Below are 136,312 nucleotides of genomic sequence, written 5' to 3' on the forward strand. Positions count from 1 at the left end.
AAATGGCCATTCCCCATACGAAAAGATGCTGAACCTCAAACCAGAAACTTTGGGCTTGACAGAAAAGCATTTTTTACCCACCAGACAGGCGAAAATCAAAGTAGTGCTGGGGCAGCCTCTCCCAGGCCTGCAGAAGCAATGTCAGCCGGCATCACTTTTGCCTGGGCCAATTCTACTCCCAGGAGTTTTTCCTATAGGTCCAAGTACACATATGAAAAACTTAATATAACAGAGCTACAAGCTGAAGACTGGAAACAATGCAAAGGTCCACGGATAGGGGGCTGGTCAAATTCACCTGACAATTTGACACAGGAGATTCCGACAGATTTTTAAGTAAAAAAAAGCAGGGTGCAGGGCCCGTGTCGAATATGCTACCATTTGTGAATAAAAGCAGGGGGGGCAGGGGACATCCATATCTGCTAGGGATTTGAGCACGACTTTGGGGGTTGCCCTGCGGAGGGGGCGCTATGTGAGGTGGTCTCCTCTCTGGACATCTTTAAACTGGAGCCATGAAAATATGACTTATGCAAAATGTGTAAGCTGATAGCATTTTTAAGAGAAATGGGTAACATTAACTATGCATGAAACCAGGTTGCTGGGGCTCTTGAATTTGGATCCCTGTCTGGGGGGGATCCCTGTCTTGGGGGGCTAGACTCGTGAGAGGGTCCCAAGTTGGGGTCGGGGCTCCAGGAGTGAGGGGGGCAGCCGATTTCCGGAAGCTGACAGTCTTGTTCTCTTTCACATGGTCTTCGAACACAGAAGTGAGGTGTGCTCTGCCAGGCTTACAAGGAAGCAATCTCTGGGGTGCCGGAGCTCAACTTTCTGGGGAGTTTGCTTGTGGCCCCGTTTTTGCACCTGGGCCGCTGCTTTCTTGACACCTGCAGAGAAGGGGGAGCCAGACGGGCCACGGATGTACAGAAACATGGTTTTGCGAGACCGACACTTAGCTCCCCAGTGGGGTGCAGGGTCCAGAAAGACTGGGAACTGTCTAAGCTCTGGGGATCAGCCAATGGCTCCCAGATAATTGCAAAAAAAAACAAACAAAAAAATGGCTTTGATCCTGAGGGTCGGGCCTGCACTGCTTTTAACTCCTGCTTTAGAGCCAGGCCGCATCCCAGCTGCCCTTCCTCTGCCGTCTGTGCCTCTCTGGGGTCTGCTCTATGCAGTTTGATAGCCGACATGGCACCCCTTTGTCTCTGTCCGTCTCCTCGCCACCAAGTTTGGTACAAGCCAGGGTCCGACGTGCCCCACTGAGGAAGTCGTGGGCAAGGGTTCCACAATCCACGGCGACACGGACGGACACGGGGCCACCCACCCTCTAGTGCCCTCATGCAGGGGTTGCCTGAGGATGTGAGATGTTTCCACTTTCTTTGACTTCTGTGCTGTTTTCCTGGGTTGAAATCTCTATGACGAGTTCCTGGGTTTAGACGCGATATATTGGGTAGGCAGAACATCTGGTGAATCCCTTCATTTCACAGATGGGGGAAACCGAGGCCTGGAGCAGGAGCAGAGCAGGGATTTGCCCTGATTCTGACAGAAGCTTGCTGGGTTCAGGGTCCCAGAGCATACGGATGGAGCACCATGGGGAGCCAGAGGCAGGGGTCCCGGTGGAGGCTGGGGGTGGGCGCTCTGCAATGAAGATGGGCCTGGGGGGTGAGTCAACACTCGGGGGGCCTGTGAGGCCAGCTGCTCCCACACATCAGCCGACGTCCACAGGTGCTGGGGAGACCCAGGGAGAGAAGGGCCTTAGCGGGAGGGACCTGTGGGTGTGACACCCCAGAACGCTGGCCGTGGGGCTGGGCCTGGACAGCTGCCTGGGGGCCCAGTGTCAGGCAGGTGGGGGACAGGCATGCCACTGTAGAAGGAACTTCTCCTGCTGGGGGGTGCACAGCAGACGCGTTACCAGGGAGCAGTGACAGGTGACAGACAGATGGACAAGCAGGCCCAGGGATGGTCAGTAGGTCCTAAGGAAGAGACTAGCAGTCGAGGGGAGGTGGAGCCCCAGCCTGGCAGGGGGTGATGATGATGGGGACGGGGAGGCGGAGTTCCCTGGCAAGGGGGCTGCTTGGTGGCCCTTGGGGACCTCAGAGGGAGCCACTCACTGCCTTGAAGATACCCAGCAACCACAGAGCCGCCCCCAACCTTGACACCCAGCACCCTGACTTTAGCAGGGGAGGCACGACAAGGGGTAATGGAGGTGAGCAAGGGCCATGGCGGGGGCAGCACAGCAGGTATCTGGGAAGTCTGTTTCTTCATCTGTGAAATGAGGGAGTTGGACTAGAACCCCTGGGGCCCACGGCCCTGCTCTTTGGTGACAATGTATGGGGCAGGTTCTGAGAGGAGGGCAGGGTGGCCTGCGTGTACCCGGGGCCCAGAGCAGAAAGAGGTTGTGTTGGAAGCTTGAGCTCTATGGGTCTTGAGCAAAGCCATCTCAGCCTTGAATGGCTGGCAGGGGGCGCGGCTCCCCATTAGCTGCAGCCTGGGGTTCCGGGGCCCTGCCATTGAGAACCGAGGGAATTTAAGGGGGGCTGCAGCGGAGAATGCCACAGCCACCTTTTCGAGTCTCTCCTGAGTTTCGTTTTTCCTTCCTCTTTATAAACATCACCCCGCAGCACCCCTGGGCCCCCTGTCTCTCCTCACCTCCCCCCTCGGCAACCGAAACACCAGGCTCACACAAAGGCTTGGCCCAGGAGCACTCTTTCCCCAAAAGCAAGTTCATTTAAATCCCGTAGGAGTTTGAAACTTGCCTTCTATGCAAGATGTGCTCACCTGGATAGGGGCTGAGCAAGAGTGAGGGGCTCAATGGACCGGAGACAGTAGGGGTCCACTGAGGCCAGGCCCCTCCCCACCAGGGCACCCCTGGGTGCCGAGGAGCCCTGCTCTGTGCAAGCTGCCATATTAGATTTGTATTTCTGTAGTTAGGGTTGGCTGGCCCCTCGCTTCAGCAGCCTCAGTGGCAGCCCCAGTCGAATCCCCAGTGTTTGGAGGGAGGGTAGCCTGGCCCACCTGTCCTACCACATAATGGAAACCCCAGGCCCGGGTGCTGGGCAGCGTGATCTAACCAAGGAACTCTCCATCCTGCACATCTCCACTCACCAACACACCTCAAAACTGTCCCCAAGCTCCCGGCAGGATCGAAGGAACTTACCAGATCAAAAAACTGGGCTGCCAGGTTAAGAGTGAGTGACGAGGGGGCTACCCTAGACCAAGTTGGAGGACGACACTAGGTGCAGCCACACACGGATCCCTCAGGCCAGCGACATTTGGACCTCACCCCCTCCTTTCGCACCAGCCGCACCCACGTGGGGGCACAGGCCTGCCTGCCCTGAGTCCCCAATCTCCCTGCCACCCCAGGGCTCCGAGGAGAGGCTGAGTCCTGAGTCAGAGGGCCAAGCCGCGCCCCACCACCGCCGCCTACCAGGAACTGTGAAAAAGGGCTGGAGACCGAGGAGGGCAAGGCCTTCCGGGACAGGGGGTTCGGGCTGGCCGGGCTGGCCTTGACCCCCAGCCGGCCCTGGCTCTCCATTCTCGCACCCAGGGGCCCTGCGCCGATCCCTCCCCCGGCCAAGGACGCTCGCGGCCGCCGTGGTCTCGGAACCGTTTATTTCTCCCGACGGGAGACGTGGGGGCCGGGGGATGGGGGTGGAGGTGCTGGGGGGCGCGCACGCCGTGGCCGTCGGCGCCCTCAGGCGAAGGTGGAGCCGTTCCAGCCCACGTTGGCCGCGTTCATGTCGTAGTAGTTGATGTAGATCCTGCGGGGAGGCGGGCGGAGGCCGAGCTCAGCGCGGGGTGCGGCGGGGGGACAGCCCGGCGGGGACCCAGCGCCCCCCACCCGCGCCCTCGGGACCCCCCGCACCTGTCGGGGCTGACGCGCAGGCGCTCGGCCAGGAGCCCGCACAGCAGCTTGCTGTAGGCGCGGTTTTGCGGGCCGCCGATCTTGCCGATGCTGTGCAGGCTGCAGAGCGCGCACGGCTCGGTGGAGCCGCCGAAGGCCATGACCTGGTCCGGGACCACGTGCACCGCGATGTACTGCAGGCGGGGGTGCGGGGAGGCTCAGCCCGGGTCCCCGGGCCCCCCACCCCCCATCGCCCACCGCACCCCACTCCCGGCCCAGCCCGCGGCGCCCGCCGGGCACCCCCGTCCTCCTGCCCGGTGCCGCGCACCTGGGCCGGCTTGCCGGTGGCCTGCGCCAGCTGCTGGGTGAGCTCGGAGAGGAGCCCGTCCGGCACGGAGGCGCGGGGCACGTTGGTGTTCACCACGAACATCGGCATGATGGCGGGCGGGCGCGCGAGCGGACGGACGGACGGACGCCCGGACAGAGAATATTCCGAGGCTCGCACGCGCCGCGGCTGCAGCCCGGGAACCTGAGCTACGTGACCGCCGCCCCGCGCCGCGCCCGCCCCGCCCCGGCCGGGCTGTGGCTCCGCCCCATGACGTCACCGCCGGCGGAGCCCCGCCCGCCGCGTGACGGCACCGCCCCTCGCGAGGCCCAGCGACTGACTGGCTGGCCCTGTGAAGCCCAGGCTCCGCCCCGCGTGACGTCACCGCCGGCAGAGCCCCCGCCCACCCCGAGCCGACACCGCTCTCCGGGCCCCGCCCCTCGATGACGTCACGCCTCCTCCGGCCCCCGCCCCCGCGAGCTCCTCCCCGGGCGCGCGTCCTCCGATCCCTTCTCCACGCGGCGGCCGGGAGCCCGCGTGTCCCTCCCGCGCCTTCGCGCGTCGGCAGCTCGGGTCCTTTGGCCGCTGCTGATTCCCGGGCCGGGCGTGGGAAGCAGCGGTTGACGGGACAGGCGACCCCTGCCCTTCCGCGCTGAGCCCCGTGGCCTGCCTCCAGCGGCCCCCGTCCTGCGGGCGTGCGCTGGTGTGTGCGTGACCTGGGGAGGGGGCTGCCGCGGCCAAGCACCCTCCAGGGGCCCTCCCTGCACTCCAGCTCCTCTCGATGGGATGAGGATGCTCGGAGGCTCAGAGGAGGGGCGCAGGGCTCCCGCCCTCTCAGATCCCGGGGCCGCGTGTGCTCACCGCCACGCCCGGGTCCCTGGGCCCTTTCTCAGACATCACTGCAAAGTCTCCTCCTCCGGGAAGTCCACCAGGGTTGCCCTGTCCACCGTGACGTGCTCAGGGAGAGGCGGGGAATGAATGAATGAATGGGTGAGCCAAGCTAGCAGTAACATGGCAAGAAGAGGCTAAGGTAGCACCCAGGTTAGGGCCTGACCTGGCCAGGGAGGGGTCCCCCTTCCCCCCCAACCCCCGAGTTGGCACTGCACTGAGGGGCTGAAGGAGGGGCATGTTGTATTTGACCCAGTCCTCAGAGATCTCCAGGGAGACCTGTTCCTTGTCCCTGGCAGCTGCCACCTGGGTACGGTGGCAGGCACACGTGGGGGGTGGCGGTGGGCGCTGCAGGAGCTCCAGGGCGACTGGACCAGACTGTCCCGGAAGTATTGGGTTCCCTCTGGGTGGGTCTCTGGGCTGCTTCTCTCTTCACCCTCCCACCCCACCCCCATCTGCTCTGTGCCCAGGGCCCGTGTCCCCGGATGCACCGATGGCCCTCCACGTCTTGTCTCCAGCCCAGGCCACGTCCCTGGGCTCCAGCAGCCGGCTCCGTATTTCCAAACCCTACTGCACGACCGACTTTCCCTCGTAAACCTGCTCTCCTGCCACTTAATGTGACCGACTCCTCAGTTTCAGCAACCAACGCTCGCTTCTTCCCATTACCCCTCTGCGGCCACCTCTGATCTGAGCTGGCTGGCAGACGTCACCTTTTGCCCAGACCACTGCTGTCACCCCCAGGGAGGGCTGCTCCTCGTGGAGGGAGGACTCTGACCATGTGACACGTGGGCTGAAGTGATGAGGGATGGGGCGGAATGTTCTAGAGCCAGTGCCCGGTTCACCCTCTCTCTGCCATAGTGGAAGTGGGTGGCAAGTGGGGGACGAGCCACCAGGATCTGCAGGTTGCCATTGTAGCATAAGGGAGCCTTCCCTGGCCAGGGCGGGCTCGGTGTGCAGTTTGTCACCTCCTACCCCTCCGAAACCTTAATCCACAGAGCAGCCCGTGCCGTCTTTCTAGAAAGGCATCCAAGCAGCTGATACACTTCCCAGGCCCACACCTCTTACCAGCTTGGACACATGACGAACCTCTCTGAGCCTCAGTTTCCCCATCTGTAATTTAGGGGTGACAATAGTGTCCGCCTTGCAAGGAGGGGGGGTTGGGAGGCGCAAATGGCTGAACTGCCAGTAGTAGTCAGCTCTGTGGCCATACCCTGGGTGGCCCGGTCCCTGCCAGCCCCCTCCCGCCCCCAGGCCTGCCCCACCCTCCTCAGCTTTCTGACCCCAGGATCCTTCAGTGCCCTGCTCCTGGCTCCCGGCTCGGGCCTGGGCCCTGGACACTTTGTGCCTACACGTGCCCTCTTCTGACTGGCTCGTCCTCCAGAACACAACGTGGCTGCCAGTTCCCCGGGAAGCACCCAGAGTCCCCGGCTCAATGAGGTCTTTTGAGGCTTTTCCCGCAGCATGCCTGCGTTTCTGTTTGTGGTTAATGAGTCGCATCCAGGAGATGGGCTCCAGGATGGGCACTGTCTGATTTGGGCCTGCCTTCCCGGCCTGCCACCCCAGCGGTAGGCAGAACACCCCCCAAAGAATCCCCGACCCTGATCCCCAGAACCTGTGGCACATTACAAGGCAAAAGGGACCTTGCAGATGTGTTTAGGGTGACGGACGTTATCCTGGATTAACTGGGGGGACCCGATCTAATCACATGAGCCTTTAAAAGCCAAGAATTTTCTCCAGCCAGAGTTGGGGTGATGCAGCAGAGGGGGAGGCCAGATAGAAAGGCACAGCAGCAGGAGGATTTGCCGTACAGCTGCTGGCTCGGAAGATCGACGGGGTCTGGGAACTTGGTCTTAAAAGTACAAGGAACTGAATCTGCCAACAGCCTGAGTGAACTGGGGAGCAGTTTCCTTCCTTCCTTCCTTGGGATTCCTCAACTTCAGCCACTTGAGACCTGAAGTGGGACTTCCAGCCACATGCTGAACTTCTGACCAACGGGAGCTGAGATTATGAATGTGTGTTGTTTTAAGCTGCTGAGTCTGTGACCATTTTTTACGGGAGCAAGAGGAAAGAAAGACACCTGGCATCCACGGGGCTCACGGTGAGCTGCCCAGGGGCAGGAAAACACACCAGGAGGCCTTGGCGGATATGAGTGCTGACGTTTCCCTGCCTTCTTAGTAACAGGGCCCCCATTCTGTTCGGTTAGAACATCCACTTCCCCAGAACTCCCAGCAAGCAGGTGTGGACAAGCCCATGGCCAGTGAGATAAATGGGGGGTTTATGGGGCAGCGTCTGCTTTTGCTGATGGAGACACCGCTGTGGCCCTTTCTCCTACAGGGATGCAGATGTGACCTCGGGGCTGTGGCAGCCTCTGGGCACCCATGAGTTGGGAAAACACTAGAGCAAGAGAATGGGGTGGGGATCGCAAAGGGCCAGGGTGCGTCCTCCGAGCCAGGTACTGCCTCGTGCCAGCTTCTGGTTAAAAGAGAAAAGCGAGGCCTTCTCTGCTCAAACCACTGTTTGTCTAGGCTTCTGTCGTTTGCAGCCTCAGTGCCCCTCCTTGCTGTTTCTTCCTGGGTGCTGCATCCCATGGGGAAGGGCTGCCGAGTGGAGTAGGGGGAAGGAGGAGACCCCCCTACAATGTACGGAAATGCCCTCTGGGTGCAGGAGATGGCCAGCAGGCCCTGGAGCAGGATTTGCATCATCGGCTGCCACTCAGGAGGCCACAGTGGCTGCAGGGTGACCAGCTCACAGCACCCTGTCTTGGCGGGGACAGGCTGGACTTCTCAGAAATGCTCACCGCCAGGAACACAGAGGAGGCAAAGCTTTAGGGGACCAGGACAACTGCTCCCCGAAGTTTGGGGAAGTTGGTCATTGGTCTGACATTGGGAGAGACTGGTGGAGGGTGTGGCGTGCCACCCTCGCAGAATGAAACCCCAACTCCTCAGCCCGGCGTCCGGAACGCCCAGCCCCAGCCCTGGCACCCTGGGGCGGCACCCACACGGTCTGGAGATGGACCCCAGGCTATCCCCTCCGTCACTGCCCCTCTGCCCACGAGCCTTCCCCAGCTCTGCTCAGCAGCACCCATGTTCTCCAGGCAGTCTTCCCAGAAGCCCCAGCTGGCAACCACCGTCCCCACCCTTGCCCTCCAAGAGACCCTGCTGTCTGCAGAGGAGAGCCAGAGAAGGGGTGGGCCGCCACCCAAGTCCTCTCCACCTCCACCTCCTCCAGCTGCCACCTTGGAAAGCACCAGCTCCTCCACGGTCCACAAGGTGCTCCCGGATCCTGTCCTCCCCAAAGAATGGGCGTCGGGAGAGCCAGGTAGCACGGCAGACAGAGAAGGTTCTGGAAAACAGTGAGGTGCTGTAGACCCCCCTACAGCGCTGAATCACTGCCCCAGGGCACCATCGGCCTCAGACGTCCGCCACGACCCCAGACAGCATGGGGCAGCCGTGGAGACCACCCCGGCTTGTCCTGGCTCTGCCACCTAGTAGCTGCTTGAACTTGACCAAGTCTCATGCCCTTTAAGTGCCTCAGTTTCTCATCTGTGGGACGGGGATAACGAAAGCACTTCTAAGGTCCCAATTAGGGTGAAATGAGCAAGCACTTGCAAAGTATTCAGGAGCATCCCCATAGGTAGGAAGCTGTCCGTGGATGTGTGGATGTTAGCGCCCAGCACCATTATTTGTGGCTATTGCAAGACCGTTGCACCGTCTGCAGAGGGGTGCTGGGGTGGAGGCATCAGAATGTAGCGGGAGCTAGGTGAACACGTGTGAACCAAAGGAATTAATGAATGATTCAGCTGAGGCTGAGAGAGAGCGCCCGGTGTCCCAGAAAGAGGGAACTGGAGACCCCAAAAGGCCTGTGAGGAGCGAACGAGAACAAATAGGAGAGATTCCACTGCAGCCCTTTGGGAGCTGGGCAGCCTGGGGTAGTGAGCTGTCAGCAGGTAGGGGGATGGTGAATGGAGCCCCTTGGGCATCAGGCTGCTGGGGATCCCTGGGGGAGGCAGAGGAGAGACAGAGCCAGGCATCTCCTGATCAGAGCCCTGCCCGCCTGCCCGCCTGCTTTCGAGGGCTCTGCCATTGCCCTGTGCCTCGTCTTACCAGCTCTGGGTGGGACATCTGCCAGGTGGGGACACCGGGCGGGAGCTGGGGGCAGGGTCAGGGGGCTTCTTTCCCTGATGTCTGCTTTCCCCTCCCAGGCCATGCTACATCTCAGGGTGGACTCCCAGCTGTTGGGGTCAGACGAACCAGCCCCTCTCCCTGGAGAGGATGAGGGTGAGACGAACGGGCACTGCCGATGGCCGGCCGAGCCTCCTCCTGGACAAAGCAGGTGCAGAGCCAGGCCGGAGGTTAACCAGGGGCTGGGTTGACCAGGAGACCAGTGGAAAGCTGGGATCCAAGTAGACCCAGCCCAAAGTAAGCCAAAGGACCCCCCCAGGCAGCACACCGCCCCCACCCCCGTCCTGAGATAATGGGGCTCTGAGGCAGGCACCCCCCCCCAACCCCTCTGTCACCATCACTCCCCACCCATCCAACTCGCAGTGTGCCCCCCATCCTGGAGGAGCCTCGTAGAGCAATTCACACTCATCTTGGGGGACTACAAAGAGCCCCAAGGGGCCACGATGCCTTAACCCAAGGCCAAGTCCAAACTGGGGAGACTGCGGCAGCCACCCCGCATGCCCCAGCCACGAGGCAGGCGGCAGTGGGGCTGCAGCCAGGTTCCCGGTGCGGCTCTCTGGTGCCAGAGACAACGATCTGGTCCTCAGAACCCAGGGGTGTGGGGTCTGATTGCCAATCACTGCGTTTGCTCAGCACCCTGAGACCACTGGGGAGCAGCTCGGAGGGGGCTGCCATTCCAGCTCCTCTCGGGCAAAAGTGACAAAAGAGTCTGAAAGAGGCAGAATGGGGTTTCGGTTCTTGTTTCTCTTTTCTCTTTCCATTCACCACGTGGGAGCAAAAAAGTTTGGCAAAGACATAAATTGACTGCTCCAGTCCTCAGCAACGAGAACAATAGCAACACACACACACACACACACACACACACACCCAACACACACACGTAGCAATCCCAGAAGAGTGGGAGAACCAGATCTCCTGAGTTGCAATAACATAGTACTCTGAGTGTCCAGTTCTCAACAAAAATTACAAAACAAAGAAACAAGCTAGCACAACCCATTCACAAGAAAAAAAGAATTTGCCAGAAACCATCGCTGAGGCAACTCATACATTGGAACGATTAGTCTAAGACATTAAATCAACTGTCTTAAATATTTTCAGTGAGGGATGGCCAATGGTGTCCGGAAAACCTCTGTTAGCTGGGAAGGCACGTGGCCAGTGTCTGCTCCAAGTTCTGGTTTCAGAATGGCTTTCTCCCAGGACGTTCCTCTCTAGGCTGCAGTTCCTCAAAAATGTCACTCTTAGTTGCTCTTAGGCGTTTGTCCTCTCTTAGCTTCTCTGGAGCAAAAGTCTGCTTTCAAAGGCTGTCTCCAAAATGTCTCTGTAAGCTGCGGCTCCTCTCTCAGCTCCTGTGCATTCTTCAAAGTGTCTCTCTTGGCTGTAGCAAGCTCCTTCCTTCTGTCTGAGCTTATATAGTGCTCCAGGGAACTAATCAAGGCCCATGCTGAATAGGCAGGGCCACACCTCCATGGAAACTATCCAATCAGAATTATCACCCACACTTGGGTGGGTTACATCTCCATGCAAACAACCCAATCCAAACGTTCCAACTTAATCCCCACTAATATGTCTGCCTCACAAGATTACATCAAAGAACATGGTGTTTTCTGGGCGACATAATATACACAAACCAGTACATACACCAAGACACATTTTAGTGAAAATGTCAAAATCCAAAGACAAAGAGGATTTTGAAAGCAGCAAGAGAGAAGCAGCTCATCATAGGTAAGGGATCTCCTATGAGATTAACAGTGGATTTCTCATCAACAACCGTGGAAGCCAGCGATTGTTTGGAACGCAGGAGGAGGATGTAGACCAGAGAACGGCCCTGCAGATGCCAAAGTGAAGAAAGAAATAAGATGGGCATCCCAGACCAGCCCGTCTTCTCCCCTGCTCCTCACTTGGTCTCAGAGGCACAGAATCAGCAGACGGGATCCCTCCCAGCAGGGACGCTGTCACAGGATCATATCCCTACTGAGGAATCTAATAATGAGGACACTGATTCCTTCTCTCCACACCACTCTCATATTTTCTGTTCTGATGATGAAGAACCAGTTATTTCTTTGATATAGAAGCATACTTAACTGAACTTTTACCTAAAAACTCTCACGTACAATTTCCAAATGATAAAAAATGGAAAGGTCTTACTATAATAACTGGGAGAAATGATTCACACCCTTCAAGTTCCATATTAGAAGATTACACTGAGGGAGAAGCTAAACAGTTAAAAGGACTGTGAATATTTTCAAGACAGCAGAATGGGCCTTTCAACCTTCTTAGATATAGACAACATGTAATCAGCTGGTCCTCTGTGAAAACAGGATGGGCTGCAGCTGTTACTTTAATCATAGAGAAGTCAAAAATAATGTAACAAGGTTGAATATACTAATAAAGTGTAAGTTTATCAATATGATGTAATGGCAAAACTAATCAATAGAATAAAATAAGAAAAACTATTAACAAGTTAGACACAAGTAAGAGTAATCTCTTTTCTAATTTTTATACAAGTAAATGTATGTATATTGCTCTTACAGAAATCATAGCTTAATGAGTAAAAATATTATCAGTAGAGTTTTACAGGCATCCAAGGCTAAGTCTCTGATAATGTGGACACATTCCTTTGATCTTGAACAACTCATGGGTTGAGATGCTTTGCTTCGTGAGACATTTGTGTTCATGAAGCATCATTTAATGTAAAACTAGAATATGACTTAATTAAAGTTACTCTAAATCAAGCTGCTGTAAATTCTCTGTAACTGAGACAAGAGGGAGCTCTCTGATCTCATGTCCAGCTGCATCTGGAACAGCAGGGGCTCCCAGGCTTGGTGATGTGTCAATTAATTTTTACATTGTAAACTTGTTCCTTTTACCTTAAGTGCTCCTTGAGTAAAAATGTATTAAAGGAGATTTCTTGTCTTGAGTGCTCTTTACTTTTACACTACTGTCTGTCCCTATACTCTTTTGAGTGGGAGGTTGCTTCATGAATCCCAAACCCATTGACCTAATTAGGCTCAGGCCTTTTCTAACAGAGATCACAGGTTTGAGGTGTAAGGTAATGAACCCGTGACAACACAGATTACAAAATCTCTCCCAGCAGTGAGACACACCCCCACCATTTGAAGACCTGGGGGACAGGGGAAGGCATCTGAAGGTCCAGGTCAATGAGGGACAAAGACACTGAGAAAGTGCAGAGAGAGACTGCATCCAGCCCTGAGTCTGAAAGCCCTTCCCCCACCCCGGAAGGAGGCAGCAGCTGGTGGACATTTCCTTGCCTTGGGGATGGCTGCAGTGCTGGGACAGGGGAGGGTGTCCTCTGCCACAGGTGGAGCCCCACATTGAGCCCGATTTTGGTTGGCAAAGTGATGACATAGGAACCCTGCAGTTTCAGCCCACCTGTGTACCTGCAGCCTGTGCTTGGAGGCAAAGCAGCCTCTGAGGATGATTAAGTTACAGAACAGCACCATCTCATGAGCAGTCCCGAAAGTGCAAGGGAAGAAAAATACTTGTCAAAAGATGCTCCAGACCCTTTCTGAGGAACACAGGAGCCGGTTTACCCAGCCCTGTTTTGGCTGAGAAATAGGAAAGACCCAACTGTTAAAGCAGCGCTCTAAAACAAACCCAGGTCTTGCTAGTCAGTGGAAAACAGAGCACCAATGGAAGCCACAAATTTGTATTACCACATGCAGTGAGCCTGCTGGGGTGCCCAGTGCCTACCTCCCATCCCTGTGGCAGGCTATGGGGAGCACCTGATTTTAGGGGGAAGACTGAGGGGCACAGCCCATCTGACAACTGACCAGGGAGAGAAACAAAGGAAAGATAAGAGATCAAAGTCAACCAACAAGACAACCACAGGCAAAAGACAGAAAACAACCTCCAGAACAAATCAATCAAGAAAGCCACATGCCTAGATAGCAAAAATTCACCAGCCACATCAGGAAACAGGAAGATAGGGCCCAGTCAAAGGAAGAAACTAGCACCTCAACTGAGATTCAGGAGTTGAAACAACTAATTATAGATGTTCAAGCAAATATTTAAAATCAAATCAATGAGTTGAGAATGTGGCAAAAGAGATGAAGGATATAAAGAAAACACTGATCATAAGGAAGAATTCGTTAGCTTGAAAAAACATATGGCAGAATTTATGAGAATGAAAGGCACAACTGAAGAGATAAAAAACACAATGGAGACATACAACAGCAGAGGAGAGGCAGAAGAAAGGATCAGTGATGTGGAGGACAGGACATCTGAAATCCTGCACACAAAAGAACAGATAGGGAAAAGAATGCAAAATATGAGCAGGGTCTCAGGGAACTGAAGGACAACATGAAGCACATGAATATGTATATTATCTGTGTCCCAGAAGGAAAGGAGAAGGGCAAAGCAGCAGAAGGAATAACAGAAGATATAATCAATGAAAATTTCCCAACTCTTATGGAAGACATAAAACTACAGGTCCAAGAAGCACAGCATACCCCAAACAGAATAGACCAAATAGACCTACTCCATGCATTTACTCATCAGATTTTCAAGTGTCAAAGACAAAGAATTCTGAAAGCAACAAGAGAAAAGTGATCCATCAAATACAAGGGAAATGCTGTATGACTAAGTGCGGATCTCTCAGCAGAAACCATGGAGGCGAGAAGGCAGTGGTATAATATATCCAAGATACTGAAAGATAAAAACTGCCAACAAAGAATCCTATATCCGGCAAAAATGTCCTTCAAAAATGAGGGAGAGTTTAAAATATTTACAGATAAACAGACACTGAGAGAGTTGGTAAACAGGAAACCTCCTATACAGGAAATACTAAAGGGAGTGCTACAGACAGATGGGAAAAGGCAGGAGAGAGAGGTTTGGAGAAGAGTGCAGAAATGAAGGTATCAGGAAATAGCAAGAGGGTCGAGATCAGACTTTTGATGTTGACGGAGTATAGAATGTTCTAGAGGATTGATTGTATGGATCCAGAAATGGATAGCACAATACTGTTTGATGGTAGTGCAATATTGTAAGTGCAATGAAAAAAGGTGACTGGGTATATGGTTGAAAGAGGAAGGCTAGGGTCATGCAGGACACCAGAAGGAAAAATAGAAGATAAAGACTGGGAATGTATAACTTGGTGAAACAGAGTGGTCAATGATTGTGATTAAATGTACAAATATAAGAATGTTTTTTTAATTCAGTTTTATTGAGATATATTCACATAGCATACAATCATCCATGGTGTACAATCAACTGTTCACAGTACCATCACACAGTTGTGCATTCATCACCCCAATCTATTTTTGAACATTTTCCTTACACCAGAAAGACAAAAAATAGGAATAAAGAATAAAAGTACAAAAGAACACCCAAATCTCTCAGCCCCACTGACTGCACAGAGGGAAGGCAGGCACAGCGAACCTGGGGTGTACCCTCTCAGCCCACTGGACATGTTGTTAGGGACAGTAGGGCCTGGTGGGCATTGGGGAGGGGGAAGGTCTGGTCCTGCTCCCTCAGTCACCTGCACCACACTGGAAACCCCCTACTTGACTGCCCTTCCCCACCTTTATATAAACTGTCCAAATCACCTTTGCATAGAAAATAAGGGTTTGCTTCTGCCTGAATTTCCAAAATCTAACATTTATCCCCAATAGTTTACATCGGACACGGACAAGTCATGAAGCAAAATTGCTTATTATCGTGCATTTTGGATGTGTACATGTTTAGACAAAGCACACAAAAAAGTAGCAACTCTGTCATCCTCATTTGATATGTTATATTCGTGTCATCACTTTAAAAGTGTGATAATTATTCTGACTCCAGTAAGAGCACCCAATTAAGTTTGTACCATAAAAACTATTGAAATTGCAAAAGGCAATAAAATATAAGGAATATTAAAAAAAGAAAGCCATGGGAAGCTTCCAGAGAACCTGGTAGAGAAGAAGAAGCCACCACGTGCATTGCCGTGTGACAAAAGAATCTAGCTGGGAAGGAGTGAGGAAAAGAACCTCCACCTTTGCCTCACACCATACACAAAAATTAAGTCAAAGTCAATCATCGACACAAACTTTTAGAAGAAAAACTTTGCAACCTTTGGATAGGCAAGGATGGCCTAAGACACGAAAAGCATGAATCATGAAAGCGGACTAATGCACGGGACACCAACAAAATAAAAATTCTGCTCTTAGAAAGTATTGAGGAAACAAAAAGGCAAGCTACAGACTACAAGAAAATATTTGCAATCTGTATATCTGGAAAGTGCTGGCATCCAGAATACGTAAAGCATGCTTACAACTCAATAATTAAAAGACAAACAACCCGATAAAAAATAGCAGACAGAAGATTTGAACGGATACTTCACAAAGGAAGGTACAGGAATGACTATACCGAGCATATGAAAAGATGTTCAACGTTATTGGTTATCAGGGAGATCCAATGATAAACCACAAGATTCCATTACAAACTCCCTAGAATGGCTAAGGTTACGAAACTGACAATACCAAGTGTTGATGAGGCTTTGGAGCCCCTGGAACTCTCCCATGTTACTAATGGGAATGCAAAATGGTGCAACCACTTTGGAAAACCGTTTCTTATACAGTTAAACATACATTTATTATTAAAAGCAGCAATTCATTGACCCAAAAGGAATGAACTCATATCATGCAACGGTCTGTCCAGGTGTCTTCATAGCAGTTTTATTCATGATGACCAGGAATTAAGAAACCACCTGAAGGTCCAGCAGCAGGTAAATGGTTAAACAAATCATGGTGTACCCTTACGATGGAATATTACTCAGCAAAACAAAGGAAAGTCCACTGACTCATGCAACAAAATGCAGGAATCTCAAAACCTTTATCTTGAACGAGCAAAGTCATGCACAAAAACATGCATATTTTGTGATTCCATATATCGAGTTCTAGAAAAGGCAAGTCTGAGCATTAGCAACAGAGAGCAGACCAGCGGTTGCCCGGTGCTGGGGCAGGTGACTGTCTGCAAACCAAGGGAGCTTTTGGGGTTGATGACAACGTTCTAGATCTCAGTGGCAGTTTTGTGGATATATACCTCCATCAGAACTCATCTTAAAATAGATCCATTTTATCCATTTTATTGCCTGTAAATTATTCCTCAAAACTGATTTTTTTTTAAAAAACCAGTTCTTCAGAAAATCCTTTCCTGATCTCACCTCTCACCCCCAGACCAAGTCGTGATAGGCACACCTTTGGCAATCTACAGCTTTCTCCCGTTGCAATTCCCTGTGTTTGTAGGTATGCCTTTGTTGGTGTGATTATGCATCTCCTGTCAGTTAATTGCCTCCAACTGGGGAGAACCAAGAGGCAGGGGACCCTCTCCCCTTGCTCACCACCCATTGCTAAGTTCCGGGGCACACAAGGAAGGTAGGAGTGAGTGTGAGCAAGAAGGAAAGGAGCCGGCTGTGGAGCTAGAGCTCCGTGGACCGAATGATCTCCGGGCCCCTCCACTTGGGCCCCTGGATGTCCCCGGGGAAGTTGAGCCTGTGCAGCTCTTCAGAGATCTCCAGGAAAGTCTTGCCTTTGGTCTCGGGAAGGAAGAAGCCAGCGTAGATGGCCGCACAAACACAGACACAGAGGAAAGGAACGTAGAGGAGATGGGACAGACCCTCCTGTGGGTGCAAAGAGACCCCGAGACCTGGCATGGCCCCAATGGAAGGCCCCGCCACGGGTCGCCAAGAGGGACTTGGCTCCTTTGTACTCAGGTAACACCCACCCCCTCTGGTCTTGGGCTCTCTGGGTGGGTGCCCTCCTCACTGGGGCTTGAGGAGACAGAACCCAAGGCAGCCCCCCACCCCAAAGGGAGAGGCAGGCCTACCACAATGAAGGGGAATGTCAATCCCACCAGGAAGAGCATGCTCCACAAGAGCACCCCGCAGATGACGTAGGCAGCCGGCCGGGCCATCTGGTCAAACAGCTCCGTGGCCAGGATCCCCGTCACCCCGGCTGCAAGGAGTCGGGGGGACAGGAGGCTGCCAGCCAGGGCTCCCTGCCTGCCTTGGCCTGGACATGGGGGGTGGGTGTCCAGGCCCGGCCTGTAGGGGCTCACGCCCACCCCTCACCCACTCCAGCCTTCAGCGAGACCCCCCAGTCCCTGCAGGGCTCCCCGGGCCCACTCACCAGGGCCGATGCCAAAGCTGAGGATGACGGCAAAGATGCAGGACACTGCCAGGTAGGGCATCCAGGAGAGAGTGCTCTGCAGCGGAGAGCAGTGGGGTGAGGTGGGCCGGTGCTCGGACCCTCCACCCCCCCACCCACCCCCTCCAGCTACCTGCAAGCTCAGGGCCACCGTGAGGATGCTCCCGAAACAGGTCATCAGGCCGTAACCCCCCATCAGCAGCACCCGCCGGCCCACCCTCTCGATCACCACACACTGCAAACCAAAGGAGCCCACTCAGCCACGGACTCTGGCACCGGCAGGGCCTCGGCCCCCTTGGTTTGGGGGTGGGCATTGTGTGTGTGTGTGGGTGACAGCTTATTGCTTCAGGAGTTCAAGACACTATTCATGTCCCAGGGAAACTGGCCAGTCACTCCGCTTCGTTCTGTTTTCTCCTCTCCAAAGGGCGGCGTGGGTGCCCCGCAAACCAGAGGTGCTCCATAAGTGCACGCTAGCAGGCTGACCTGGGGCGTGGAGGGTGGGCCCAGAGCCAGGCCTGGACTCACACTGACAAAAGACGTGAGCAGCTCGCAGCAACCTGTGCCAATGACAGCATACTGGATCTTCTCTTCGGGAATTCCCGCCTCCTGGAACAGCTTGGAGGCATAGGCGTACACCTGCGGGATGTGGAGGAGGGGGGCTGGCTCAGGGGGCCTCCCTTGGCTCCCCATGGCCGACAGCACAGAGCCCAGGGGACTGGGGGGCGGCCAGGGGCCTCACCGTGTCATTCCCGCAGAGTTCCATGGCAATGCCCAGAACCACCAGGCTGACCACTTGTCTCCACAAGGACCGATCCCGCAGCAGCTCCCAGGGGCTGCAGGAGCGCCGGCCCTCGCAGGCTGCTCGCTCCTTCTCCAGCTCCTCCAGCTCCCTGGCCACATCCGTGCCACCCCGCAGCCGCTGCAGCGCTGAGGAGAGAGGCCCCTGCTGGGCTGAGCTGCCCCTCCCCCAAGCCCCTCTTTGGCTCCCCACACCCCACCCCCAATTCCTTCCTCTCTCTGGGCTTCCCCCGTCCAATGGGGGTGTCATTCCACAGGGCAGTTAGCTGGGAAGAAACTTGGGTGTGGTTGATTGGATTATGTACTCCAACAAACACATGTTGTACATCTTAATGTGTGTTCCTGCGGGTGTGAACCCACCTTATCTAGGATCTCCTGAAGATGCAATTTTTAGTTAAGGGGTGACCCAGTTAAATGAGGGTGGGTCTCACTCCCAATTCTCAGAGGACTTTTAGAAAACCCAAAGTCACAGAAGCCAGAAAGAAGGGGATGTTGCCACGTAACGGGAGGCAGAGGTAAGCCAAGAAATCTCAAAGATGGCTGGCCACCCATTCTGGAATGCGTGCTGTTTCCCAGCCTAGGCCTTTAAGAGGCCTTGCTCATTTCTACCTGCTCTTCTGCCATTACCACGAGAAGGACAGGCAGGGGTCAGCCCACTGGTTCCGGGAGGAGGATGAGAGACACATGGAGCTGAGCTGGCCTGGGACTGGCCTGGATCAGCCAATGCTCAGCCAACATGCAGTTGCACGGGTGAGGCCCTCCCAGATCAGCAGAGCCAACAGCCAACCCAGCCCAGATCAGCCAGTCCCATGGACTTGCAGAGGCTCAAGCTGAAGACCTTCTTTGGTCTGCCAGTGACATTGTGATTGTCAGGCAGCCAGAGAAAACAATCTATAAATTGGTCCCAGGTGTAGACGTAACCATAGCAAAGATGACAATGTATGCCATTGATTCTGAGAAACTGTTGGAGGTTGGGAAAATGAAGCCCTGCGTTGAGTGGAATTGTGTTTCCCACAAAGACACGTTCAAGTCCTAACCCAAGCCCTGTGGGTGTGGACTCATTTGTAAGTGGGACCCCATCAAGATGGGGCCCAACAGAATGAGGCTTGGCCCTAATCCAAAATGACTGGAGTCTTTAGAAGCAAAAGAAATTTGGACAGGGCAGGAGTAAGGAGGAGGCAGAGGAGACAGATTGCCATGTGATGGAGGACGGACAGCACCAGAAAGCCACAGACGTCACAACAAGCTTGGCCCTGTCAACACCTTGAAAAGGTGAACCTCAACAAACACACGTTCTTCATTTTAATCCACATCCCCGTGGATGTGAACCCCGTTGTTTGTAGGAGCTTTTGAAGACGTTATTTTTTGTTAAGGTGTGGCACATCTGAATGAGTGTGGGCTTCAAATCCAGAGAAGAAACTGGAAGCCGGGGTCCAAGAGAAGGTTACAGGGAGAGGCCAGAAGTCAGCAGAAACTGGAAGAGCAGACACAAGGAGACTGATCACCATGAGATGGGGGTGCAGAGATGCAAGCCAAGGAACCCCAAGGACTGCCAGCAGCCAGCGAAAAATTGCTACAGACTCTGGAGAGGCGAGCCTTGCGATATCCTGATCTTGGATTTCCAGCCTCAAAACCATGAGCCAATGAACTGGTGTCCAGCAAAAACCAGTTGATGGCATTTGTGGTGGCAGCTCAGGCAGACTAAGATGCCCTGTTTCTCATTCACCGTTGTATGTTGAGTCTGGGATGGGTAGAGCACTTGTCTTTTTGGCCATCGGTCTCTGGATCAGGAGAAGCCACATAGAGCCTTGACAGAATCATAACATCCTGGACTTCAAGCCTGACCCTGTTTTTGGACAAGACTTGCATCCTTGGATGGGAACGGCCACACTTACCCAGGGAAGGGACCTGAATAGTTGTGGGCATGAGGGAAAGCTGAGAAGAGGACTCTAAAGGGCCCTGTACCTGTGCCCTCTGCCTAGAGAGGCAGAGGATATGCCATGGATTTTTCCCATCCCTACCTTGGGTTCAGTGCCGTGACTTGCTTTGGCCAATGAAATGTTAATGGCCGTGAGGGCACCAAAGCTTTGGAAAGTGCTCGTGCAACTGGATTTGCTCTCATGTGTCTCTGTAGTAAGAACCTTCCATGACGAGCTAGCCAACTGGTACCAAGTGCGGGAGGAGAGACGTGCAGCAGATCTGGACCACTCCAGCCTCGCCCAGCCTAGGTTGGTGTGCTGGTTTGGATGTGTGGTGTCCCCCCAAATGCCATTATCTTTGATGTATGATACGTGGGCAGGCATGTCAGTGTTGATTAGATTGGAATTCTTTGATTGAGTGTTTCCATGGAAATGTGCCCCACCCAACTGTGGGTAATAACTCTGACTGGATAATTTCCATGGAGATGTGGCCCCACCCATTTGGCATGGGCCTTGATTAGTTTATTGGAGCACCATATAAGCTCCAACAGAAGGAGCGAGCTTGCTACAGCCAACAGGGACACTCTGAAGAATGCACAGGAGCTGAGAGAGGAACTGCAGTTCACAGCGAAATTTTGGAGACAGCCTTTGAAAGCAGACTCTTGCTCCAGAGAAGCTAAGAGAGGACAAACACCCCAAGAGCAACTAAGAGTGACATTTTTGAGGAGCTGCAGCCTAGAGAGGAACGTCCTGGGAGAAAGCCATTTTGAAACCAGAACTCTGGAGCAGACGCCAGCCACATGCCTTCCCACCTACCAGAAGTTTTCCAGACACCATTGGCCATCCTCCAGTGAAGGTACCCGATTGTTGATGACTTACCTTGGACACTTTATGGCCTTAAGACTGTAACTGTGTAACCAAATAAACCCCTTTATAAAAAACAATCCATCTCTGGTGTTTTGCATCCTGACAGCATTAGCAAACTAGAACAGTAAACCTCAGCTGGCCCCTAGAGCCCAGGAGCCAGTCCTGCTGAGTAAGTGTGGGAAAGATGCAGCAAATGATTGTTGTTTTCAGCCTTTGAGATTGTATGGTTGTTTCTTGGACATATCATTATTGCAACTGCAGCTAATTGCTACGATGACCGTCACCCATGTGGCCTGGGCATGTGAAGTCTTCCACAGATGTTCCATCCACACATCTGTGTGACTGTGGCTTTCTTCACCCAACCCTGGGGGTCCAGGATGGTAGGGACCAGGTCTGGTTCATCCCTCTGCCCCGGCCCTTTGGAGAGCCCCTTGCTAACGAGTTTTGAAGGGATGGTTGGATGCGTCATGAAACTGAGGCACCAAGAGGGGGAAAGCATTTCCCTGATAGGTGAAACCCAAGAAATGGGGATCATACACTTGAGTCAAGGGTGGTCTGGGGCCTGAGGGCAGGGACTCACCTGCCACACAGGCCTCTGTGTCTCCACGGTCAATGAGGAGGTAGCGTGGGCTCTCGGGGAGGAAGGGCAGGGAGGCGAGCTGGAGCACCCCGGGCACCAGGCAGCTGGAGAGCAGCAGGGGCCAGGCCTGTGGGCCACCCAAGATCTCCCTGGGGGAGGGAGGGGAGAGACAGGGCCAGAGTCTGCATGGCTCTGTCCCCCTTCCTAACCAGTTCTGGGTCTGGATGCCAAGATCCCTCTCACCCAGTTAGGGAACCAAGAAAGGGCAGGGCCATTGCACCACCTCATCCCTAGCAATTCCTCTCCCCAGGGGCCCAGGCTCTGCCCTTTCCTTTCTTTTCTGCAATGACCAGGATATGCTCCTCTTTAAAGACCCAAATCTTCACCCTCTCCTCTGGCAAGACCTGTTCTTTGATTGCTGACCTGGAGAAGATGGAATAAAATGATTCACTCTGAACTGTGGTTGCCCGATAGCCCTTCTGTGGGTTATCCAGATGGATGTGGACAGGGTTTTGATGCCCAGTGCAAAGAAGTGACACGTAATCCACTAGGTGGGTCAGTGTGTGGGTTTGAAACTGTTATATACCCCAGGAAAGGCCTTGTTCTTTTAATTCGGTCTTGTGGATGTGGACTCATTGTGGGTGGAGCTTTTTGATTAGGTTGTTTCCATGGAGATGTGACCCACCCAACTGTGGCTGAGACCTTTTGATTAGATTATTTCCATGGAGGTGTGACCCCACCCATTCAGGGTGGGTCTTAATTAGATCACTGGAGTCCTTAAGAGAGCTGAGAGCCCACACAGACCCTGATGCTTGGAGACGCTGGAAGATGCAGACAGAAGGACGTTTGGAGATGCTAAACTAAGATATGAAGCCCAGAGTTTGCCCCGGAGAAGCTAAGAGAGGACCTTCAGATGCTTACAGAGAAATACCCCAGGGAGAACAAGCAAGGATGCGCAGAGGCTGAGAGAGAGAAGCTAAGGGAGACAGAAGCCCAGAGACAGTTCGGAGAAAGCCATTTTGAAACCAGAACCCAGGAGCAAAGGACCAGCACACACCAGCCACGTGCCTTCCCAGCTGACAAAGTTGTTCTGGACACCATCGGCCCTTCTTCAGTGAAGGTTTCCTCTTGTTGATGCCTTAGTTTGGACACTTTTATGGCCTTAGAACAGTAAACTTGTAACCTAATAAATCCCCTTTATAAAAGCCAATCCATTTCTGGTATTTTGCATAATGGCAGCTTTAGCAAACCAGAACAGTTGGGGAGACATAGGGGAAGAAGGGCTTTTACTCAATGCATGTGGTGGAGGGGGACATGGAGGGTGGGGTTACCTGAGTCCAACCACCTGTCCCATCACAATTCCCAGGGCGGTGAAGACGGCTGAGGACATCGCTATGGCTCCTCGGAGCTCCTTGGGGGTGCTCTCCCCCAGGTACATGGGCTGGACATTCATGCTCACACCTGGACACACGTCCCAGCAGACACAGGTCAAGTTCCAGACACCTGCTCCTCTCAGCACTGCCCAGCCCCTTGACTCCTGGGGATCCTGGCACCAGAATGGGCTACCCTTCACCCCATATGCTCGGAACCATTCTTGCCCCACTGCTGGAGAACTCCAGCTCTCACCCACCCAGGACAGATCCGCTCTCATTCTGTCCCTGCCCCATAGTCACTGCATGATGTCAACTTGGCTATTGAGTATGATGGCCAGTTTCTTGGTCAAACAACTGGCTTAGATGTTGCTGTGGAGGTATCTTGTAGATGGGATTTTAAATGTTTAATGTTATCATCCTCTTGAGCAAGACTGTATTTAATCATATTGCAACAAGGAGGAATAAATCAACGAATCAAGGGAAAAAAAGGGGCAGGAGGAGAGCCTCCCCTCCTACCTGAACTGATTCCCACAAGCAATCTTCCCACCAAGATCATCTCAAAGGATCCAGCTTTGTGGCTGAAGCCAAAAAGGACAGCTGCGGCCAGCACAAAGATGTTATTCACCAGGAGGGACTTCTTCCTAATGCAATGGGAACACAGAAATGGGCTCTGGTTCAGTCTAGAGAGACTGTCCCTGGGGCAGCCCTCTGCAACTCCAACCAGCGCTGATCAGACGTGTGTGTGTGTGTTGTGTGCAAACTGCCTCAAGGAGTCTAAGCTATATGAATGGAAACGATCACCAGCCATTACCTAGGATCACCTGTGGAATGCTCTGGGGCACATGCACCCACTCCCGTTCTCCAATATATCCCAAAATTACTCTTCTTTCTGCTTGAGATGGCAGGACTTATATTTATGGCTTTATCCCTTAGGATTAACTATTGCTCTTGCCAAACTCCTTTGTAAGATGAAGGCACTAATATTTCTAAGACTTAGTAAAACCCTAGGGAGGAAGGGCAGGGATGTAGAGTGAAGGGAGGGAGGTTTGGGAAGCCAAGACGGTCCCCTTCCATTTTCCTCCATGTGCTAGGGTCACTTTTCAGAAGCTTCCAGATGGCTGGGTGTCCCAAAGCCCAGTCACTGGGCAGACTCCAAACTGGGGAGGGGCCCGTGGCAATGTCTGTTGCTCCACAAGAAAGCATCTGCTTTGGGATCCTGATATTGAGTTCAGAAGTGCCGCCAGACAGGTCACCCAGGAGAACTGATCGTAGGTCGTAGAGTTTATTGCTTGGATGGAAAACTGATGGCCAGAGGAGGCCAGTGTTCTGCCCAAGGTCAATGGCATACTGGTGAGAGGAGACGAACCAAAGCTTAGCTCTCCTATGTCTGCAGAGTGGAGAATGCCAGTCAATTATAATAAACTTGATCTGGTGGTAACTCCAATCGTAAGTCATACACCACGTCTGGTTTCCTTGCTGTTGTAAATTAAGAAAGCACTTCAGTTGTGGCTATTTACCTGGTGAGTACATTTTACTCCATTCTAGTACACAGACAACCCCAGAAATGCTTTGCTTTTGACTGGCACCATTACTGATGGGCTGCAAGGATTTAGTAGCTCTCCAGCTCTATGCCACAATCTATTCTAGAGTCTTGTGCTTCCACAGGGCATCCTGCTGGCCCATTACTTTATTTCATACTGAAAAGCCCTGGCGAGGAGGATGGAGCAAGTATACCAGATGTCTTGGTAAGGTACAAGCATGACAAAGTACAGAAGATGAAAAATAAGGGTGTGGGAGGGGAAGTTGCCACATCGGTGAAGATCCTGAGGCTAGTGGGCTAAGACATATCAACACTTTTCCTCCAATGTGTGTGACAAATTGCTGTGCTTTCGTCTCCCTCTTCTTAGTAGGAGGAACAAATCTCGGAGGCCATCCTTCCATTTTGGAGTCACCGTATACCACATTGGATGTCAGGACCTGGCACATTTACCAGGTGACTTGAAACTCTAGAAGCTTTGAGAAGGTCTAAACAAGAGGAATCTCTCTAGTGTGTCAAGGCCAAGTTCAAAGAGCTCTGCCACTGGGCCCTTTAGTAGACCCTCCAGTGCTCAAAATGTCTGTGGCAGTTAGAGTATCCTAAAAGGAGAATCATGATGCAAGACAGGGTTTTGGAGCAAAGCCGCATCTACTTCAATGAATTACTATCTTCTTACTGAGAAATAGCTCATAGCTGTCTTTCCAGGCTTTTGGTATCACATAAAATAAATTCACCACTTTCCTTTTCCTGAATTAAGTCTCTCTTCTTTCCTCTTCTACAGAGTGTCTTCATAGTGGTTAGATCTGCCATTAAGTGCATAGATTGCAGAATATCAAGAGAGGTTAACCGTAGGGCTGGCAGGAAGAAATGGTCATGGTCAGGTAATTCTACACTCAGAAAGAACACCTCCATTCTATTGCCCCTGGTGGCTGTGGCAAGACATGGCTCTGAGTGTCCAAAATGTCTTGGCAGTTCACTCAGGAAGGGGTGAAAACACCTGCTGATTGAATATGTTAGGTGGGAGCCCTTTTGAAACTGACTATATGGGAGAAAGTTGTCTTCCCCTGGTGGGTGAGTAGCAGAGGGGTGGACTGTAGTGGACACTTGTTTTTTTCTACCAAGCATGGCTTCTCTCCCATGCTTTCTTTGGACATGTGACCCCCACTTTGGACCAATTAAATCCTGCCTTCCACATTCCTGGCTCTTGAATGGAGACATATGGCGATTGAATGTGCTTGCAGCTGAGCACAATGAAGGCATTCTCCCTAGAAGAAAAATCCCAAAGCTCTGGCTGTTGAGATCTTAGGCACTGCTTTGGTTCCTGCGCTTTTCAAGGCATGGCTTATAAGCACTTCCTTTCTTCTGTGAGCTGCCCCAGAATCCTTCCAGTTACTACAATTTTTAATTAAGTTAGAGTCCGTTTCTGTTGCTTGCAACCCAAGAACTGTATCTGTTAGATACATGGGATGGGGGGTGGGGGAGTGAGAACCTGGGAGATAAGACTTGTTGAAGGGCAAAGAGCACTTGTTGGCAGACTTCTAAAAACCAGATGTCCTCCCTCATAGCACAGGGCTCTTTCCCCTAGCAAATCACCTTGAAAATGTGATTCTGTGTGGTGAGGGCAAGGCTGGGTACGGAGCTGGTCTGCGCCTGGAGCCTGGCAGGCATCTTTCTCCTCCCACATTCCTCAGCTTGCAGACCAAGGCATCTCTTACTGAAGGGGGTACACCGGAGGCACTTACCTTCCCAGCTTGATGGCCAGGGGTCCTGCAAGCAGCGCCCCAAACAGGCCACCCAGGGGGTACACAGACACGATCAGTGACCACACCAGCAGAATCAGGTGACCAGGCAGTGTCCTCCCAGTACGCGCCAACCACGTGGCATTGGTGAACTCCTGAATGTGCTGTGGACAGAGACGCCAGTCAACCCCCTGGGGAGGGTGCTCAGCAAGACAGCGCAGGCACCAAATCTCCTGGGTGATACTAATCCTTGTGGGGCAGGAACAAATTCTACTGAGCATCTGCTCTGGCAAGGCTCCGGGTTGTTCCTTTCAATCTCTCCTTTAGCCTAGCCCTGGATGGTCTCTGTCTGCTCTTCTGGGTTCACTCTTACCCCTTTCCACCCGTTTTTGCCCTGGGATAGTGACCTGCACCCACATCAGCAGGTTCCCTTGTTGACCCATGTTCTGTGGGACTTAGCCAATGGCAAGCACCCATGAGACATCAGAGGAGGTAAGAGAGGGACATAGGGGTATTTGTTCTCCTCGCTCCCTTTCTCTTGGTGATATCACCTCAGCCTAGCTGTGACCTTTGACTAAAGGTCACTGCTCCTTTCAAGGAATTCTGTGCCACCTGGATCTTCCTTCCGGTCTCAGAAATTGCATCTTCCTCTCTGCCCTTTGGCAGTGAGGGGCAGTAACAGCTCCAGTGCCACGAAATCAACATTACCACACCCTCTCTTGCCTCGTGGGTTCTCTGTGGCCCACTCAGTCCTTTGTAAATCATCCTTTGGTATTGAAATCTACTTCACTCATTTGGTAGGAGCCATCCATTTGAGACCCCGACCTCGACAAGCCCATGCAAGAACCCTGATGGATTCAAATTATTTTGTCCATTGTGAGGACTGGGAATTAGGCTCCAAGAGGTGAACCAATTTGCCTACAGCTCCAGGCATGGGTCAGGGATGCACCCAGGTGGTTGGGACTCTGAGCCCATCCCCCCACCCCCCATGGTCATGTGATGGGACAGAAGCCACCTAGTTAGGAGAGACTATGTGCAGGGAAGCCGTGGTTAAAGACAAGACATCAGCATCGAGAAGGCAGCAGGTTCAGCTGCTGGGCTGGCTCTGCCCTCCGCAAGCCCCTCCAGGGGATGGTTCAGGAGCCAGCTCCCCCAACCTTGGCTGGAGCCCCACAAGACTGACCATTCAAGAGGGCAGGGGAACCTCTGGGCCCAAGTTAAGTCCTGTTTTCTGGGACCTGGTGAAAGCCCATGGGAAGTTAGACCTGAGAGGGCACTGCCCAAGGGGGATCCCTAACAGCCTTCCAAGCGTGCACTGAAGTGGACTAGCAAACACTTGTGCAATGAGTAAACAGAGGAATGCAGTCAGCTCAGACCTCCCTTTCCAAACTCATCTCATTTTATCCTTTCTCCAAGGGACTGGCTCCCCACAATCGCTTCCACCCAGAAGATGCTCCCAACCCAGCCTTCCACTAATACTTTGCTTCGGGAGAAATTCTCGCCCATCTTGCATGTCAATTATAAGCCCCGAAGTCCTGGAAGGGTGATCACCCGACCCAGACCTGGCCAATCGGAGCACTCCATCCTCTGGACTACATGACTGCTCTGGGGTGGGCATGTGATCCAAACCAGCCAATCAGGCTCTTCCCTAACTTGGAAGACGCGTGTGGGGGTGGGGCAGGGGCGGTACCCAGCCGGCGGGAAGTGGATCTGGTGACGGCAGCTCTGCCGCCCCCTGGTGGAGAAGGAGGCGAGGGCAGGGCGCCTGGTACCTGAGGCTCCCCCGCACTTGCGCGGCCCCACAGCCTCCAAGCTCTGAGCTCAGAGGCGGAGTTATGTCCCTGTACACCCACGTGAACCCACTGCAAGTCTACACTAGCCAGGCCAGGGTGAGCTGCTGGGGATTCAGGCCTCAGGCGCCCAGAGCAAATCAGCAGGAGAGTAGAGAGGGATGGGATGCAGAACAACCAAAATGGCCCCAAAGGATGGCTGCCCGCTTGTTTCCAGCTGGCAGGATTGTTAAAAGAAGGGTCCACTCAGGTAGTGGTATGTGGAAAGATTCTGGGCAGAGGGGGCTTTTTGATGGAGGAAGGCTTGGAGGGAGGACCATGTCACGGGTAGCAGAGTTGGAGAAGTTATTTTCGTTAGCACTAGGGAGCCAATGAATGTTTCTGGGCAAGGGAGTGGCTTGATCAAACTGGACGGACAGAGGAGGCTGGGCCAGTGATCCAGGCAGGAAAGGCAGGGTTCCAAACTGGGGTCCTGGCAGAAAATGGGAGGAATGGCTGGATTCTAGAGGTAGTTAGGAAGAACTTGCTGTCTGGGAAGGAAGAGTCAAGACCGACCCCCAGATTTTTGGATGGGTTACTGGGTGGATTGTGGATTCATCGCTTACATCAAGGACAAAGGAGGACGGTGGGTTTGGGGGAGGATGCAGAGCTTGGTTGGAACCTGCTGCAGCATGTGTGGGTCATCCCAATGGACATGGACACATAGGGGAAAGTGCCACCCAATGGATGTTGGACTGAAGCCCCACATGGGGCAGCTGTTGACCTTCCCTCAGCACCCACTCAGGCAGTGACCATGGGTGCAGAGGGTACATACCAGCGTTGGGGCATTGATGATGGAGAGGTTGTAGCCAAACTGAAACGTCCCTCCAATGCCAGCTGCACAGGCAGTCAGGAGCAGGACCCTGCCCTGAATCTGAGGAGAGAGAGGGAAGGTGGCAAAGGGACAGATAAAAAACAGCCCCCACTTCCTTCCCTGGCCCGGGTGGGAAAGTCACAGGAATGGGCGAGCCCGCCAGGAGGAGCGCAGGGCTCTGGGGGATAACCTCTTGGGGTGTCTGGGCAGCCCGAGGACTCGAGGGCAGTGCCTGGGATGCCGACAGACTCGTAGCCGTCTGAACCCATGCAACCTGCAGTGGCTCATAGGCCACCCCGGGGTGTGACCGCCTGCCTATGCCATCTTTGCCTAATATTTTTGCACATCTGATGCTTTCATTAAGACTTCCGGGGGGGCTCTGCAGTCGTGCAGTTCACGCGGGGCCGCAGTCGCCCCTCCGGAAGGCCCGGGCCGAGCGGGTACCCGAATTTGGCTGCACGTCCAGGGCGTCGAGCACGTGGGCACCCTTCCGCCCTCGGGGAAGAGAGGCCTGCACGGCCCGGCTCGGTCTCAGGGAGACTGTGGCTGCCCCGCGTCTTGTCGGGGTCGGGTGACCCTCCCACGGTGTTGCTTGTTCGGCCCGGCCCGGGGTAACCCCCTTGCGCACCCGCAGCACCCCAACTGCCTCTCCTTCCCGCCGTCGCGGTGCCTTGGGAGCGCATGCGCACTGAGGGGAGGCGGTGCCGTAATTTCACCCCGACGCCGGAAGCCGATCCGAGCGCAGAGCGAGGGAAGGCGCACGCGCAAGCCAGTCAAGGGCGGGCGGAGGATAAAGGGGCCGCGCAAGCGCAGTGGGTGTTACGGAAGGTCTGGCGAGAGGGAGGCTGGCGCAGAACTTACCAGTGCCGGGAACTCGCGGCGAGTCACACGCGCAGGCGCAGTGGCGCGCGGAGCTGCGTATTCGCAGGAAGAGAGCGCGGGAGACGCATGCGCAGGCGCACAGCGTGGTGGAGGGCGGCGGGCGCGCTGCGCACGGGTCCCTTGGGTCCCGGGGCCGAAAGGCGGCTCCAGTCCATCCTCCATCACGTCCTTTCTGCAGCTCTGGGGCTGAAAGCCACTCATTCCTTACGTGGCCGAGCCCAAGGTCCGTCTGTAGACGGGAAGGGAGCTCTGGTCCGAGGCCATCCCGGCCAACCCCCTGCAGCAGCCCCTTGCCAGTCCCAGCGGGCGTCTCGGATCGCCGCGCTCCCTCCCCCGGAATTCCAGCCCTGGCCCTCGTCCCTCTTCCCTGCCGCCGTCTCCAGAGTGAATCTCGCCGCCTGGAGCCTCCTCCGCTGACCACACCCCCCCAACCTCCCGGACCCCTCTGTCCCGCCTACCTTTCCCCCCCACCCTTCCGCAGACGCAGGGTAGACTCAGGAAGGACCGGAGGGCAGATGCACCAGTCTCTCGAGCGCGCCCATCCGTCGGTCCTGGGCGCAGCCGGTGACTTGGAGGAATGCGGAGAAGAAACGGGTTTTCCGGGCGTCACCGGGAACCTATCGGGAAGAGAGGCCAGGGACCACGGGGTACACCGGGCCGGATTAATCTTTTATTCCTCAGGGCTGCTCGGGCTTTGCTTGGAATCCAGGAGCCGGACAAAGGCCACGGTGACGCCAGCCTCGCCAAAGATGCTATTTGTGGTCACAGAAATAGTGAAGGTGACCTGAGGTCGTCGGAGCACTTCCGAGATGGACCACACACCGGAAGGCATACTGCGGCATTTATGGTGCCCGAGCTGGGTTTTCATTTGATTTTTTGCTTGTCTGAACGTTCCATGATTTCTAGAAACACTGCGCGTGTGTAAAGGGAAAATGCAATAAATGAAATAATTAGCAATTAAAATGAATGGGTATTTTATTGCAGGCTTTTCTTGCATCTATTATGAATGGGTATTTTATTGCAGGGTTTTCTTGCATCGATTAAGGTGATCACACGACTTTTCTCCTTTCATCTGATTATAAGATCGATTACAGCAATAGATTTTCTAAGGGCAAACCGGCCTGGGACTCGTAGCGTAAACACAACTTGCTCCTAATGTGTTATTGTTGAACGTTAGCACATTGGTTTCAACTGCCACTATTTTATTTAGATTTATTTTTTTCAAAACAGCCGTTGCTTTATTTTCCCTTAAAATTGCATGATGTTTTAAATGCATGTGCAGAGCCAGAAGTTACCCAAAAGTGCATACTCTTTAATGCTTTCGTATAAAATCTGGAAATACACAAAGTCACGCCTCATGCTGTGTATGCTTGTGATTGTGTAGCAAAAGCTCGCGCGAGTACGCGGGAGGATAAGGACCAAATGCAGAACGGGGTTTGCCACCCTGAGTCCAGAACTCCGCCCGGGACCCGGTGGGAAGGCGGGGGCTGGGTTCAAGAGAGGCTGGTTGGGGACAGCTAGTCGTGGGTGACGATCCCCTTCCCCACCGTGGAAGCCCCCCCTCCTCGCTCCACGCCTGCCTCTCCTTCCTGCACCCTGGGGCCTCCTACTCTGCAGACGGGGAAACTGAGGCCCAGGGCAGACAAGGATCTGGGGCTGGCACCCAGCAGGAAGAGGCTCTGCGCACACTAAAAATAATCAAACCTGCGAAATCGGAAGGCAATATCAACCCCCACAGGTTCGCCCCGCCATCAGCCTGCAGGCCCCTGCGCTCCTGCCCCCGCAGATCCGCGGGGCTCCCCCCTGTAAGAAAGGGATAAGTTTAGCTTTCACATAGAGACAGCATGAAATAGGGAAAATGGGGGCAGAACCAGCTTAAACAGGCCCTGTGGTCAAGGGAAGAGAGAGAGAAAATCTGTGCCAGCTCCTTATATGGAAAAGTAACCAGGGTTACTGGAATGTAAAGAGATATGGGGTAAAATCAGAGGCGGGAACTCCCAGCAGGAAATTTAAACTGAATGAACTCTCTCCCATAGGCTGTACAAATTAAAATCTCAAAAGATGAATTAGTTAGTGTTCTCGGATAGGCTGTAACCTCTGTAGTACCCAGCCAATGGGGAAACAGGGGAGGGACTTGTGCATTAGGAATAGGAGATTAAAAGATCACCATGCCCTTCCTCCCACACCACAGCCCACCAGTTTCTGGCTGTGCCCCTATCTTGCAAGATTGTAAATAAATTCTTTTCTCCTCCAGAACCGGGTGAGAATTTTGTCGGTATAATGCTTGTTTCTAACGCTCCCGGGCCCAGGACCCTCCTAGAAAAACATCCCGGTCGGTGACCCGGAGCGCGCGCTCCAGGAGCTTCCCGGGGATTCTGCCTTGCTCGGGGCTCCCACGCTCAGCCCCGCCCCTCTGCTGAGACCCGCCCCCAAGCCCTTCGAGCCCCGCCCCCTCCGTCCCCCCTAGATCTCCCCGATGCCAGCGAGACCCTCTGCGGCCGCGCAGGGGCGACAGAGCCCGGGATCTGCAGACGTTGATCCCGCAGAGCTCCGGCTGCTCCCGACCGCCCAGTGAAACAAAGGAGGGCCTGAGCTCCCCGGGACCCACCCCCTTTCTGCCTCGCCCTCCCGCCCCAGGGTCCTCAGCACTGTGACCAGGTTGTGCTAGGTGGGCCAGGGCCTTGGGGGGAAGCTGGGGGGCCTGGCTGTGTGCCCTGGACGGGGGCCTCCCCTATCTACTCCAGGAGGGATGGGGCAGGGGTCTAAGTGGGTGCCTCCCACCTGGAGTCTGGGGTCAGGCTGGACCACAAGACCCCTTGCTTCTTCTCCATGGCTCAGCCCCAGCAGGCCCGTCCGTCACGGTGGGTGAGCAGTGGGTGGGCCTGGGGCAGACGGGGTGGGGGGTGACTATAAGTTACCCAGCACCTGACCCCTGCTCTGGGTGGCCCTTTGGTGTTTGGAGCCTCAGTCTCCCCATCTGGAATGGGGTTGAGAATGCTGTGGTTTCCAGGTGCTGGGAAGTGGGAGCCTCCTGTCACCCTCACAGGCCCCTCCTCCTTGGGACACCTATGGTGGACCCCAGGCTCTGTCCCCCTGCCCCTGACCTTGGACACCAGGATGCGGAGACACCAATGGCCGGGTCCTCAGGCCATCCCTGAGCTGTGCATCGTGAGGTCAGGGGCCAGCTTCTCTCCTGACCCCAGACAGGCCCAGTCGTTGTAGGGGGTGAATGGGTGAAAGGGGGTGGGCTGCTTGGAGGAGGTGGCGGGAGAGGGCAAGGCCCTAGAGCAGCTCCTTGCAAACTGTACCCCAAATCTCGCATCAGCCTCCTCCACCGAGCTCATTTCCAGCTCAAAGTTTCAACAAGGAACACAACTCGACCCCCAGCTGACACGGCCCCCCCACCCCAGCTGCCCCTTTGATATTTGATGACTGAGTACGGGGAGGTTTAAAGCTGTCTTAATTAGAAGGAAAGAATGTCCTTGCGGTTGGCTGCTCTAAAAATACACATGGGTGCAGCCAGCTGTGCCCACATCTGGGGGGGAAGTGGGGTGCGGGGTAGGGGTGGCGGTGAGGCCAAAGTCTGAAGCGCTGATGGCTGCATTTCTGGCTGGGGCAGGGGGCATGGGGGGAGAGGGGAGGTCACCTCTCCCTGCTGATCCCACAGGAGGGAGAGGAAGGGGACCCCAAATCAGCCCGACCCCCGTAGCCGGGCCACCTGCCTCAGGTTTGGGAGGTGGGAGGGTCCCAGGCAGACAGGCAGCTCCTCATAGTTCCACCCTCCCCACCGCGAGTGAGCCCTGCCCTGCCTCAGTTTCTCTAGCTGTACAGAGGGGACATGTGGGGTCAGAGCAGGACACCCAGCTCCAGCCTTCTGACCCAGGAGGGATTCTTTTTTTGGATTTCTTTGTTTTGTCTGCTTCCTGACTCTAAATAAATATTCTCTTTTTGCACCTAAGTTTGCATTTGGGAATTTTGCCTTGGTGTCTTAAAACCCAGGGTCCGTCCCTGGAGGAGATAAGGGGCCCGCGGGGGATGGGAGAATGTCTTGCGCAAAATGTTGGGGCCAGAACTCTTGTGTTCTCCTCCCAGCTTAGGGAGCGGCCTGCCACAGTGGCTGGGCAGCCACTTGGCGTAAGGGTGCCCACCAGGGGGTGGGTTCCTGAGCCTTCCGGAACCTCTCCTTCCGCCAGCCTGAAGCTCTGAGTCACCCATCCTGGGCAGGGGCCCCCATGGTGGCAGTGGACTCTGTCCCTCCAGTCCCTGCCAGGCCAGTGGCCAGTGAAGTGGGAATTAGGGGCAGTCTCTGAGGGTTGTCACATCAGGGCACCTGCTCAGGCCGGTTCCACGGCTGGGGGCTGGGTAGGGGCCATCTGGTCCAGCCATCATGGGTCAGAAATGGCAGAACTGAAATCAGATGGGGGGAGCCGTATGCGCCGTCACTCAGCATGGAGGCTGTGTGGGGCAGAGCGGGGCAGAGCCACTCGCGTCAGAGCCAGGAGAAAGTGGTTTCTCCTCCAAAGCAAGGCTGGTGGCTGGGGTGCGGCACCATGGGTCCGTGGTTTCTCTGTGCCTCCTTGGCTGTGTGTCCTCAGGCAGGTTGCTTAACCTCTCTGTGCCTGCTTTCTGCCCCGGAAGGAGTATGTGAGATCCCTGGTGCAGAATTTAGTGCACATACTGCAACTACTACCCGCTGGCCCTGGCCCTGCTCTCTGAGCTCCCTGCTTCTCCCACGAACACCCCGGTTTTATTCCGGCCCCCCCACTTTTGCTCAGGTCCTCTCTCCTCTTTTCTTCCCACCACTGTCCCCCTTGAGAGTCCTCATCACAACCCGTGGCCCCTCCTTTGTGGACACTCAGGGGTCAGGTCCCCCCATCTCTGTCCCTTGAGCTCCAGTTCTCCCCACTGGCTGGGAAACCTCCTGCAGGAAGAGGTCCCAGCCCAGAGAACCTTCTAGCTGGAGTGGACTCTAGAGACCGACTCTTTAACAGGCCGGCCTGGGAGGGCTGCCCCGAGGCGGTTGTGTCCCCCCCTTGGCACCCCAGACTTAGCTGCTCTGATTCTTGTCCCCTTTTTCCTACTTACAGTCACCATTGGATCGTGTCCTCCTTTGTACCTAGAGCCCTCTCTGAAGGCAAAACCCACAGCCGAGCAGAGCCTTGGGTTCTTTCCAGCCACGGGCTCCCCCATCCCAGCTCACCCCACCCGGGGATCCCCCCTTATTCCTGCAAAGTCCAGATTCAAGCCACCAGGTCCAGAATGCCAAGCCCAAGCCGCTGCCTCCGCTGTCCCAGGCCTGACCCGGCACACCTGGGAGGTTGGCTGTTCTCAGGCCTCAGCCAGGGGCAGCTGGTGGCACGTGGCTTCCGGATTCGGTGCTAAAAATACCCCCCTGGCACAGACAGCGGGGTGCCAGCTGCTCCTGGGAGGGGCCGCTGGAGCTGTGGGTAGAGGCCCACCCGCCACAGTGGGCACCGCGTTTGCAGCCCCAGATCCCCAACAGAGAAGAGCTTGGGCTGTCATGTGTTGTCAAGAAATCCCAAGCTGCCTCCAACCCCTACCCAGACACTTCTCTTGCCTCTGATTCTTTGGGTTTATGACCCCAGGCATATATAAAAACTAACGGCTCGGGGCCCTAACAAAGGTGGGCTCCCATTTGCTTCTGGGGGCAAGCACGGAGGGCTTCCTGGAGGAGGCAGCATTTATACGAGCCTCCTGTCCTCCTCCCTGCTTTTTTTTTTTTTTTTTTTTTTTGGAATAATTCTTTTTTTTACATGGGGATTGTGATAACATATACACAACATAAAATGTCTCACTTGACCCACTTTCCAGCATGTAATTGGGGTCATTTATTAAATGTTCTACTTGTAACACAACATCTAAGCTGGTAGGTGAATGAGTGAATGGGTCAGAGAGCTGGGGCAGTCCCCAGAAGAGAGAAACTGAGACCCGAGTAAGACATGGCATGATCAGGAGGAGAGTTGGAGAGGAGTGGAAAGGATGAGAGAGCGTTGAGTGCACTTGGCAATGTGGGGCTCAGAGCGGGGTGGGTAGGGAGGACCCCAGGTTTCTGGATTGTCAGCGGGGGCTGGGAGGGTCCCTCCTGGTGCGTGGAGCCTGTGGGCACATGGGGGGCTGTCCTGCTTGTGGGCACTGAGGAGATCTGGGGTTCTGGGGGTGCCGAGGGACCTGGGAGTTCTGGGCTCCCTGCTTTGCAGCAAGCAGGGGTGCAAGATCAGGGAAGTGGCTCAGGGAGCAGAGCCTGTTGCCACTTTGCAGCACTGGGCTGTCCCCTTGGCACTGGGGGAACCTTCCTCTCCTCCTGCCCTCGGTCCTCAGCCCAGGAGAGAGAAGGTGGCCCCGGTGGCGTCTCCACTGCCCTGCCCTGATGCTCAGGACAGACAGCCAAACAGGTGTTTATGTTTTGGCTCCACTGGCTGCGTCTCTAGGTCTCTGGGAATGAGCGATGCCCAGGGCTTCTCTCCATGAATAATCGCCTGGAAGGGTCCGAGGGAGTGCACTTGGCGTCAGCAGAAGGGTCTGCCCCAGGCCCTGCCTCCCCCTGGGCCTCAGTTTCCCCATCTGAGAATACTACTCCAGGGCTCTGAGCCTCTGCTTCCCGGATGTCCAGCCCAGCTCCCTCCCAGCCATGCTGCCCCCGGGGCAGCAGGAATGCGCGTTCCCCCTAATCCGGCGCCTGCCTTATTGGGGGGGCATCAAAGGGGAGATGCGCGCCTCCTTTGAAAATGGGAGCCCCTCCCGTTAGCCCCGGCCTGACCCCGGGTGGAGGGCCGGCCGCAGCCTGCTGAAACCCAACTCTGCCTCCCAGGCGGCTGCTTCACGCCAGGCGGGCGCTCGCCCTGGCGTCTCCGGATGGGGGTGGTGATGGGGGTGGCATCCCTGTCCCGCGGCCACACAACAGCTGCCCCCCACCCTCGAACATGACCTTGGCTGGCCTCGCTGGAAAATTGAGCCCATCAGAGGGGGGCCCCCCTACCAGCACCCTTGTCTAATTCCCCTCCTGCCTGGCCCAGGAAAAGGGGACCCTCCTGCTGTAATCCATTCTGTCCCCTGAGCCAAGAGCCCATCCCCCTCAGTGCTCCCAGCCCCTCGGGGCTGACAACACAGACGCCTCCTACTGGATGAGGCCGGAACGGGAGTCCCCAGCCAGCCAGCCTTCTCCTCGAGTGTCCCCATCTCAGAAAGGTCACCACGTCCATCCACCCTGGGGCTCGAGCTGGACTTCTCTGTCACCCCTGGTCCAGTCTGTGGGCAAACCCCCATCCCACTCTGTCCAGAGCCCCCACTGCCCCTTGCAGCCTCCACCTGCTCACCGATTCCTCTCCGACCCTCTTGCAGTCTTCTGTCCACGCAGCAGCCAGGGGAGCCTTTTTCCCTGCATAGATTTCCCCTGTCTAGCATGGCCGTGCACCACCCCACGCTCCTCCCCGCACTTGGCCTTGCTTTCCTCTCATGCTCTGTGATCTCAGCACCTGCCATTGTAGCACAGGCCTATTTACAGGCTAGACCTTACTGTAAGGGGCACCGCCTCGGGTTGGCTGCTGCGTCTCCAGGACCCACAGCGGCGCCGGGCACACAGTAGGTGCTCAATGAAGGTATGAATAAATGAAGATCCTAGGTCCCCTCCAGGCTGTCCTCTCGCGCAGGCGCGTCTCACCACCCCCACCTCCCACCTCCTGGACTGGCAGGACCCCCAGGAAGCCCCGACAGGAGCCGGCAGATTTGGGTGGGGCCTTGGGTGGGGGTCGCTGGGCTGTCTGGATTTCTGATAAGGGAGCAGGAGCCCCGCCCACCGCGCCCCGCCGCGCCCCGCCCACGCCTCTCCCTGCAACCCCGCCCTCGCCGCGGCCCCGTGGGTCCTCGCTATTGGTCCTCCCCTAGAACTCCCAGAGAGCCCGGCTCCTCATTGGCCAGAGGTTCTCCCGCGCCGCCGCTGCCGCCACAACAAGCGCCACGTGCGTGCGACCTGGGGCCTGCTCATTGGCCGCGGGTCTCGACCCGCCCACGCCTTCGCCCCACCTCCCGGCTCCCTGCTCGCCCTCCTCATTGGCTTCCGGGCCCAGGGCCCCGCCTCCCGGCCCGGCGCACCCGACGAGGATTGGTGGAAGCCGACAGCGGGGCGGGGCTCGGAGGCGGTTTAAAGAGCCGGCGGCAGGGCCCGCCACGCGGGTCTGACAAGGGTCAATGGCGTGGCGGGGCCTGGCGGCCGAGTTCCTGCAGGTGCCGGCGGTGACGCGGGTCTACACCGCGGCCTGCGTGCTCACGACCGCCGCTGTGGTGAGAGGACTGGGCGGGCGGGGCGTCGCCCTGGTTACGGCCCCTGGCGGGCGGGCTGCTTGGGGACAGGGGGTGGCGCGCGACGCCAGCGTTTCGGCCCCGGGGGAGGCACAGGTCCCTGGGCAGCCCTGACGCGCCCCTGGTTCCGCAGCAGCTGGAGTTCCTCAGCCCCTTCCAGCTCTATTTCAACCCGCACCTCGTGTTCCGGAAGTTCCAGGTGAGGCCTCCCCTCCCCTAGTTCCTGCCAGCCTGGCCCCGCCCCTGGCCCCTGCAGGCCCCGCCCACAAGCCCTTGGCACCTGCAGGCCCCGCCCCCGCCCCTGACTCCTGCCGGCCCCGCCCCTCCCCGCCCCTGGCTCCTGTCGACCCCGCCCCTGGCTCCTGCCGGCCCCGCCCCCACCCCGCCCCTGGCACCTGCCGGCCCCGCCCCTCCCCGCCCCTGGCTCCTGTCGACCCCGCCCCGCCCCCGGCACCTGCCGGCCCCGCCCCGCCCCCGGCACCTGCAGGCCCCGCCCCTCCCAGCTCCTGGCTCCTGCAGGCCCTGCCCCGCCCCTGGCACCTGCCGGCCCCGCCCCCACCCCGCCCCTGGCACCTGCAGGCCCAGCCCCTCCCAGCTCCTGGCTCCTGCAGGCCCTGCCCCTCCCCCGGCACCTGCCGGCCCCGCCCCTCCCAGCTCCTGGCTCCTGCAGGCCCCGCCCCGCCCCTGGCACCTGCCGGCCCCGCCCCCACCCCGCCCCTGGCACCTGCAGGCCCAGCCCCTCCCAGCTCCTGGCTCCTGCCGGCCCTGCCCCTCCCCCGGCACCTGCCGGCCCCGCCCCCACCCCGCCCCTGGCACCTGCAGGCCCCGCCCCTCCCAGCTCCTGGCTCCTGCAGGCCCCGCCCCACCCCTGGCACCTGCCGGCCCGCCCCTCCCGCCCCAGCCTGCGCTCCCGCCCCGGTAGGTCTGGAGGCTGGTCACCAACTTCCTCTTTTTCGGGCCGCTGGGATTCAGCTTCTTCTTCAACATGCTCTTCGTGTATCCTGCGCCGCGCGGACCGGGGCCGGGGCCGGGACGAGACCCGCCGGGAGGGGAGGAGGGCCGGGAGCGGGGAAACTGAGGCCCCGCGCGGCTGCCGCTTCCTATACCGAGGGCGCAGCTTCCGCCACTGCCGCCTGCTGGAGGAGGGCTCCTTCCGCGGCCGCACGGCCGACTTCGTCTTCATGTTTCTCTTCGGGGGCGCGCTCATGATCGTATCCTTCCCACGTGGCTCCGGAACCGGGATGCGGAGCGCAGGGGGCCCTCGGGGCGGGCCGGGGGTTGGGAGAGCCGTTCCCCCCAACTTAGGCGGCCCCGAGCGCCCCCCACGTGCTGCCTCGGGGTGGGCGCCCGGGCTGGATCTTCCTTGCTGGGTGCCCGGGAGGGGCCGGCCGGGGCCTGAGCAATGGAGACTGGGGTGCAGTGGGGAGGTGCGGCTGGATGGACACGGGCCTGCCCAGGGAAGGGAGAGCCCTGGGAGGACCCCGGGGTCGGGGTCAGGGTTTGAGACGGCACCGGGCACGGCCTCCGGGCCCCTTGACTCGAGCCAGCTTCTGGGGCTCTTGGGCAGCCTCTTCTTCCTGGGCCAGGCCCTCATGGCCATGCTGGTGTATGTGTGGAGCCGCCGCAGCCCCCGGGTGAGGGTCAACTTCTTCGGCCTCGTCACCTTCCAGGCGCCCTTCCTGCCCTGGGCGCTCATGAGCTTCTCCATGTTGCTGGGGAACTCCATCCTAGTGGACCTGCTGGGTGAGCCTGCCTTGTGCCCCCTCCCTGTGGCCCCCACGCCTCCCACTTGGGGGCTTCGTCCTCTGGGGCCGGCCTCTAAGGTGGGCCGTGGCGGGTGGCCTTGGCAGCCATGTGGCTTCTCCCACAGGGATCGGTGTGGGCCACGTCTACTACTTCCTGGAGGACGTCTTCCCCAACCAGCCTGGAGGCAAGAGGCTGCTGCTGACCCCCGGCTTCCTGTGAGTCCTGGGGACGGCACCCCTGCCCTCGGCCCTCCCGCGGATGGCACCCACCCGAGGGGCGGCCTGGTGCTGGCCTCGGCTCAGGGTGGGCCCCTCCCCACAGGAAGCTGCTGCTGGATGCCCCAGAAGAGGACCCCAATTATCTGCCCCTTCCTGAGGAGCAGCCAGGACCCCATCTGCCACCCCCACAGCAGTGAGCCCCCCGCCCAGGCCTGCGACCACCCAAATAAACACAGTGACCTGCAGCCTCCGGGCCTGGCACCCTGGCTTCCCTGCCTTGGCCTGGCCAGACCCTCTGTGCTGGGCAGGTGCCACTGGACAGCCAACCAGCCCCTCCCTGGCTGCCTTCTGCCCAACTGCAGGTGACAGGACAGGAGGCCCAGAGAGGGGAAGGGGCCTGCCCAAGGCAGCCCAGCAGAGCTGTGGGCTCCAGATGTCAGCCTCAGGGTTCTAGTCCCAGCCGGGCTGGGCCATCGGGCCACGTCCTAACCCACCCTGGGCACCTGTTCCTGACAGCCAGCAAGGGGCCGGACAGATCCGGTGGCTGTGCCAAGCCCAGCGTGTGGGTGGCCCTGCCCATGCTACCACTTCCCCCAGCACTGTCCCAACCCTCAAAAGGCAGTCCTGCTCCCCACTTCCCAGCCAGGAAGACTGAGGGGGGCAGCTAAGGGTTTTGGCTGAGGCCTCCTGGGGGTTGGGGACACAGGAGGGCTAGGCCCCCTACCCATGCTGTGACCCCAAGCCTTGAGAAGTTGCTGCTTTAGCCGAGTCCTGTGGTTGCTGCCGGGTGAGCCGAGGCCTCTGGGGTGAGGACTGTCCCTGCCGTGTGCAGCGAGGACCAGAGCAGGCCCTGGCCTGACTGCTGCGGCTCCATCTTCCCTTCCACGGTGGGCATCGGGTGGCCTGGCAGCTCCTCAGGGCCCCGACCAAACACGACACGGGTGATTAGCGCCCTGGGGCGTCCATGGCTGTTATCTTCACCTAGGAATTTTCTGCAGGGTTGGAGCAGGAGGCTGGCTCCGGAGCAGGCGGGGTGGGCACACACGCGCCCCCTGAGCCTCTCCCGGGCAGGTGGGCCCTGGGACGTCCAGCACAAGGCCGAGGTGGTGGTGGGGAGGGCTGCTCTTGAGGGACCAAGTCACCCACGAGCGCCTCAGCAATGGAGCCCTTCTCGTCTTCAGGACAGGCAGGGCCTGGGTCCGGAACCTTCCCCTTGTCCCGGGACTTCCAGGGGCTCCCTGGTACCTGTGGGAGTTCAGGCCGAGGCCACACGTCCTCGTGCTGTGGGACCCTGGGCAGGCTCCACTGCTGGGTGAGGGCGGGGGCCCAAGTGCCAGCTCCCCAGGCTGCCCCATCCTAGGACTCCATTGTGCCCTGAGTCCCGGCAAATGAGAACCCACTCCCGACTTGGGGCTCTGCCCCGTCCCAGCGTGGAGACGGGTCCCAGGGGGCAGGGCAGCCATTATGTTCACAGGAAGACACCGTACGCCCGGGTGAGGATGCTGAGCTGGGGAGGCTGGGCTGTCCCTCCTCCTGGGGGTGCTGCACCCCCACCCCTCAGGGCCACCCCAGAGGGAGGCACTCACCCGGCCCAGTGCCAGTCGGTGGAGATGGGGCTCCAGGGGCAGCGGTGGTGGGAGGGGTGCACACGCCCCCATGGGGCTGGCAGCGCGGCCTCAGTCTACAAGGCAGGCTCCCTGGAGGGACTCGGGCGGGCGCCCCAACCCTCTGGGCATGGCAGAGCCTGCGGCTTCTCAGGAAGGCCGGGCAGAGGCGGTGGTGGGGGCTGAGGACACCTGCAGGGGCCACTGAGGGCCCTGTAGGAGTGGGCCCTGCTCCCTGCTGCCTCCTCCCTGGGTGGGTGTGGGGACACCACGGGGGGACGCCATCAGCTCCCGGCAGCACCTGCTCTGCAGCGTGGGTGGAAGCTGCAGGGCCCGTGGGAAGGCAGGGTGGGCATCTGACCCAGGTCTCGCGGGGGGCTGGGGGAGCTGAGAGGGGGCGCCCCAGAGCCCCGTGGCCCCCACCTGGGGATCGGAAGGAGGAAGGTGAGAACCCCACGTGTTAGCAGCGGCCCAGGGCCTGACTCTCCTTTCATCCTTATTTTTATACTACAACTTCGAAGAAGAAACACAATACAACCCGCTGCCTTTTATTTAAAAAGTGTGGCCGGTCCCGCCTGGGGCGCCTATACAAAACTAAATACAACCCAAAACGAGGCCCTTTCCTGGCCCCGGCGGCTGGGGCCCGGGGGGAAGTGGGGCCCAGCACGTGGGATGGGAATGTGTGCCCAGGGGAGGGCGGCTCCGGGCTGCCCCCTGCCCCCTTGCAGAAGACGGAGGAGAGCTGGGGTGGTCTGCTGAGACGTTCCGGAAGGCGCTGAGGGCCGGGGGGCTGGCTACCAGGCCGGGGCGGTGTTGGCCAGACGCCTCATTCGCCTGCAGGAGGGAAGGGGGGGTGAGCCGGGGCCCCTCCAGGCCCCGACCCTGCACCTGGGCTGGGGGGTCTCTCCCCGGGGGCTGCCCCGACAGAGCCAGCTGCAGGGGCGCGTGGGGGGTACCTGGTGTTCCTGTCCTGGTCGCGGATCTTCTTCTCCATCTCGGCATCCGTCAGGGTCTCCAGCAGCGGGCACCACTGGTCGGCGTCCCCCGTGTTCCGGATGGCGATCTCCACGGTGGGCAGGGGGTTCTCACTGCAGGGTGAGGGGAGCGGCAGCTGGTTCAGAGCGGAAGCTGGGAGGCCCCCGGGAGCTGCGATGGGGCATCAGGCCCAGGCCTCTCCCAGCTGCCCAGGGTGCTGCCACGTGAGCTGAGGCCACAGAGGGGACGGGAAGGGAGCACGGGGAGCCCTGGGCTGCTACCCCTGGAGGCCCTGCTTGAGGGTAAGGAGGTCATGTGCTGGGAGGGCCCAAAGCCGCCCAAGCTCCATCCACGTCACCTCCAGACCTGCCACCAGCAGCACTTCCCAGGGGTCACATGCTTCAGGATGTGGCCTTAACCATGACCCCTGGGCCCCCGACCCACGGCAGCCTCTCCTCGGTTCCCTGCAGGAGTGTCCTCTCTGCCCCCCCATCAGCAGCCTCTGCTCGTCCCCTGAGCCCTGGGCCCAGGGAAGTCCGAGGAACGAGAGGACAGGCCCCTGGCGGGTGACCTTGCTCGTCAGCTGTGAATTGGGGGTCATCTCTGCTCCTGTGAGGGATGGGGGGACAGGTGGTGGCAATGGCTGGCACAGACACTGGGCGAGCTCCCTCCCTGTGACTCGTGTCCCAGACCACCTTACAGGGTGGCTGCAGGCCCCTCAGCCCGGCACCACACAGAAGGTTCCTGGTCACAGGCCGCCGAGGGTCTGTGCCAGCCGGTGGAGCAGCACCAACGCCCCAGGGTCTCCTGCAGAAGCGGCCTGACCTCTGGCTCCTTGCGCCCGTGAGCCTGGGCTGTGACTCGAGGGCCGGGCTCGAGGCAGCCCCTCCTTGGCAGCTCTGGCAGCCGACCTCCAGCCAGCGCCTGTGGTTTGGCAGAGCAGGAGCGGCCCGACCACAGACCCCAAACACCAATTCATCACCGCGGGGCCCTCCGTGTCCACGCCGAGGAGCACATGTCTTCCTCTTGATTTAAACAAGAGCTGGTGAGCAGGTCTCAGAGGCCCCTCTGTTTACCTCCCCGTGACTCCCGGAAGATTCTGCTCCAGTGGGTTTGTTCTAAAATAAGAACCCCTCAAACCGGCCACGGAAGAATGGGGGTCAGCACTAAGGCTGAGGCAGCTGGAGGGGCCAGGCAGGCAGGGACGCTGCCCTGAGTTCCAGGAGATCCTGGGGGTGTCCGTGGGGGCCACCCCTGCTTCCCACTCTGTGGAGAGAATTCTGTTCCAGGGGCTGCCGGGTCTCTAGGGACCCTCGACATTCCTGCAAGCCCCACAGTGTTCGGGGGGACACAGACGCAAAGGCAGGACAGGGCCGAGTCAGGTACGGGGGGAGCCGGACTTGCTCGCGGAGCATCTTGGGGTTCACCTTCAATGTGACCTCGTTTGATGGCCCTGCTGGCTGCGCACAGAATGCGAGGGAAAATGGCCTGCCCGCGGCCACTCAACCGGAAGTGGAGATGGACGTGACGTCACTCTCCCATAACCGTCAACCGATTTATGCCAAGGGCGCCACGACAGTTCAATGAGGGGAAATAGTGCTTTCCATAAATGGTGCGGGGATAACTGGGCATTCACAGGAAAAAATTAACTCAAAGTGGATCAAAAACCTAACTATAAGAGCCAGAACTAAAAAAATCTTAGAGGAAAACATAGGTGTAAATCTACAAAACCTTAGAAAAGTATAAGCCACAAAAGAAAAAAGATGAATTGAACTTCATCAAAATTAAAAACTTTGTGCTTCAATAGACACCATCAAGACAGTGAAAGGACAACCTACAGAATGGGAGGAAATTATCTGCAAATCACCTTTCTGAGAAGAGACTTGTACCTGGAACATCTAGAAAACTCTTCCAATTCAACAACGACAAACAACTCAGAAAATGAGCAAAGGATGTGAACAGACATTTCTCCAAAGAAGATAAACAAACGGCCAATAAGCACATGAAGAGATGCTCAACATCAGTAGCCATTAGGGAAATGCAAATCAAAACAACGAGATACCACCTCATACCCACTAGGATGGGTGTGATCCAAAAGAGGAATAATAAAAAGTGTTGCTGAGATGTAGAAAAGCTGGAGGGAAAACCAACCAACCAACCAACAAAAACCTCACACCAGTGCAGCCACTGTGGGAAACAGACTGGCAGTTCCTGAAAAGGTAACGTTTGGAGTTGGTATAGAACCAGGAGAACAGAGAACAAGTGTTCAGAATAAATAAGTCCACAGAGGTGGAAGGTGGAGGAGTGGCTGTTGGGCTGGGAGAGTCAGGGGGCTGGGAATGAAACTGCTGAGGGGTGGGGAAAAGCTTCCTTTCGGGGTGCTGAACTGCTCGGAAGTTGGTGGTGGACGAGGATGCACGACTGTGAAGAGACTAAAAACTACTAAATTGTACCCTTCAAATGGGTGAACCCTAAGGTATGTGAATTCTAAATCGATAAAGCTATTATATAAAAATAAACATCTTGCCCCCACTGGGGACAGTGACCCCTGTGGGGGCCCTCCGATGCTAGCTGTGGTGGGAGCTGCATCCAGGGCTGGGCTCGGCGCTGAGCAGGGGGGACTGCTGGGCCTGGCCATGGGAATCCAGTGTCCTTCCCACGGGGGTGACAGGGACCCCTAAGGGGAAACCCCCTTGAGTGAGCCCAGGGAACTGCGGCACGGAGACTGGCCAGGATGCCCGTCCAGCCCTCCATGGCTAAGTGGTCCCTGGCCCGGGCACCCAGGAGCCCCCTGCAGCCCAGAGAGGTGCCTGGCTGCCTCCCCAGGGCCCTGTCCTCAGCAGACAGCCCTGCCTTGAACCCCAAGAGCTGGAAACCTGCACACTCGGCACCACCAACCACCGTGGCACAGGGTCTGTGGCCTCCCCCCGGATCCCCAGGGCTGGGCTCCACACCGAGGGGCTCCGAGGGGCGAGCAGCTCGGGTCACCTAGGGGTCAGAGCAGGGACACTGCCACAGGCTGGTGGCCGGGGGGGCCCTCGAGAGGCCCCGGACAGATCCCCAGGCCCCAGCCCACAGTGGGGTGGGATGCCCCTGGGGGGATGACGGATGGTGGGAGGGGTCCGACCACAATGGGGCTCAAGCCGCTTCCCAGGCCCAGCAACCTCACGCTCGGATTTACGACAGAAAGCCATCCCTTGGGATTTCTGGGAAAACCAGCCGAGACACAAACCCACAGACGCTCTCCGCTAGCTGTCACGTCTTTGCTCCGTCTTCCCACGTAGTCCCTGCCCAGGTAATGACAACCAAGTGTGGGCCGCTGACAGTTTGATGAGCAGAGTAAATCCTAACATCCTGTTTCAACACAGGGACCCTGGGTCCCCCTGCCCCCCCCCCCCCACTTCCCATCCTAACATGGAAAAGGAGCTGGGGGACAGGGTCAGCGATCCCCGAGAGGCAGGCCTGGCCACGGCTTCCCACGCCCCTGCTGGGCGGCCATGGCGGGCAGGCTTGACCCCTCAGTTCCCTCGCCGAGCCCTGACCTCCCCCGGGAAGGCCAAGCCCCCTTCAAGGAGCTCCCCCAATGCCCGGCTCCACCGCACCCCCACAGCGCCCAGGGACGCTGGTCTGGAATGTTCTGCCGACTCTTCACGTCCCCAGCTGGCCTGAACGCTGCAGGCAGGCCCCGGGGTGGCCTGGGTCAGCATGGACGGGGCACTGGGCACAGGGTCTGGCCCCGCGTGGGAACTCTGAGGGAACGAGTGAAAGAAAGATGCACCAGGAGGAGGAGGCTGCTGGGAAAATGGTGTGGGGGGGCCTCCTTAAGACAGAACTGGGGGACAGTAGCCCCGCCAAGGGGACAGACAGATTGAGTGGGGGTACTGCAGGGCAGAGAGGGGCAGGGGGCCTCAGGGGTGAGCCCTGGGGAGGATGGACAGGCCATGGGGTGACACAGGAGGAAGGAATGTGGGATCACATGGATGGAGCACTCACTCTCTGCGAGGCATGCTACTAAGTGTTCCCAAATGCACCCACCTCCTCAGATTCACCCAAGATGAGGGGTCTCAGGCTGCACCCTGGGGGCTGCTGGTTTGGGGGTGAGAGCAGGAGCGGTCTAGGGTTCGAGACAGTCCTAAAGGCACCACGTGCACGGAAGTCTTGTCCCCATATGGCTCTGCAGAGTGGCGCGGAAGGTTCCGGAAGCCCGGGCCTACCTGAAGGCGTAGGTCTTCTGGTGCCAGCTCAGCTGTCCGCGGATGCTGTAGGCGATGGTGGTGACGAACTCCCCACCCAGCCCAAGCTCGGAGCACAGCTTCAGGGCAAACTTCTCGGGCGAATTCTCCTTCTCCGACATGTCCCACTCGAACTGGTCCACCAGGGAGATATTGCCGACGTGGATGTTGAGCTAGGCGAGAGCCGGGCACACACGCGTGAGGACCACCGAGGCGCCGGCCCCGAGAGGCTGCCAGAATGGGGTCAGCGCAGCCAGGGGGACCCCGGCCCCCAAGTGACCGCAGTTTCCCACCAGCTGGACGGGGCTGACCCACAGCCCTCCCGGGGCTACCCTGGGGGCTTGGGCTCCAGCCCCGATGTGACTCCGGGCAGCCCGAGTCCCAGGGGCCTCTCCCCCCGTCCCCTCCCTGCACCACCCAGCACCCGCTCTTCTGCCCTTTGACCCTGCCAGGCCCCCTGCCTGGAGCCCTCTACTCCCCAGTCTTTACATGACTACACCTGGCCAGATAGCTGATTTTCTTGCAGGGCTCCCCGCTCTCTGAGATGACTGTACCGTGCGAGCCTATGGGTGTCACGGCCCAGCAGGTGATGAACCGGCTGGGGGCGCTGGGCCAGGGGGTGCCCGGGCCGGGCCCTGCCCCCCATGCCCCCGGCACCTGTTTACCTCCCGGAATCCTACTGGAGGGTGACACAGCCTGAGAAAGGCCCAGGCCCCACAGCAAAGACCCCAGGACACTAGCCCCGAGCCATGGCCTGCACCCCAGGCCCTCCCCACCCACCACCCGCCCGGGCACCCCCCATGCTGGTCTTTCACCCCCCCCGTTTGGTCTGTTTTGAAATCGGCTGTAATTGAGCCACAGGGTCCGGGCAGCGCGGCGTCTGGCTTTGTGTCTGCGACACCCTCCCGCCACTGCCTGGCTGCCGCCCGACCCCGCGAGCTGACCACTAGGCATCGGGCCATGCAGATGTGCCGCTCCGGGCACAGACCCTCACGGGGGCCGCTGGAATTCACGCTCCGGGTGGTGGCAGCCAGGAAACCCTCGGGAACAGCGACCCCATCACGCCCTCTCTGCCCCCAGAGCCCAAACCCTTCAAGGGCTGCTCCCCACCTCAGAGAAAAGTGTGACCCCACCAAGCCTGCCCCACTGGGCCCGTTCTCCTCCTCAGACAGCCCCCAGGCCCTCGTCCGTTCTCTCCCAGCGATGGGCACCCACGTGCGGCACAGGCTCCGAACAGCTGTCCCTGTCCCGGCTGGGACCGATGCCAAGGGAGGTAGGTCCGCGTCACGAGGGCCTGGGACCGGCCTGGGCACCGCGGAGCACGCCCTTCCACGGTACCACGTGTTTGTGCTCCCGGCACCCGGTGGGCCCGGCGGGGCCCGGCCTCCCTTCCCTGCCAGCTGGTCACTCTCGCACTCCCTTGGTCAAAAATGTAGACCAGGGGCCTGCCAAGGAGAAGCAGGGGGTGTCACAGTGGATGCACGGGGAAGGCGGCCACGGGGACAGACGGACATGAGCAAGTTAACTAAATGACGGACGCGGCATGGAATACCGTGACGGGGGCTGAGGGGAAATTCAGCAGCAGAGTAAGGTGGTGGCGTGAGACGCTTCGGGGCGCCATCCCCTGACAGAAGCTTAGAACCAGCCAGAACTGGCAGAAATACCTTTCTCAAAGTTCCAGAAAACCTTTAGTTTTCAGTAACAAGGTGAGCAGCAAATCAAGAAAAGCAACAGGATCTCGTGTCCATCGACTGATGAACAGATAAACGAAATGTGGTATATACAAAGGGTGGAATATTATGCAGCTCTAAGAACTGAAGTCATCATGCATGTGACAATGTGGGTACAACCTGAGGACATCATGTGGAGTGAAATAAGCCAGACGCAAAAGGACACATATTTTTGACCTCACTGATACGAACCGAACTATCACTAGCAAACTCACGGAGTTATATCTAAAAGACACGTCACCAGAAGATAGAGGGCAGAGAATGAGGAGCTGATGCTTAATTTGTGCAGAATATGTAACATAGTTGATTGTAAATGTTTGGAAATGGATGGAGGTGATGGCTGCCCGTTATAGTGATGATCTGCGGTTGCCATTGGGGTTGAAAGAGGAAGTTTAGGGTCATGAATGTCACTAGAAGGAAAGCCAGAGGGTGAAACACAGGGCTAAATAACACAGTGAACCCTCTTTGGGGTGAAAATGTTCTAGAACTGATTGTGGTGATGCACACACAACTCTGTGAATATACTAGAAGCCAGTGATTGCACCCTTTAGATGGAATGTACGGTATGTGAATTTATCTCAATAAAATCGCTTTAAAAACAAAAACTAACACTCTAACTCCATGTATTTCACTGTAAATAAATTATATCCTAATAAAACTTATAACAAAAAATTTTTTTAAAAAGCAGTGGGATCTCCTGGTCGTTCTAACTGGCCTCTTCCCCATCCCCCTCCGGCCCCGTGCAGAGCTGGCCCAGGCTCCGAGTGCAAATCCCTTTTCTGGTCCTGGAGGGAACAGACTAATCCTCGCGTGCATCCGGGGAGCTCGTATGTCTGGCCTGAACTGTCTGGCGGTGGCCTGGGGGACTTGCTGTCCCCGAGATGGCCCTGAGTGTGGAAGACGGCTCAGGAGCTCTCCTAGAACGCCGTGGGAGATGGTCAGGCTGTGCTGCCTGGGGCAAGGGGTTGCAGGCTGAAGGACACATGGGGCAGAGCCAGGACGTACACAAGCTGTTTCCCAGGGAAGAGGGGACATTCGTATCACTGCAAATGGGAATTCCTGGGGCCACGTGTACGTGCCGGAGACAAGCTGCAGGCACAGAAAGGAACGGTGCAGCTCCCACGCTTTGCCCATGCGTTGTCCTCTAAACCCACTGAATGGATCACCTCCAAAGGAAAGGACTCCCACAGGTCCAACTGCAAGGCTGGGAGAGGTGTTTTCTTTTTTCTTTCTTTTTTTTGCTAGCTCCTGGCATTCAAGGAAAGCTCTGTCCTAACACTAGCTAGATACAGCTTAGGGAAAAGGCTTTGCGAAGTCGAAATTCCAGTGATGACGCACTGAAATATCAAAATGCCCAGGTTTCAACAAAAAATTATAAAACTTATCTAGAGGCAATGGCCCAGGCAAAAGAGAAGATTAAAGCCTTAGAAACAATACATGAGGAAGAGAGACCTGGGACACACCAGACAAAGGCTTTAAAAAAAACAATGGTCCTAAATATGCTCAGAGAGCTAAAGGAGAGCAGGAAATGACAGAACGATAGATGAACACAAAGAGAATATCAATAGAGAGAAAGAAATTACGAAAAGGAACCAAACAGAGCTGAAGACTGGGGTCCATGCACAGGACCACGGACACACACGGGGCCACAGCCCTGTCCCCTTCTTTCTGCCACCCCCTTTTCCTGCTGGCTGGCTACAATGTGAAACCACATTTTCAGAACAATCAAATTCATATTTCTCTGAAAAGAAAAGTAACTTGGTTGCTTCCTCCTCAGGGGAACACAGGGCACCCCAGCCCCATTTTCCAAATTCTTTGTAACGGGACTGTGGAGAACCTGCTGGAAGGCCGTGGGCTTGGTACTGGGGCAGAGGCCTCCCTCAGGCCCTGCCCAGCCACTCCCACCACCCAGCACCTCCGCCCCAGGGTGGCTTTGGCCATCCCTCTGTCACACGGCTCTTTTACTTTTACACCCATGCTTTTTCTTCAATTTTAAGTCAAATGTACAGAATCAGATCGAACAAACCACTGATGCTTTAGGGCTAGTGATGATGCCAACTTTGCCAGCTTTCCGTCCCCTTCTCTGCCAAGAGGGGCCCTTCTCCACGCTCTCCCTGCCATGACACAGTCTGGCCCAGCGTGACTCTGGGGGGTTATGTGGATGGTCTCTGCGGGCTGGGGTCCCAATCCCGGTCTGCCATGTCTCAGGGGGTGGCTGGGAGGCCTGCCTGAGGGTTAGGGTAGGCAGGGAGCAGCACCCCTGGGCCCACACCCAGGAAGGGCAGTGTGCCAGTTTGGATGTATTATGTCCCCCAAACGCCATTATCTTTAATGCAACCTTGTGGGGGCAGACATATTAGGGTTGATTAGGTTGGAACCTATTGATTGAGTGTTTCCATGGAGATGTGCTCAATCAACTGTGAGTGAAATGTTTGATTGGATAATTGCCATGGAGGTGTTAGCCCGCCCATTCAGGGTGGGTGTTAACTGGATCACTGGAGTCCTATAAAGCAGTTCACAGACAGAAGGAGCTCAGAGCAACTGAGAGTGACATTTTGAAGAGGAGCTGCAGCTAAGAGGACAAAACGCCCCAAGAGCAACACTTTGGAGAAAGCCATTTTGAAACACAACCCGGGATCAGCAGACGCCAGCCATGTGCCTTCCCAGCTAACAGAGGTTTTCTGGACGCCAATGGCCATCCTTTGGTGAAGGTATACTCGTGTTGATGCCTTAATTTGGACATTTTCATGACCTTAAGAATAACTTTGCAACCAAATAAACCCCCTTTATAAAAGCCAATCCATTTCTGGTATTTTGCATAATGGCAGCATTAGCAAACCAGAACAGACGGGCTACGGCCGGCCTGACCACGGCGTTCGCCCTCCTGCCGGTTTCGGCCACCTGAGTAGTGTTTGCAACCGGCTTTTCTTAGTGCCTGGGATGCATCGGGATCCGTGCTCCGAGGAGGGCCCCTGCCCCTGCCCCTGCCCACCCCCTGCCCACCTTGATGATGACGCGCTGATCCGACTGGTCCTCCAGGAGGCTGTCCGTGGGGTAGGACTCGATCTGCTGCCGGATGGCCGAGGCGATGGCCGGCACGAACGTCAGCGGGTTCAGGTCCAGGTCGTCGCAGAGGATTTCTGAGAACATCTCGGGGGTCATCAGCTTCTCTGCAATCGGAGGATAAGGGCGGGATGGCCGGCGGCCTGGCGGGGCTCACCGCGTGCGCACCAAGCCTGGACACAGGCCCTCCCGGATGCAGGGGGACAGGCGGCCATCGCTCCACACACGCACCCCCTCCTCCATGGCCGGGGTGCTCAAGGCTCCAGGTGTGCCCCGGGCCTGGCTGTTCCCCTCCGGGGTCAGACAGTGCTGCCCAGTGTCCTCCCAACAGGGTGGAAGTGGCACTTCAGAACTGCCGGGCTACCTCCGCCCCCTCCCAATCCGGGGGTCCTGGGAGCCTCGTGCTGAGCTGGCGGCACCCCAACAGCAGGGAGCCTGGATCCAGGACGGCGCAGATAACACATGGGGAGGGTCACAACTCAACTGAAATAACCTAATCAGAAGGCCCCACCCACAACAGGTCTACACCCACAGGGATGGATTAAAAGAACAGGGCCTTTTCTGGGGTACAGGACAGCTTCAAATTAACACAATATATACTCCAAATTATTGAAAGTAGGGACTCGAACAGATAGTGACACCCCGATGTTCTTAGTGGCATTAATCACAATTGCCAAAGATGGAGATGACCCAAATGTCCGTTAGCCAGTGAACGGATAAACAAAATGTGGTCTACACACACAATGGAATATTACTTGGCTGTGAAAAGGAAGTTCAAATTTACGCAACGACATGGATGAACCTGGAAGACGTCGTGTTGAGTAAAACACGCCAGACACAAAAGGACAAATACCTCATGATCTCACTGTTATGAAATAATTAGGATGAGCAAACAGATCGAGTCAGAATCTAGAGTATAGGTTAGCAGGAGATGGGGTAGGGGTGGGGATGGGAAGTGAAGGCTTAAAATCCACAGTCTATACAAACGAACAAAACTTTCAGTTTGATTCCACTGGTCTATATGTCTATGCTTGTGACAGTACCATGCTGTTTTGATTAATGTGGCTTTGCAATAACTTTTAAGATCAGGAACTGTGGCTCTCCAATTTCATTCTTCTTTTTCAAGAAGGCTTTGGCTATTCGGGGCCCCTTACCCTTCTGTATAAATTTGATGACTGGCTTTTCTATTTCTGCAAAGAAGACTACTGACATTTTGATTGGGATTGTGTTGCATCTGTAAATCACTCTGAGAAGAACCGACATCTTAATAATATTTAGTCTTCCGAATCATGAGCACATAATGTCCTTCCATTTATTTAGGTCTTCTTTGCGTTCTTTTAGCAAGGTTTTGTAGTTTTCTTTGTACAAATCCTTTACATCTTTAGTTATATTTATTCCTGGATATGTGATTCTTTATAGGGAGGTTTTTGATTACTAATTCAGTATCTTTACTAGTTATTGGTTTGTTGACATCTTCTAGTTTTTCTTGAGTCAACATAGGTAGCGTGTGTGTTTCTAGGAAATTTGTTCATTTCACCTAGATTATCTAATTTGAAGGCATATGGTTGTTCAAACATCCTCTTATAGTCCTTTTTATTTCAGTGGGGTTGGTAGTAATGTCCCCCTTTTTATTTCTTATTTTCAGTCCTCTCTGTCAATCTAGCTAAAGGATTATCAATTTTATTTACATTTTAAAGAACAAACTTTTGGTTTTGCTGATTCTATTATTTTTTTCATTCTCTATTCCATTTATTTCTCTAATCTTTGTTATTTCCTTCCTTCTGCTCGCTTTGGGTTTAGTTTGCTCTTCTTTTTCTACTTCTTCAAGTTTTGTGGTTAGGGCTCCTATGCCGGTCTGGATGTATTATGTCCCCCAAAATGCCATGTTCTTTGATGTAATTTTGTGGGGGCAGATGTATTACTGTTGATTAGACTGTAATTCTTTGAGTGTTTCCATGGAGATATGACCCACCCAACTGTAGGTGATGATTCTGACTGGATAATTTCCATGGAGATGTGGCCCCGTCCATTCAGTGTGGGCCTTGATTAGTTTACTGGAGCACTATATAAGCTCAGACAGAAGGAGTGAGCTTGCTACAACCAACAGGGACACTTTGAAGAACGCACAGGAGCTGAGAGAGGAGCTGCAGTTCACAGAGACATTTTGGAGACAGCCTTTGAAAGCAGACTTTTGCTCTGGAGAAGCTAAGAGAGGACAAACGCCCCAAGAGCAACTGAGACTGATATTTTTGAGGAGCTGCAACTTAGAGAGGAACATCCTGGAAGAAAGCCATTTTAAAACCGGAACTCTGGAGCAGACGCCAGCCACGTGCCTTCCCAGCTAACAGAGGTTTTCCGGACACCATTGGCCATCCTCCAGTGAAGAGACCCGATTGCTGATGTGTTACCTTGGACACTTTGTGGCCTTAAGACTGTAACTTTGTAACCAAATAAACCCCCTTTATAAAAGCTGATCCATTTCTGGTATTTTCATCCCAGCAGCATTAGCAAACTGTAACAGCTCTGATTTGAAATCTTTCCTTTTTTTTAATGCAAGCATTTACAGCTATAAATTTCCCCCTTAGCACTGCTTTTGGCATGTTGTATCTTCATTTTCATTTGCCTCGAGAGATTTCCCAATTTCCTTTGTGATTTCCTCTTTAACCTATTATTTAAGTGTATGTTGTTTAATTTCCACATTAATTGTGAATTTTCCACTTCTCCCCGTTACTGACTTCTAGCTTCATTCCACTATGGTTGGAGAATACACACTGTCTAATTTCAATATTCTTGAACTTACGGAGACTTGGTTTGTGACTAAGGTACGGTCTATCCTAGAGAACGACCCATGTGTATTCTGGTAGAGAGACTGACTCCGAGAGCTCCCCACTCCATCCTCCCACTGTCCCCCCCGCCTCCTGGTTTCTGGGTAGGTGCCACCTCGCTGGCTTCGCTCTCCAGTCCCCTTTATCCAGTGTTCCACTCATTTTCCATTTGCTTTATGCTTCTATACTAAGTGTCCTTATGCAAACTGCCTTACATCCCTTCTGCAGCAGCTTGGGGTATAAATAAATAGTGAGAACTTTCTATGTGTCACTGAATGGGATGCAACGTGACGACACGTGTAACGATTCAATCTGAACAACTGCTCAGTGCCTGCTCTGAGAGAAACATTAAGGAAACCCGAAGTCCCTGACTCCAAGGGGTTTAAATGGAGAGGGAGAGTGAATTAGCAAAGAACTGTCACACGGGAGCACAGGCCAGCCGAGGTGAGTGGGGAATTCGGTGAAGACGGCTGACTACTCGCAGCAGTGACAGTGGCTGGGTTTCCGGCAGGCTGACCCAGGCACTGTGTTTGGGGCGACCCCACTGCACTGCACTTGCCCCATCTACACCCATCCCAGCCTCCTGGAATCCCTCACTCATGCCCTTTCGCATCAACCGACCTGTGGCCCCCAGAGGGCAGGAACCACGGCTCACAGGCCTTGTTCCCAGGCTGGGCATAGGCTGGGCTGGGGGAGTGGACGTGGGCCTGTCCCACCAAGGGCTGCGGACAACCAAGAAAGCATCTCACCCCTCCAGAAAGCAGACCGCAACCACCGACCAACAGCCACACACGCGTTCCTCCCCAGGAAACCTCTTCTGGAAGAAAAATGCCGTAACCAGATGTGTCGTCTACGTGGAAATCTCTAGTATCAGAGAAAGTTTCAGCAAACTAAGGTACCTCGGCTCAATGAAAAAGATGGAAGAAACCAGGAAGACATTTACGACAAGTGAAGAAAAAGAAAAGAAAACTCGCACTATCCTTAAAACTATGTATGCGTGTGGAAGTGACTGGAAGGGGAAACACAGAACTGAAAATATTAGTAGGGTGGTGAGATTCTGGCGATTTTAAATGTTCGTTCATTTAAAAACTATCTTCTCCGAGCTGCTGATGAAGTAGGAGGTGAATCCGAAGGGTGTGGTGTTCCAGAAGGCCAGTGGAGAGGGTGATTCTGGGAAAGGGCAGTAAGCACCCGTGTTAGCCGCTGCTAAGTACTGACCGATGGATTTGGCCATGTCATGGCCATCTGGTAACCCGAACAAGCATGGCTTGGGTGGGGGTGGCACCTGGTCAGAGAGGGCTCAAAGGGGAATGGGGGGACGAAGTGGACACGGTGGCTCTAGGCCGTGTGTTTTGCAGTAGAAGAAAGCAGTGAAAAGGAGCAGTGGCTGGAAATCGAGGTAGATTGTGCTATCATGTTTGTCCCAAATTGCGAGAGATTACAGTATGTTTGTAGGCTGGCGGAATAATTCAAGTAGAGGGGGAAAATGATATTCTGTTTTTCTGTCTGTATATAAAGAAATATGTTCACTGTAGAAAGTCTGAAAGACTCAGGACAAACGTAAAGAAGAAAATAAAAGATCGTGCCTAATTCTCCCTCCCAGGTTGGATACACACCCTAAAACAGCCGGGAGCATGTCTCCCTAACTTTTCCTTACTACATGTGGCTGCACAACAGTGTCGCTTTAGGATTTTGGGGGCCTGGAAAGAGCTCGAAGAGACGGCATCTGACCTAGGACGTAAAGAATGCAGATGCCCACGGGGACAGACAGCAGAGAGGTGAGAGAAGGCATGTGTGGCATCGTGGTAGAAGGTCCAGGAGGAGGTGGTGGCCGTGGAGTGGGGGTGGCGAGGCAGCTGACCCAGGCCGTCCACCCCAATGGCCTCGTGGGGTGAGGACGGAAACCAGAGTGGCCCACCGGGAATGGCGGCAGCATTGGGGTTTGAACCTGGAGAACCCACTCTCCCAGCTCTCCCAGGAAGCTCCGACCGCCATGTTCGGGGCCCGTGAGCTGCCGTGTGAGCCCCGTGTACCATTCATATTCCAGGTGAAGGCGTCCCGCAGCTTCTGCCCGTCGATCTCCATGTCCAGGCGGATGGGCACCAGCACCTCCGGCTGGGACGCGTTCTCGTGGATCACGGCCGGGTCGTGGTCGTCAAAGCTGGAGGGGAGAGGGCGGCAGTGCTCAAGGGAGGGCACCATGGCTGCCCAATGCCCCGGGCCCTGGGCATGAGAGTTTTCTAGAAATTCCTCCCTGCACCAAAAAGAGGACCGTCGGTCACTGGACACGTGGCTCGAGGGGCAAAGCCCGCTTGTTAACTAACTGCTGGGTGAGCAGAGGTGCGGGTGGCAGGGCCCAGGCCCCAGCCCGACAGGATGGGAGGAGCCGTGAATTGCGGTGACTGAGCTTGTACCTCGGCTTGCCAGGCCTGGGCCAGGGGACTTGATCACCCCCTGGGGAGGGTAGTAGGTACGGGCGTGAGTGCCCTCTGCAGCCCCCCCGAGCCTGAGGAGCGAGGTCAAGGCAGCTCCCTTTTCCTCACCCAAAATGCCACTGGCAGGGGAGGCTTGCCGGAGGAAACCGCCTTTCTCCCAACTGCCCTTTCCCCACTTCCTTATCTTACCCACTCACTCCCTGGTGCCAAGGCCACTCCTGCCACCGCCAGCGCGCATGCACCGTGGCCAGAACAACCCCCGCCCGCTGCAACGGCTCCTGCGTCCTCTCAGAACCAATCCTAGCCCCTCTCCCTTCAATATTGCCATTTAAGGCTGCTTCACCTCCTTTCCTGCCCTGCCCCTCTTACCAGCCTATATAACCTGTGATCACCCCTGAATAAAGCCTCTTTGGCGCATGCTCCTACTGGATGAAGAGTGTTTTTGTCCTTATCGCCGCCCTCCATACCTTGCACGCCTCTCGCCGAGGACCCGGCCAAGTCCTCCGCCTCGCCCTCGCCTCCGGGAAAGAGCCCCCGCCGCCGGTACCCTTTAAGCAGCCCCGAGAGCTGAGGGCTCGGCTACCGGCCGCCACTCCCCCTAGAAGCAGTAACCCCGACCGCAGTGAATGACAAGCGATGGGGCAGGACTCCATGCTCCATGGACACACGGGGACCGGGGAAGGGGCTGCCGATTTGAGCAGCAGAAGAGGATCCAGACCTGCTACAAGGGACGGGGGATTTACTCCCCAAAGCCAGCAGGAGTTTCATGAAAAGCCCCAGGAAAGGGAAGGGTATTTCCAGAGGAGGAAGTGATCCAAGAAAAGGCCAAGTGGCAGAAAAGCAGAGGACCCGCTAAAGGATCTTCCAGCAGGCTGCCAGAGGTGGGGTGTAGATTCCACAGGAGGTGCAGCCATGGAAGATGCTGGAAGGCTGTGACGGTGTCGGGGTGCAGATGGTCTTTCATTTCTGAGGGAGCCTCAGCAGGATTTTAAATTTCTGATTGTATCAATGTTTTGTACATCATAATGTTTCCTACATTAATCACTTTCAAGTACCCATAGGGATTTTGAACAGAGAAGTTAAAGTGACCAAATCTGCATTTTAGGAAGACAGGAGGGAGGAGTGCGGGAGGCATCAGCTGGGGGTGTGGAGGGCAAACCTGGGGGCATCTGCAGAATTGGAGGGGGCTGAGGACCAGACGGTGATAAACACGGCACACGGCTGGATGTGGGGTGTGAGAAAAAGAAGGGAGTCGAGGAAGGGTTCCAGTGTCTCTGGCCTGAGCAACGGGAAGGATGGAGAGACACCCTCCTGAGACAGAGAAGGCAGCTGGCAGTGCCCGATGTCAGCAGCCCAGGTGGCCACGTCGTGCGGATCTGTGGGCCTAGGAGGATGCTGTTTGCTCAGGGGACAGGTCTGGGCCAGAGGGACGACCGTGGACGTGGCAGTCTAGAAAATGTCCCCCCACCCTAAGACAGCTACGTACTGATCCCCAGAAAGTGGGAATGTTGTACTATACAGCCAAAAGAAGAGACGGGCGGTCCTTTGTAGATGTGATTAAGTTAAAGACCCCGAGGTGGGGAGACCATCCTGACCATCTGGGTGGGCCCTAAATGCAGCCATGAGTGTCCTTACAAGAGGGGGGCAGAGGGGCTCTCACATGCCGGGGAGACAGCCACAGGCCCCGAGCAGGGAGGGGAGCGACTGGGCCACGAGCCAGGGGTGGCGGCGGCCACTGAAGCCACAGGAGCCAGGAGCAGGTCTTCCTAAGAGCCTCTGGGGCAAGTGTGGCCCGCTGACCCCTACCTCTCAGCCCAGTGAGGCCCATTGGGGCCTCTCGCCTCCAGAACTGGGGAGATTTAAGCCACCCGGTTTGTGGCCAGGGGATGAGGCCGGCGGGAGTCGATGGCCGGCATGGGAAATCGCGAGCCGGGCGGTGGCGCTCACCACAGAGGGAAGGTCCTCTTCTTGTCCCGGCCCATGCGGTTCCTGTTGATGGTGGTGGAGCAGGGCACGGCGTCCAGGTGGTGGGAGCTGTTGGGCAGGGTGGGCACCCACTGGCTGCTCCTCTTCGCCTTCTGCTCCCTGGGGAAACACGAGAGAGCCCGCCCCGGTCAGTCCAGGAGCCCGGGTCGGCTCCCCGCCCTCCAGGGGCCCTTGGTGAGGCCTCTGTGCACCCCAACTCCGGGAGGGTGCCCACCCCAGGCTCCATCTCTCCAACACCTACCCGGAGGTGCTCTGGGCGAGGGGAAGGGCTCCGAAGTGCCAAGGCCACCGCAGAGCAGCTCCCAGCCCAGGGCCAGGACATTATGCCAAGAGTCGGGTTTGTTCTGACAGCAGCCGCAGGCCCTTCTGCAGGGAACGGCCTAGCAGGGAAGGCTTCCCGGAAGAGTGGGCACTGGGACGGAGGCTTAGACACCAAGAAGGGGTTCACTGGGGGGCCAGCGAAGGAAAGGCAGAGGGAGGAGAAGGCTGCGAGCAGTCGGGAGAGCAGCCATGGTGGGGAAGGGGGCCTGGGCAGCGGCTGAGGCTGCTGATACAGCAAGGGCCCTGGATCACACAGAGGAGAGACCTTGCACGCACCCTGAGAAACCTGGATTTACTTCGCAGGGGGCTGGGAGCCCCTAAAGGGCCTGGAGGGGCGAGTAGACCTGATCAGACTCTTATCTGAGATGCGTGCGTCATCCTGAGACAGCCCCGGAGCTTTCAGACCAGCAGAGACGAGAAGGCATTATTGGGAAATACATTCTAGAAAAAGTGACCAAGTAATCTGATAAAGAGTTCACTTTTTACTCCCAGTTACGGGTTGCTTTCTCTACTAGGAAAGCCCGTAAGCTATTTTAAGCTGCAGTTCCAGGGTTGGGTTTGCCAAGGGGGGCACCCGTGCTCCCACTGGGCTCCGGGCGGCCCTTTGTCACCCTTGGGTTCTGCCTGCTCTGCTCAGAGTATGGCCAGTGCAAGGGTGACTGCACTGTGATCATCTTTATTTCCCCAAAACCGACATGACGTCTCCTTCCATAACTGTTTGCTGTAATTCGGAGAAAGTGATCACGATTGATTGATTTCCGATCACCTTCACCAGGGCCCTCTGAGGAAGCCTGCGGGGAAGCTGGGATTTTCCCTTCCGCAGGGCGGCGGAGGGCAGAGGCAGCAACCGAGACCTGCCTGGGTCCTGGGTCCCCCTAACCATCCTCCGTCTGGGACCACTGGCCCCTCGGATGTTGAGGTCTGGGAGTACCCCTGGAGAGTGGATTGGGGCAGGAAGGAATCACTATATCCATCGTGGCCAGGATCAGATCAGGTCTCATGTACCGCAGGTCTTGCTGTGATCTTTTCATCGGCCTTGGCCTTAAACCGGGGAAGTTGGAGCTAACTGGGACAGGGATTATGGGCTGGAGCGGCAATGCCAGGGGCCCCCCATCATAGCTGATCTGGGCTGGTCGTCCCTCACTCTGGCTGCACATGTTAAGCAGCAAATCCCCGAGCCCCACCCAGAACCCAGCGCCAACCCTCTCTGCGGAAGGGCCCGGAAATGTGGGTTTTCTACAGCTTCCACTGACACTTCTGCGCAGCTGGGCCTGCGTTTGGGAACCCCAGAGCTGGGCCACCAGCTCCTTTCTCATCGGCCATCCCCGCTGGTGTGCCCGGCCTGCCTCAGTGGCCTGGGCCACCCTGTCCGTCTGCTCGCACTTCCCGGTGCACCTGCTTGCTCAGAATCAGCGTCCACCTGCTTTCCTCTGCGAGACCCTCCCAGAGACCCCTGGCCTCTGTCGGGAACTGCCCGGTGACAGGCCGGGCCAGGGCAGGGGCCACCAGTCCTCCCGCTGAGCTGCCTGAGTGGTGACACACACACATCTGCTTCCCTCGAGCCTCTGCCCCGTGGCGGCAGTCTGGCCTCCAGGGTCACGGGTTGTTCCTCTGCCCCAGCTGGCCCTCATATGACACGATCATGAGGAGAGCGTTTATCGCCCCGTAAAAGGGTTCCTGGCTGACGTGTGCAGACTTGAAAGCCCCATCCATATGTACCTCATTTCCTTCGGAGACTAACCTGGGAAGGGATTACATTCCTACTGTGCCCCTTGGGGGAGAAAAGAATCTGCAGAGCACACATCTAAGCGCCCTGGCCACACTGGCTGCGTGCCACCCCTTTTTTTTTTTTAATAAATCACAGCAAGTTGAGAGTAATTCCGGAAAGGAATGATTTTCTCTAACCACATCATTCTGAATAATAATAAACCTCCCTCTTTGTTTTCGGCGTGGTGCTCCCCAGGTTTTAGCACATAAATGCACATTTTCCTGAGAGCTGAGAGCAGAATGGAAGGAGCTGCTGTTTTCTGTTTGCTCGTCTCACTCACGTGAGCCTCGTCTCGGGCTGGGACAGTCTGCTTCGGCCAAGCGACTGCACAAACTGCCCCGGCCTCTCCTGGAGGCTGGAGGCCCAATGGTGCCCTATTTCCCATGATCCTTCACAAAGCCAGAAGGAACATCTCTGGGTGCCCGTCGTTTTATTTGTGTTCTTTAAACCATCTCTTTGGGCCAAACTCCCAAGGGTGAAATTACTGTGCCAGAGAATTAAAAAATGTGTTATGTCCCGATGCTTTACAAAAAGACCAGGGACGGGCCAAGTTCCATCACAGTGTCCCCAGTTCTCAATGTTGCTGTTTCAATTTTTTTTTTTTTTACCTTGGATTTTAAAAATTATACGTAAGGGCAGATACTCTTGCCTGGGTTGGTTTACTGTTTGTAATTCCAGGTGGGGATCATCCTTCTGCTACTTATGTACTGTGTATCCACGTTTTTGTTACAAACCTGAATGGACTCTTGAGATAACACAGCAACGTCCCCCTCTGTCACTTGCCTCTAATTTTACCGTAAGTACTCTTTTTTAAAGTTTCTAGGTTTTTATGCATTCAAATCTGTTTCTTTTGTGACTTTATCTGTGCCACTAATTTTTCAGACAAATGGATCACACTTTCAAAGCATTCCCCAATGACTCGCCAGCCTCCGAGACATGCTAGGGCTTCTTATAATTTCCAAAGATGCAGAAGAAGCTTAGAAACCTGGCCAAGACAATCTGGAATCACAGTGGTCACAGTGTTGAAGATGATTCCGTTCAACTTAACCCCGATCAGTTCTCGGATGTGAAAAAAGGACCCGCACCCTGGCGGGCTTACCCCGGGGCGCCCGGGCCAGGAGCACGTTACCTGAGGTAGGTGGGGGGCTCCGTGCTGATGGAGACGGCCTTATACTTCTCATCGTTGCCATCCAGAATCTCTTCCACCTCCGAGGCTTTTAGCAGAGTCACGCTGGTGGCCAGGGTGGTGTAGCCGTGATCTGTAAGCAGAAGGCGCAGCCGTGAGCCCCTGCGGCGGTGGCAGCCGGCAGCCAGCCAGTGGGAGCAACACATCAAGGGGTCCTTGCAGGCAGGAGGTGGGAAAAGCAGGGTGTCAAACTCATTACCACCGAATGCTGGCCTCGTCCAAAAGGGGGACCTGCCCTGAGCGCTTTGGCGCCTGGGTCCTACTGGGTCGGGGTCTTGCGGCTCTGGGGACGGGGGCAGTGCGGCACAGTCAGCGGGACCCGAGACGCCAGAACGGGGTCTCTCGGGTCCTCTTTCGGGGAGGGAGGAAGGTTCCGGAACAATGCCACCAGTGGAAGGAGGTTGACACCGCCGCGATCCGCCACACGAAGCAGAGTGGAGAGATGGAATGAAAGATGGGAAATGCTTTCTTTTAAAACAAGAGCCCAGAGAGTTGAAAGTGCTGCTGCACACCAAAGGTGGGTGGCCGTCCCCGTGGCCGTCAAGAGGTGCTGTTTGGAAAGCAGGACAGGGAGGAGGCCACTGGACCCCGCGGCCCTTCCAGGGGAACTGCGGTCAGGAGCTGCTCCCCGCTCCTGCAGAAATAAGTCGGTTACGGGGGCGAGGTCTCCAAAGCCCAAAGTGTGGAAGTCACCAAGACTTCCTTCCGGAACTTGCAGAGGGGAGACAAAGCCAGGAACTCGCTGTGTTAGTGGCTGGTGCGCCATTATTGTGGGGGGAGAAAGGAAACTTTTTAAGCTAGTAAGTGGAAATGTTATAGCAGCAGATAAAAAAGACGCTCCAGCTCCTGGATTAAAAGAACGACTACTTGGCCCACAGTGGACAAAACCACAGCAGCACAAAGACACAACCAGACAGGACAGATTTCAAAGCAGCATACACACACGCACACACACACGCACGCACACGCACACACACACGCATGCAAGCACACACACGCAGAGCTTCAGGCTGATCTCTGCCCAAGGGCCCCAGGCAGCTCTCTACAAAGTGCCGCCGCCAAGCGGGAGGCGGTTTCGCCACGTGCCGGACACGCTGCCGTGCCTGCACCCAGATGTTTCCGGAAAGGTCTCTCCTGCTGGAGACCTCGGTGCCTGGAAAGCAGCCTCCTGCCCTGTACAGAGCTGCCGCGGCCTGGGACATGCACACCCACGATGAGCCACACAGCCATGCACAGACACTAGCACGCTGTCTGCCCGGCCGGGGGCACTACGGGATGGACGTGCTCTGAGAAGCAAGCAGTGAGAGGCCCATGGAGGATGAGGGCGCCAACACGCCCATGGCAGATGGCAGAGCGCTGCGGCATTCCTAAAACGTTTCGAGACTCGCAGATCTTCACAGCACCCGCCGCCAGCCTGGCCTCGCCCCTCCCAGGTGCCCATGGGACCCTGTTGAAATCACCTGAGACTGGCCCGCTCGGGCTCGAGCTAACTCGAGATGCCCGTGTGGCCTGAGCTGAGCGGGGGCTGCCGGAGGGGGGACCGGGCTCTTAGGGTGCTCCCGGCCAGGCCGAGACGCTGGGCTGCGGTGAAGACACTCCGGGCTGAAAACGTTTTATCTCAGTGACAAAAGCGAGTGGTTTTGAAACAGGTTTACAAACCCTCGTGAAGACGCACCCTTAGTGTTAGGTTTTGTTTTTTTACCATGTGACGATGCAACTATTTTCTTCCTTTCTTCCACAGTGGCTAGCCGCCGCCAGAGCGAGGGGTACCTCTTGTAAAGAGAGCCTCGGAACATTCGCAGGTAGTTTCCCACCTGTGAGCAAAGCAAGAAGGCTCATTACGAGGGTCGGGTCTCACGGTGGACGGAAGGGTCCGGCAGGGAGGTTGCGCTGGACAAAATGACGGCCGGTCGGCCTCGTGTCTGGCTGCCAGGCTCCGGCCTTTCGGCGCTGATGACACACAGTCCGCTGACGTTGGGGTTCACTGGCAGGGCACATCTGGCCCGAAGCTGCCCTGCGAGGCGGGGGGCCCTCTGCGTTCTGCCGACAGGGTCGCCTTTGGAAAGGCCTGCAACGGACACCCAGTGAGTCACCCCGAGCTCGTGAGGATGCGCGCCAGCATTCTGAGTCTGGACCCAAGAACTCTGGCGCTTTCCAGAAACGTTAAGACCTCCACGACCTCCTTTCATCTTAAGAACCAGACTTTGATATTTTTACTACGTCATAAACACCAAAAAGGCCTTCTAATTTTCGACAGATGTGGGATAATTTCCCCCAAGGCCTGTGTTACTTTCTTTAGTAACAAAACTCAAACCAGAGACACCACAGGAATTTTCCGAAGAGTTGAAAAAGCGCTTATTGGAGGTCACCAGCTGGCTATTAAATCCCACTTCCCCGAGCTAATGGCTTCAGTTTACACGTCCCCACTGCTAGGGATTGTAGGGCTTCTTTTATAAAATGAAATTTCTATTCCTGAAGGCTTTATAATGAGACACCGTTGTCTCAGTCGGGAGGTGACGGGTCCTAGGAGTGTGTGTTGAGCGACTTAGTGACCCCAGGAGCTGCTGTCGCAGGTGTTTACACACACACGATGTTGTCCTCGGTCCTCCCACCAGGCCTCGGGCCACCACCCTTCCTGCCCCTTGGCCACCAAGCGACTCGCCTGTTTCTTTCCACCCACAGCTGGGGACGGCCAGTGGCTCCACCTGTAACCCCAAATCACTCCCACTTCCTGGATCTTTTTACTCGTGTGTCAAATACGCAGCAACCCTGAATGGCACCCCATTAAGGACCACCCCAGTCACGTCTCCCATCTTACCTACCCTAGACAATTTACCAGATAAAGATGTGTGCCTCCTTTTTCTCCTGTCAGAGGTTTACGTGTCAGACAACCAGAGCTTTCGAATACCCAGTTCGCTCAGGCTCTAGCAGAAGGCAGACACGTCCACGTTACATGTCGTGTGTGTCATTCCCATCGAGGGAAAAAGGACAGTGTCCATGAGGTTTGTGCAAAGCAATGTTCACTAACAGCCCTGTTACTGCCTCACCAGATCCCGCAGGGCTGGGACTCCCCAACCCAGCCCAAAGCCCCTTCAGAGCACCGGAAACCGGGAAGTGGCTCCCTGGGTTTTCCCAGACCCAGCCTCTCCCCTCTCTGGACCCAGGTGTCCCCTGGACCTGGTGATTTCTTAGGGTCCCCTCAGCTCTGTGACTCTGGCTTGGGGACTCTAGTGCCTGCAGGTGGCAGAAGAGTGACACACACTCATGGCAACTGTGGGTGCTCCCCACCCCCCAACCCAGACAGCTCTAGGGGACGCCCCAGGAGGCCCACACAAGGTGACAGGTGTGTCACCAGGGCTAGGCCACCCCTCTGAACACAGGGGCTGTTTTCCAAAGGGGAGGGCTCGTCACAAGATCACAGCAGACAGCATTCTGATCTTGAACCCCAAAAGTCTGATGACTACTGGGCCTGGCGCAAGAGAGCAAACCGCTTCTCGGATCCAGGAATCTACAGACGGGAATCTCAGGACAAACAGACTCACATGTAATCACTCTTATCCAACAGGGTGGGCCACGAGTGAACTGGCTGAAGAGGACCACAACGAGCATTCTAGAAAGTAAAACTTGTTAGGCGAAGAGCTTAGAGCCCTGTCTATAGTGTAAGCATCTCGTTCTACAAAGAGAGGTGACCCGAAGGCACAGCAGGCTGGAAACAGGCCTCCCAGAATCCCTTTCACCAGGCCATGTGCTTTCCAACCACTCAGACTCCACTTGGCTCCACTAATGAATAAAAGCTTTCTTTTCAGAAGTGCCACTCACTCCGAGTTAATGCCAAACAGACTGCTTGGTAAAGTTTTTTTCTTTCAACAACCTGCACGGCATCATACACTGACTCCCCTAAATGGTCTTCTGTGCCCTCCATCTTATGGCTGACCCGAGGCACTGGCTCCGTCTTCCCCAGGACAGCCCTCTCTGAACAGCAGCATCTATGGGATGACGGGAAGATTTTATCGTACCCTGCCTTTATTGTTTTACAAAACATGGCGAAAAACGGAAATGCTAACATTCTGATGCCACTGACAACATGGGTCTCCTAAACTCGATCCGACTAAGACAAGTTGGGAATCCAGGGGGGCCTCAAAGCCGGGCTGTGGCCGTCACAAGCCTTGATTCATTCACGCCAGGTTCAAGTGTGAAGAAAGACACAAAATTTTGAAAAACATGAATGAAGCAGTGGAGCACAGTGTTGAAAATGGTTACCAGGAGAGGCAACTATTGGCGATTTGTAATTGCTTCAGCTCTCCAGGGTTGGCACTTAGCTCTTTACAAGAGAGAGACCCTGCCACTTGACATTGGCCCAGCTCAATTTTATAGCCATGATTAAAGAGGAAAAAAAAGAATATACGCTCATGGGCCCGACCTTTAGGCCAAAAAGGGCTAGCATGAGGCAATTTGGCAAAACTTAACATACTTAGAGGGGCCAGTTGTAGGATTTTCTTCGAGTTAGTGGCCCACTGACTCAACAAAGCACTGCAGCTTATAGTTAAGGATTAAAGAGAATGGATTGGAACAGACTCAATCCTTCACAGATATCCAGTGTCAATTGCTTCTGAATTGCTGAGAAATCTAGCAATGGCAGGCAGCCTTTTCCTAATCTGTCTCCTCACTGGTAAACAAAGGGCAAAACACCTCGGCCGCCCAGCTCAGAGGCAGGGAACACAATGGGGGAGAAGAGGGGATGAGCAATTTCAAAGGGTGCATGTGAGATTTCCTAACAACTCAAAAGTTTCAAGGGCAGTAATGCAGCCCCCCACGTGCGTTTGCAGGGTAACTGAAGCATCCCATTTATGTGCTTCTGGCTGGAGCTGTACCCCTGGAACCTCGAAGCGCCCCAAGTCCCAGCAGCACGGGATCAAAACGAAATGCGGAAGCGATCACGAATTACAGCGGGGCGGGGCAAGATCAGGCCACGCCCCGGCCACGCCCGCCAAGACTCGCTCCCCGGGCAGGCCACGGCCACCGGGGAGACAAGCCGCACGCTCAGGCCACGCCCTCGGCCGCCCCTCTACCCCGACCACGCCCACCGGGCACAGTCGCACGTCTCGACCACGCCCCAGCCCCGCCCCGCGCGCCCAGACCACGCCCCCAGGCCCGCCACGCCCCCAGGCCACGCGCACCGAGCCCCGCCCCGCAGCCCCCCGCGCGCGCGCGCCGCGATGAATGGAGACGCGCGCTCCCCGCCCCTGGGATCCGGGAGGGCGAGGGCGCGCCGCGGGGCTACCTCCGAGCCGATCATGTAGAACTCGCCGTCGTCTTCCAGCTGGAACTTGACGGGCTTCTGCCCGAAGGTCTTGCTCAGCGCCATCATCATCATCGCGGCGGCGGAGACGGGCGGCCGGGGGGCCGGGCTGCGAGGGGCCTGGAGCGCAGAGGCCGCGCCGCGCCGAGGAGAGCCGGGGCCGGGAGGCGAAAAGGCCGGGCCGGGGCCGGGGGCTGCAGCCGCCGCCGGGCTCCTCAGCAGCCGCCGCCGCTGCCGCCGCCGAGCAGGCCGCCGCCAGGGCGCATGCGCGGGCGTTGACGCTGACGCGCGCGCCGCCGATCCCCGGACAAAAGGCCGGGACGCGCGTCCGCGGGCCCCTTAAAGGAGCCGCGACCAGATTCTCTCCCAGCCAAGTGGGGCTGCAGAGCAGAGCTGCCCAAGTAAGCCACCGAGGCTCCGGCTCTGGCGGTGCCTTGCCTAGTCTCAGCCCGGGTGAGGGTAGGATACAGCTGCGTCTGGAGGCCTGAGTGGCCTGGGCACGCCTGTGCCTCAGTTTCCCCACCCCGAAAGCCAAGGCTCAAGGGCCTTGGATGGATTCAGAGACCCCGGTGGTGTTTGGTATGGCTGGTGCGCCAGGGGGGGGTGTTGTCCCTGACCGCTGCAAGTCCACCTTGCTGTGTGCTTACAACAGGGGTTGCAGCCTGGTGACCCCAACAGCCCTGCCCTGGGGCTGGGTGCGCGACTAGCACTAATGAAAGCCTAAAGCAATCAATGTATGCAGTTGAGCCGCTTAATAGGTAAAAAAACAGCCCTCTATTGACAACTTCACATCTTTCAAAATAAAAAAATTGCAGCTGGGATTGGCTTTGCAAAGAAGCCACGGATAGAATGGGGCCAGGCAGGGAGATGCTGGAAGGGACACAAAGGGTAGATGGTAGCAGCCGTCAGTTTTGTTCCAGGTCCTGACAACACTGGGAAACCCAAGTATCCTAAAATAGGGGCTGGGACATGGCACAATCCGTGGAGATTGGATTGAGGGGGGTGAACGTGGAAGTGGAAGCCAAAGGCTAGTTGCCCCGACAGACGTCCCAGGGAGATTTGATGGAGGAATGCAGCAGAAGACAACTGAGCTTTGCATCAAAGACTGGAAACTTGGAAGTGAGTGGACATGACCCTGGCTCCCAGCCCCAGACCAGGACGTGAGCCAGACCTCCTGCCTCTCGGGCCCAGCTCGGTCCCCATCCTGGCCACACACAGAGAAACAAGCAGGCAGGTAGAAACTGACCAGGTTTAATGACAGTCTCCCAGTAAAAAAGTAGTAAAAGGTTTTATACACACTGTACACACATTTACATGGTTTGGGAGGAGCCCAGTGAAGTGGTGCGGGAAAGAGGACTGTGGGATGAGCAGGCCCGTGACAGGAATGAGGTATAGACAGAGATATGTTGGGGCCTCCAGGGCCTGGGGTCCCCCACAGGAAGCTCCCTCCCACCCAGCTGATCTGACCCTTTGGGATGGGGTCATGGAGAACCGCTCTCCAGACTCCCCAGCCAGAAGGCAGCCAGATCCAAGCATCTCTGCAGAGCCAGCTTCTCGGGAAGTGGCCCTGCCCCTTGGCCAAGCTGTTCGGCTGGGACAGAAGGCCCGGGGGGAGTCCTCTAGAACCCCCTGCTCCAGCACCAGCACCTGCCGGGAACCGGGCCAGCAGGGAGGGACGGAGACCAAGGACGGCTGGGTTTGACCGTGACCTCAAGTAACATCCAAGCCTCCCCTGCCCGGTCTGAAGTCATCGCTGATGGGGCACCACGGCCCGCGTGGTCCACCCTACACTTGTCAGGGAGGCAGCACCCCCCACCCACTCCCATGCCCTGAGGACACGCTGCAGCCACAAGGGTGTCAGGGGCCTGGCAGAGGTCAGCACCCCCGGGAGCATCCGGGCTGGGGTCAACGGAAAGCGTTGGCAGGTTTGGCACAGCCAAAGAAGTCGAGGCCCACGAGGCGGGGGAAGCCCTCCAGGACGTTCACCTTGACAGGGTCAAACTTCCAGTAGAGAAGGCCCCGCAGGAAGTAGGCGTAGCCTGGGGAGAGAAGGAGGCCAGGCTGGGCCGGTAGACACTAGACCCTGTACCTGCCCAGCAAACTGGGCTGGGGAGGGGTGGGGGGCACGTCTCAGCTGACGTTAAGTTCCTTGACGCCCTCCTCTGGCTCCCTCTCCTCCAGGAAGCCTTCCAGCCTGCCCCAGGGCCTGGTCCTGGCTGCTCACCTAGCCTGACAGGCTCCCAGAGCCTCAGAGGCCCAACTCCTACCTCATGGGAAGGCAAGTCCCTGCTTCCCTCACAGCCCCTCAACCTCCACGTCACCTCCACCCTACTCCAGATGACAGATGGGCACCCTGAGTGACACGGGAGACTGGAGCCCCAGAGCTAAAGACCTCTCGAGAACAGCCATCCCAGAGGGTCCGATCTGGGGGCACCCAGCAGGGGCGAGAGCACTGGACTGCGAGTCCTGGGGGGCTGGGTGTGTAGGAGCAGGGACTGACTGGGTGGAAGTCCCAGCTCCGGCCACTTTCCACCTGTGTGGCCCGATTAGGGACCTCACTGCCCAAGCCTCTGTTTGCTCCTCCAGGAACTGGGCCAATAACTGGGTCATATCTCAGAGGTCATTTGGGAAATTTGAGACAATGCGTGCAAGGAACTTAGTGTCGGGCCTGGAGGGTCAGCCCTGGTGTGCAGGGGCTGTTATCTTCACTGTCAGCATGAGGGAGCTGGCGAGACCTGCTCCGCCACTCTGACCCTCTGTCTCTTCATCGGCAAGACGGGGGACGGCTGTGCCCCGCCACAAGGAGGGGGGGAACGGAGTGGGAGGTATGACCACTACACCCACTGCCCGCCAGCCCCCCACCCTGCCCCGCAACGCACCATCAGCATCCTGGAAGGCGCCGTCGATCTTGGAGGGCACCCCTCTCCAGTCGGTGGCCCGGCGGGGCACGGGGCTGTCCACGCGGCGGGTGCTGGGGTGGAAGCGCCAATAGTCCCCGTCTCGGAAGAAGTAGACCTTGTTCTTCTCGGGACCCCAGACCAAGGCGGCGTGGACCGGGGACCCCCCCAGGCCCAGCTCGGAGAGGGGCGCGGGGCCCAGGATCGGCTCCTCCCCGTTGTACACCCAGTACCAAGCACCTGCCAGAGAGGGCGGGAGGCTGCAGCCGGCGGGCGGCCAGGCCCCCCGCCCAGCCGCCCGGCTCCCCCGCTCACCTCGGAAGAACCAGATGTGGCCCTGGGCGTCCTCGAAGGCCGCGTCCACGGGGCTGGGCAGTCCCCGCCAGTGGCGGGAAGCCAGCGCGGGGTAGCCGGGCTGTAGATGGCCTCTCCGCAGCCGCCACACAAAGCCCGCCTTGAAAAAGAAGAGCTCGCCGCGGATGGTGGCGATGGCGTCGAAGCGCGTCTCGCAGGGGTCAGGTGGGGCTTCCGGCTGGGGAGGGGGAGACAGGGGCAGGGAGAGGGTCCGCACTGGGGCTGCAGAAGCCGGTATAGGGGGCAGGGCCTCACCTCCTGTCCCCTCACCTCCAAAGGTGCAATTTCATTGGTGTCCTCACCAGCCCAGGGGCCCGGGGCCGGGGTGCTGGGCTTGGGGACCCGCCGGGGACGAGGGCCGTACAGATACTGGATACCCCTGCGGTCGTCGTCGCTGAGGCTCAGCGGGTAGCGGAAGGAGTAGAAAGTGGACATGAGGGCCTTGTCCGCCGTCGTGTGCTGCAGCCCCAGCATGTGGCCAAATTCGTGGGCGGCCACCTGCAGAAGGTCCGTGCCTGGAGAAGGGACAGGGGCTCAGCCTCCCCCAAACCTCCTGCCCCGAGACGCCCAGGCTTCTAAGTCCCACTGACCTCGGCGAGCCCCGATCTCTGATGAGCTGCTGGAAAGTTGGGGTCCCCTCCCCACCCTGTCCCCGGCACCTACCCTGTTCGTCCCCGATGGTCCAGGTCTCGTCGGAGTCGAAGTGGACGTCCCCTTCTCGGTGCGTCTTGGGGAAGAAGGCGTGGGCCAGGATGCCCCCGGGCCCGTCGAAGGGCAGGTCGTCGCCGTGCGAGTAACTGCGGGCAGGTGTGGGGGCCGGGGTCAGTTCCCATTGGCCGGCAGGGCTTGTCCCCGGAGGGGTCCCGGGACACCGCCTCACCTGGCGAAGTCGATCATGATGTCGGCACGGCCCTCGTGCACCTCCGTGAACGTGAGCGGCGTCACGTCGCTCCACACCCGGAAGGCCTCTGCCATCGTCTGGCGCACCTGCTGCGGCGCCAGCTGCCACGGGAACCTCAGGATCCTGGAGGGCGTGGAGGGGGCAGAGGCAGGGTCTGGGGCTTGGAACAGGGATGCCCGTGTGCATGCATCTATGCACGAGCGTGCACACGTGGGACCTGCCTCAGGTGTGCCCGGGCCTCAGCTGCACCTGTGCACACCTTTGGGCGGTTTGCAGGTGCCCGGGTATGGAGGCGCCTACGTCTGGTGGGAACAGGGAAGCAGGAGCCCCAAGACCCCAGCTCTCGATCGGGCTGTGCTGCCCACTGACAGGAGAACTTGGCCCCCGGAATCCCCCATTCCTGGTTTCCAGTACCCCCACCTGGGAAATTTCAGAGGCCTCCCTTGATCTGCACCCCAGGGTTACGAGATGCTCACCTGCCCTCCCAGGCCAGCTCCTCCACCTGGGGTGTGTGTGTGTGTGTGTGTGTGTGTGTGTGTCTTGTCTTGCACATCACCCCGCCAGGAGCCCTCCAGGACCCCTCAATTAGGGGCCACTTGTGTTTCCACTCCCCCCGCCGTGGCACAGCACGTACCCCCAAGCTGGGATCGGCTCCGTGCAGCTAAGTCGGAGCTTGGGATGGTGGCCACGGATGGCACGTATGGACAGAGGACTCGGGCCGCCGACCCCCGGATCTAGTTTGGGTGGGCCGGTGGGTCTCCAGGTGCAGACTCACAGGTGGAGATCGGGGGTCCCGCTGCCCAGCCCCGGCCCCTCCCTACCTGTAGGTGAGGTCTGTCTTGTCCCAGCGCCCGCCCGACAGCACAAAGCGCTTTGGGCGGTTGCGGGCGCCCGGGCCATCGGAAGGGTCAGGCACGCCGCAGCGGGGAGGCCCAGGGCCGCCTGTCGGCCGGGGGGTCTCCTGGATGGTGGCAGCGGTGGGCACCAGTCTACCGGGCAGAGCAGGGGGCCAGGGCTGTGGGCCCCTCTGCACGGGGTGGTGGCGGTGGGCATCCTGGGTGGGAGAGACATGGCGTCCCAGTCAGGTTTCGGGTCCACAAGGCCCATCATTGGGCTCAGGGCCTCGGTTTTCCCTGGCTGCCCATCACCTACTCCAGCCACTGGGGGCTGTGAGGTTTCGGGGATCTTGAGGCCGGCAGACCCTGGCCGTGCTCTGCACACACACCCAGGGAGGGTCCCCCAAAAAGCAGCAAAGGAAATGCCTCCGGGTAGGAAGTTTCCGGAAAGCTCCTCAGGCTCTCCCCACTGCCGCTCTCCCCACCTCCCTTTCTTGCCACATCCACCAGGCTCCGACACACTTGGGTCACCCCCTCTCTGCCCTCCCCAGTTACATGACCAGACGGGCTCTGCCATCTCTCCTTGCCCAGGCCATCCACCACTCTCTCCAGCATGGAGTGGCTGCAGCCATGCGGAGCAAACAGTTTGCTCACCTGATAAATGGGTTGATAATACCTCCCCATTGGCCTGATCTGAAGATGAAACAAGGTAATGTGTGTGTTAAGCCTTTCACCCAGGACGGGGCACACAGCGGGAGCTCACGGGGTCCAGTTGCCCACTACCTGCCAGCTACCAGCCGGCCAGCCCTGCTGGAGCTGCAGGACCTGGAGTTCACACCTGAGATAAGCAGATGCTCAGAGAGGTTGAGCAGGCTCTGCAAGATCACCCAGCAAGGGTGGGGCAGGGCCAGGGAAGACATGGCCCCAAAGCCCGATCTCCTTCCTGGGACGCACCTAGAGCCAGAGGGGGACGGGATGGGGCTGTGCTGTTTGCCGAGACCCTATTTGGGGCATCCCAATGCAAAGGCCCCCCAAACCCCATCCTCACCCTCAGCCCTAGAGGCTCTCCCAGGCTCCAGGTGCCGCGGGGGCCCCTGCCGTCCAATCTCTGGATCCCACAGCCAAGGACTGAGTCCCCCCAAGAACACCCCACTTTGAAGGGAGCCTCTGAGCTACCTGGGGCTTCTGAACCCCCGCCCCTAACCCCAGGCGGCTGTGGATCCTCTTGGGGCCTGGGGCACTGGGCTAGTTTCCCCCCACCCCAGTTTCCTGGCAGAACACAGCATCCCAGCCTCGCTGGGCTATGGGTTCTGGCCAAAACAGAGCTTGTTGGTAAGTACCTGTCACTGTCACAGTTCACCTGCCAATGGCTCCATGGCCTACACTTAGCTCTGACTCACCTCTCTCCAACTCCACCACTGTCCCCCTGTGCTTCTCAGACGAGGAAACAGGGCCCAGAGAGGCTAAGCGACTTGTCCAGGTGACACATGGCAGGTGGCAGACTGTGTGTGCCCACGGCCCACCCCCTCCCTGCACCCCAGTTCGGCCCTTCAGGGCTTTAGTTATCTTAATCCCTGGAGTAGGGACCCAGACTGGCCTCGCCTTGGTGACGGGTGATGGATGAGAAGGAATGGGACGTTATTGCCAAGGGATGGGGAGGGTCATCATGGTCCCCTCACCTGATCCTCACCAGCCACTGCCCTTTCCTCTCCTTCCCCCACAAGGTGCCATGTCCGCGGTCAGACCCCTGGACCGTGGCCCTCTCAGTGCAAAGAAAAGAGCCTCAGTCTGGGACTCCGAGGCCCATCGTGACCTGGGCAAGCCACCGCCTCCCCTCGGCCTCCACATGAGGCTGGTTCCATGGCACAGAACCAAGCAACACCCTCCGTAGTGCCCACTGCAGTGCCCAGCACTGAGAACAGGCCCCGCGCTTGGCTCCCTCACACTTGAGAATCTGTGCTCATCCAATTCTCTGCAGCTCCCAAAGTGTACCTCACATCCAGAACCCCAAGACACGGCTCCAGACTTTAAATCCTAAAGCAGGAAGTCACGGCTAGAAGGGGGCTTTCCAGAAGCTTCTACAAGGGGGAGCAGTGGCCCAGAGAGGAGGACTTGGGTGCAAGGGTGCCTCTTGCTCTCGTCCGTTTCACAGTTCACTACCCTGGATGGCACATGATCAGAAGTGTGAGACTCCAGGCTTCCTCCAGCCGGTAGGATTTTTTGGAGCCCATCATTTAACAGCACCGGGCCTCAGTTTCCCCATCGCCAGGGTGCAGCACTAGCTCCCTGTCCCAATGCCCTCCCACACTTGAGCCTTCTGAGTCATCTCAGGCCTTGGGGCAGACTGTCCAAGCCGCTGGCCTTATCTGTAGCCCTGGGCGGGGGTCAGGAACAGGTATCACCCCATTTCCCAGAGAAAGAAAGAAAGCGAGACCAGAGAGGACAAGGACTTTGCCCAGGGTCACACAGCGAGCCAGGCAGAAGCTGATCCCAGACACAGAGTTGGTGTTTCCCCAATCTCATTCCCCGCTCCACCTCCACCTCCACCCCACACACTCAGCCAAAGACAGCCAGCCCACCTTCCCGAGAAGTGTTCCTTCTTCCGGTGAATTCTCTCATCCTCCTCGGCCAGAAGCCCACCTTGGCCAGCCCTGTCGTGGGCGCCCATGCCAAGCCTCAGATATAGTTGAAGGATCTCTCTTGGCTGACCCAGTCCCCTGGTGGAGCTCAGAGGCTCCAGGCCAGCCCCTGAATCGATTCTGATCCAGAAAATGGGAGGCATCGGGTAGAGGGGAGAGAAGGGGGGGACCCCCGGGCTCGGGAACTGCTGGCTAAGGCCAGACCAGGTGAGTCCCACTCTGGGCTTTAGTTTGTGGGACTTTCATCAATCCTGAAAGCTGTGAACCAGGAGGGATAAATATTTACAGAGCTCTCCCAGCCCTGCTGACACTAGGCAGGCAGCCGGGGGATAAACACTTTGGCAGCAATCCCGGATCTCCCAGGGACAGCCGACAGCCCGGCCCAGCCCCTGCCCTGACCCTGCATATGGGTCGAGTGGCAGCTCCGGTGGGCACAGGGGCGGCCGTGGTGGTGGGCACTGTCACCCGCCCCAGTTCACAGACCGAGAGGCGGGGTTCAGAGACCAAAAGGGTTCCCAGCTCTGCCCCAAGTGCCCCCCACCCATCCTCGCCCACGGCATCCCCATCTGCTGCAACAGCCAATGCAGGGCACGGCTGGCTGAAGGGTCCCAGCCTGGCCATGTCTCCCTCCTCAGTGCTCTGGTCCCCAGGAACCCCTGCCTGTCACCCCCTCATGCTCCCCCGGTGGCTGGACACCCAGAGGATCAGCTCAGCCCCCCCAGCCCGGCTACTCCGGTGACAGTCCCCGAAAGCACCGATTCGAGGGGAGGATGCAGTTTTGGAGGCACACACCCCACCTCTTCTGTCCTGATCAAGCGTTTGTCACTTGCAGCCCCCCTTCTCTCTGACTCCCACCTCAGGGTCCCACTCACCGTCACCTTCATACTCCAGCTGGCCCTGCCTGCCTCGCGACGCTCCCCACCCCCTGCCCCTCTGGCTTTATCCTCCCATGCCACTGCTCACCTGGAGGTGAGCTCACCGGGCAGCCACACACCTGGGAGTGACACCGCCCAGGCCCTGCACTGCTTTGTCCCTGTAACCACTCCCTTGGGTACCGCACCCTCTACTGCAGTCTCCATGTCTGGGGTGCCAGGAGCGGGTCCCGACGCTGGGGGAAACCAGGGAGCGAGTCTGGCTTGGCCTCCCCTCCCCAGCCGCAGCGATCCCGGATTCCGCTCCACTTGCACACCTCCGCGGACGGGAAGCTCACTCTCTCTCCCGCCCACCAACCAGGGGCCGCGGCAAGCGTCCCGGATCCCCGTGGGCCCATCCCCTCGTGCCCGGCGCCCCCGGGCGGGTGGGCAGGAGAGCAAGCAGCCCGTCGGTGGGCTGCGGGCACTCACCGGCGGCCGCGGGGCCCGCGCCAGCAGCAGCGGCCGCGGGAGTAGGAGCAGAAGCAGGAGCAGCGGCAGCGACGGCGGGAGCAGGAGGGCGCGCGGGGCCGCGCCGCGGAGCCCGGCGGCCCGTGCCATCCACCCCCGGGGCTGCTGGGCCTGCTGGGCCGCGCCGGGCTGCCGCCCCTTATAGCCTCCGCCCCGCCTCCCGCCCCGCCCCCCGGCCGCCGCGGCCTTTTGTTCCAGACTCTCCCGGTGGCGTCCACCGCCCGGCGTGGTGGGGGCGACAGGTGGACCGGGAGGCGCTGCCCCGAGGCCCTGGTTTGGGGGATCTGGTGCTGGCTGACCCTGGCCAGCCCATGCCACTCTGGGCCTCAGTTTCCCCACTGTGGGTGGGTCATCAAGGAGTTGGACCTGATGGGAGGTGGGGAGTCTGAGAGGAGGGCTTCATCTCTCACGCCCACCCCCGCCTTTGGAAGCACAGCTGGCCGGGTCTCCCTGGGGGCCTGACCTCTGACCTCTGGCTTGGGGCAGCCTGTGAACAGGTGGTCACAGCCGCCAGCATGTAACCCCCCACCCCCACCCCCTGCCAGAGCCTCAGGGGATTCAGTCTGTCCTCTTTGAGAGGGGGGCGGGCAAGTGCCACAGGCCTGAGAAAGGGGACACTAAAACATGCCCTGGGAGGGGGACAGAGGTGTATGGAGGGGGGCTGGCCAGCTCTCTAGCTTGGAACAGAACCATCCACGATTTCCAGATGGGGAAACTGAGGCCCTTCGAGGGAGGGGACAGGCTTTTTCTTACTAACGGGCAATTGGAGGAGGCGGCTGGGGAGCCCGCTCAGCTGGGAGCAGATGTGGGCTGCAGAAGGCTGGGGGAGGATGGTCTGAATGGAGAAGTAGGGGTGCAGAGTGGACCTCTGGGCAGGGCCCCATTATGCATTTTGCTGATACACATGAAAACAGGTAATTATTTCAATTAAAAAAAAAAACACACATTCTTTTGTGCGACTACCTTAAACTGACTTGCAAGCCTCCAGGGGTGCCCGACTGTGCTTTGGGGGAGCCTGCAGTCCACAAGTCCTGGGTGCTGAAGTAACAACCACCCATAGTGCGGGTGAGGACAGGGGAGGGGTGGTAGAAGAGCACAGGGCACAGAGAGAAGCCAGCATGCGTCCAGCAAAGGGGAGCTGGTCCCAGAGGGCTTCCTGGAGGAGGAGGACCCTGGGAAGTCTAGAATTAAGGGTCCAGTTTGACAGCCAGGTGGGCAGGGACAGCAGGAGCAAAGGAAGGGAGGCCTGACAAGCCTGGCAGGTCCGAAATGCAGCCCCCACTTTCCATGCTGTGCTACACCGGAGAGGCGCACCCTGTGACATGGGTGCCATCATGCCCACTTCAGAGAGGGGAAAACTGAGGCCCAGGCCCCAACTGCAGCTGGAGTGAGCCCTGCTTCACAGATTTGCTGAGAGGATTAAATGCAGTGAAAACAAAGGCCGTGCAAGCAGCTTTGCACCAATACGGGGCCGGGACAAGAGCGCTGCGCACACATTAGCTGGACACACCGTGGCAGAGCCGGACTCCAATTAGCAGCAGCCTCCCCTTCACCCTCCTCTCCTCCCTCCCTCCCTCCTCCCCTCTGCACCGGGTGACCGGCCCTCCCCTCCCAGCAGATGCTTTTGCTCCTGGCGATTTCCCCCTCCTTCCTGGCCCCAGGCCCCAGCCAGGTTTTGTGGGGAGAGGAGATGCAAAGCCACCCCACTCTCAAAGGCGCACAGCGATCGTGTGCGGAGGATACAGAAGTCTGGGCTGCTTCCTTCCCCAGCTAAGGGTAATATCACAACTTCGAAGTCACCCGGCAAAAAAAAAAATGCATAAGAAGTCTAAAATCCGCGAGGCTCCTGAAGCGCAAGGAAGCGTCGGGCTTCTCCCTAAAAGCGCGCCCCCGCCCTCAATGCACCCCCAAGGCGCACTGCCCAGGGCGGTCGAAGTGGGGTCGGGACGCCCCCTGGCGGGAGTCTGGGGTCTCCCCAGGTCCCCTGTTCCCCTCTCCCGTCCACCCGAGACCCCGAGGCCAGCCGGGGACAGCAAACCCTGTTCGGCGCAGGGTCCCCGGGAGCCTGGCTCGGCCTGGCACCTCCGTGGCCCCCTCCCCGGCTGGCCTCGGCCCGTCGCCTCTCTGTCCCCTCTTCTCTGGGGTTCGCCACAGCTCCCCTCTACTCTCTGCCCTCCGCGGTGGTCCTTCAAACCAGAGGACCTGGCTCTGTCACCCCTGTTTAGCCCTCCTCGGCGCTGTGGGGCCGTGCGCCCCGGTGCCCAGGACCCCGCGCGGCTCGCCCCGGGCGCAGGGAGGGCGCGCGGCCCCATTGCCAGCCGAGACGGGCGCCGAGACGAGGGGGTGCGGGAGGGGTGAGGACCTGGGGGGGCGAGACCTGGGGAGGGGCGGGGAGGGGAGGGATGGCCCCGCCCCCGACGGGTGGGGGCGTGTCCCGCAGGCCCCGCCCTCCCGCGCCCGCGGGGATCAGCGCCGCCGAGCTCGTCCCCGAGGCAGCAGCGCCGTCTGCGCCGCAGTCCCTGCTCTCCTCGGCCCCGTCTCGCCGCCGCCTCCATGCCCCGGGGGAGCCGCAGCGTGGCCGCCCGGCCAGCCGGGTGCGCGGGGATCCCCGAGGGAAGGGGGCCGGGGGGAGCGTGGGCACCCCCCCAAGGGCGTCCGCAATGTGACCTTGGCTGCCGCTGCGCCATCTTGGCGGGAGGGGGGCGGGGTGCCGCAACCATTGATCTGGGAGGGGGTCGCCCACCCCTTGGGGGGCGGGGGGAAGAGGGGGACGTTTCCACGTTTCCAAGAACTGCAGACACTCCCCAAACCCTGCAACGCAGGCCCCAGGATTGGGGGGGCACGGCCATGCGAACCCCCAGTTTGGGGTCTGACCCGGAGTAACTCTGCCGTCCCCGCTGCAGACGCTCGGCCGTCCCTGCCCACCCGCCGCCCGCGGCAGTGGCCGCTGCGCCCGCCCCGTCGGGCCAGCCGGGCCTCATGGCGCAGATGGCGACCACCGCTGCAGGGGTGGCGGTGGGCTCCGCTGTGGGCCACGTCATGGGCAGCGCTCTGACCGGAGCCCTCAGCGGGGGAAGTTCGGAGCCCGCCCAGCCCGCCGCGGCCCAGCAGGTGAGCAGCCGTCCTGGAGAAACTGAGGCAGGACTTTCCCAAAACCTCATGGCAGGGAGAGGCTGGAGTGACCAGAGGGGGGGGGGGGTCCAGGGATGTCCAGAGGTGCCTCAGGCTCCTAGAGGCCAACGGACAGACACCAACGTGCCCCTCCAAGATGGGGAAACTGAGGCCCCTGAGAGGGTCAGACTCTAGGAGTGGGGGAGGGATGTTGGGTTCCCTGCAGCTATTTGCCTCACCCCTAGATCCACCACCTGGGCCCCAAGGCCGGAGGGCAAAGGACACCCTGTGACCTTGGGGCCTGTTCCCCGTTGCCCGTACTGCACCCGGCTCCCCACCCCTCACCGCCAGTCCTGAGCTAAATGCAGCTTTACGTCTGGGTCGGGTTCTGGGGTCCTGAAAATTGGTGTGTGGAGCCAGGAAGGTGCTGGAACTCGTGGGGGTGGAGCTCATACCCAAGAGTACTCACAGAGCACTGGGCCTTTCTAGAACCTTCTCTCCACTACCTAACACACCCCACCTGCCCGCTGGGCCTGTTTATGAACGAGGCAGCAGGAAATTGCTGGCTCATGCTGTTTCACAATTGGAGCGATGAGGGGGCAGGCTGGCCCCATCGCCCCCCCCAGCCTGCCTGGGACACCTGGGTGGGTGTGGGTGTGTGTGTGGGCAGGGGCAGGTGGCCCCCAGCTTTGGAGCCCCCCACCCCCGGGTGTCAACCCCGAGCTGACTTTGCCCCCTCCCGCACTGTACCCCAGGCCCCTGCCCGTGCCACCCCGCAGCCCCTGCAGCCCCCACAGCTGGGACCCTGCGCCTACGAAATCAGGCAGTTCCTGGACTGCTCGACCACTCAGAGTGACCTGACCCTGTGCGAGGGCTTCAGCGAGGCCCTGAAGCAGTGCAAGTACAACCACGGTGAGCCGGGGGGCCGGGACCCCCACCGGTGGGGAGAGGGGTGCACCTGACCCCTGACCCCTGCCACCCCCTCTCTCTGCAGGTCTGAGCTCCCTGCCCTGAAGATGCTGGAGCAGACGCTGGGCCAGCTCTGAGAAGGCTCCAGGGCCCAGCCCTGCACCCACAGCCCCCACCGACAGCCGGCCCACAACGCCAGATTGTACCCAGGGAGCTGGGTTTGGGGGTAAGGGGGGTTCTCACCTCATGGGTGACCCAAGATGCAAATGTGCAATTAAAAGTTTATTTTAGACCCCTGGCTGCGTGGCCTCTTACTGACCCCTGCAATCCAGCTTGCTCTGGCTGATAGGGGTTGGGAGGGTGGCAGACGGACAGATGGACACCTCCCTGTAAGGTGGGCTTCCTGGGTGGGGCGGGAGGAGCCCTGTGGCAATCGGAGGACAGACTTCCTTTGGCAGTCCAAAGCGGGGTGGTGAGACATTAGTGGGCGACCCCGAGGGCTTCCGATTCTGGGGGGCTGGGATCCCAGGGGGAGCCTGTGGACTCCCTCCCTTGGAGACCCCCGTGCCGTTGTTCCTTTTGCTGATGGAACTTCTCAGCAGTTCTGGATTCTGCAGGAGGAATCTCGCTGGGTTGCCTGGATGGGTTTGATCCCACTGGGTGAGGTCACAGCCAACTAACTCCCTGGCTCTGGGTTCATCTTGGCAAGGTGGCCCCTGGTGTGTCAGGTCCCAGGGTCTGGCGGGACAGAGGAGCAGGCCCTTGCAAACCAGTGCAGACCGTGGCCAGGGACCACACCGTCACACGCTCTGGCTTGCCACCTTCGCCAAGTTCATTGGGCAGCTCATCATCGAGCCCCTGCTGTGTGCCAGGCTGTATTCTGAGTGCTGGGCTGCCAGCAAGCAAACAGACAGACAGACAGCATTCCTGTCCTTAGGGCCTCATGCTCTAGTGGGGTGGTGGCGATATGTTTCCAGCATGTTCCGTCCGCGGGGGGTGGTTACACCTGTGTCCGTCCCCTGCTGGGAAGGGGTCCCACTTCTCTGCCAATGTGCCCCCACCCGGTGCCCATGTCTTATCCGTACCAGGCTCCTGGCCCTGCTCTGGCAGCTCTGGGGGTCCGGCCCCAGCTAGCGGGTTCTGGAGGGCAGAGAGCCCACCCGTCGGGGCCTGAAAGGGGGGCCTCGCTCCCCGTGGCCGTGCCGAGTTCCTGTGCGCCTCCTCCTCCGGCCGTCCACCCGTGGGGGGCAGGCCCGACAGCCAGCGCAAGCTCCTCTAAAAGATCCAAGAAGAGCCCTGCCTTGGGGGGTTTGGGGGGATTGGCGTACCCTCCCCCACCCAAGGGGGTGTGGGCTGCCACTCACCTGCCAGCTCTGGGCACCAATCATCCAGGTTCTCCAAGAGGGACACATAGCGTGTGGGGGCCCCGTCCTCCCCCTCTGTGGAGGGGGGACGGACCCCTGTCTGCCCTGAGCGCACACACACACCCCCCTCCCTGCCCTGCCTGTTTGCTGGTCCAGTCAGCGGTCAGGAGAGAATCGGGGTCTTGGCTAGGGATGGGTTGGGGTTAGCATGGGGCTCCCCGATTTTAGATATTTCAACCTAGCTGTGGCGGGGAGCCGTGGACCCCACTTACTGATAACCTGAACAAGGACGTAGGTTTCCCGCTCTTGCAGCAGGGGCCTGCCCGTGGAGGGGTCCTGGGGTGCCCCCTCCTCCAGGGTGTCCCCCAGGGTCACCAGGTGTCCATCCTCAGCCAGGAGGGCGATGGTCGCTGGGAGGGCAGGGGGGAAGCCGGGCAGGGCTGGCACCCACTTGCTTGGGGGGGGGGGTCCTCAGCCCCTCCTCCCCAGCGCCCCCTCCTCGCCCCCTCACCATCTGGGGGGACCCGTCCCCGCTGCCTCAAGTGGGCAGTGAGGGTCACCAGGCTGCACCAGGGGTTCACCAGCTCCCAGCAGCCGGCTGTGGGGGGGAGACGAGAAGCAGAAGTCACCAATGGGACTGTCTATGCTCCCCCCACCCCCCATCTGGGACCCTCTCTCTCATCTTGCCTTCCCGGAGCTGGGACAAGCAGTGTGACACGAGCACAGTGGCTCAGGGGGACATCAGGGCCTCTGCATATCTGCAGCCCAGCCCTGCAGGTAGGCCCCCCCCAGAGAGTCTCCCCAAGAATTATCAGGACCCAGCCCGTGTGCTTTGCCTCTCCAAGCTGCCACCCCAGGCTCCCACCTCCTTCCTCCCAAAACAGAGCGGGGAGACGGGGCCCACTTACCTCCAAACATCACTGTGATAAACATGGCGGCAGGGGCAGGAGGCAGATGTGGGGGCTCTGATGGCCCAGCCCCCAACTCCCCTGCAGTGGAAGGACTTGGGGCCCCAGGGGGTTCCCTGAGGGGAGATGTGTAAGTGGGTGGGCCCAGGCCCTGTTCTGGGGTGCAGCTCCACCAGCCCAGAAGGGTCCTTGCAGCTAGGCCTGAACCCCAGCTGGCCCCCTCGTCCTCCTGCTGGGACACAACGACCCGAGGAAACTGGGACCCTCCCCCCTAACTGCAGGCAGGTCTCCATGGCAGTGAGTGAGGTCCACATTTAGGCAGGAAATGCCTTCCCCCCAGTATCCCAGTAACCAGGCCTGTGTGGGGGAGGCATTCGCTGTAGCCACATCCCCCATCAGTGGGAGACAGAGCTCCCAGGCCGCGAGCCAGAGTGGGGGCTGCTGAGGAGGGGGGGCTCAACCTCTGACAGCCCCTCCCGGGACCTGGAGCAGCCCAGGAGCTTGGCGGGAGTGGGGTGGGGTGGCAGGGAAGGACACAGGCTGTGGGAAAGTCTGCACTGTCATTGGCAGTGGGGGGGCCGTGGCCTTGGCCGTGGCCGTGGCTGTAGCGTGGGGCCCTCTGCAGACTTGCTACCAACTTCCAACCCCAGTAAAACTCGCCCCTTTTAGTGTACACTTGTTTGCACATTGACAAAATCTCTGTAATCACCGCCAGGGTCAGGACACAGAACCTTCTGGTCAGGCCCCAGTTTCCTTGTGCCCTTTTGTAAAGTCAACCCCTGCCCTGCCCTGGATCTGATTTTTTTTTTTTTTTAGCCACTACCTCTCCCAGAATTTTATATCAATGGGACTACATTGCAGAAGCTTGGGAAAATGCGTTTGAGATTCCGCCGTGTTGTTGGCACGTGTCAATAATCAGTTCCTTTGTCTGGACATCAGCTGAGAGGCATATGGGTTGTTTCCTGTTTGGGGTGATGATGAGTAAAGCCAGCGTGGATGTTGCTGACAGGTTTTCGTGGGATCCCAAGCACCTGCCAACTCATTTCCCGCCAGTTTGCATTGTCCTTCCTTCTGTCTGTCGTTGCTGGGTCTCCAGCGGTTCTTTTGAAACTCCTTGGCACTTGTCTTTTTCATGGTCTCCTCGTTCTCTCTCCCTCCCTCTCTCCCTGTCTCTCATATTTGTCTCTCTCTCTCCCTCCCTTCCTTCCCCTCCTTTCTCTCTCTCTCCTTTGTTCTCTTTCTGTCTTTTTATGTTCTCATGCTCTGTATTCATCCTTTCTTGGACTTCCTTTCTCTCCCTCTCTGTCTTCATCATTTTACTTTTTCTCCCCACCTTCTGCCTCCTTTCTGTCTCTCTCTCTCTGTTTTGATCTCCCTTGCCCTCCCCGTGAGCCCCCACCAGCCCCTCCATTTGTGCACCTTTGGGATCTCTCCCTGGAAGCAGAGGACACCTTGGTGGCCCTCCAGGGAGCTGAGTGCCCTGGGGCTCACCGCCAATCCCATCCCACAGAGGACCGTGTCTCTCTTTGTTCCCTGGACAGACACTGGGCAGCCTCAGTGTTTCCACCTGTAAAAGGGGGGTAAGAACCGTGACTCCACCATCCTTATAGGATTAAAATTCACCATCAGCTCATTGCTTCAGGGGAAACAGGTGTATTTGGGGATCTGTGTTCCACAGAACAAGCTCAGGAAGTCGAGCTCAGTGGCCAAAGCCACCTGGTCACACTCTGGAAGGGTCGTGGGCTCTGACAGCAAGCCCTCCCTGCCTGGGGACCATCTCAGTGCTGCCCCAAAAAGGGGTCTTTTTTTGTGTTTTAAATTTTAATATACATACATATATACATATATTATTAAGTTTACTCACAGACACTCCACATCCCCCAAATATAATTTTTAATGTAGTTTATTTAACCCAATATGCCCAGCTTATAGATCTCGTACATGTTTTGGTAGATTTACAGCTTAATATTTAATTTTTTTGGAACTACTATATTTTAAGTGATATTTAAAAGAAAATTTGGTTTGGTTCCCAATTGTTTGTTGCTAATGTATACAAATACCATTGATTCATTGGGACTTCCTGTGCAGAAGTATCATGTTATATGCAAATAAGGACAGTTTTATTTCTTCCTGTCTGGGTTCTGTGCTTTCATTTCTTTTTCTTGCCTTATTGCACTGGCTAGGATTTCCTACACAATGTTGGATTGTATTGGAAGCGGTGAGAGGTGACATCCTTGCCTTGTTCCCACTGTTAGGGGGATGCTTTCAGTGTTTCATCATTGAATATGTTGTCAGCTGTGGTTTTACATTCTTTAAATGTATTATTTTTAAATTTGTATTGTGAGAACATATATAACAACATAAAATTTTCCATTTCAACCACTTTCAAGTATGCACTTCGGCAGTATAATTACAGCCACACGATTGTGCTACGATCACTGAACTTTCTGCAGAGAGATATTTAATCTTGAGTGTCTGGAGATACCCTAAGAAGTTCTTGGAAGTGCAGTGAGACCTGCATGGAGAGGCTCTAAAACCTCTACAAGAAGGAGCTCTCGAGGCTATGGGTTAAGGGAGCTCACTGTGCCCAGCATGGAGCAAATCTGGATATGACTCAGACCCCAATGCCAAATCAGATAAAAAAATTATGGTGTCTTCACACAGTGATTCACACACAGCAACGAGAAGGGACTAAATATTGGTGCACACACATGTAGACTCTCCTAAAGTTGAACTAAAAAAGCAGAACCAAGAGACAACAACATCCTTCCACACACACACACACACACACACACACACACACATATATATTTAATTCAGTTTTATTGAGATATATTCACATACCATACAATCATCCATGGTGTACAATCAACTGTTCACAGTACCATCATATAGCTGTGCATTCATCGCCCCAATCTATTTTTGAACATTTCCTTACACCAGAAAGAATCAGAATCAGAATAAAAAATAAAAAAAAAGAACACCCAAATCACCCCCCCAGTCCCACCCTATTTCTCATTTAGGTTTTGTCCCCATTTTTCTATGCATCCATCCATACACTGGATAAAGGGAGTGAGATCCACAAGGTTTTCACAATCGTACTGTCACCCCTTGTGAGCTACATTGTTTTACGATTATCTTCAAGAGTCAAGGCTACTGGGTTGGAGTTTGGTAGTTTCAGGTATTTACTTCTAGCTATTCCAGTATATTAGAACCTAAAAAGTGTCATCTATATACTGCATAAGAATGTCCACCAGAGTAACCTCTCAACTCCATTTGAAATCTCTCAGCCACTGAAACCTTATTTCGCTTCATTTCACATCCCCCTTTTGGTCAAGAATATTTTGTCAATTCCATGATGTCGGGTCCAGATTCATCCCCAGGAGTCATATCCTGTGTTGCCAGGGAGATTTACACCCCTGGGAGTCAGATCCCACGTAGGGGGGAGGGCAGCAAGTTCACCTGCCAAGGTGGCTTAGTCAGAGAGAGAGAGGGCCACATCTGAGCAACAAAGAGGCACTCAGGGGGAGACTCAGGCACAATTATAAGCAGGCTTAGCCTCTCCTTTGCAGTAACAAGCTCCACAGGGGCAAGCCCCAAGACAGAGGGCTCAGCACATCAAGCCGTCAGTCCTCAATGTTTGTGAGAACATCAGCAACAATCCAGGTGAGCAAGTCCAACACCTCCGCATCCTCCCCCAGCTCTTCAGGGGGGCCTCGAATATATATTTTCATTCTCCACCCAAATTACTTTCTTCCATTTATATTTGAAGTTCCAGAACAAGCCAAGCTATTCTAAGGTGATAGAACTCAGCAGCACATTTACCTTGGGGGTGGGTGGAAAGCTTCTAAATCTTGATCTCGTGGGGACTTGATGGGGTGCATAGGTATTTAAGACCATAGAGCTGTATACTAAGATTAGAGCACTTTACTGGACGTGAGTTACACCTCAGTAAGAAAGCAAATTCTAAACCTGTGGCCTTCCGGGCTGCTAGTGCGAGGACCCCCAGGTTCAGGAAGGCTGTGCTTGGCCGTTGGGACCCAGGCCCCCGCGCTCCCCCGTCAATGGGCTGATTTGCATGACCTGCTGTGGTCCACCAGCCACCCCTCCTGGGCGCCCCGTAGCACCTGGGACCGGCAGAACAACTCGGGCCTGCTTCCCTGCCCCTGGCTATGGCTGCCCAGCATCTCGCACTCCTTCTGAGTGGGGTCCTCCTGGCAGGTGAGCCCTCCCTGGACCTGGTTCGCTTAGGAGCAGGGATTGGGGGGTTAGGTTGAGAGTGAGGGGTGGCGGGTGTCAGGCAATGTCACTGCCCCCAGAAGGCCCTTGCAGGGAACCAAATCATTGCATGTAGCACGGAGGGTCCTGGGAGGGTCACCGAGGTGGAGGGGTAGACCTGGCTCCAGGCTGCTCCGGGTGCCTCAGTTTCCCCATTTGTGAATGACCAGATTGCTAGGATCCCTTTGGGCTTTGACTCGATGGCAACCTGACCCCAGAAGTTCCCCAGTGGCCAGCTGCCTGAGGGTGACTTGATGAGTGGGTAGCTGGTAGCCAGGGTTGGGAAGAGGACAGAGAACCGGTGTGACTAAGGGGGACACACAGCAGGGAGACCCAGAAGCTCCCAGTTCTCCCCTGCAATGAACACGGGCCGCCCTGGGGACATGGCACGAGTGGGAACTTGAGTGCCACACAGAAGCACCCCATCCAGCGCCCATCCCACGGCACAAGCTACGAATCCCTTGAGACCGGGGGTGTCCTGCGAGGGTCTGACCGAGCCGTCACCAGGCAGGGGGCAGGAGCAAAGAGGCCCGGCCAAGCCTGAGTTGTCTGTGTGCCTCAGTCTCCCTGCCAACCCTGGCCGAGAAGGACGGACTGCTCGTCTTCCCAGGCCAAGTGGCCCAGCTCTCCTGCACGATCATCCCGCGCCACGCCACCATCGGGGACCACGGGGTGTCCTGGTACCAGCAGCGAGCCGGCAGAGCCCCCCGCTTCCTCCTCTACTACCGCTCCAAGGAGGATCACCACCGGCCGGCTCACATCCCCGAGCGCTTCTCGGCCATGGTGGACACTGCCCGCAACGTCTGCGTCCTGACCATCAGCCCCGTGCAGCCCGAGGACGATGCTGATTACTACTGTTCTGTGGGCTACAACTTGGACCCCTAGGGACAAGGGAGGGACGAGGGTCTCGAGGCCACCTCCACCGGGGCCTATCTCTAATGTCCTCTGAGCCTCGCTTTTGCCCCTCTGTGAAATGGGTTAATAAAATGCACCATGCCAACAGCAGCTATTGCGAGGTCCTGGCTGGAAAAACTGAGGGCGGCTGCTCTGGGCGGGGGGAGTGAGTGTAAGGTGGGGGTGCATGGTTGCAGAAGAGGAAGCACCTGAGATCCTTGGGGTGGGGCCCTGCCTCCTCCTCCAGCCCCCAGGGGGTTCAAGTCTGCTCCCAGCTCTGCATGGCTGGCTGTGGTCTAACGCTCACGGGACTGGGTCTCCATGGAACCCAGACTCTGGCTTGGGGAGAGGCAGCCCTGCCTACTCTTTGGGGTCTTTGCCCAAGGGCCAGATCAAGTCTTGATGGGGCAGGGAGGCAGGTGCATGCGTGTGCGTGTGCGTGTGCATGTGTGTGTGTGTGTGTGTTGGCAATCAGAGGTGACTGGGGACCAGGGTGGAGGGTTCTGAAGGCAGGTGAGCAGCATCCCAGCCACCCACCCTCAGGAATGTGCATTGCCCCAGGTCTCCAGCCATGGGGCAGCCGCCTCCTGCAGGAAGGCCTCCCAGCTTCCATCCCACAGGGCAAAGGGGGAGCCCTGGGTAGGGGTCCTGCCTCCACTCTCAGCCACCTCCTAGGCCCACCCCGAGACCCTTCCTCTCATCCCCGCCTCCAAGTGGGTGGAGCGGGCAGGACGCCGGGCAGCCCGGCAGCCCCGCGCGGATGGGACAAATCCCTCCAGGATGGTCCATTCTCGGCCCCTCCCCGGGGCGGGACCACCGAGACGCGGGGCCTCCGCGCGGCCTAGAGCTACCCGGAAGTGCGCGCGCGGGGGGCGGAGCCGGGGGCGGGGCCGGGAGTCGCGGGCCGCAGCGGGCCGTGCGTCAGCGGCCGCCGCCGAGCGACGCCGCGTGGGCCGCGGGTTGGAGCAGCCCCGCCGTGGCCCCGCCCCGCGGCCCCGCCCCCGGCCCAGGTGAGTGGCTCCCGCCCCCCGCGTCCGCCGCCGTGACCCGGTGGCCCGGATGACTCGTCCCTCCGGGGGTCCCGGGTCTGGGCGTCCCGAGCGGGTGGGGAGCGCGGGCGGGCGCCGGGGTCCCGGCCGGGCTGCGGGTGCTGCCTCGAGGCCGCCCGCGGGCCTCCAGCCGGGAGACCTCGGCCTGAGGGTCCGCCAGGTGCCCGGACCCAGGGGCTCCCCGGAAGACGGGGTGACGATGCATCAGGAGCCGGGGAAGGCCCCGAGGACGGTGGAAGGCTTGGGTTCCAGACCTTTGAACTTCGGGCCGAAAACATTTAAAAAATTGTTGGGGACAGGTAAAAGGTTGCCAACTTTTTATCCCGGGTGGAGACTTCTGGATGGTATGTCATGGGGATGGAAAACCCATAAGGAGGGCAGCTTGGAAGCGCCAGGATTTAGCAGATGTGCGGAGGAAGAGCTATAGTCCACAGCTACCAAGAGGGAGAGATCAGAGGGCATGAAAACTGGGGGAAAAAATAACTGTCAGAAAAACCAAGAGGATGAATGAAAGGGGAGGGGGCAAGCTCAAAACTCCAGGGTCCCAGGCAGGCGATGTAGGTTGGTGAAGGGGTCTGGTGAAGCCAGCTGGGATGGGCACCCACCACCCAGCTCTACCTAATTGTTGCCGTGTGAGCCCATTTCCAGTTTTTCAAGAGAAAGCCAAAACCTGCTGAGTTTTAAATAAAACAAAAAGGGAAAGCACGGCTCTTTGAGAGCCAAACAAAACATGTCTGCGGCAGGATTCCTGGGCTTCCAGTTTACAACGTCTGAAATGAAGGGTTTTGAGAAGGAGGCATTGGTGAGCAATGCCAGATGGGGCAGGAAGAGGGGAACTGCGAAGCGAGAGCTAGCTTTTGCAATTAGGAAGTTGATGGATGTGGTAGCTGAGTGCTGCAGTCCCAGCAGAAATTGGAAACTCAGAATTTGTGCTGGTGCCATGCATAGCTGTATAATTTTCCTTGGCAACATTTAGGAGGAATTTGCATCTTAGGAGAAGGTTGGGAGTTAGCATCTGGTTAGAGGGACAGGAGGTGAAATGACAACTGTAGATAGGATCAAAGCTAGACAAGGAAGGGGTAGAGCTAGAAGAGGAGAACTGGGTGAAAATCGAGGGTTGTTGGATTTGGCAGGGTCGAAATGCACAGATTGAGTGAGAGAACGGGAAGGATTGGAGTCTGCAGGTTGCTGAAGAGGAGGGAAAATAAGAGTTGAAGCGGTCAAAGACTATTTGGGGATGCTTTACTTCTGTGCTTTTTTCCACATCTGGTCTTTCTACTGGCTGAGAAATCATTTTAAATAATTTCCAGGTAGGAATGAGTTTCATCGTGAGTGTTCTGATTAATTTAGAATGTTTTTTGAGCCAGTCACTCTAGGTGTAAAGATATAATACCTCTATATAGGGTTGGACGGATTAAATGAGATATGCTTGTGAAAGTTCAAGTCGTGCCCAGCACATAGTAGCTCACGATAAATATGAGCGGTTGTGGTTATCATTAACTCGTCACCCTAGGAGTTTCCCTTTTTCTAGCACACAGGATTCTTGAGATTCTGCGGAACTTCCTCAGGAACCACCACTTTGGGGTACGAGGCTGAGTTGTGGGGTGTTAGCCTCTTTCATTGCCTCTATTAAAACACCTCCATTCAACTGGAGAAGCTCTGCTTTTGTCTATTTTATTGACTTATATCTCCCACAATAATTTATTTGAATAAAGGGTTCTTTCGTCAAAAAAAAAAAGGTTGACAGTCAGTTCCAGCACAAATGGCCTTTTCTCCATCTAGTGTATGTGTGGGGATTTGCTGTCATGCTGGGTGCTGGGGATTCCAAGATGAAGGAGCTAAGACCTTGCCCTTAGGGAGCTTGCAGGCCAGTGGTGGGGAGAGTCTGGTAAACCGAGGTTCGCATCCACAGTGGTGAGCGTTGTAGCGGAGGCACATATCAAGGGTGGCAGGTCACCGAGGAGGTGTGATGAGTTCTGCCTGAGATGTCAGAGTCCGAGAGTTCAGAGGAGAGGGGACATCTTACCTGAGTCCAGAAGGCAGAACAAGTAGCAGTCAGAGAATAGAGGCAGCACAGAAACTGGAAACAGCAGAGCAAATGAGCTGCTGAGCTGGAAGGTTCGTTGTGGGGTGGGGGAGAGAAACAGACGAGGGATTGGAAGGGCTGGGTGTGGGATCTTGTGAAGGAGCTGCGCTGTTGCAGGACCCTAAGAAGGGGAGTGATGCGATCAGGTTTGTATTTTGGGTATTTGACTCTGGCGTCAGTGTAGGGAATGGACGGGAAGGAGCCATAGAAGCTTGAGTTAGGCAGCCAATTTTGGGGTGAGTAAGGCAGTAATCCTGGGGAGTAATGAGGAGTCCTGAGTTTCGCAGGGGTAGTGAGGATAAAGAAGCAGAGACCCCCTACAATAAAGCCTCAGGAAACAGGACAGGGTGGGATGTATGGAGTGAGATGCTAAGAAGATCTAGGCTGACCCCCAGATTCTTGCTTGGGTACCCTACTGGAGGGGGTTCAGTGAACCTAGTATGGGATGGGGGGTACTCTCTCTTCCCCAACAAATCATCCAGTAAGCTGAGTCTTGCTTCTTTCCCATAATGGCTCCCCTTACTGTTTTAGCTCACCTTTCTGAATATGCTCAGCCTTTAGAGTGTAGATACCACAGTGTAGCACTTGCTTTGTGTCTGTCTGACCATCTTTCTGTCTATCATTGGTAAATCAAACAGGTCTCTAACTCAATGAGGATCATTTCAAGAACAAGGCTGTGCCTTATACTTATTTTGTTGTGCCCACCGTGGATTCTGGCCCAGAAAAGACACATACTTGGTGTGGTGACTTGACAGTGTCCCTTTTTTCTTTTCAGATTTTGAGAACAGTAGATGAGTTCCACAGAAGACCATTTTTGAAGAAATTCAGTAATTATACTGTTCTAGGTTCAAAATGGAGGTTCCCCCGGGAACCAAGTTTGGTGAGACCTTTGTGTTTGAGGACAGGTTAGAGACACAGCATGAACTTTTCCCAGGGGAGGACCTGGGGAACCCTTTTCTTCAGCCAAGAGGTTTAGAACATATGGCTGTTATCTATAAGGAGATCCCTCTGGGGGAGCAAGATGAGGAACATGATGATTATGAAGGGAATTTCAGTCTGTGTTCAAGCCCCATTCACCATCAGAGTGTTCCCCTGGGAAACACACCCCAGGATGATGACCTGTTTGGCCAAACCTTTCTCCAGAAATCAGACCTTAGTATGTGTCAGATAATCCAGGGGGGAGAAGAATCTAGTAAAGGTGATTGTGAGAAAGCAGGCAGGGGGATGACAGTGCTTAACAAACCTCATAGAACTCTACAACCAGCAAAACCTTATGCGTGTCGGGAATGCGGGAAGGCCTTCAGCCAGAGCTCACACCTTCTCAGACACCTGATGATTCACACTGGGGAGAAGCCCTATGAGTGCTGTGAGTGTGGGAAAGCCTTCAGCCAGAGCTCGCACCTTCTCAGGCATCAGATCATCCACACCGGGGAGAAGCCTTACGAGTGCCGGGAATGTGGGAAAGCCTTTCGCCAGAGCTCAGCCCTCACGCAACACCAGAAGACCCACACTGGGAAGAGATCCTATGAGTGCAGGGAGTGTGGGAAGGATTTCAGTCGGAGCTCCAGTCTCAGAAAGCATGAGAGAATTCACACCGGAGAGAAGCCTTATCAGTGTAAGGAATGTGGGAAATCCTTCAACCAAAGTTCGGGCCTCAGCCAGCACCGGAAAATCCACACGCTCAAGAAGCCCCATGAATGCGATCTCTGCGGGAAAGCCTTTTGTCACAGGTCACATCTCATTCGGCACCAGAGGATTCATACGGGAAAGAAACCTTACAAATGCGAGGAGTGTGGGAAAGCCTTCAGCCAGAGTTCAAACCTTATCGAACATCGTAAGACCCACACCGGTGAGAAACCTTACAGATGCCACAAGTGTGGGAAAGCCTTCAGCCAGAGCTCCTCCCTCATCGAGCACCAGCGGATCCACACTGGCGAGAAGCCCTACGAGTGTGGCCAGTGTGGAAAGGCCTTCTGCCACAGCTCGGCCCTGATTCAGCATCAGAGGATCCACACGGGGAAGAAACCTTATGCATGCAATGAGTGTGGGAAAGCCTTCCGCCACCGGTCAGCCCTCATTGAGCACTACAAAACCCACACCCGAGAGAAACCCTATGAGTGTAGTAAATGTGGCAAGTCCTTCAGGGGGAGCTCACACCTTACTCGGCATCAGAAAATCCATGCTGGGGAGAAGCTGTAGAAGAAAGAGCTGTTAAAAAGATCTGTGAGCATCTGCCAGATGGAGCCCATCTTTATATCGCTTTGTTGACGGGATCCCACCAACCTCCCAGATTATAGTGCTGAGTGGAAACCCTCCAATCTAAGTGTCCCTGAGCATCCACACTAGTAGGCGTGCCCTCTCGTGGCTCCTGGTCAAGAGCAGCACGCGCAGCAGGTTTACTGAGAGGAAGGGAGGGTGGGTTGATGGGGAACGCAGCTGAAATGGTGGCATGCCAGAAAAGAAAGCTACTGTTCAATCCTTCTCACATTCAACTCCCAAGCCCATGAGAGAGAGTTTTGCCTTCTATTCACTTATTCTGGAATCCAGAAGAAGAATAAAATCAGAGAGAGAAACTTCAGTTAAACCATGAAAATGTCAGGTTAACCTTTTAACATTAGTTTGCAGCCTGGTACTTTTGGAAGACAGAATCTGTGCCCACAGCCTAAACGAGTGGAAGAAAAACAGATTGAAAAGTACATACGTTAGCAACCAAAATAGAATTTGCAGCATGGGTTGACCATTGTTGGGGACAACTGAGAGCAAAGGAAGGATTGGTGATGAGATTGGGGGAAAGGGGTGGGCCTCTGGATGTGGTCTTTCAACCCTCTCGTTCTGGGTTAGAATGAGGTGGTTTCTGTCGGGGCTCTTACAGGAGATAGAGCCTTGGTCCTGTAGATCAAGGACCGTTTGATGCCTGGCTCTGACTCAGCCTGGGCACTAGGCATGTTTGCCCTTTAGGAGTAACCCCTCCAAAAGACCCAGTGTCCCTGAGCCCACAGTTTGCCTAGGGCATTGGCAGGGCTCATTTCTGGTGGCCCGGCAGCCTCTTCTCTGTCCCCCAGGGTTGGGGACCATGGGAAGCAGGGCATTACAGCAAAGATGGCCATGGTTCTGGAGTCAGAACATCCTGGTTCAAACCCCAGTTCTGTCCCCTCCTACCGGTGTGACCTTGAGCAAGTCTTATAACCTTCCTTGGCTCTGTTTCCACATCTGTGAGATGAGGATAATGGGTCCTGGGCATATACTTCCGAGGGTTGGCTATGGCTCCCACTGGGAAAGAGGCTACGTGTGAAAGTTCTTTGGAAACGAGTCACAGATGGCGACTGAACGTGGAGACCCAGAGTGACCCCCCCACCCCACCCAGAGACGCTTTCCTTGAAGACCGGAGAGGCAGCCCCATCTTGTTCCTGAAACAGCAGGGATTTGCTTGCAGCAGGCCCTTTCCCTAAATTGGGGCTTTCTCTCACTCCCTCAGGCTTGCCCCCTGGGGTGAGCAAAGGGCTATGGTCCGCCATTGTCCTGTGATTCTGCAGCCCTCATCTTGACTTTTCCTCCACAACGCACCAACTAGGGTTCACCTGGGGATTTTTTTTTTTTTTAAATACATTGTCCGCACCCACCACCCCCAGACCAATTCACCCCACAGCCCTGGAGTAGGGGCCCAAAGAATAGGTATATTCTCAAAGTTCCTCAGGTGGTGAGAATGTTCTACCATATAGCCAAGCTGTGAACCCTGAGCTGGACTTCCCTGCAGTCCCCAGCATCTTTCAGATAGCAGGCTGCTTGCTCTGGTCGAGCAGGGCTTGAAGGCCTTTCTGCCTCAGTGCCCCCTCCTCCTGCCCCCCAGGAAAAGGCTCAGACAGTGATGGTCTGTGTGGCCCGATGGGAAAGTGTTTGTCCCGGGCCCTCCAGCCATAGTGCAGCCACTGGTGCCGGTTCCCCTCTGGGATCCCCAGAATTAGTGTGAGGACAGGACGATCTATAAGCTGTTCTGAAGTTTGCAAAAAGTGTATAGCTGGAATCACATGGTCTCATCATGGTAATGATGGTTATTTCAGTGGATCAGCAGCTCAACCTGGCAGTGATGTAGTGTTTTGACAAATAAACATGGGAAAACCATAATCGTTACTTATTTAAGTGGGCTTTGGTAGGCAGATTTTTCAAACCATTGGGTCCAATGGGCTGGGAGAAACCAGTAGGAGTCCCAGGGGTGAGAGGCCAGTGCCACCCTTCTGTCCAGCTTCTCTCTTTCCTGCATATTTGAAACATTTAGCCAGCCGTTTAAAGTCACTGGAAGCTGGGACATGGTCAGCTGACTTCAGAGTCCCAGGGCCCGACCAGGTGGCCTTCCCGTGGTGACTACAGGCAGCCTGCCCCGAAGGCCTTCAGTCCTTCTGTCATCAAGAGTGAGGTGGTCAGGAACGATAGACAGGGTCCCAAGAGGGGCTATCCTACTGTGGTCCTGTCCCACCCCACCCCTTCCTCGGCAACCTTGGCCGGGTCTGGCAATCCTGGGCAATCATCCTGTATCCTGCCTTTGAGCTCTCCCAATCCTTCCTGCACATCACAGCCAAACTGATTTTTTTAAAGCATCCCTTTGCACAAGTCATTGCTCTCCTTAAAACCAACATCCGGGGACTTTTCTGCACCTAGAACCTTGCTTCAACAAATCTAGTTGGCCAACCCCACATCAAACGTGTCATGTTGAGTTCATGCCACCAGCACCCAAGTTGTCATACGCCGTGCTGTGCTCTCACGTGTGGGCAATATGCACTTTTTTCTTCTCTTTCTTCTTAACCCCTCCCACCCCTCCTCCTTCCTTCTTTTTGACAATTTATATATCATGGGGATCAAGAGCCTTGTTTTGAAGGGTTGACAGATTCTTACATAAAACACATAAGACTGGGCACTTTTCTTTTTGGAAATGTGAGCAGAGCCTAGTTCCTTTTATTCAGATTCTTTTGCTGTTTAACTAATTTATTTTTATGATCTTTCATTTCACTTAGGTTCTTAGACAATGTAAAGTTATGAGATAGCCCTAATAACATTTTAATCTTCCTTGAATTTTGTTGTTGGTTTCCATTTTTGTTGTCTTTTTTTTTTTTCCTTCTGTGACAGTTAAATGTTGTTGAGTGCTGGAAAGCTCCAACTGTTGATTTTGTTCACTAATCTAATTGTTTTGTCAAATTGTATGTATTCTGCTCCTTTTTTTTTTGCTTAATACTTTGCAATTCTAATATTAATTATTAAATATAATCATATTTTTAGTATTTCCAGTAAACATAGGTACTTGGGTCTTTTTATTTTTTCCTCATAGTTATAACTTTGGCTTTGTTCTATAACTTTGGACACTTGGTATTTTTTGTTACTTTGGATCTGTGTTAATGATTATTTTTTAAAAAATTCCAAGTGATGAATACGTAGGTTGTCAGTGTTTATTTCTTACTGTACTGTGATGTGCATTATTTCCGAATGTCCATAAAACTTTGGACATGAGCATCTTATCAATTTTTATAAAGCATTTATGGGCTCTGAAGAAAGGCATTTTTTTGCTCCATCAGTTGTATTTGTTAAATCATTTTCTTTCATTATTTTATTGAAATTCATAATTTCTCTAACTTTTCTTTACATCAGAGTTCATAACCCACCGGTCTATGGACTGTCTAGGAATCTGTGAGTACAGACTCAAGGGGTTGGTGGGCCCCCAGGGATTGAACAAAGCTGCATGACTAGGTCATATATGGATTGTTCTAGGAGAGGAGTCGGTAGTATATCTGGGAATGGGTCTGTGACCCCAAAACAGTTAAGACTGCTCTTTTACTTGATCTTATCATGGTCTGATTTTGCGTGCTTTTTCTCTATGTGTTTCTATTTCACCTTTAATTTCTGCTTCTCTTTTATGTATTTTGCTGCTATGTTAGGCAGTTTTCACAAATCTTTTTTAAGAAATAGGCAGGGTAAAATGATCAATAAATAAATACCATGTTATTTGAAGCATATATATTTTATAGTGATATATTGAAAAACAGTGCCTTCTAGTGTCCCCTTTTCCTCTTTCCATGCTTCTAGCTTAAAATTTGCTTTTCCAAATATCATTATCAAAGCCCCTTGCTTTTCTTGAATAGACATTCACATGATAGATTTTAGTCCAGCATTTTAATTTTTTGTCTATCTCTTTGTGCTTTATACCCATAACTTTAAACAGCACATTGTTGAATTTTGTCTTCTGATCCTGTCTGTAATTCTTTCCTTATATAAGAAATTCTATCATTAGCATTATTTTTTTTAGACTAAGGCATCATTTACTATCATCTAACTTAACATGTATTAACTCATTTAGCCCCAAAAGCTATGCTTATTATTCGTTTTTCTATCTATGAATTGTTAACCACATTTGGAGTATCCATTTTGGGTAGATCAGAGTTCTGCTACTGGGCACACCTCTTTCTGTCTTCATCGTCTTGTCACATAACACAGTATTTGGGATCGCCCTGAGCCGCCTTCTTCACCTCACAGTCCCTAACTTCAGCATCCCTGGATGTAACGTGGGGGGAATGACACCCACTTCACAGCCTGTTGGGGTTCAGATGGAGGAAGGAATGCTGATGTGCTTGGAAAAGTGAGGTGCCATGAATTATTACACTCTTAGTATTTTGGAATCCTTTCATTTTTTGTTCTCACAGAGTTTTTCAACATAGAACATTACATTTTGCTTTATTTTTTACAAACTACTGTCAGATGTAGCGATGCGTTAAACAGCACAAAATGGCCCCACCCTCCCTGAGCTAAGCTGCACAGTCAGTTGAACAGAGGGGGCTGGTGGTCTTAATCCATGCCCCCCTCCCAGCCAAATCCCCATTTCCTGTCTGGCCCAGGTCAGTTCCCTCACTCTGTTTCGGGACACCACCATCTTGCCCAGGAGGGAGGTGCAGCCCAGTCACCAGCTATAAGTGCTCAAGGAGATGGTCAACTTTCTCCTGTTGCAGATGGGGAAACTGAGGCTGGAGAGGTCGATGCCTTGCCCGAGGTGCATGGCTAGCTAGTGGCAGAGCTGGAGCTGGAACCCAGTGCCCCTAAGCCAGTGCTTTCTCCACCAAACCAGGCTTCCTTAGGACCAGCAAACTTAGGAAGGCAGGAGGGTGGGCTTGCACTCAAACCTCTGCAGATGTGTTTCTCTAAAGCTGTGGTGCTCAGCTTACTGATGCCTGGGTCCTACCCTGAGATTTCAATTTGATCCGAGGTGTGGATTTTTAAAACCCCTCTAGATGGTTCTAATAGTGCAGCCAGAGTGGCGAGCTGCGTTAGACCTGTTCTTTTCGGGTCTAACACACGCAGATCACCCAGGGGTCTTGGTAAAGTGCAGGTTCTGATGGTGGAGGTGTGGGCTGGGGCCCGAGACTCTGCATTCCTAACAGCTCCCACCTGCTGCCTGTACTTCTTGTCCATGGACCACACTTTGAGTAGCAAGGAGCTGGAAGTCCAAGGGCCAAGCGTTCTTCAGCTCTCCATTATTTGGGGGTCTTTCCCAGAAGTGGCATTAGGTGGACAAGGCTGGTGCCGTGTCCCAGGGAAGGCCCAGGGACAGGCAGTGACTGCCGAGCCTGGTGTTGCACCACAAATCTTCAGGAACATCGGAGACCCCAGATTCCCATGGGTGTCCTTGGAGCAGACATGGCGCCTCCTGCAGCCCAGTCCCCAGAAGAAAGTGCCAAGGAAAGTTGGCATTCCCTCCTTTTTGCAAAGTCCTCCCTGCCCAAGTCTCTTGCTCCTGGGCCTCCTTCCCAGGAGAACTAGCCAGAATAAGCAGTGGGGGTCATTATCAGGTGAGAGGGGGAGGATGAGCCTGCAAACACCACCTTGGAAGGATCTCACTGCAGAGCCAACTCAGGCCCAAGGAGTACAGTGGTACCAAATCTGCACTGGACAGAGCCATCCAAGCCAGGGTGCTTGGGGTTTGCATGGAGATCTGGCTTAAAGCTTTAGGCCTCTCCCTTGTGTCTTTGTCCTGCTGCCCTAGATGAAGCAAATGCCAGGGTTGCCTGAATCTGCCTAGCAGCCACGGGGAAGAATCTCCTCAAATGTTAAGCTGGAGCTCTGGCCAATGGCTGCCAGGACTTGTCTGAGGTGGCAAGTTGGCTCAGTCACCGGGGGCTAAGGTGAAAACCCAAATGCCCTTGGTCTGCTCCCAATGGCTCAGCTCTTGGGGATGGGTGGATATTCACCAACATCATTCAAGGTGACTTGCCAGATGCTGGTGCATTGATTTACCAGGAGTAGGGGGAGAGAAATCCTTTCCTCTTGGTGGGAAAACTACCCACTCTCCAGAATCTGGTAATCCAGGAAACAGATCAGAAGATCACCTGGTGAGTGAATTGTTGGGAGAATCTTGACTCAAGACAGATCCTGCACTACAGAGGACAAACAGTCATCAGAATGCTGACCAGGGCCACGTCCTGGAGGCCCCCCCAGTGTTGGTCCCCTCACTCCCTTTCTTCTCTTTAAGTCCTGTATCCTTCCCCTGCTGCCTCCTTCCTGGGGACTCTGTGGTCTAGAGCCGCCCTCTGGTGGCAGCATGCAAGCATCTGACCATCTTGGGAGATCCCACACCATGGAGGGTCTGTCTTGTCTGCTTTAAATCCCTGCCTCCCCTTGCCACTGCCTAAGGCTAGACTTCCTTTCCAACCCCGCCATAGAGATAACCAGAAGCAACCCAGCATCCTCCGCTCTGGACTTCACCTGGGCCTCCCAGCTCCCAGAACTCCAGAAACAAGAGGAGGCTCACAGGTAGCCCATCTTCATGTGGTCCTGGACGCCATGGCTGCCTTCTCGGGACCACAGGCTCCCTCAAAAGTGAAGAGCTGTCCTGGGTCCACTGTGGAGGTTACGCGAGCAGTCATGGAAGAGGACCGGTGGTCGTGCTTGCAGTATAGACATATTTGCATTTACAGTGAGAGTTTATTTCTCTTTCCGCACCTCCCCCATTTCCTCACGTCAAACATGAGATGTAACAGTAGGCTGCCTTCTATATTGATACCTAAATTACAGGATATCAAAGGGAAAGTGATTTGCTAGGAGGGGAATAAGCAAACTCTAAAGATGGCTGAAGTGACTATGGGTCCCGGGCCCTCTCTGGGAGAGAGGATCTGCATGTTCGGGGTTGTACAACAGGGTGGCATCACGTCTCTTTATTTGGCTGTTAAATATGGTTGAAGGAGCTGCGTAGGAATACCACATCGCCAGCAGGCAGAAGGCAGGGCTCTACCATGCCAGCTTGGCTCATCTGGAACTACATTTCCCAGAAACCCCCTTGCTCCCAATCTGGTCCCAACCCCCACTGCCCCATCCCTGACAGTGGCCCATGGGGGAGGCAGCCCATTTCTATGACCCAGGCAGGTGGTGGGAGGAGTTGTCTGTCCTTCACCCCTGCACGCCCCCACCCACGGGTTCTGGGCCTGGGGAGGGTTTGGAGGTGGGGGGTGGAGGAGATAATCAGGAAGTAAGGTCAGAAGTCCTTGGTGATACAGGCTCTGCCATGGTGGTGCTGGGGAACTGGGTGTGAGTTCTGACATTGCCACTCCTTGGACAAGCAGTGCCATGTTTTGCATCTCCTTCCGGGAAGCCAGTGCTCCCTGTTCTGAGTGGGACCCGGGGAGGGAGGTTCAGGGGTGACCTGCAAGAAGGGAGAGCTTCTCAACTGGCTTTTCTGCTCTGGGCTCCGCCTACCTGCTTTGCCCCTTCCTACTCCTTGCTCAGGTTAGGAAGACCCCTGGGTTTCCACTGAGCTCTCACGTCTTCCATCCCGTCATCTGGGCAGCTTCATGGTCGTGACCTCTGGACTTTTCCGTCTCTGTCCCAGGTCCTCTCTGAGAGTCTTCACTCTTCTCCAGGTGTCAGACACCTGGGATCCACCTTTCAGGTGAGACCCCTCTTTGCCTATAAGCTCACCTGTCTAATTCAGTGGTTCTCACTTGGCTCTGCATCAGCATCGAGACCCCTTTGGGCAATTTAAAAAGTGATGCCAGAGGCTACCCCCTAGCAACTATTATTTAGCAGGCCTGGATTGGGATCTTCTTTTCCAGAGGTGTGATTTGCACCTCTGGCTCATGATAATCCCTGGCAAAGAGAGATGCCTGAACACAGTGCATTAACTTTGGCATTGCTGGTGCCAGACATAGCCACCTGGGGTGCAAGGGGCATTTGGTGAAGGGCACGTGTGTGCCCCGTTGGAGCTGGGCCACACACGTCCATCTGGGCTCAGCCTAGTCTGAATCCAGTGCCTCTTTTCTTGGCTCCTGCACAAAGTAGCTTCCCTGTGGCTCCTTGGTACTATGTTGGCTGAGTTTCTGATGCCCCCACCTTCTCTCTTGGGCTGTAATTTCCTCTCCTTTCTGAGGACGCCACCGAATCTTCGTCCATTTGGATCTCCTTCTCACTTCCAGAAGCTTTGTCATCCCTGGTTTCACCTCCTTGGTCCACGTGTGGCATGGGGTGGAAGGAGAAGGGAGATAGGGAAAGCCCTGGGTTCCCAGGGAGCTGCTATTCTCTTCTTGCTCTTTGTGATGGGGATGACTCATTTCCTTTGAGCTGAGCCAGCTCCGAGCTTTGGGAATGGAAATCCTTACCCTCAGAATGGAGGGCAAAGACTACCATGGCCTGCAAAGAGGCTGGGCAAGCCCCATGGAATTGAAGAGTGGAGAAGTTGACCCCGTTTAAAATACGAAAGCTAAATTTTGAGCTCCTACAGTTGCAGTTAGAAGCAGCCGGTTCACCTCTTAGTCCCTGAACTCCTTGTGACCATTTACCATGAGGCTTAAATTTAACATCCCAAATCACAACAACCTTGTTTGCTTTGATACCTACTTAGCAACCTCAACAGCATACATAAACTATGTTCCTATATCCCTCTGTCCCCCCACCTTTATATAGTTCTTGTCATGTTTATGCATTATGAGTCCAAAACCATTGAATTTTCATTATGTTTTATGCATTTGCCTTTTAGATTCTGTAGAAAGTAAAAAGTGAAGTTACACAGCAAAACTACGGTAGCATTGGTATCCATAGTTACCGATATCATTGTCTTTACTGGAGATCTTTATTTCTTCATGTGGCTTCAGTCAATTGTCTGTTGTCCTTTCCTCTCAACCTGCAGAACTCTCTTTAGCTTCTCTTGTAGGACTGGTCTAGTGATGACATATTCCACAGCTCTTGTTTATCTGGGAATGTCTTAATCCCTCCTTCATTTTTGAAAGATAGTTTTGCTGGATACAGAATTATCGGCTGGCAATTTTTTGCTTTCAGCACTTAAAATATGTCTTCTCACTGCCTTCTTGCCTCCATGGTTTCCAATGAGAAATCAGCACAATCTTTTTGAGGCTCCCCTGTGTGTGATATGTTGCTTCTCTCTTGTGGCTTTTGGAATCATCTCTTTATCTTTGACATTCGACAGTTTGATTATAACGGTGTGGTGTGGGTGTGTTTGGGTTTATCCTATTTGGAGCTTATTGAGCAGCTTGCAAGTGCATATTCAGGTTTTTCATTAAATTGGGGGTTTTCAGCCATTATTTCTTTGAATATTCTCTCTGCCTCTTTCTCTCTCTTGTCTCCTTCTGGGGATCCCACAATGCATATGCTTGATATGTGTCCCACAGGTTCCTCGGGATCTTTTCTTCATTCTTTCCTCTTTCTGCTCCTCAGACTGAATGATTCATTGTCTTATCTTCAAGTTTTCTGATTTTTCTGCTAGTTCTAATCTGCTGTTGAACTCCTCTAGGGAATTTTAAATTCTGTTACTGTGGTCTCTCTGTTTGGTTCTTTTTCATACTTTCCTTCTCTCTATTGATATTATTTTTGTGTTCGTCTATCATTTTCCTGATTTCCTTTAGTTCTTTGTCCTATGAGGTGGGGACAAAAGCAAGGACTAGTTTTCCCAGAGCCCTCTCCCCAGATTCTCCATGGGGTAATTGAGGGGTGGGGAGACTGGGCGGTGATTTCCGAATGGATGTCCCTGTGCAGGGAAATGGTGGGGCTGGGGGCCAGGGGCTTCCTCCCATCAGATGGCACATTCTGTGATATGGTGCCTGGGACATGGTGGGGGGCATACTTCAGGGATGTGGGTGCTGTGGGCCACCCTACCGTGGGGCAGCTGGCTGCGTGGGGCTGGAGCTCAGGAGCAAAGCCAGAGCTGGGGCTGGGGACTTGGGAGTCGCAGGGGCGCTCAGCCCTTCTCAAGCCTGGTGGGTGGGGGCTGAAATACACATTTCCAGGTGAGCGGATTTGGGAGTGGGTTTCTGCAGCTCACTGACCAGTGCAGGTGGTTCCAACGGAGGCAGCTCTCAGGCCTCGTGGTGTGAATCGCTGGTGTCCACGGTCCAAGGCAACTGGGTAGACCAGATGACCCAGGGAAGGAGCTGACAAGAGGGCCTGAACCTGGGGAAGAGGCACCTGAGCCACCAAGCCAGAGGGGTGGGGAGCACCTGCTGAGATACAGGTGTGGGTGTCCCGAGAGTGGAGCGTCCAGGAGGAAGGCGGTGAGCTACGTTGGCACTGCCGAGAGGAGGAGGAGGGGAGGCCGATGTGGGTCCTCAGATCCGGGTTCTGGTTGACCCGGAAATGATGCCTTTGCTGGGTGGGACAGAAGGGGATGACACATGGGGTCCCCCATAGCACAGTGCCAGTGCCGTCCTGCACCGCCCCGAGTGTCTGGCACAGTCACTTGCTCACCGAGACACATGCACAGGCCCTCACCTGCATGCACACACACCTGGGCACACTCACACACTCACCTGCACACACACATTTAGGCACAGTAGTTGCACACACACATGCCTGACACACTGACACACTCACCTGCATGCACACCTAGGTGCATTCACCTAGGCACATCACTCACCTACACACATGCCTGGTCACACTCACACACTCACCCACAAGCATCTGGGCACACTCCCACACTCACCCCCACACCTGGGTGCACACACACCTGCACACCAACATACCTGGGAACACACACACCTGCACACTCACAAACCTGGGCACACACCTGCACACACCTGCACACACATGCCTGGGCTCACTCACACACACTCTCGCACTCCCACAGGCTCACACACACACACCCTCACATACGCAACCCCCCTTCCTCCCCTTTAGCCCCCTTAAGGGGCCCCTCTCACCCTGTCACCCTCGCTGTTTTCTCCCCATTTTTTTCTGCTTCTGGGGCCAGGGAGGCCCCTTCCTCCGGGTGGGAGAAGCCTCGGGGCTAGGAGGGGAAGTCCCGGGCAGAGGGGGCCTGAAGCCATCCACAGCCGCGAGGGGTCCCCTGGGCTCCAGGATCCTTCCTTCCCCAAATCCCAGAAGTCAGGGCTCCCTGTCCCCATCCCAGGGGAGAGCTGCTGGGGTCCCCCCCTTGGGCACATCTCAGGCCCCGTTTTGCTCTGGGAGGGGCTCCGAGGACGGGGACCCCACCCCACTCCACCCCACCCCGGGAGGCTCTCTAGGGGGCCACGCGACCCCTCCTGGGGACCCGCCGCACCGGCCGTGGCCTCCAGGTGGCGCTGTCCGCCCACTGGAATTCAGGGTTCCAGGGCACTGGGGACCAGGACATCTGCGCGGGGCTCAGGGGCCACCCCGCGACGCCTTGGGGAGACGGGTGCTTGGAGCCTGGGGTCACTGAGGCCGGGACAGAGTGGGAACCAGGATGGGGGGCGTTCAGGGGCTGCAGAGAGACACCACATGGGGGCCCTCCTAGGGTGGGCTTCTCATTTGAGAGAGGGTAGGAGGGGGCTGGGGGTTCCCATGGCCCCCCACTTGAAATCTGACAACCTGGACCCTGGGCACAGTGCTCCGCTTGGCGTGCCAGGCCCCCAGGCCCCCCGGCTCCCTCCCTGGCCTCCCCCCAATTCCCCTCCCTCTCTCCCTGGCTCTGGCTCAGCCCCCATTTGCTGCTCCTCCTGCTGGGGAGCCCTCCACACCCCCAGGACCCCACCACTGCCCCCACCTCCCTTCATTCGGGACTGGGTGGTCTGGATGATCTTCCATCCAAAATGACAGCTGTCACTCGCTCTTCCCTCACCCCTTCCTTTCATAAAGGGCCCCCCACACCCCATGTTGGAGCACAATGTGCAATTTGTCCTCAACCTGTCTCAGCCACTCCAGGAGGGCCCGGGCTTAGCTCTGGGACCCCAGGGCCTCCTCCCTGGCCCTCTCCCACAGCCTCGCAGGCTCAGACTCCACAGAGCCCCGTCCCATATTTTGGTGACCTGGGCTGCACCCCCAGGGCTCACCCCCTCCCAGCATCCCCCTCTCCCCAGCAGCCAGGGGCCGAGCTCAGCGCCCTGAGCCTTCCCCTCCCACCAGGAGGCAGGTGTCAGCAGGAAGGGGTCTGAGGGCCTCCTGGAGACGCTCCCAGGAGCTGGGGTGAGGCCTTGGGGGCAGGGGGATGGGCAGTCTGTGCCCCCACCCTGGAGTTGGGGTGGGGGCAGGTAGGAGGGCATGTGGAGGGGGCTGAGCACCCAGTGGTGACAGGGCTGGGTTGCACAGTTGTCCCCTACCATCTAAGTCCAAGTACATCTTCCCTATAACCAGGGGGTCCCCCTGATAGAGAGGCACAAGCTCAGATCCTCATGGGCAGTTGAGATGTTGGGGAGATGGGATCCCCACTCTGGAATGCCCCTGCTCCTTGGACAATGCCCCATCCTCCAGGGACAAGCAGACAGAACGCGCCTTAGAGAAAGTGGGGTGATAAATGGTGAGTCCTTTATTGGGAGAAAGTGGGGGACCCAGCCCTGTGAGCTGAGCTCTGCGGGGTGGCGCAAGGATACAGCGGAGAGTGGGGAAGGGGTGTCTGGCATGAGGGAAGCCCCCTCCACGGGGTCCTGTGATCTGGTTCCCCCAGGTGCATGGAGGCTGAGGGTCGGGAGCTAAGAGCAGTTTGCAGCGGCCACTTTCTTCTCGATGGTGCTCCCTTCGTGCGTCACCTGGCAGCTGTAAGTGCGTCCTGCCTTCCACTCGCTGCCCGTCAGGGCCAGGTAGCTGCTGGCCGCATACTTGTTGTCGGCCTGCTTGGAGGGCCTGGGGGTCTCTACACCCTGGGAGATGACACTGCCGTCTTTCTTCCACTGGACGTCCAGGATGCCCGGGTAGAATCCAATCACGAGACACACCAGCGTGGCCTTGTCGGTGGCCAGCTCCTCAGCAGACGGTGCGAACAGATAGACCTTGGGAGAGGCCTTGGGCCCACCTGTGGCAGAGGAAGTGATGCGAGATGGGTAGAGGAAGAGACTGGGGTCTAGGTGGCCCCTGCCTTTACTCCTCCTGAGCCCCATTGGGTGTTCACAGTGACCTCCCCTTTTCCCCCCGTCCTCGGAGCCCCGTGGAGAGCACCCAGCCCAACACCCCGCTAGTCTCCCTCTCCAAGGGCCCTGGTCAGTGCCCCTCTGGCTGCCTCGGTTTACCCATGTAACGGCGTCAGGCGGTCAACCCTGGTTCTTGGTGTCCTTAGGACCTGGCCCTCGGCCTCAGCACCCAGGGCAGGCATTGCAGGGCCCGAGTCAGCCCCCTGACCTCCACACGCCCCATCCCAGGTGGTTCTCCATGCCGGGGCCCTTGCCCCGTGACCTGGGGTGCCGGCCCAGCCCATCCTCTGGTCCTGGTGGTGTCGAGCCTGAACCTATGTCTGACACCTGGTACGGCCTGGAACACCCCATCCGGCTTCGGGGTTCAGGCGCTGCCCCAGCCAGGCCCTCCCAGCTTTCGGGGTGAGTGGGGTGGCTCCTTCCAACCACAGCCCCTGGGGGCTCCCCCAAGCTCTGCCCACCCCCTGTCTCCCCACGGCCAGACCTCAGATCAGTTTCCTCGGCTGCCTTTTGGGGGCTGTTCACCCCCAAACTAGGGGGCACAGCTGCCCCCACACCCACCTCAGCAGCCCCCCACAAGTCCTGATTTACTTTCTGGCAGAATAATGCTCTGAAGCCCCCAATTCACTCCAGTCGCCACTTGTGGGGGCAAAGGACCCTCTGAGAAAGGCGGGGATGGGCCTGGGAAGCAGCAGGGCTCGGCAGGAAGGAGACCCCTGGGTCTGGGCTTCCCCCCTCCATTGGGACCACCGTGCTGGGAGGGACACACTCCCTGCCACCTCGCCCCGTCTCACCGTCTCTGCCTCCCTAGAGGAAGCCGGAGCCCCCTCCGCCCTCCATGGTCTCCCCTCGGGCTGCCCCTGCCTCCCCGGGGGCTGAAGTCACAGCCCCAGCCCCAGCGTGTCCCCAGCCTCCCGTGCAGCCTTCTCAGCCCTCAGCCCAGGACCAGGGCCTCGGGACGGTCTCTAATGTCACCCCTAGTTCCCCTCATCAGAACCGCCTCTGCCCCCTCAGTGTGGGCTCTAGAGATGGGGAAGGGGCACCGTCCCTGGGGCAAACTCCCCAGCCCCAGGCTCCCAGGGCCAGGCCGGCGGCTGCTGGACTCTGAAAGTGGGTGCCTGCAATTGGGGTTCTTCCTGCTGGTAACCCCGAGACCAACCAGCATCCCCCAGACCCCTAGAGAGAGGTAAAGGGGGCCAGTCCTAAGGCTGGGGAGGGCAGAGGGAGAGAGAGAGGAAACTGACTTTCCAGAGACAGGAGAGGGGTGGGGGAGGCTGGGGAAGGCTGTGAGAGCCACTTACCTAGGACGGTGAGCTGGGTCCCGCTGCCGAAGACAAACCACGGTGACTGGGACTCAGGCCAAAACCCACGGAGCCAGCATCTGGGGACTTCCCCTGGGGGGCCGGGCCTGAGCGGGAACCTGCTGGGCATGATGCACACCAGGCTGAGTGGGTGGGGCTGTGTCCTGGGCACCAGGCTGGGTGGGCGGTCAGCCCCCCAGAGGCCAAGGTAACCCTGACGTGGTGGTGTCCTCGTGCCTGGTGACGTTTCACGTAATAAGGGCTCAGCAAACACTGGTTGATGTGCTCCCCCCAGGAGTGAGCTCCTGAGCTGGCTCCATCCCGCCCAACCTCTCCTGGCCTCATTTTATGGGCCTGTGAGTCCTCCCTACCTCACAGTGTCCTGCAGTCTAGTCAGGATGGCTTCCTCCCTGCACCCATTGGCTCTGGGTCATTCCTGGCTCATTGAGTTCCCACATGGAGACCACCCTCTCCTTTTGTCTCCAGCCATCAAGACTCAGCTCAGTCCCACCTCTTTTGAGAAGGCTTCTCTGATCTCTCAGATCACTGTCTTTCCATCTGCCCATTTATCCATCCATCCATCCATCCATCCATCTGTCCATCTGTCCATCCGCCTGTCCATCCATCCATCCCTCCACCCCTCTATCCCTCCCTCCCTCCTTCAATCCATCCATCATCCATCCATCCATCTATCCATCCACCCATCCATCCCTCCGTCCATCCATCTGTCCATCCATCCATCCATCCATCCACCTGTCCATCCGTCCATCCGCCCATCCATCCATCCGCCCGTCCATCCATCCATCCATCCGCCCGTCCATCCATCCATCCATCCCTCCATCCCTCTATCCCTCCCTCCCTCCTTCCATCCATCCATCATCCATCCATCGATCTATCCATCCACCCATCCATCCATCCATCCATCCATCCCTCCATCCCTCTGTCACTCCCTCCCTCCCTCCCTCCATCCATCCATCATCCATCCATCCATCCATCCATCCACCCATCCCACCCTCCCTCCATCCATCCATCCATCCATCACTCCATCCATCCCTTCATCCATCCACCCATCCATCCATCCAGCTATGGTTACTGAGCACCATCTGTGCCCACCACTGTTTCATGTGCTGGGACATGGTGGGTGTCCCCCTGGCTCTCACTCCTGTCTCTCCTTGAAACCCTTCAGGTCGAGGCCAAGGCCCTCACTGTACTCAAAGCCCGCAGTCCGTTCCCAGTCCCCATGGTCCATGACTTCTCTGCAGGACATGACACTGTGTTTGGCTCCCCTTTCTATAACTCTCTTCTCCTTCTCCTCCTCCACTGGCTTCCCTTTCTCCCTGGCCCATGCAGTGCTGCCAACCCCCTGGGTCATCCTCTGTGGTTACAGGATGCCCACTCTTTCTTTGACATTACCCCATACTGTGGAGTTGCACTACTGCCTGTAGGGTGATGCTGGAGTCTTTATATCCAGCTTTACACCCCTTCCTCAGCTCCAGGTCCATGCCTAAATTGTCCATGGAATATTCCAGCTGGATGCCCAACAGGGATCACAAATTCAACATGTCCCAAGTGAGACTGACCGCCTTTCCCCCAACCCAGTGCTTTTTTGTCTTTATCTCTTCCCACGTCACCATGAATCCTCTTGACCCCTGGCCACAAACCTGGAATCATTCACCTTACCTCCCACCCTGAAATGGTCTGTGACCTTAGGCTGCATCTAAATGTCCCTTTTTTAGATTAAAAATCCCCAGGGTTTGCCTTTGTTGATTTTAATTCCCAGCTCAATTGCACATAAGGATGTGGCATTGATTTGGGACTTCTTGGATGCAAACATCTCTGTATCAGAGTCAGATCAATGTGTTTCCACCCTAGAAACTCGTCCACTCTATTCAACATAGCACTGGAAGTTCTAGCTAAAGCAATTAGGCAAGAAAAAGAAATAAAAGGCATCTCATTGGAAAAGAAGAAGTAGAATTATCTCTAGTCACAGATGACATGATCTTATGTATAGAAAACCTAAGGAATCCACAAAAAAACTATGAGTTAATAAATGAATTCAGCAAAGTTGCAGGATACAAAATCAACACTCAAAAATAAGTTGTAGTTCTATATACCAGCAATGACCAATCCGAAAAGGAAATTAACAAACCAATTCAATTTACAATAGCATCCAAAAGAATAAAATAGCTAAGAATAAATGTAATGGAAAAGGTGAAAAAGGTGCAAGGCTTGTATGCTGAAAACTACAAAACATTGCTGAAAGAAATTAAAGAGACCCAAATAAATGGAACAATCTACTGTGTCATGGTTCAGAAGACTTAATATTGTTAAGATGAAAAAACTAACTGAAGAAATCTATAGATACAGTGGAATCCCTGTCAGAATCCCCATGGCGTATTTAGCAGAAATGGAAAAGTTGATCCTAAAATTCATATGGAATTTCAAGGTCCACAAAGAGTCAATATAGTTTTTGAAAAAGAAGAACACAGTTGATGGACTCACACTTCCCAATTTCAAAACTTACTTCAATGCTACAGCAGTCAAAGTAATGTGGTACTGCCAGAACAAAAGACATATAGAACGATGGAACAGAATTGAAAGTTCAGAAATAAACTCAAACATCTATGGCCAACTGATTTTTGACAACGGTGCCAAGTACATTAATTGGGGAAAGAATGGTCTCCTCAAAAAATGGTGCTGGGAAAGCTGGCTGTCCATACACAAAAGAATGAGGTTGGACCCCTACCTCACACCACATACAGAAATTAACTCTAAATGGACCAAGAACCTAAACATAAGAGCTAAAACCATAAGACTCATAGAATAAAATGTAGGGGAAAACCTTCATAACCTTGGATTTGGCAGTGATTTCTTTTTGTGTGTGTGAAGGTTTTTGTATATACCCTTTGTTAGTTTAAGAAAGCTCCCTTGTATTTCTGATTTTCTAAGACTTTAAAAAAAACAGGAATGGATGATAAATTTTATCAATTTTTTTTTCTGATTAAAAAGACCGTTTAATTTTACTTCATTGATCTGTTAATGTGGTGAAATACATTGGTTGGTTTTCTTATTATTTTTTTTTCATTTCCACAAACAAACACTTCTCCTTTTCCCCTCTACTTGTCCATCAGTAATCTCTAATCTAGCAGAGATTTATTATCGCTTACACTAAAAGCATGAGTCATGAAAGAAAAAATCAATAAAATGAATTTCATCAAAATTTAAAACTTTTGTACATCAAAGGACTATCAGGAAGGTGAAAAAAGCAACCTATAGAATGGGGGAAAATAATTGGTTACCATATAGCTGATAAGGGTTTAATATCCAGAATGTATAAAGCACCACTACAATCAACAACAAAAAGAAACTCCGTTAAAAGATGGGCAAAGGACTGGAACAGACATTTCTTCAAAGAAGATATATACGTGGCCAATAAACACACGAAGAGACGTTCAACTTCATTAGCCATTGGGGAACTGAGAATCAAAACCACAATGAGATATCATTTCACATCCACTAGGATGACTATTGTTAAAAAACAAATAACAAGTGTTGGCCAGGTTGTGAAGAAACTGCAACAGTTAGACATTGTTGATGGATTCGTAAAATCATGCAGCTGCCGTGGAAATCAGTTTGACGTTGTCTCAGAAACGAACTTAGTCTGACCATATGGCCTGGTAATTCCACTTCTTGGTATATACTCAAAAGAAATGAAGGCAGAGACTCAAACAGATATTTGTATATCGATGTTCATAACAGCACTATTTAGCCAGGAGGTTGAAGCAGCTTGTGGTGGTTTGGAGCTATTACACACCCCAGAAAAGGCCATGTGCTTTTAATCCACTCTTGTGGGTATAGACCTAGTGTGGGTGGGAACTTTTGGTTAGGTTATTTCAGTTGAGATGTGACCCCACCCATTCAAGGTGGGTCTTAATCCTTTACTGGAGTCCTTTATCAGAGGATAAAAGACATACAGAAACTGAGAGATGAAATTCGGAGAAGTTCACGGAAAGTTCCAGAGAAGCTGATAGACAAGGACACACCCAGAGAAGTGGAGAGAGGAGGCCACTGAAGCCAGAAGCTGGAAGCAACGAAACCCGGGACAGAAGGACCAGCAGATGCCGGCCACATGCCTTCCCCTGTGACAGAGGTGTCCCAGATGCTGGCACCCTGTTTTCAGAGTCCAGGTGACATCCTGTTGATGTCCTGAGTTGGACACCTTCACAGACGAAGACCTGTATATTGTAAATTATTAAATCCCCATTGAAAAGTCCAACCCATATCTGGTATATTGCATTTTGGCAGCTTTAGCAAACCCAAACACAGCTCAAGTCTCTGTCAACAGTGAAGGGATAAAGCAATTTGTGCTATAGTCATACAATGGAACATTATTCAGCCATAAAAATAAATGAGGTGCTGATACATGCTATAATATGGATGAACTCTAAAGATATCCTGAGAAGTGAAATAAGCCAGACACAAAAAGGCAAATATTGTTTGATGTTGCTTATATGAAATCTCTAGACTAGGCAAATTGCACAGTGATAGAAAGTAGACTAGAGGTTACCAGGGGCTCAAGGAAGGGAGGAAGGGGGGTTCTGAAAAATGTGGAGTGATAGATATTGGTGATAGGTGCACAACACTGGTGTTCCAGTTTCCTAGTGCTGCCAGAATGCAAAACACCAGAGATGGATTGGCTTTTATAAAGGGGGTTTATTTGGTTACACAATTACAGTCTTAAGGCCATAAAGTGTCCAAGGTAAGGCATCAACAATGGGGTACCCTCACTGGAGGATGGCCAATGGTGTCCGGAAAACCTCTGTTAGCTGGGAAGATGCATGGCTGGCGTTTGCTTGTTCCAAAGTTGCGTTTCAAAATGGCATTCTCCAAAATGTCAGTGTCAGCCTCCAACAGCTGTCTTCAAAATGTCCATCTCGGCTCCTCTCTCCGCTCCTATGTATCCTTCAAAGTGTCCCTTTTGGCTGTCACCAGCTGAATCCTTCTGTCTGAGCTTCTGAGCTTTCATAGTGCTCCAGTAAACTAATCAAGGCCCACGCTGAATGGGCGGGGCCACACCTCCATGGAAATTATTCAATCAGAGTCATCACCTACAATTGGGTGGGGTGCATCTCCATGGAAATAATCAATCAAAGAATTACAGTCTGATCAACACTAATATTTCTGCCCACACAAGATTGCATCAAAGATAATGGCGTTTTGGGGGACATAGTACATTCAAACTAGCACAAGTGTTTTGGCCTCTCTTAGCTGCAGCTCCTCTTCAAAATGTCACTCTCAGTTGCTCTTCAAAATGTCACTCACAGCCGCTCTGTGAAATCTTTACGTGACTCCAGTGATCCAAATAACACCCCCCTGAATGGGTGGGGTAACACCTCCATGGAAATTATCCAAACATTTCACTCACAGTTGATTGAATCACATCTCCATGGAAACACTCAATCAAAGGATTCCAATCTAATCAACACTAACACGTCTTCCCCCACAAAATTGCATCAGAGACAATGGCATTTTGTGGGACACAGTACATCCAGACTGGCACAATTGCGAATGTACTTAGTGCTGCTGAATTGTACACTTGACAGTGTTAAGAGGGAAAATTTTGTGTCATGTATATTTTACCACACACAAAAAAAGAGAAAACAGTTAAATGTTTTTGTGAGCCGCTGGCTTCTCATTTAATAGCATAGAGACTTAGAGCCTGGGAGACTGTGGTTTGAAATACTATCTGATATGTATCAGGTGGACTCTAAGGTTTTTGGAAGGTACACTGAAGAAATCTAGAATACGCTATCTGCAAAAGATAAATAGAAAAAAGTATTATTTTGATAATCACCAAGGATTGAAAAAAAAGGAGAAATTTCCAAAGGGGGAGGGGGAGGAGGGGAATAAAAAGTAGCAGCAGGTTGTCCAGTGAGCTGTGGTTGTTTTTATAAGATCTTGGAACAAAATTTTCTTTTTGGTTATATAAGCATTTGTCAAAGCAAAAAAAAAAAAAAAAAAAAGACAAACAAAAAACCAAACAATGCTTATTAGCTGTGAATAGAAGACATATTTACTTGACAAAGTATATTTACCAGATCCTATAGCAGTAATCACAGTTAAAGGTGAAAAACTACATGCACTCTCATTGAAGTCTGAATAAATGGCAAAGGTGTTTGTTGTCACTTTTATTATTCCTTATTATTCTGGAGGTCCTAATCAAAGTAATATGATAGGAAAAGAAACTAGGGGTACAAGTATTTGAAATAAGGAGAAATGTTTTTATTTGCAGGTGATACAATTGTTTACAGACAGAAAACACAAAAATAGGTTGAAAAACCATTAAATGAAATAAGAGATCAGTATATAAAAATTAGTAACTTTCTTCTCATCATCAAAATGCAGTTAGAATGTATAATGGGGGAAATCACATTTTCAGTAACAAAAGAACCTAGGAAATGTATAAAAACACCTAATAAATATGTAAAACAGCCATGAATAAAACTATACATGTTTAGTAAAATACACAAAAGGAGAAGCTAGTTCTGCTCCTGAATGGGAAGGCCGGATATTATAAAGAGGCTAATGATTCCTGAAACCAGCCAATAAAAGAAATTTACTTATAACCATAATTCCAGTTAGAAAATGGTAATGGACTAATTCAAAAGAAGAATGAGGAAGGCTTTCTCTACCAGATGTCAATACATACTATAGAACTACAGGAATTAAAACAGGGTGGTTCTGATGTAGAAATAAACAAACCAAATGGAGACAGAAAAAAACAACCATGAATTTAGAATATGTAAAACTGGTGTTTCTAAACCAAGAGGAGAGGACAAACTATTCAAGAAATAGTGTTGGAACAATTGGTTATCAATTTAAAGAGAAAAAAAGGTTAGATTCCTTCCTAGTAGCATGCAAAAAATAAAATTCAAGTGGGTTCAATATTTAAAAAGAAAAAAAAAAAACAAACCCTAAACAGGTACTGGAAGAAAATATAGGAGAACATATATTTTTTTTCATTTTGAGATAGAGATGACCTTCTTAAGTTGACACAAAACCCTTGAAAGCAGAAGAAAAACTAGACTGAAATAATTAAATAAAAATTAGTGGGAAGAGATATCATAAACCAAAGGCAGAAAAAGACCAGAGAAAATATTTTAAGCTTATATAATAGGCAATATTTTTTAATTTTTTATTTATTGAGATTGTTCACATACCATACAATTACCCAAAGATCCAAAGTGTAGAATCAAACAATCAATTGCCCCTGGTACCATCATACAGCTGTGCATCCATCACCACAATTAATTTTTTTCCTATTTTTAGAACATTTTCATTACTCCAGAAAAGAAATACAGACAAAAAAGGAAACTCAAATCCTCCCATACCTATAACTACCCTCCTCCATCGTTGACTCATAGTATTGGTATAGTACATTTGTTACTGCTGATGAAAGACAGTTAAAATACTAATAACTGTAATTAGTTTGCAATAGGTATGTTTTTTCCCTATATGCCCCTCTATTATTTTTTTTAAAGCTTCAGAATAGTATTTAATTTTCAGATATTTATAGTCATTTTATTTGATATCACAAAATAGTTGCCGTGTTACAAATTTTACAGATGAGGATAGTGTTGCACTATTCTCACCATAACTAGGTTGCAGAATAAATCTGAATACAGATCAATACTTCCCCTTCTTCCTCCTTTGTATATTTACAAACATGCTACACATAACCGTTGCTCTTCCAATTATTTTTATCTGAACCAAGGAACTAAATGCATTGAGATAATTTTGTTTTATTTGTAGGAATTCTCACTGTAAACTATACAAGCTTAGGGATCAGAGAGTACATAGATTTTTTTTTTTTTTTTTTTTGCCAAACCCTCTATCTGAACCCAGAAGCTAAACTGGTTCAGTATTTTCCATTAACTGTGCAATTAATAGCAAATCTTGGGTCCACAACTAATGTTCTTTTGTTTCAGTGTATGAAATAGAAGTTAATAATTGCCACTTGAATTTAGTGGTTCAATGACTACAATAACAGATGTCTCTGCATATATAAATAGACATTTTCACCAGCACTGCTCCCGGTATGCCTTTGCTCTATATATCCCATGCCTATCTCCAGACAATGGCATCTCATCTACACCAACCAATAAAACATAATTGAGAATACACATTTTTCAATTGTCTCAAAAAACATAAGAGTATTCCTTTGGATTGTCAAAAGAAGTTTATATTTTCAGACTTAAATTTGGTAGTTTTTAATTATTCTTAGTCTAATTCCTGTTTTATCAATTAGGAAACTGAGAGTCATCTTACAAGTTAAGTGAGATGACCACATTTACAACCAGCAAGTCAGAAAAGTGAGGCAAGTATCATCATCTTCTGACTTCTAGTGTTTCAGAAAGAATGAATAGGCGATGTTTTAATATCCGTAATATAAAAAGAGGTTATACAAGCCAATAGGAGACGAAAAGCAACCCATTAGAGATTCATGCAAAAGATGAAAACATAGAACTCCCAGAAGGAATAGAATCAGTAAATGCATTAAAAAAAGAAAGGTCTCAATTTCACTAATAATCAAAGAAACACCCATTCAAAACGGACCACTTGAGATGCAAAAGGGTGAAGTAGGAAGGTGAACAGATGGCTTCTTCCACCAGAAAAATGAAGCAGCTAGGCAAAGATTTTTGGAATTAACCGGGTGGCATCCCTGGAACTCGACTGGACATTTAGGGGAGCCCTGGGGGTGCTGCCAGCAATGCAGCAATGCAGCTTTTGTAAATGAGGTTGCACGTGTCCAGCAACGAGCCTTTGTTTGTCAGCCCCACTGCACGCAGTGACTGTGGCAAGGGCATTGGCTGCAGAAATGCAACCAGATTTTTGGGAATTGGCCAGCTGGGGCCAGGGCAGGGAGGGGAAATCTTGTCCTCCAGGAGTTGGGGTGGGTTGGAAATCAGGGTGGCTCTGGGGGAAACCTGGGTACAGGTGCAAATGCTAGGCTCATGGCGAGAGTGGCTTGTGGCTTCACACCTGTTTGGTTTATTTTCTTTCTCTTTTCTTGGTTTTTTTTTTGGTGGGGGGGGGGGGTGGATCTGGCAGATTCCCAAGGGACCAGCGTGGATTCTGTCTTCAGTCTCCATCTTGACAGTAGCTCTTTCTGGCTTCCCCCCCGGGATCCAGCAAGATCACTTAAAGTGGCAGTGCACCTTTTTTTTTTTTTTTTTTTTTTTGGTGGGTGTTTTGCTTGTTAATATATTTTCCTTTTTATCTCTCTGTTTCTTTCCCTTTCCCTCCCAATTTTTTTTTCTTGGTTTGGCAGACTGAGGAGTAGGGGAAGCCAATTTCCAGAGTGACCCCAACACAATACTCAGAATTTCTGGTTTCCAATGAAAACTTACAAGGAGATGGGAAAGTCTGGCCCAAAGGAAAGGCGTGAACTTGACAGAAACTCCTAGTTTTGCTGGAATGACTAACAAAAGGTCTTAGATCCACTCTCTCAAATAGGTTCAATGAACTCAAGGAAAACAAGAACAAAGAGCTAAAGGGCATCAGGAAGGCAAGAGAAGATGAAAATGAGAATTTCCATTATGAATCTTCCAAAAAATCAAAGAGGAGGGGACACTTCCTAATTCGATCTCTGAGGCCAGATCTAGCCTGACACCAAAGCCTGGGCAGCCTTTGGGGTTCTGCGGCTTTAAATTTACCTGTCGATTTTAGGGGTGATCTGGGTACCTGGTCAAGTGGCATGGACCTGCCCCTCCTTCCTAGCCCCACCAGCTGCATCCCCAGAGCTGAGCAACCCCCACATTGCTCCTAAACTGGACCACGTGTCTGTCCCCCATCCAAGGCAGACCACTCCCTTTGCAGAGGGGGAAACTGAGGCCCAGGGGCGTGGACTTGTCAGCCCCACGGACTTAGGGAATGGGAATGGGGGACAGCTGGAGACCACCCAGCTCAGGTCCTGGGGTCTGTGCCTGTGAGCTGTGTGACCTCAGGCCAGGCACTTCACCTCTCTGGGCCTCAATCACATCTGGAAAACAGGGATGTCAGCGTGGCGCCCAGGGGGTGTGATCAGTGTCCCCGGGACAGAAGGTGGACCTGCCTGGGCCATCCTGCCCCTGCCCTCCCGGAATGGGGCCTGGGCTAGGGTGAGGCAAGCGAGGCACTAGCTTCAGGCACAAAATACAAGGGGTGCCCAAAAGTCAGTGATCAAGAAGAAACATACTTTAATGCAATATTACCAAATAAAGATACATGCACAAAATCCACGATTGACAACATAGTGACATTTTAAATAGAGGCAGCCTCACAGGACCCCTCCTCTCTGGGGCCTCCTTCCTTCTCATCCGTCTCCTGTCATTGATGCCTTCCCCCTTGTCACCCATTCCAGGCTTGGGTCACAGGGACCCCCACATCTCTCCCGAGACCTGCTAGGACCTTACCTGGGCCTCAGGCTCCGCAGGCTGGAAAGGCTGCTTCTTGTTGCGCCTCTGGGCTCCGGGGTGCTTGGGGGGGCTGCTGTCGGGGGCAGTGCACTGTGGGTGCCCATGGCCATGCCCAGCAGCAGCAGCAGGGGCCACCACCGCTTGGTGCCAAGGTCCATCTGGACAGTTCCCAGTCTCTTGGGCCCTCGGGGTTAGAGGCACCTACCCCGTCCGTCTCCCCGTGTGTGGCTGCACCAGTGCACCCCACGTGGGCTGGCTCTGTCCCTGCCCCCCAGCGCCCGGCCCCTCCAGGGCCCATGGCCTTCATCCCTGGGGTCTGTCCCAGAAGGACACCTGCCAACTGCCCCACAGTGGTCGGGAACCAGGACTCAACCACCTTCCATGGTGCCCGCCTGGCCCCGCCCCTGGGGCCCCGGGTGGGGACACACCTGCTCCTGCCCGCGCTCCCCAAGGGGCACCCGGGCGTTGGGACCCCACTGTTTCTGTTTTGATATTTTTCTCTAAACCACATCATCCTGTCAGGAAACCCATTGCTGCAGCTCCACTGCCCACTGCTCCTGCTCTCCATCAATCAGCCCATAGAGGAAGGATGAATCGACTTTACGTCATCCCGACTTAGTGCTTGCAGCATCTTCTGCAAGCTGGTGTGCACGCAGGTGAGTTCTGAACTCTTGATGTTCCTCCACCTGTGTTCATCCAAGTCCCTGCAGCATTCAGTGGGGACTGGGGACTGCACTCGCTGCAGCTCCCTGAGCCCTGCCAAGTGCCCGAGCTCGGTGGTGACGCCTGGGGTGGAGATGACATTGTCACCAAAGACAAGGGAGTGGAGGCGGGAGCAGCTGCCCACGACAGGAAGGAAGGCTTTGAGTTGAGATTCCTTCAAGCTTCACCTTCTCATGATCAGGTGCTGCAGGGTGCCCGACAACTCACCCAGAAGATCCTCTAGGGGCCCGGGGACCACTTCAGAAAAGTCACTGTTACATAGAACCAGCTCCTTCAGGTGGGTGGCATGGATGCTTTGGGACAAGTAGGTGATATCATGGGCAGTAAGTCCACATTCCTTGACCACCAGGGTCTCCAATGGTTTCTGCAGATCTCTGTGGAGACACAGGAGAGTTATGCTTTGTGAGTTGGGGCTGATAAGTTTGGGAACATGACCAGGACATTGCATTGCCCCTACCTGGGTCCAGGTGGGAACGGTAGGAGCCAGTCCTCCTCATGGGTCAAGAACACAGAACTTGGAGCCTAACATTTTCCCATTTCCAAAAGGACCTCCCCTGATTTCAGAGAATGATATTGGGTCCACTGAACTCTCTGTGTCCGTGTAAACACAAAAACCATTCATGCATCATAAATCGTTGAGGGAATTAATGGGATTTAGTTACGGCTCCTACATGGTGAAAGAAAGGTGCTTCCCCACATTTCTATTCACCTGTTCCGCTTTTGCTAATGCTGCCATTATGCAAAATACCAGAAATTGATTGGCTTTTATAAAGGGGGTTTATTAGGTTACAAATTTATAGTCCTACAGCCATAACAGTGTCCAAACCAAGGCATAAACATGAGTATACCTTCATTGGAGAAAGAACATTGGCATCCAGAAAACATATGTTAGCTGGGAAGGCATGTGGCTGGCATCTGCTTGCTCCCAGGTTGTGTTTAAAAATGGCATTCTCCAAAATGTCTAAGCGTTAGCCAACGTCAGGAATCCGCAACTCCAAGCTAAGCCAGCAAGCATCTGGGTCTGTGCCGGAGTTTTTAAAGGACTCCGGTAAACTAATCAAGACCCACACTGAATGGGCATGGCCATGCCTCCATGGAAATAATCTAATCAAAACTTTCGCCTACAGTTGGGTGAGTCACATCTCCATGGAAACAACCTAATCCCAATATCCCACAAGACTGGATTAAAGAACCATGGCTTTTTGTGGGGGACATAATATATCCAAACATCACCCAATGGCCAAACTCCAGAAGAATGGCTTCCCATCAGAGTTATCACGGAGAAGTCGGTGAGTCATAACTGAGGGCAACGAGTTGACCAAGTCAACTGGGTCTAGATGCCACGAGAGACAATTACCTCCCCTAAATATCACCCTGAGAGTCTACCATCCTTCTTCTGCCTTCTTGATAAAGAACTATAAGCTCCAGGAGAATGAGACTATTCCCCGTTTTTAACTCCAGGCTTGGCAGGTACTGGGTGCTTGAATGAATGGATGAGTGAATGGGTGGATGAAAGGTCTATTCCTGATGTATCCATATATCCACTATGACAGTCAGCAGGACCCCATCCTCAGCACCTGTGCTCAGTGACTCTGCAACAGTAGAGCCATCCTTGCCTTAATATGGAACAGTTGGAGATACTGGCTCATTTGTCTTCACCATGTCTTTTGTGCTGGTGGACTCCAGAGGAGCCATGACTTTTTAACCCATTCTTGTTGGGTGGAATCTTTTGATTGAGTGTTTCCATGGAGATGTGGCACACCCAACAAAGATGTGAGATCTTTGATTAAATTATTTCCATGGAGTTGTGGACCCCTACCCATCACAGGTGGGTCTTGATCAGTTCACTGGAGTATTTAAGAGAGCTCAAGAGCTGACACAGATGCTGATGCTTGGAGATGCTGGGAGATGCAGACAGAAGGACATTTAGAGATGCTAAGCTGAGAGATGAAGCCCAGTTTGCCCCAGAGAAGCTAAGAGAGGGCCCCCAGATGCGTAGAGAGAAACACCCTGGGAGAACAAGCAAGGATGCCCAGAGGCTGAGAGAGAATCTAAGAGACAGAAGCTCAGAGACATTTTGGAGAAAGCCATCCTGAAACCAGAACCCAGGAGCAAAGGACCAGCGGACCCCAGCCATGTGCCTTCCCAGCTGACAGAGGGTGTTCCGGACGCCATTGGCCTTTCTTCAGTGAAGGTATCCTCTTGTTGATGCCTTCGTTTGGACACTTTTATGGCCTTAGAACTGTAGATTTGTAACCTAATAAACCTCCTTTATAACAGCGAATCCATTTCTCGTATTTTGCATAATGGCAACTCTAGTAAACCAGAACATCTTTCTACACACTCACCTGAACATCTGATGTAGCTTTCCTGAGAGATAGCCGAAGGCCAGGTGGAGTTTCTGGAGTTTACCCAGCAGACCCAGCAGGGAGAAAGAGTCCGCAGGAATATCCCAGGGGAGGCGGCACATAATGAGTTTCTTGAGGTTCCTCATTCACTGTAACGGGGCAAAGAACTGGATCAGGTGTGCTGGGTGGCTGGTCCTACGTTGGGCAAACAGACTCACCATTTGGATGGCATCCAGCTCCAGTCTTCCCACAACCTGTATGAGCTTGTAGAAAGGTACTCAAACAATGTCCAACATCCTACAGTGGAGGCACAGGCAGCCGTGGCTCCTCTCCACTCTCTGCAGGATGTAGGAGGGGAACCCAGACAGGTGAAAGGAACCATGGGAACCACTCAATTGAAGGTCCACATGTATTTGCACAGATTCTCCATCATGCTGAGGCCATTCTCCAGGATCGGGTGGCCACTGTTCTCCCTCTGGCTCTTCCGGGGTGTGAGTGATGACAAAGTGAAATGGCGAGGTCTCCACTCAGTCCTCCCAGTTGGAGTGCTCAGAGTCATGGGTGAAATCCAGCACCTTCAGCTTCAATCTCCTAGGGGGAGCCAATGGGAAACCTCAGATGCTGGCTTTCAGGACTGGGCAGCAGGGCTGGGATGAGACCAGCAGAGCAGACCCTGGGAAGGGGTCTCCATCCCAGCCACCAGTCATGCACAACCCCCTCTGCCATCCTTCTAAGTGACCCTCTCTTGTCCTCATCCCCTTTGATTCCTCCTCAGCTCTCATCTCTTATGGGATCCTGGGATGTTGCCCCCAGGGGCTAAACATCACTCTTGCCACCTCAGCTCTGAGCTACACAAGATTCTTTCTTCTCTAAGGGATTCTGAGCAATGGGCTCAAGTCCTCCACATGAGTCATGTGGTACCACCAGCAGATTCTGGGACATTCTTTGGTCCTGCATCACTACATCCAGCTTTCTACATCCTCTCCTACCAGCATCCCATCTCTGCAGTTACCTGGGGCAAGCAGTGTCATCAGGAACAAATTCTAGACCATCTTGCAGAGCTCCCAACACATCCTTCGACTGCTGCCTTAATGGCCCCAGACGGAGGCAGGGGGAGGGCCAGGCCTGCACCAGCGCCTTCACGGTCTTTGCATGTCCCCCAGTGAAGGCAGCCGTGAAGAGTGCTGGGAAGAGAATCGCAGGGAGGTCCTCCAGGGCACTCACGGCCAAGTCCTCATTGCTCAGTAGATTCTGCACTGCAAGATCCAGGAGACTGAGAGGGTCTCGTCTGTCCATCGCCAGTGACCTGGTGCAAGGTGAGGTGAGAGGGACATCCTCAGTGGACCTCCATGGAGCTCAGCCTCCCTCCTTTGAGCCAGGACCACCAGGGCCTCAACCACCCTTCACAGCGTTCACATAATAGGCAGCCTCGAGGCTCTCCCCCAACTCTCCTTCCATCCCCAATACTCCCAGGCCAAATTCCCCCAGCCCCTTCTTAGCCTGGGTTTGCCTTACTGTTCCAGACCCTGGTACCAGGTGGCTGGGATGGGAAAAATCGGGGTTTTATCTCTGACCCTCTTGGAGGCTTAGGGAATATAATTTTTCCCAACTTAAATTCTTGACATTTCCCCCGAGATTCTAACTATCACCGCCAAGGTGTTTCCAAGGAACACATTTGAGCAACCAATCTCTTACCCCAGTCTCAATGTAAGAGTCCAAGTGTGAGGTTTTCATTGACTTCTCTGCCAGAGCAGGGCACATGCTAAAACTCCCCTCCTCCCACTTTGTAGGGTGAATTCCTATGCATAGTTTCCACCAGGTACCAGCTCATTCAGACATTAGAAAATTATTTTCAAATAAATCAACAAGATATAAAAATTCTCTTCTATGGGGCTAATAACATGAAAGATAAAAATCTTTTGATATTAACCCCTAGGTCCCTAGAGCTCATTTTTTTCCCCTCTCAACCATCTTTCACTATCCTTCAGATTGGGTAATTTATATTAATCTTCTTTTTCCCTGATTCTGTCATTTCCATTTTGCTCCTGAGACAGTCCAGTTAATTTTTTTGTTCTGCATTACCTTTACAGTTCTAACTTTTCAATGTGGCTCTGTTTTTATAGTTTTTAGTATTCTCAAAGCATCTATTCTTCTACTCATTTCAAGAGAGTTTACCTTTATGTTATAGAGCATGCTTACTAGAACAGCTTTAAGGTCTTTGACAATTCCAAAATCTGTATCATATCAGAGTTGGCAGGGATTGACTGTTCTCTCCCTTAAGAATTGGTTACAATTCCCAGGTTCACTGTGTATTGGGTTATTTGGGATTTTATCCTAACATTTTGAATATCATGATCACCTGGCATTGGGCTAAGTGGGTAGGGGTGCATCTCCCCCGTGTAAATCGGGTGGTCAGCCTTTCCTCCCCCCAATTTTTCATGTCAACTTAAGCCTCAAATCTCATTTTCAAAAAGTTCCAATTATTCAGCCCTTTCTTCTCTGGAATGTACCATTGACCTCCACACACAGGACAGAATGTGTGGGAACTTTTAGAAGAAGACAGAAGTTCTACATGGCTCAAAGCCATGACGCCATGTTCCTCTCTGGCCCAGCTTGAGGGTCCTGTCTTCCTGGATGGAACAGACCCCAGGGTGCTTGCAGCAGCCCCAAAGCAAGGCACAGACCATCTCTCCACTCTGGCCCCCTTGGCCTTAGAGCCACAATGTCTCCATCACTTGGCCCATCAGAGGGACAGGCCTGTCCCCCATGGCCTCCCTCAGGGCAGTCTGAACAAGGAGGGACAGCACATCTTGGGGCACAAAGGGGCCACACGGGAAGGTGCAAGTGAGCTTTGGAGTCCTGGTGTGTCCTTCAGACCTCAGGCCAGGGCCGAACCCTGGGCTCCCATTTCCCTATCTGAGGCCCAGATGGTCCTCAAAGCATTGGGCAGCCAAGGAAAGAGACCTCGGGAATCAGACATGTCCCTGACAAAGAAGAGCCAGAAGGGAGAGACTGGCCAATAGCACGAAGCTAACACAAACAATCCACCCTCCAACCCTCAGAGCTCCCGTGGGTCCTGTGGAGGGGCAGGGTTTTTATCCCCTCCCACAAGGTCATGAGCCATGGGGGTGGGGGGACTTGATGATTAATTTGACAGAAAGATGCCTACTTTCATTTTTCTACTTAAAGAAGATAAAGAGCAAAGGCTCTGAGCTTTGCTGCATCAGGTCTCTTCCCTTGTGCCCTAGGGTAGCTAATTGAGCTATACGGTGGGTGGAGTGAGAGCTTCTGGACAGGTCTTAGTGGGAGAAGAAAAAGTTGCCACCATGGCATCCATCAAGGATGGAGAAGTGGTGCAGCCTGTGGGGCCTGAGGAGAACAGCGTGGTTGACTTACCTAATCATCTCACGGGCAACTGCATCGCTGGAAGTGGAGGGATGGGGGTTCCCATGGGCCCAAACCAGGGATAAACTGAGACTTCATCCAAATGGAAGGGGCAGCCTCCCAGCCTTCCTAGTCCCAAATGCATCTCCTGGGGACTCTCTGGTGAGGACCTGACTCTCTCATCCCTGGACATCCTTTCCCTGCCAGAGCTCCTTCTTGTCCTTGTATGCCATCCCTTCTCCCACATCCACTCCCTCTCTCATCTGACCCACATGGTCTCCACACTGGATTACAGCTCCCTCCTGTGACTGAGCCCCTCCTCTCTCCTAAGGAGAGGGTTGATGTACCCTGGGGTCAAGTGAGGACAGAGCCCTGGGCCTTCTGGGGTCACAGGCCCCGGGTGTCATCCAGCTCTGTCCTTAATAGCCGGTGGTCTTAGGCAAGCGGTTTCCCTTCTAGGTGGTTGAGTTTCTCCACCAGAAACCCGACAGTGATAACCCCCACATCACGGGGTTGGTATCAGATTAAATGAGGCAGTAAAGCCGTCAGCTGAGAGCCAGCCCTTGTTGGGTGTTACCTGGGATTGTTATGTCATGTTACTGTCGCGTGTCTTTGGAGGCCTCCCAAGAGACATAGCAAATGATGTGCCTTCCATCCTACATGTCTTCAAGGACAGGAAGACAAACAAAAACAGTAGGTTCCTGTCCTGGATGGAGACAACCTCCCATGAGATGAAGAGAAATTTGAAATAATGTCCAGGGTTGAAAGGGACAATGAGAAAATAGGATGGCAGGAATGTTCCAGGGTGCCAAGATCACTTCCCTCCCCACTTCCTGAGGGCTTTACTTGTAATATCTCCTTACAGAGGAGAAAGGATTATCCGTGCAGATGAAGTTAAGAGGAAATAAAGTCATTGGGAGGAACTGGGCTAGGAGCCCGGGAAGTCCTGTGGGGAGGGTGGGAAGGGGCCAAGATCCCATCTGGGAAATGGTCCCCGTGGGGGGTGGTCCAGCTGCTGAAGGTCTGGAGGGGACAATCCTCACCAAGCTGTCCATCTGATGTCCCACCTCCAGTCATACCCACTGGCCAGACCCACCATCTTCTGGGGTGTCACCCCCCATACCATCCACAACATGCTTCTCGCAATAATATAGTCAGAGCATGTTGCAAAGGCTTGTTGCATTCTTCAATGAAGGAACTAGAAGAACGGAAAGGTTGATCCAAGCTGTGGGACTGTTTACAGAGCCACTGCAACAATGCATGTATCATTGCAAAATAAGATACAAAAGAGGGTAAACCAGGCAGCTAAAACAGTCCTGAAAAGGAGGAATGAAGGAGTACTCATATTTTTGGATTTCAAGACTTACTGCAAAATGATTGTAAGTGAGACACTTTCGGCACTGAGAGAACGATAGACAATGGAATACGCTGAGAGACCACATCTGTGGCCAACTGATTTTCAGCAAAGGAGGCAACACCATTCAATGGGGGAAACAACAGTCTTTTCAACATATAGGGTTGGGGCAAATGGATATCCATGTGCAAAGAGATGAGGTTGGACATTTACTTCACACCGTATATAAAAAGTAGCCCAAAATGGATCAAAGACTGAAATACAAGAGCCCAAACTATAAAATTCTTGGGAGCAAGTGTAGGGGTAAATATTCCTAACCTTTGCAAATCCTTTGCAAGGGATTCTGTTTTTTTTTTAAATTCAGTTTTATTGAGATATATTCACATACCATATAATCATCCACAGTGTACAATCAATTGTTCACAGTTACCATCATATAGTTGTGCATTCATCACCACAATCTATTTTTGAACATCTTCCTTACTCCAAAAAAATAAATAAATAAAAATAAGAATAAAAGTAAAAGTAAAAAAGAACACCCAAATCACCCCCCTATCCCACCCTATTTTCCATTTAGCTTTGGTCCCCATCTTTCTACTCATCTGTCCGTACACAATCACACAGTCACACCATGTAAGCTACATAGTTATGTGATTGTCTTCAAGAATCAAGGCTCCAGGGTGCAAGGGATTCTTAGATAAGAGCACCCAAAGCATAAACAACCAAAGAAAAAACAGATGAGCTGGGCTTCATCAAATTTAAAAACTTGTGTTGGAGGGACACCATCAAGAAATTTCAAGGACGAACAGCAAAAAGTGAGAAAATAGTTGCAAATCCTAAATCTGACGAGGGACTTGTATCCAGCATGTACCTAGGCCTAAGACTTAGATTCACTACCAAAAGCATGATCTGTAAAAGGAGAGGAAAAGTCAATAAATGAGATCTTGTCAAAATTAAAAACTTCCTGTAAGGGGTGGAAAAGGCGGTACTACAGAGTGAGGGGAAAAAATCGCAAATCACATATCCAACAGAGAACATTTATCTAGACTATGAAAAGAACTTTCAAAATTCAACATTAAAAACAAAAACCCAACCCAATTAGAAAATGGGCAAAAGATAGGAAAAGACATTTCACCAAGGAGGAGTGATATTTGGGACCCTTGCAAATGTCGTTGGTTCCAGCAACCATCCCCCAATGGATTTGGCACCCATTTCTGATCCTTGCCATAATAATTATGACTGTTAAATTGAGAGTGGAAAAATAATTTTTTTTCAATTCTAATGTTCTTTTTTCATGTTAGCTGGCATTCTTTTGCAAAATTGAACTCTTCTTGTCCCCCGTCTTTTTTGGAATAACAGTGTGGACTTGTGTACATGTGTTAATTCAGTATGTTATGTTATGTTATAAATCATTATTCTTTGGGAACTCATTGGAGTGACCATATCTTCCATCGAGTTCTTTAAGGAATAAAAATGAATTTAAATACACTGTTTTTGACGTATCAAAATGTTCTGGTTAGAGACCAATTTGAATAAGCTCTCACTGGCCTAAGACAGAAAAACTTAAAATAATTGCAATGGATTTAAACACCTCAAGCGTGTTTATATTCAAGAATTTATAATGACACTAATGAACTAAAGTTGGAGGATGCTTGCACACTTTTTTTTTAATTTTGATTATTGATAAATAAAGAGGAAAAATCAAGCATTTATTCTCTCTTGACTATATGAATTGTCACTCAAGGGGACTAAATTGTTGGTGAGGGGAAGTTTTCTTTGCAGAATTCTTGCTAATGCCTGAAGGAGGAATGTTGGAATTAAAAATCCCCAGTTTGCATTCCACAATGAGCAAATGCATCTGGGTATTATGAGTTAACCGACCCCTCACATAAAAAAAGACACCAGCAGATGTTATGTGGTTTTCAGGGGATTTATACACCACCACCTACGTAGCAGTCTTGCCACAAAAATTGAACCTGAATCTGATCGGCCCTCTAGATCACCTTGATCCCAGTCAAAGTGGAGGGCTCTCTGCCTGATGCGCTCAAATGACCAAATCCTGAGACACCGGGGTTTCAAAGAGAGAAAGAGTTTTTCGTTAAGCAGGAAGCAGGAGATCAGATGGCCTATGAGCCTAAAAATCTGTCTCCCCAAACTGTGGTAACTCTGATAGTTTTATAATATCAACACATGAGTAGGTTTTAGGATAATGAGCACAGTGGCTCAAGATGATAAGGTTAGAGGTGATCTAATTATTGAGCGTGCGCAGATTGGTTACGTGCTTAGGCACGAAACATATGTAAGAAAACGGCGGCCTTAATAAGATGATGGGCACGATTTTTAGTATTATAATGAGGTATAGGCGACTTATGGGTTAAAGTCTAAGCTGCTGTGCATGACAGGCAAGCCCATTTTGATCAGATCCAGCTTCATTATCAAGAAAACTTTGGAACTGGGGTGAGTTCATTCTGGGCTGACCCAAGACCCTTCGTTAATAAACATTAGGGGCTGTCTTTAGGGATCACAAGACTCAAAGGTTGAAAAACAGGATAAGGGGTACAAGTGGGGGTCAGTCACAAGGTTTTTACAATCACAAGGTCATGAGATAAAGGCAATGCAATCATCATCAGAGATCAAGGCAGCTGATTGCATTTCAGAAATTCCAGGTATTTCCCTCTGGCTATGCTAATATACTAGAAAGTAAAAAGAAATATCTATATAATGATTCATTCATCATTATCATTTGTTAAATCCTAACTTCTTGGTGACAAGCTCTGTCCATTAGAAACCCCATGCAAGTCACATCTGTAATTTAAATTTTTCTGGGGGCCACATTTAAAAAAGGGAAAAGAAACAGATTGAAATTTATTTTAATAATAGATTGCAACCCTCTTTCTATATATAAAATTATAATTTTAATCGGCAATAAACTTGAAATTATCAAGATATTTTACATTCTTTTCTTAGTAGTAAGCCTCAGAGATCCACAATGCATTTTACACTCAGCAAATCTTGATTTTGTACATTCCAAGATCTGGGGGAGAGAGAGAGAGGGAAACGAAGGGAGGGAGGCAGGAGGAAAAAAGGCAATTGTGTCAAAAAGCTAACAATGGGTGAGTTTGGGTGAAGGGTGTATCTGGGAGTTTTTTGCAGTATTCTTTGTTTTATAATTAAATTCAGTTTTATTGAGATATATTCACACGCCATACAATCATCTGTGGTGTACAATCAACTGTTCACAGCACCATCATATAGTTGTGCATTCATCACCCCAATCTATTTTTTGAACATTTTCCTTATACCAGAAAAAGTACAAGTAAGAATGAAAAATAAAAGTAAAAAAGATCACCCAAATCATCCTCCCCATCCCATCCTAGTTTTCATTTAGTTTTTGTCCCCATTTTTCTACTCATCCATCCATACACTGGATAAAGGGAGTGTGATCCACGAGGTTTTCACAATCACACTGTCGCCCCTTGTGATCTACATTGTTATACAATCGTCTTCAGGAGTCCAGACTGCTGGGTTGCAGTTTGACACTTCCAGGCATTTACTTCTAACTATTCCAATGCATTAAAACCTAAAAAGGGTTATCTATATAGTGCATAAGAATGTCCACCAGAGTGACTTCTCGACTCCATTTGAAATCTCTCAGCCATTGAAACTTTATTTTGGTTTATTTCGCATCCCCCTTTTGGTCAAGATGTTCTCAGTTCCACGATGTCGGGTCCAGATTCATCCCCAGGAGTCATATCCTGCATTGCCAGGGAGAGTCACACCCCTGGGAGTCGGGTCCCACATAGGGGGGAGGGCAGTGAGATCACCTGCCAAGTTGGCTTAGTTAGAGAGAGAGAGAGAGGCCACATCTGAGCAACAAAGAGGCACTCAGGGGGAGACTCTTAGGCACAATTATAAGCAGGCTTAGCCTCTCCCTTGCAGCAATGAGCATCATAAGGGCAAGCCCCAGGACAGAGGGCTCGCTTTGCAGTATTCTTGCAATGTTTTTTCTAAGTTTAAACTTATTTCAAAATCTAGAGGTTTAAAAACCTTTCTTCCCCCTCCCCTTCGGCCTCAAATGATTATTTAAAGTGTCATGGCAGCAAGAAGTTTTGAAGTCCGTGGGTCTAGATTCTAGAGTAACCTGTTGTCCTAGATGTGTTTCCTGGGGAGGAAACTGTGCGCCCAGCTGTCATGCCCGAGCTCTGTGGGTAAGAAGGGAGTGTCTCTGTCCCACCAGAAGGAGAGGTTGGGGGTCACAGTCCCCTTGCTTTAGCTTCTCAGACATCTATAGCCAGTGTCCTTGCCACCACTGGGCACAGTGGTGGGAGATTTTGCCAATGCCCTCCAAAAGGTCCAGCCTCCTTGGAAAACAGGTGCTTCTGGTTACCTTAGGTGATGCAATCACCATCTGGCTAACTCGTGTTTTAACTGCACATGAATCAAACACCTTCTGGTCAAAATCTGGCTTCTTAAACGGGTCCATCTACAGGGAGAGGTTTCTCTGGTTGTGCTGCCACCAGTATGACAGCCCTGTCACAATTATATTTGGCATCATATATTAAAGGATTGGTGGGGCAAGTCTGTAGGTGTTTCCAGAGTTTGGTTCATTCGAATACGTCCCCAGAGAAGTGCCCAGTCTTGGCGAGCTGAGAAAATCAGTTCTCTGAAAGAGCCTTGTGAGACTGACAGTTAGTTCTTGAACCCGGGCAAATTCACCAGGGTTTTCAAAGCCTCTGGCCAGGAAACTCTCCTCTGATATTCTTGATCACCAAACTTAGGCTCCTAATGTTTTTTAAACAATTTCAGTGTATATTGATAATAAAAGACTAGGAAAAAATACAGCCGTGATCTTAATAGCTAATACAAAAGGGATGGTGAGGTCAAATAAGAGGGGACAAAGAAAAACAAGAATCGTCTTGCTTTCCCCAAAATGAGGGCTGGGGCAGAGGAAGTTAGGCTCAGCCACAGATAACGGCCAGCAATGCCGAGGGAGGGCAGTGGGATAGAGGAGAGGGTAGGAAGGAGAGAACCCGGAGGCATCCAGAGGGACCCTGTGTCTGGAACCTGCCAAGGACACCCAAGGGACACAGCAGTTTTGCACAAGGCAGCCTGGGCTGGGTGCCAGGCAACTGGGGACTCCAGCAGTGGCAAGTGCAGACCATTTGCAGGACTGTGGCCCAGAGGTGATGCAATTGGCGTGAATAAAAACACAAGTGTCAGGGAGAGCAGGACAAAGGTAGTAGAAGGGCATTGCCCCTGGGACCTTAGGACAGGAGCAAGCTTGGGCTATGGGGGGGGACATCCAGAGGCCAGGGTGGTTGGGGAGGTGAGCATGGGGAAGGCGAGGGGACCCCTTTCCAGGAAGGTGTTGGAGACAGGTGGCACCCAGAAGGCCTTACATCTCCTTCTCGGTCTGGTTGGCACTCTCCATCAGGCTTGCACTCCCAGTTCCTCAAGGGTCCTGGGGTCTTTGGGTCCCTAAAGCTAAGGGCGATGTGCTCAAGCCCAGTTGGTTTTATCTTTGTCGGTGCCCGGGGGGCTTTGTGGGGGTACAGACAGCAGTCCCCAATAATCTGGGAATTCCACCCTCTCCAACATCCCTCCCACCACGATGGAGTCAGAAAGCTCCCCTCATGTTTCCTTCCCCACATTGGCCTGTTTTGGTCTTTCCCTTCCAACATGGCTAGCTACTGGAGATGGTCACCTGCTTCATTGATGTCAATCATGGGAGAGAGAGAGAGACAGAGACAGAGGGAGAGATACACAGAGGACTTCCTGATGGGTTGAGCCAGCAGTAGCACATCCACCTCCAACCTAAACAGAGCCATGGGCAGTTGCTGAGGTGTGGAGAATGCCCAGAGCTGGCCATCCCTTCTCAAGGGATCCCCGTGACCCCAACCTCTGGGATCCTGGGGTCTTCGGAACCCAAAGATTCACGCGGCCAGGCGTCCATCCACTCATTCATTTCTTGGCTCTCCTCTATTATCATCTCATGTCTCTCAGGCATGTTGCCAAGTTGAACAGATCCTGCTGGCTGGGTAGTCACAGGCCAGTGGAGGAGAGAGACTCGCAGAGTAAATTTAGAGCTGTGCGGTAGACGCTAAATGCAGTTAGGAAAACAAGCCGTTTGCACATGGGAGGAAGTTAGTAACTGCACCAGGCAGTTGGGGAGATCTTGCCAAGGGATTGAGGATGGAGCTCACTGTGGACAACGGAGTCAGCTGCAGCCAGCTGGGGACATGCCCGGGGACAGGAAGTTCTCCAGAATGTCAGGGGCGAAGGTTTGGGGGCAACCAAGAGAGTCATGTCTGATCCACTGCAGTTGGCTTGATATGGGAGAAACACAGTGGACTAGAGTGGGGGTGGGAAAGTCTGCTACAGGAAGTGGGGCTCCAGGCCTGACTTTAAGGGCTATTCTGTGATAAGGCCTGAATTTTACCTCTTGGACCTGCTCTAGGTTGAGATGGGCAGCGATGTAAAATATGCACTGGATTGCAAAGTCTTGGTCTGACAGAAAGAGCTTAGAGAACCCCATAACTAATGTTTCCATTGATTACATGCTGACATGAGAATATTTGGGATATATCGGATTAAATAAAAGATTATTAAAAATCATTTCACCTGCAACCATAAAGAGTTATGACATTCTGATACACGCTACAACATAGATGAGCCTTGAAGATGTCACGCTGAGTGAATTAAGACAGAAGCAAAAGGACAAATATTTTATGATTCCACTTATATGAACTATCCGGTAAAGGCAAATTCATAGAGACAGAGAGTAGATTTGAGGCTATCAGGGGCTGGGGGTGGGAATGGGGAGTTATTGCTAATGAGTAAAGAGTTTCTGCTTTGGCTGATAAAAGGTTTTAGTAATGAAAGTTGGTGATGATAGAGCACATTGTAAAAGTAATTAGTGCTACCAAATTGTCCATTAAAAATGGTTAAGATGGCCAAATTTGTTGTTATATTTATATATGTTACCCCAATTTTTTAAAAAAATATATTTCACCTGTTCCTTTTTGCCTGTTTTTTTTTTAAAAGAAAAACATGGCTACTATAAAATTGGAAATGACAGACGTGGCCTGGGAGACAATTGAGATTTGAGAGTTGGAGTGCAGGCACAGCTGGATCCAGGAGTAACGTGGATGCTGTCTGCTCCAGAGAACCAGACAGGAGGCCGGAAAATAGCCAAGGAGAGAAATGACTCAAGCTTGGCCTAAAGGAAAACACAGGGGAGGACCAGGTCTGGTGACTGCAAGGAAATAGTGACGAGGCTTTCTGCTAGAGAGCCCGCTACAATTAAACCAGGGCTAAGCACTTTATATAGACCAATCAATCACTGCTGTTATCTCCTTGACAAACAACATCAGATTGTTGGTTGGGAATTCAAGGTTCCTCTTCCAAGCCCCACAGGTGCCGAGACTCACACCCCAGCTGACCCGAAGCCCAAGTCTGAGGTCTCATCTTCCAAAGGGACAAGATCCTTTAGGATGATAGAGGAATCCAATCTGATTCCCTGCTCTCCAAATTTCTCATCGTGGCAGGGGCCCAAGAATCGTGAAACAGGAAAGCAAGCAAGGGGCAGCAGATAAGACCGCCAGCTGGCCATTGGCAGAGTGGGTCTGGAACCCCCTACTACCCAAGGACAAGGGCCTGATGAGGGTAAAAGTCATGTGGATGAGAAAGTAGAAGCCCAAAGGGTACCCGGGGCATGGCAGGAGCCAGGAGAGCCTCACCAGCAACCCATGGAAGGGCCAATGTCGACATGTGTCATGCTCCCTGGACAGTAAATGGACATTCTCAGTCAAGTTTGGGGTCCCAGGTGGTGGTTTTGCCTCTGAGTGTGAGAGCTCAGTGCAGTGCATGTTCTGAAGACCCACCTCCCAGGGCTGCACCTCGCTGCAGGCTGGGGCTCCAGGAACCTCCCCCACATTCCCTTTGCACCCCAACAAGCCCAAGAGCCTCCAGATCATTCCATGAGTCTGGAAGCTTTAGTCTCCCTGGGTCATCATGTGGGAAGAGTTGGGGTGACCTTGAAACCATCACCAAGCACGGCTTGGTGGGGGGCAGGAGCTGGAGTGTTTTTCTAGAACAGGGGTCAGCAAACCTCAGGCCAGACCCCATATTCACTAGCTACATAGTCATATGTTCATATATTCAGTCTGCTTTTATAAATAAAGCTTAATGGGATACAGCCATGCCCAACAGTTACATATTGCTGTAGAGTTCAGTTGTCCTGCAAGAATCCCTGTGGCCTGCAAAGCCTGAAATATTTACTGTTTGCAGACCCCCATGGCCCCTCTCTACTGGAGAGCTAATCAATGCATTTCTCTCACCCAGATCCATGGCTCTCCCACTGGAGATTTTGCCCCCGGGATGACATTTGGCAATGCCTGGAGACATTTTTAGTCATCACAACTGGAAGGAAGGGGCAGCTTCTGGGGGGTGCACCACAGCCAGCTATGCCACTCAACATCCTACAAGGCACAGGACAGCCCCCCACACCCCATAATAGCTCAACATCAGACCAAACTCAGCAACACGAGTTTCTTAAGACACGAGTAGCTTTAATCATCTAACCCAGCCCCCCAAAAGGACCCACGGCCAGGCCACTGGACAAGTTGATGCTCCAGATGCCCCACGATCCGAGCCCTGTCCCCTTAACCCTGAAGGCTGCTCCGTGTCTTCAGTCCGAGGAGCGTGTTTCCTGGGGTGTCTGTGACCCCGAAAGAGCAGGCCCCTTCCCTTCCTCCCACCCTTTGTCCCTGTCCATGCTGGAGCTCCCCACGGCGCAGAAGTAGACGGCCTCGTCCTCAGGCTGCAGCTCAGAGATGCTCAAAAACCCCGTGTTGCTGGCCACGTCCTTGGACCCCGAAAAGCGCGGGGGGATCTTGGGGCCCCGGCTCCCATCCGAGGGCAGAGGATATCTCAGCAGGAACCTGGGAGGGTGGCCCGGCTTCTGCTGATACCAGAAGACGCCGTGCAGGCCGATGCTGTAGTTGCCGCTAAAAGTGCACGGGATGCGGACTGTGGTGCCCAGGGGTGCAGAGGCCGCGGGGGGCTGCTCCAGCACCGGCTGGGGGGCACCCCCTGGGAACAGAGAGGCTGTGGTGACCCCCGGGGCAGGGCAGAGCCAGGGAGGGGCAGGGGGCTGCGAGATCGGGGTGAGGGTAGGGGTGTCTCACCTGGGTAGTGGGTGAGGAGCAGGAGCAGCACAGGCTTCCAGGAGGACATGGTGCTGGGATCTGGGGCTCTGGCTCCAGGGCTTCCGTGTCTGGGGCCCTTGTGGGGGGCTGGCCTGGCCTCCTCCACCCCCCTCTGAGAGGTGGGGCCACCGCACGCTTGGTGGTGACATCAGTACAGGGGCCAGCTCGAGTGTGTGGCTTCTCTCTTGATTGGTGGACACGTAGGAGAGGAAGCACCTGCCGGGATGCAAGGGGCAGGCTGTGGGTTCGGATCCCCGAGGGGCAGCGTCACCCCAGCTTCCCCTGCTTCCCCCACAGAAAGAATTTCCTTCTCCAAATTTGCAGGTCTGGTGGACTGGGAGGGGAGGATGTGGCCTCAGGATGATGAAAACACCTGCTTTGTGTATGGAAAATATTAGCCTGGCTGAGCAGAGGTTCTGTCCCCTTCCTTGCACATACTTCCAGTCCTGCTCATTTCTCTCCTAGAAAGAAGCTGGGAGTGCCCACGGGGCTTCCGAGAAGGATGCACCAGGGAGTCTGGGGTCCCAGGAAGGTGAGCAGAGGCAGAGTAGTTTCTTCTCCCCCTTGGGGCTCTGTCCTGTGCCTGCAGAAGCCACCCTCGCCCCACCCATGTTTGATCTGGAAGCTTCTGGGAGGCCCAGAGTTTGCTTTCTTTACTGGATTCTATCCTTGAAGCTGTGTGGCTGTGCAACTGGGGCCAGTCAAAAATTTCAGCATCACCTCCTGTGAAGTTATGTGCCCCAGAAAACACGTTCATAGACAATCCATTCCTGTCGATGTGAACCCATTGTAAGTAGTTTCTTTTGATGAGGCTACTTCAGTTAAAATGTGGCCCGATTCAATCAGGATGTGTCTTAATCTGGTAATAACTAGAGTCTTTTATAAGCCAAATGAAATTCACAGAAAGAGAGAGAGAGAAAGCCAGGGAAGCAAGAAGCCAGTGATCAAGGGAACCCAGGAGAGAATGGAGAGGCCAGGAGAGGCCACCGTGTGCATTGTCAAGTGACAGAGGAGCCCAGAACCAAGGATCACCCACAGCCAGCCCCAGAATGCTAGTTTTGGGGAGAAGGCATTGCCTATGTATGCGTCAATTTTGGAATTCTAGCCTCAAACCATGAGCCAATAAAATCCCATCGTTGAAGTCAACCCATTGCATGGCGTTT

At 54.3% G+C, this 136,312-nt stretch overlaps 10 protein-coding genes across 26 annotated transcripts; 4 read left to right on the plus strand and 6 right to left on the minus strand.

Annotated features, from left to right (window-relative positions):
* Positions 1-3,584: 3,584 nt before the first annotated feature.
* MIF (macrophage migration inhibitory factor) lies at positions 3,585-4,410 on the minus strand. Its single transcript, XM_037823594.1, has 3 exons — positions 4,164-4,410; positions 3,857-4,029; positions 3,585-3,752 (listed from the first exon to the last, which is right to left on the minus strand). Exons 1-3 carry the CDS (start codon positions 4,269-4,271, stop codon positions 3,686-3,688), a joined length of 348 nt encoding a protein of 115 aa, XP_037679522.1. The 5' UTR covers positions 4,272-4,410; the 3' UTR covers positions 3,585-3,685.
* Positions 4,411-10,861: 6,451 nt separating this feature from the next.
* SLC2A11 (solute carrier family 2 member 11) lies at positions 10,862-30,437 on the minus strand. Of its 11 annotated transcripts, none has more exons than XM_037823579.1 (13): positions 30,167-30,437; positions 29,688-29,937; positions 28,788-28,886; positions 26,187-26,347; positions 23,424-23,548; positions 22,866-22,995; positions 21,535-21,683; positions 18,110-18,297; positions 17,896-18,006; positions 17,504-17,605; positions 17,353-17,428; positions 17,051-17,235; positions 10,862-11,054 (listed from the first exon to the last, which is right to left on the minus strand). In XM_037823579.1, exons 2-13 carry the CDS (start codon positions 29,907-29,909, stop codon positions 10,893-10,895), a joined length of 1,710 nt encoding a protein of 569 aa, XP_037679507.1. In that variant the 5' UTR covers positions 29,910-29,937; positions 30,167-30,437; the 3' UTR covers positions 10,862-10,892. The 11 variants fall into 11 exon arrangements, with proteins under 11 accessions (XP_037679507.1, XP_037679509.1, XP_037679501.1 ...); XM_037823581.1 differs by lacking the exon at positions 10,862-11,054 and adding an exon at positions 14,460-16,844 and having other exon boundaries at positions 17,078-17,178; XM_037823573.1 differs by lacking the exon at positions 10,862-11,054 and adding an exon at positions 14,460-16,870 and having other exon boundaries at positions 17,051-17,178.
* A 7,436-nt stretch (positions 30,438-37,873) lies between these two features.
* DERL3 (derlin 3) lies at positions 37,874-40,314 on the plus strand. 3 transcript variants are annotated; one of them, XM_037823588.1, is made up of 7 exons: positions 37,874-38,006; positions 38,158-38,223; positions 38,947-39,020; positions 39,142-39,235; positions 39,572-39,767; positions 39,895-39,985; positions 40,092-40,314. In XM_037823588.1, the coding sequence occupies exons 1-7, from the start codon at positions 37,914-37,916 to the stop codon at positions 40,183-40,185; spliced, it is 708 nt and encodes a 235-aa protein (XP_037679516.1). In that variant the 5' UTR covers positions 37,874-37,913; the 3' UTR covers positions 40,186-40,314. The 3 variants fall into 3 exon arrangements, with proteins under 3 accessions (XP_037679516.1, XP_037679518.1, XP_037679517.1); XM_037823590.1 differs by having other exon boundaries at positions 38,997-39,020; positions 40,092-40,233; XM_037823589.1 differs by having other exon boundaries at positions 37,906-38,006; positions 38,161-38,223.
* A 1,805-nt stretch (positions 40,315-42,119) lies between these two features.
* Positions 42,120-67,631, minus strand: SMARCB1 (SWI/SNF related, matrix associated, actin dependent regulator of chromatin, subfamily b, member 1). 2 transcript variants are annotated; one of them, XM_037823584.1, is made up of 9 exons: positions 67,395-67,631; positions 63,816-63,927; positions 62,057-62,186; positions 58,800-58,937; positions 56,451-56,578; positions 51,533-51,699; positions 46,782-46,972; positions 42,549-42,680; positions 42,120-42,426 (listed from the first exon to the last, which is right to left on the minus strand). In XM_037823584.1, the coding sequence occupies exons 1-9, from the start codon at positions 67,485-67,487 to the stop codon at positions 42,387-42,389; spliced, it is 1,131 nt and encodes a 376-aa protein (XP_037679512.1). In that variant the 5' UTR covers positions 67,488-67,631; the 3' UTR covers positions 42,120-42,386. The 2 variants fall into 2 exon arrangements, with proteins under 2 accessions (XP_037679512.1, XP_037679511.1); XM_037823583.1 differs by having other exon boundaries at positions 63,789-63,927.
* Positions 67,632-68,647: 1,016 nt separating this feature from the next.
* MMP11 (matrix metallopeptidase 11) lies at positions 68,648-76,521 on the minus strand. The gene is made up of 8 exons (XM_037823600.1): positions 76,383-76,521; positions 72,386-72,618; positions 71,544-71,687; positions 71,327-71,460; positions 70,934-71,178; positions 70,625-70,841; positions 70,292-70,549; positions 68,648-69,451 (listed from the first exon to the last, which is right to left on the minus strand). Exons 1-8 carry the CDS (start codon positions 76,509-76,511, stop codon positions 69,318-69,320), a joined length of 1,494 nt encoding a protein of 497 aa, XP_037679528.1. The 5' UTR covers positions 76,512-76,521; the 3' UTR covers positions 68,648-69,317.
* Positions 76,522-78,864: 2,343 nt separating this feature from the next.
* On the plus strand, positions 78,865-80,733 carry CHCHD10 (coiled-coil-helix-coiled-coil-helix domain containing 10). The gene is made up of 4 exons (XM_037823605.1): positions 78,865-79,015; positions 79,325-79,532; positions 80,288-80,444; positions 80,527-80,733. Exons 1-4 carry the CDS (start codon positions 78,975-78,977, stop codon positions 80,544-80,546), a joined length of 426 nt encoding a protein of 141 aa, XP_037679533.1. The 5' UTR covers positions 78,865-78,974; the 3' UTR covers positions 80,547-80,733.
* A 194-nt stretch (positions 80,734-80,927) lies between these two features.
* C23H22orf15 (chromosome 23 C22orf15 homolog) lies at positions 80,928-82,949 on the minus strand. 3 transcript variants are annotated; one of them, XM_037823603.1, is made up of 6 exons: positions 82,714-82,949; positions 82,317-82,403; positions 82,078-82,215; positions 81,806-81,880; positions 81,527-81,716; positions 80,928-81,179 (listed from the first exon to the last, which is right to left on the minus strand). In XM_037823603.1, coding segments are annotated over exons 1-6 (516 nt in total). In that variant the 5' UTR covers positions 82,739-82,949; the 3' UTR covers positions 80,928-81,178. The 3 variants fall into 3 exon arrangements, with proteins under 3 accessions (XP_037679531.1, XP_037679530.1, XP_037679532.1); XM_037823602.1 differs by lacking the exon at positions 80,928-81,179 and having other exon boundaries at positions 81,401-81,716; XM_037823604.1 differs by lacking the exon at positions 80,928-81,179 and having other exon boundaries at positions 81,572-81,711.
* Positions 82,950-86,829: 3,880 nt separating this feature from the next.
* VPREB3 (V-set pre-B cell surrogate light chain 3) lies at positions 86,830-87,996 on the plus strand. The gene is made up of 2 exons (XM_037823653.1): positions 86,830-86,934; positions 87,554-87,996. The coding sequence occupies exons 1-2, from the start codon at positions 86,886-86,888 to the stop codon at positions 87,874-87,876; spliced, it is 372 nt and encodes a 123-aa protein (XP_037679581.1). The 5' UTR covers positions 86,830-86,885; the 3' UTR covers positions 87,877-87,996.
* Positions 87,997-88,818: 822 nt separating this feature from the next.
* ZNF70 (zinc finger protein 70) lies at positions 88,819-96,067 on the plus strand. Of its 2 annotated transcripts, none has more exons than XM_037823567.1 (2): positions 88,819-88,895; positions 91,796-96,067. In XM_037823567.1, exon 2 carries the CDS (start codon positions 91,873-91,875, stop codon positions 93,217-93,219), a length of 1,347 nt encoding a protein of 448 aa, XP_037679495.1. In that variant the 5' UTR covers positions 88,819-88,895; positions 91,796-91,872; the 3' UTR covers positions 93,220-96,067. The 2 variants fall into 2 exon arrangements, with proteins under 2 accessions (XP_037679495.1, XP_037679496.1); XM_037823568.1 differs by lacking the exon at positions 88,819-88,895 and adding an exon at positions 88,928-89,278.
* Positions 96,068-105,870: 9,803 nt separating this feature from the next.
* On the minus strand, positions 105,871-135,256 carry LOC119524932 (immunoglobulin iota chain-like). The gene is made up of 4 exons (XM_037823652.1): positions 135,129-135,256; positions 134,700-135,033; positions 107,675-107,697; positions 105,871-106,258 (listed from the first exon to the last, which is right to left on the minus strand). Exons 1-4 carry the CDS (start codon positions 135,175-135,177, stop codon positions 105,939-105,941), a joined length of 726 nt encoding a protein of 241 aa, XP_037679580.1. The 5' UTR covers positions 135,178-135,256; the 3' UTR covers positions 105,871-105,938.
* Between the last annotated feature and the right edge of the window lie 1,056 nt (positions 135,257-136,312).

This window comes from Choloepus didactylus, assembly GCF_015220235.1.
Source record: "Choloepus didactylus isolate mChoDid1 chromosome 23 unlocalized genomic scaffold, mChoDid1.pri SUPER_23_unloc1, whole genome shotgun sequence".
Classification (NCBI taxonomy): Eukaryota; Metazoa; Chordata; class Mammalia; order Pilosa; family Megalonychidae; genus Choloepus; species Choloepus didactylus.

Coding starts and splice junctions, on each gene's coding strand:
- VPREB3 (XM_037823653.1), top strand. CDS start 86,886: ATGGCTGCCCAGCATCTCGCACTCCTTCTGAGTGGGGTCCTCCTGGCA. Junction 86,935..87,553: donor GAGTGGGGTCCTCCTGGCAG/GTGAGCCCTCCC, acceptor TGTGTGCCTCAG/TCTCCCTGCCAACCCTGGCC.
- C23H22orf15 (XM_037823602.1), bottom strand. CDS start 82,738: ATGTTTATCACAGTGATGTTTGGAG. Junction 82,404..82,713: donor TATCACAGTGATGTTTGGAG/GTAAGTGGGCCC, acceptor TCCCCCCCACAG/CCGGCTGCTGGGAGCTGGTG. Junction 81,881..82,077: donor CGTCCTTGTTCAGGTTATCA/GTAAGTGGGGTC, acceptor CCCCCTCCACAG/AGGGGGAGGACGGGGCCCCC.
- MMP11 (XM_037823600.1), bottom strand. CDS start 76,511: ATGGCACGGGCCGCCGGGCTCCGCGGCGCGGCCCCGCGCGCCCTCCTG. Junction 71,461..71,543: donor ATCATGATCGACTTCGCCAG/GTGAGGCGGTGT, acceptor ACCTGCCCGCAG/TTACTCGCACGGCGACGACC. Junction 70,842..70,933: donor ATGAAATTGCACCTTTGGAG/GTGAGGGGACAG, acceptor CCCCCTCCCCAG/CCGGAAGCCCCACCTGACCC.
- LOC119524932 (XM_037823652.1), bottom strand. CDS start 135,177: ATGTCCTCCTGGAAGCCTGTGCTGCTCCTGCTCCTCACCCACTACCCA. Junction 135,034..135,128: donor GCTCCTCACCCACTACCCAG/GTGAGACACCCC, acceptor CTCTGTTCCCAG/GGGGTGCCCCCCAGCCGGTG. Junction 107,698..134,699: donor AGCATGGACAGGGACAAAGG/GTGGGAGGAAGG, acceptor TGTCTTCGGCAG/CGGGACCCAGCTCACCGTCC.
- SLC2A11 (XM_037823571.1), bottom strand. CDS start 29,909: ATGAGTGGCTTTCAGCCCCAGAGCTGCAGAAAGGACGTGATGGAGGAT. Junction 26,348..28,787: donor TCATCAATGCCCCAACGCTG/GTATGTACCCTC, acceptor CTCTGTCCACAG/CACATTCAGGAGTTCACCAA. Junction 21,684..22,865: donor GGACAGGTGGTTGGACTCAG/GTAACCCCACCC, acceptor TCCCTCCCCCAG/GGAGATCTTGGGTGGCCCAC.
- ZNF70 (XM_037823567.1), top strand. CDS start 91,873: ATGGAGGTTCCCCCGGGAACCAAGTTTGGTGAGACCTTTGTGTTTGAG.
- DERL3 (XM_037823588.1), top strand. CDS start 37,914: ATGGCGTGGCGGGGCCTGGCGGCCGAGTTCCTGCAGGTGCCGGCGGTG. Junction 39,236..39,571: donor TCGGGGGCGCGCTCATGATC/GTATCCTTCCCA, acceptor GACTCGAGCCAG/CTTCTGGGGCTCTTGGGCAG. Junction 39,986..40,091: donor CTGCTGACCCCCGGCTTCCT/GTGAGTCCTGGG, acceptor CCCTCCCCACAG/GAAGCTGCTGCTGGATGCCC.
- MIF (XM_037823594.1), bottom strand. CDS start 4,271: ATGCCGATGTTCGTGGTGAACACCAACGTGCCCCGCGCCTCCGTGCCG. Junction 4,030..4,163: donor CCACCGGCAAGCCGGCCCAG/GTGCGCGGCACC, acceptor CCCCGCCTGCAG/TACATCGCGGTGCACGTGGT. Junction 3,753..3,856: donor CTGCGCGTCAGCCCCGACAG/GTGCGGGGGGTC, acceptor GCCTCCCCGCAG/GATCTACATCAACTACTACG.
- SMARCB1 (XM_037823583.1), bottom strand. CDS start 67,487: ATGATGATGATGGCGCTGAGCAAGACCTTCGGGCAGAAGCCCGTCAAG. Junction 63,928..67,394: donor TCTACATGATCGGCTCGGAG/GTAGCCCCGCGG, acceptor CTTTGCTCACAG/GTGGGAAACTACCTGCGAAT. Junction 46,973..51,532: donor ATCAGCGCGTCATCATCAAG/GTGGGCAGGGGG, acceptor GCTCTCGCCTAG/CTCAACATCCACGTCGGCAA.
- CHCHD10 (XM_037823605.1), top strand. CDS start 78,975: ATGCCCCGGGGGAGCCGCAGCGTGGCCGCCCGGCCAGCCGG. Junction 79,533..80,287: donor AGCCCGCCGCGGCCCAGCAG/GTGAGCAGCCGT, acceptor ACTGTACCCCAG/GCCCCTGCCCGTGCCACCCC. Junction 80,445..80,526: donor GCAGTGCAAGTACAACCACG/GTGAGCCGGGGG, acceptor CTCTCTCTGCAG/GTCTGAGCTCCCTGCCCTGA.